Source organism: Desmodus rotundus, chromosome 1, assembly GCF_022682495.2.
Source record: "Desmodus rotundus isolate HL8 chromosome 1, HLdesRot8A.1, whole genome shotgun sequence".
NCBI lineage: Eukaryota > Metazoa > Chordata > Mammalia > Chiroptera > Phyllostomidae > Desmodus > Desmodus rotundus.
This window is the reverse complement of record NC_071387.1, coordinates 13,361,202-13,505,380: the sequence shown is the minus strand read 5'-3', so window position 1 is coordinate 13,505,380 and position 144,179 is coordinate 13,361,202.

Below are 144,179 nucleotides of genomic sequence, written 5' to 3'. Positions count from 1 at the left end.
ATTGTAGCCATCTCAGTCTCCCTTAATTCTGATCTCTGTCCCCACTGGATTCACTACACTTAGCTTGCGTATTGGCCCAAAAATTTCCTCCAGAAGGAAAGTCTGGATGATCATAGACCACACCTTATTAGTTTTCCTTCTCAGGTGTCATAATCTGTATTGTTTGTATGTCCAGTGTCTGAAAAAAAAATTGTTTCATATATTTTGTCTGGTTTTCTGGTAGTTTGGGGAGGGAGGAAGGAATCCTGTAGCAGTTACTCCCTCCTAGGTCAAAGTAGGAATCCCGCAATCTACTTCAGATCTTACCACAGGGGAAGTCGTTTGAACCTGCTAGGATTTAGCATGGTCACTGGTACAGTATGATTTATGGCTTTAATGTTCCCATCCTGTCCTAACATGCTGTCTTTATAACTCCTTCCCATGGCTCAATGCACAAACAGAACAGAAATGTGATGAGCAATGTAGTAGAGTTACTATCACCTTGGTTTTCAAATAGAGATATTCCATACTGTGTGGAGGGTGGAGCGGGGAGGCTGCTAGAGGAAGCAGGAGACCAAAAGGCAGTTAGTTAGTCCCTGCATGTGAACAAGTATGGCAGTGCTAAAGTTTTCGAGAATTTGGAGAGGAATCCATTGTAATTCATAGGTATGTACTTAATGACATTCAAATGCTGGTTATGTTTACCAAACCCATTACTCTAAGACTTCCCCCAAATATTAAGGAAGTCTTAGAGACTATGCTTTTGTGACGTTCTATTCTCAATTGGATGTCGAACTTCACCTCACATTATACATCAATGCATCCTTAGCATATACAATAGTGATCAGAATATGGACAGAGTATGAGGAAGAGTGAAACCTACTCTTAGTTTTGCTCAAAACTACCTGTTACCATAGCCAAGCCAGTTCACCTTTTAACAGTTTCTCCATCTGTGTAAAATACATAAAATTACTTTCCTTAACTAACTTTAAGTTGTTTAACTACATAAATGACAAGAAAAAGTTATTCCTATAAGCTATAAAGAGATGTGTAAAATGCAATATTAGAAATATGGTAATATGTTGGGAACTGCCCTGCCTGGTTTCAGAAGCTATAAACCCCCATGGTTAAGGCTGAGTCAGAGACCGTGGGACCACAGCCACTAAGGAGACAAAGCTTATCTCCCTGGCAGGGGCACTGGACTCTGCCCACTTTACTTTACCCTGCTTGGCCCTGAGCCTGACCAGTTAGCCAATGACGGGTAAGATTCCTCAAGGGAGGAATGACCTAAGGCAGGCATGGTCATGAAGAGGCCCTCAAGGAAGGACTTGGGGGGCTATAGAAAAAAGGGGGTGATGGACCCTTGCCCCTCAGCTTTGACATAGCCTGAGTCCTCATTCTGTCTGCAAGAAGTCTCCTAATCTCTTGGCTGCCTTAATTCCCCACTTGATTTAAGCCTGAAACAATGCCAGAGGTGGGTGTGGCCCTGTGCTGGAAAGGACAGGTTCCCTGGGGCGATCAGGCCTAAGAAAGAATGTATAAAATCCTGTGAAACCTGCTTTGCTAATACCCTCAATTTAAATGATAAGGGTCCAAGCCTGAAATGAGTTTGTTTCCCAAAGTCTTATAGCCCTTTAGATAACTGACCCTGACTCAGAATAAGACCTCAGAGTTCTTTGTTTGTTTTCTATTGTTTGATCCTTACTGCCTATGATTGATGAGTTTTACCTGTATTCCTGTGCAAATTGAACCCAATAAAAGCCCATTGAAGAAAAGTCTCTTGGCCCTTCTCCTTTGAGAGAGCGGCCACCTTTCCTCCCCAAGCAGATCATGTCTTGGTAGACTTATTCTCATCCATCGTGGGGGGGGGTGGGTGATGGGTGGGGCCCTGTTGGCGAAGCCCCCCCACAGTAATATAAGTATATGGTGCTTTAAAATCTGTATGTCTAATCTGTTAATAACTATTCCATCTTTGAATGTTTCTCTTGGTGTCCAAATGTGTATCTACAAACTCAGGGTACAGAACTATGCTTCCTGAAAATGTCATATTGAGATGTTGACTCTAAAACTTGGCAGTGTAACTGGAACACAAAAGTGTACATGCATGTGCCTGGGTGTATATGTGTATTGCCTGTGGGTTAGTGTGTGTCTATGTGTGTATTTCCTGAGTCAGACTAGCTGAGTTGCCAAGAAAAGAAACTTCAGGAAAATCAGCAAATTCTCTAAAAATAGTAAAATTATTGGGTAAAAAATAAGGTAAAATATATTTACAGCTAATCTAAAAGTATACTTACTTGCTTAGAAAGAGACCTGTTCCAACAGAAATATCCTGGGGAAATGAGTTGATTTTTAACTATCTTGATTTCCCATGAGTTTTGTAGGGGGAAACAGCGAAACTTTGACTATCAGTATTCACTTAAGATTTGGAGCACAAATGTGGCCATTTTCCCATACAGGAAAATATTATAGTGAGAACAAGGGACAGTCCCTTCCCCCAGAACTCTTGTGTATGGCCCCTGGATTGTGAAGAGCATGGTCAGCAGAACGTGGCAGGGAAAAGGTAATGCAGTTGTCAGTAGAACTGAGTCAGATGCTAGTTCTGCCACAGAATCAATCTTGTAATTGTGCTCAGGATAGCCCCTGCTTCTGGATTAATTTCATTGTCTGCAAATTGCATTAACAGAGTTGGTCTTAACTGACTCTAATGAAATTCTTGAGTAGATACTCTTACTGGGGAAAATGTGGTTTGGGTAGGAGGTGCCCTTGACAGAATAACTGTCAGGGAACAGAGGCTGTTTATAGGGCAATTGTCAAGATAGAACAAGGGGAAGCTGCTTCTGGTGCCCAATCAGTTAGGGCTTTGCAATGTTTATGGTAGCACGAAATCTGCGGTTATGATGCTTTACTAAATAGCAAGGAAGAAGCAATGTGACCTGGGTCCTGAGCACTTATGTTTAGATATCAGTTACATATAGTATCTCATTAAAATTATTTTGTAGATTTCTTACCATTAGACTGTGATTCTGACTCACATGTCTAAATCAGGATAGGTTATTAAAAATATTTCTGTAGAATTTAAAAAAAATAAGTTTGCTTTTAGTCTAAAGGCTGTAATTCATAGGTATACCTACCTCACCTAAGAAAAGGGGGATTTCCTGTTGATTTTTACATCTTGAATATTTAGTAGTTTGTGACATCTAATGTAGCTGAGTAATTGAAGGAAGTCAAGTTCTCTGGTTAATAACAGGCAAAAAGAAAATCTTCAAAATATATTCAAAATCTGACCCTCTCACATCACCTGCACAGCTGCGACCCTGGTCTATGCCATCGCTGTGGCTAGTCTGGATTATGGCAATATTTTGCAGTGCCCCCCGCCCCCTGAAACATTCTCTCTGATCTTTTTTTACAGCAGCCAGAGTAATCCAATTATTACAAAAATCAGATTAAAAACACCCCTTCCCAAAGCTCTCTAATCGCTTCCCTCTCCACGCTAAGAAAGAGCTAACAGCCTAAAAGCTGTGCATAACCCAGCTGTGGTTCCTCCGACCTCCCCGCAGCTTCCCTCTGCTGCCCACCCTGTTCAAACACCAGTGTGCCCTGCTTGCTGGGCCCTAAGCATACCAGACATACCTCATCACTTAGACCTGGCCCCTCCTCTGAATGGAATGCTCTTCCCCAAATCGCCTCAAGTTTCATTGATCTCTGTGGGGCCTTCATTTGCCCCACCAAGGTGTTCTCTGACCACCCATTCCAAATTGACGGGTTCTCAACACTCCAGATTCCCCTTCCTGCTTAATGTTTTCCTGTAGCACTAATTGTCTTCTAAAACATATATTTTACTCAGTTTTCTATTTCTAAATTGTTGGTCCTCTCCGCCCCAATCGACTGTAAACTGCATAAGGACATGAATTTTTGTCTTTTTTATTCGGTAGAGGCTCTGATACTAGTAGAGTGACTAGTCTATGAATGATACATGATGCCTATATATTGAATAAATAGATCAATGGAAGGGAAAAAAGGAAGGAGCAGCAGGAGGGAGAAATGAAGAACAGCAATTGCCTGGAAGTAGCACTTTGAATTACTCTAAGAGGAGTAAGCTTTGCCTGGGAACATAAATTGAAACTCTTATTGGGCCAGTGCCCTGCGAAAGCATAGCCAGTTCCTCAAGTCAGAGGTTAAGTACTTGCTGGAGATCGCGCGGTGATTTAGTGGGAGCTGGGCCTAGAGCCAGCACGCATGCTCTTTAACAGCCATGCCTCCCAGTGCATCTCCCCTCACTGGTCCACTGGCTTAATAATGAATAATCTCTAAACAGCTTCTGGATTTTTTTCCCTTGATACTGAGTTTGCATTTTGGAGGTAAAAAGTTATAGAAATTTAGGATACAGCCCTGGCTGGTGTGACTCAGTGAATTGACTGCCAGCCTGCAAACCAAAGTGTTGCTGGTTCGATTCCCAGTCAAGGGCACAGGCCTGGGTTGCAGGCCAGGTCCTGTGTTGGGGGCGTGTGAGAGGCAACCACACATTGATGTTAATCTCCCTCTCTTTCTCTCTCCATTCCCCTTTCTCAAAATAATTAATTAAGTAAGTAAGTAAATAAAATTTTTTAAAAAGAAAAATTTAGGTTACAGAGGTGAATGAGTATAAAGTCACAGTTAAGGCAAAACCTTCTATGCACACATTTAACTCTTTGTTTCTTATGACTAAAGGGGTGTTTTGATGCCCCCTCTCTATTAGTAACCTCATTCCATAGCGAGTTGATGGACAATTCAGCCATGACAGATCGTATACGCACGACTCTAAGGCACTAAGGAGGATACAAAGTGAGTTTGTGACATGTTTCATGATCTTATTACCTCATTGATGAGGTAAAAATAAAAAATGGAAAACTTGAAAAAATATGCTTTCATTTTTTTACACCCCTCCTGCAGAATATTCGAACATAGAATATGTATTTTCTCAAAAATATTTTTAGGATGAATACTATTCTGAGGGATGGGATAGCAGAGCATACTCCATTTTCATGTTCTCTAGACACGGAGTTGGGGAAGAAAGTGAAAATAAAATCTTTTTAGAACCATCAATTACTAATTATGAGAGAGCCCTTGGAGTCCCCCTCTCCTCCTACTGACACTCCATTTCAGAAATGCAAGAACACAAACATATAACAAGTCATTTATTGTCCCACATTCTGTGACCCAAGTGGGGTAGGAACACAAATCATGGGACTCTCAACCTGGAACCTTTCTCTGTTTTGTGCAATTTCATACACTAAGCTGCATTTATCAAAAAATCAACTTTCAGTGTTACATTCAAATGAAATCCGGAAGTGCCACAGAGAACAACTAAAAAAAGCCAAGCTTTAAAAGAGGGTACATTCGTCAAGAGAACACATCCCGGTTGTTTGAGTCCAGAAACTCTCTCCTTTTCTCCTTAACCACATTGCTTCCAAACCTATAATCTACGACAGTCACAAACATTGATATTTCACTGCAGGTAATTTGATTTAAACATCTCCATAGAGGCTAGGTTGAGTGGGTCTGAAGTCCAGTGGCAACATTGGTCCGTCTAAGAAGTAATACTGCATGGCTGGCCTTTTGCCAACAAGGAAATTGAGTCTCACAATATCACAGGACTACAAAGGGGTGGACCTGGAGGTGAATCCAGATGTGTCTGACCCCAAAGCTCACCCTCTTTAGAGAGTGAGGAATGCAGAGACATATAAAAGCCAAAAAGGCTAGAATCACCAAAGGTATCCTTCACCCATTTACCTGACGTCCTACTTTATAGAGGCTTCCACAAGCAGGCAGCTAACTGGAGTATCCAGCCTATATTGAATACTAAGTTCTCAATGAATGTTTGTTAAATTGAATGATAATTATGGTATAATTAACTTCCATCATAATTGTTTATAACATAATAAATTATAATATTAAATAACTTTTACATGATCTTAGAATATTATCTCTAGAACCTAAAATGTTCTAGTAATGTTACTTATTTGCATATTTGTCTCTCTCACTAAACTTGAAGACTCTTGAGGGGAAACAGAAGGTCTTATTTCTTTCTAAACCTGGTACTAGTATATTCACTCATGTAGCAGACATTTAAGGGACAAATGAGCTGATATCTCCAAGGGAGATGCAGGGCAAATATTAATTTTAGAAAACTGAGGCTCAGAATGATTAGTTTTCTGCCAAGCTAGTAAGTGATGAAGCTGGTATTTGAATTGGAGTTTTCATTAATTAATATAATCTTCTATTATTTACATTCCATATTCCGGAGTGCCTTATGTTACCTCTCTAACAGAAATGAGAGCATTTCTCTCTGTTTTTCTTGCCTGGCCATTCCAACTTCCAGTCACCTGGATGATATTTAAAATATGCCTGGACATTGTGCAGCATTTAATTCCTTCTCTGTCCTCTTTCCAAGTCTCCCAGGTCAAAGATTTTGCAAATCCTCTGTAATTGTCAGATAAGTAAAATCACATTGCTCATAATTACCAGGGACAATTCTGTGTAATTAGATGTTAACTGTAGTGTCCCCTTTCCTTTATGACTCCAAATAAATACCTGTTCCTGTCTCATTCCGGGAAAAAGCTTGGTGGGAAAAGTAACTGCTTTGTTGCTCTCTATGTAATTAACTACCATTAAAAGCCACTAATTAGATCGTAAGTTTTAAATAAGTTGCCCTAATTACCTTTGGTACATGGAGCATTGAGTCGGGAGGGCAAGTCCTTCAGAGCCAAGAAAACTTGGCTCTGTCACTAAGAAAATTAACAGGGCTATTGGTTTTCTTTTTCTTTTTTCCCCCCATTCATAAATGGAAAAAATAAGAACATAGGGACTGTGGTGGATAGAGGCATGGGGAAGGCTTGTGGGTGAAATATATGTACCTGGGCAAAACCAACCAGGGAATAGCTCATGCTGTCTCTCCGAAATCTGTTCACTTGTGTGCAAGATGGAATGAGAACATGCTTTGTCTTAGGGCAGATCCTACCATATACTAGGTGCATGTGAGGTATTGAATAAATGATGGGTTGGATAAATGGGTGAATGGAAAAATATATTAGAGACAACATGGCATGATAGTTAAGAACCTCAGTTTTGAAATAAAAGCAATGTATAGTTTGGAATTCTAGCTCAGATTATTACCAGCTTAGTTAGGGAAACTTTCTGATACTATGCTTTTCCATTTTTAGCTGGGGCTGGAGGGATCACAATTCCTACAGCCCAGGTTGTTATGAATGAATGATAATTTCCATATACTAAGCTCTCAATAAATCTTAGCACTGAAGATGATGATGGTCATGATGATAAAAAGGATGCAATAAAACGTGCAGTTTAGGAATTTTCCAATGAGCCCCATTACTGAAGCTTTTATGTGCTTGTTTTTTACTTTTTGTCCCAACACACCATTAGGCCATTCCTAGCACAATCACAATGTCAGCGCTCATTCCCAAGCAGAAAAGATCATTTCAGAACATTTTTTAGGCCCTTGGTTAGTCCTGGAGTAATTAAAGGAGAAAATACAGTCCTTACTCTAAGGCGCACACAATCTGAGGAAGCTATAGGTGTCTAAAAATAACACCATTTGCTCTATAACAAAAGCCTTTACAAAGTATGAGGTGGAAGGAAGCCCAGGAGGAGAACTTCACAGAATAGGTGACATCAATGAGTCATTTACTGAATCATTGAATCTTTGTTGAAAAAAACCGTAAGACTGTTGTTGGGGAACTATGCATTCCCATCCGAAGATTAATTATATTTCTGTCCAGCAAAAGTGTTTAATAACTGGCCACAGTCACAAGGAGCTATAATAACAATAATGAGGATAGTAAGAACAATAGCTACCATTAATTGAGCAAGTGTTATTTTCCAGAATCTAAGTGCTTATGTATGTTAGTTGTTTAATAATTATAACAACCCTGCAAGTAGAGACAAGAAAATGGAGGTTCATAGTGATTTTATCATGTCCCTTGTTTGCATACAAAAGTTTGCAAATGGCAAAGCCAATCTTCAAAGATTCTCTTACAAAACTGGAGTTCTTAAACCCTGCACCATTACTGCCGTGGTTAGTAAGGGAATGGACTGGGGTTTCTTTTATTTTTGATCTGAACGTCAGGAGAGTCACACATCCCTATGCCTATTTCCCCCGCAGTTTCTCCCTTTGGGCAGCAGCCTCTTAGACCCATGAAAGTCAGTGATCAGTGAAGGACTAGGCGGCCTCTCAGGAGCCTTCCAACTGCACACTTTTCCACTTGATTTTTCCTACTGCTCTGAGTATCGTGTGACTACAGCAAGCCTCCCTTTTCGTATCAGGTTTCTTTGAAGACAAAACAAACCTTACACCGTCAAACACGCCTGGCATAGAGACGAATGGAAAAGCTGTCCCTCTATCTCTGTCTGTTTGTCTCTAGCCAGACATGCACATATGTGTACAGGAACGTGTGCACACATGTATACTCATACACATGCGTATATACACGTGCATACATGTAAGTGCATATGCACACATACATATAAGGCAGTTTTAATATGTAATTTAGGAACATTTTATACAGACACACACATTTGTAAATATTGTGTTGGCCCAAAAGTTCATTTGTTTTTTTTCATAAGATGGCTCTAGAGCACTTTAACTTCATTTGAAACAATTTTGTTAGATTGTATTGTGGCAGCTATCATATCAGTGTGCATTTTAAAAAAAACTTATCAAAATTGGTGAATTTTTTTGTATCCATTTTAATATTGAAGGTAGAAGAAAATACAACATTTTTGGCATATTGCGCTTTATTATTTCAAGGAAGGTAAAAAATACTACTGAAATGCAAAAATATTTTGTGCCATGTATGGAGAAGGTGCTGTGACTGATCAAATGTATCAAAAGTGGTTTGCAAAGTTTCGTGCTGGAGATTTCTCTCTGGACAGTGCTCCATAGTCAAGTAGACCAGTGGAAGCTGATAGAGATCAAATCGAGACATTAACTGAAAACGATCAACGTTATAACGTGGGAGATAGCTGATATACTCATAAAACCCAAATCAATAAAGTTATTGGTGAAAATGAAAAATGTGACTCTCATTTTATGGAAAAAAAGTATGAACTTTTTGACCAACCCAGTATATATTAGAAAACTGTGTCTCCATCAATATCAAAATCAATCGCAGCAAACAACATATATAAGATTTTCCTTACTAAACTCTCAAACTGAATGTTATCTTCCTCTGAGCATTCAGGATTTCCTCTGCTAACTATGTAGATTTTTTTGTCATAAATGCCATGTGATTGTTTTAAGTTTACTCAGCATTGACAAGGGAAGATCTATAGAGCCCCAGTTGTTTTTGAATATGAGTGTGCATCGTCCTTGACGTTGTTCTCCGTCCTTTGGGGTTTGTATATCCCATAGAGCAGACCTGTGGTTGAAAGTTAGGCTTATGTGCACAACCCCTACATCATTGCCCAGGATCAAACAGGTTTGCATCTATTTTGTCTGGACAGAGATGAGAAGGTGTATTCTGTTCTCTCCTTTGACTGGTGTGCTAATATTCTGAACAGATGGAGAGAATGGGAGGGACACTTGTGATCATCAGAATTGGCTCTTAGCAGGACTCCTGCTCAATGGACTTTCCACTTACATCTAGTGTGACAATTGCTGCCTCAGCTTAGACTCCATATCATTGTTCAGTTCACATATTCAATAGAGACTAGGTAGAATCTATGTGACTATATTTGCATTTCCCATGGGACATGGTGTAATGGCCTCAGATGGGTTCAGATATCCATTCCCAGCCCTGTGGAATTTATGTACTTAAGTTTAATTCCTTCCCTTTCAGTGTAAGCTAGACCTAGTTCCTGCTTCTGATAAATAGCCCAATGGCCAGGTCTTATAGTACACCTGAGCATTGTTAATTTCACAAGTACGGGCTCTTTGCAAAGGAATTCTAGGAAAGACAAGGGATTTCCCCAGCAGATTAGTTTCAAAACCTAGTTATATATTTAATTTTTATTTACTCACTTATTCAACAAATATGTAACAAGCTTATACTATGAGTAAGGCAATAAGCTAAGTGCCAATGATTTGAAGATGAAAGGCACAGCTTCTACTTTTAATACATAATTAGAGGGCACTGCACTGAGTTGTGATTGGTGTGCGTCCAGGTTTCCAATATAAGAGGTTCAGGAAAGTGAGTCTGATCAAGTATGGGTCATGAGCAAGAAAAGTTTTGTGAAAGAAATAAATAGTAAGCTAATCCTTAAATGACAAAAAGAATAAAAAGCCTATTCAGACAGTGAAAGCTGCAGGGAAGAAATTTCAGACAGTGGGAGAAGCACTTGCAAAAGATATTAGCTGATGGTTGGTTTTAAAAATATTGGCATCACCAGTAAGAACATAGGAAACTATTTGAAATAGAGTCCAGCATCAGTCTTTCAGATACAGGTATTTATTCAACTCTCAGTGTTCTTCTTAAAGCTATGAGTGAGCGGGAAATTAACTTAGCTCTGTCCTTGGTGTGTAGTCACCTAATGATAGAGGAGGAATTATGAAAATGAGATGGAGGTTTTGGATTGCTTTATTTCCTTTTGGTTTGGGGTAAACATAAAATTGCTTAAAACTTTAAATACAAGGGGATATAGATGACTTACAATAATGCAAATAACTAAAATAACTAAAAGCTTCTTTGTTAAAAAAAATCATAAGACTGTTGTTGGGGAACTATGCATTCCCATCCAAAGATTAATTTTATTTCTGTCCAGCAAAAGCCAGTGGGTTGTTTTGATTTCCCAATTTTTCCTGTCCCTTGGGACTTGGAGCAAAACCATGGGGATATTTGCAGTGGTCTATGTCTCTCTATTCTTTTCAAAGTTTGAATGACAAGCCAAGCGGAGAAATTGAATTTCTCACTTCTCTAAACACTTTTGGCCCCTAGGAATACTGGAAAAGGTCAAGATTTTTGAAGCACGTTCTTCCCCAGGATACAAGATCAAAACTTCTTTTTTTAAAAGGTTGTTTGAGGCCCAATGAGACAGTGAGTCGTGATGGAGAATATAAACAGCAGTTTGTGTCCTGTGTGGTGGCCTATGTTCCCCTTAGCAGATTTCTCTGAAAACACTTTCTCCAGAGAGATTTGTTTCTCATTAGGACAACTGTGGGAGTGAAAAGAAGATTTAACATAAACTGGCAAGTGTATGGGCAAAGATTCTTGTTTTTCATAGTTCCCTCCCCATTTTTATTTATTTATTTTATTTTTAAAGAATTTACTTATTTATTTTTAGACAGAGGTGAAGAGAGGGAGACAAGGAGAGAAACATCAATGTGTGGTTGTCTCTCACGCACCTGCCACTGGGGACCTGGCCTGCAACCCAGGCATGTGCCCTGCCTGAGGATCGAACCAGCAACCCTTTGGTTTGCAGGCCAGTGCTCAATCCACATCCACTAAGCCACACCAGCCAGGGCTAGTTCCCTCCCCATTTTTAATTTTTACTTCATTATCTTTCATTCATTTTTATTTTCTTTTAGTTGTTTCTTTCCACCAGTTCCTTTTTTTCTTCTCTTTTAATCTTTGTCCCTCTGCCTATGAAGAGGCCCAGGCGTCAGGGAACTGATATTTCTAGCCTGCCTGCTGGAGACCTGACATCTGCTGACAGCCATGTGAGTGAGTTTGGGAGAAGATCATTCTCCACTTGCGTCCTGATATAACTGATGCCTTCTCTTCGCATTGTGATTGCAGCCCCATGAGAAACCTTTGTGCCAGAGGACCTAGCTGAGCCCACTTGGATTCCTGACCCACAGAATCTATGAGATACTGTTTATTATTTTAAGCCACTAAGTTTTGGGGTAATTTATTATGGAGCAATAGATAACTAATGCAACCTATGTCCTCCATGTCCCTCCTCTTTATTGACTCCTTGTATCGAACCTCTTTCTATTTTTGCTTCATTTTTTCTCTTAGTTCTTAAGTACACAGATTTCAAATCTGTACGTGATATTGAAAACTATGGGAATCAGAATGCTTTGCTCTCAGTAGCCATCAGACCAAATCGTGCATCTGCAAACATAATCTGCATAATAGAAAGCTCAGCATCCTTGGCCTTTCTTTAATTGTAATCTTTGGTAAATTTTTATCCACTTATTTCAGAAAAGTATTTAAGGGGTAGATACTATCTTTTAATACATTGTATCAGCTGTCCGTTGGAACAGACAAATGAATGTGCCTCCTGCCATAAAAATATTGTCATGTGGAATAAAATTAAAATGTAGATAATTAAGCCTCCTACAAAATGGATACTCTTAGGGGTCTTTGTGTATTAAGAGGGGAGAGGTCACTTTTTATTTGGAGAGGCAGGAAAGGGAGCACTTTGTGCTGAATGTCCAAAGATAAACTGGATTTGCATATGCCCATTCAATCTTCTGTGAACGTCCCCCCCAGTGAGAGCCCATCTGTCTTACACTGCTCATAGGATCTTCGCCTATTAACACACAGGAACCGATCTGAATCTTTTCTGCGGGCCATGCTCCACAATCTGCCTAGGTAGTCCATTGTTTACCTTTCCACTGTCTCCCCAGGCCTCCCTAACTTTGTCTGCTCCGGCGTTTCTCAAGTCACCGCTCCTTTAGTTCTTCTATTCATTAAGGGAAGAAGCGTAGTTTGACAGGAAAGGAACAATTTGCTGCTTTTCAGACTAAGACGGTGTAGATCAGAATGGGGTAGGACTTAATGCAATGTTAACCTATCAAAAATTATTTGTTACCAAAAAAAAAAAGAGGTGGTTGTCAAGAAAAAGTAATTTCTGACCATAAACCACTTCCATCATTTACTTTCAACATGGGTCCGCAGGATGGCTTTCATTTCCTGTTATTTTCCTTTCCTGGGGACTTGGAGCAAAATCACGGGGACATTTGAAGTATGTGAGGCAGTGTTGTGCTTAGTCCTGATTCTTCACTGAACGTTGTAATGGTTTTGTTTGTTTGGAAAATTATGGAGGTGGGAATGAGGGCTCGGAGTTATCTTCTCGTTTTGTCTGGTAACTGACCATGTCTAGAAATTAGAAAAAGTACTTTATTCATGCTTTTTGGCTTTATTCTTCTGAATTGTATTTTTAATGAGGAACACAGGAGTTAAATAAATAAACTTGAGTTATGCCATTACCAGACATTACTTTTATTATTATTTTTTACACAGGACACCTAGTGATTTTTATTTTTATTTTAAAGCTTTGTTCCAGTTTTGTTGAGATATTGTCGACATATAACATTGTGTAAGTTTAAGGTGTACAGCATGTTGATTTGATACATTTACATATTATAAAATACTTGTAAGTACCCTTGGTCAAGTCATTTAAAAGATATCTCAGCTTTCAATGTTAACTGAAAAATCATTGAAAAGCTGAAGCCTTAAATACACTCATATTGTTCACAGAGTAGTTCACATCCTTGAAGATTTATTATAACTAATTATTTACAATAGGGGGCTATGTTGGAAACAGTCTTAAGTGATCTACACTAAGATGATGGCGTTGTATATTGTGGTACAACAAACCAATAGATTCTTATTTTCTTGTTTTTGTTTTATATCTTTTTTAAAAATTTTGGTTTAAGTACAGTTGTCTCCATTTTCCCCTTACTACTCCCCCCCACCCCACCCCACCCATCCCTACCCCCACCCTCAATCCTACCCTCCTTTGGCTTTGTCCATGTGTCCTCTGTATATGTTCCTTGACAACACTTCCCTTTTTTCCCCCCATTATCCCCCTCCCCGCTGCCTCTGGTTACTGTCACTTTGTTCTTTATTTCAATGTCTCTGGTTCTGTTTTGCTTGCTTGTTTGTTTTGTTGATTAGGTTCCACATAAAGGTGAGATCATATGGTGTTTGTCTTTCACTGCCTGGTTTATTTCATTTAGCATAGTGCTCTCCAGTTCCATCCATGCTGTCTCGGAGGGTAGAAACTTTGTCTTTCTTTCTGCTGTGTAATATTCCATTGTGTAAATGTATCATAGTTTTTGATCTATGCATTTACTGATGGGCACTTAGGTTGCTTTCAACACTTGGCTATTGTAAATTGTGCTGCTATGACCATTGGGGTGCATAGGTTCTTTTGAATTGGTGTTTCATGATTCTTATGGTATAATCCCAGCAGTGGAGTTGCTGGGTCAAACAGCAGTTCCATTTATAGTTTTCTGAGGAAATGCTGTACTGTTTTCCACGGTGGCTGCCCCAGTCTGCATTCCTACCAACAGTGTACTAGGGTTCCCTTTTCTCCACAACCTCACTAGCACTTGTTTGTTGATTTGTTTACGATGGCCATTCTGACTGGTGTGAAGTAGTATCTCATTGTCGTTTTCATTTGCATCTCTCTGATGGCTAGTGATGCTGAGCATCCTTTCATATGTCTCTGGGCCCTCTGTATGTCTTCCTTGGAGAAGTGTCTGTTCAGATCCTTTGCCCATTTTTAATTGGGTTGTTTGTCTTCCTGAGATTCTTTGGTAGCCAATAAAATGGTAATTAGGAAGACAAACGCAAATGTTAAAATGTTTATAGTGTATTGTTAATAAAAAAAGAGAATACTAAATTACATATAAACCATGATTATAATATACAATTCATATTTGTTTATGACAAAAACAAAAAGAGAATCTAGAAAATAAAATCAACCATTGTACTAGCAAAAATGCATATGTAATTTGTAATTATAATGCACAGCTTTTTGACTTGGGAGGGCGCGTCTTGTGCATTATAGAATGTTAGCAGCATCCCTGACCTCTGTCCACCAGGTGCAAGTACAATTTCCCCAGTTCCGACAACCAAATATGTCTCCAGTCATTGCCGAGTGTCCCTTGGGGGGGAAGAAAGGAAACAAAATTACCCCTGGTTGAGAACCCCTGTTTTAATAAAATATTTAATTATTTTAAAAGTAGTTTTAAAAGAAATAATATCTGTAAGTAAAAAGTGAGAATAATCTTTACCCTTGACCTAGCATTCTCTTCAGCAACTTACCCAGAGAATAGTTGAAATCAGCAATGTTCTGGTTATAACAGACAAAGGAGTCAAGCATTAATGCATGCTGACCTGCCTGGGAATGTCAGCGAACCACACCGTTCCTCTGAGCTCCTGCTAAATGGGGGAAGGAAATCAGTGTGTGTTATATAAGATTATCTTCTACTGACAGTGCAGAGTATTTTTATCCTGGTGAAAGTTGCCTCTGGGCTCTGAAACCTTCTGTCAGGGAGTAAAGAAAACTAATTGCAGTGAAATATCTTTTCAGGCAACCTGCCCATCACCGAATTCTATATGTAGGGGGAAGGCACACTTCCTTTAGAAGCTGTTTCAACCGAACTCAAACCCCATAGGAATTTTTTTAGGGCCAGGGAAACTTCTCCACACTTTAAGAACTTTAGTTTAGTTCAGAAAAATGTTACAGTTTCAAGGCACTAGTAAGGAGTCCTCCATCACCTGGCTTGACCCCTTATTTTGTATTCAGGGTAACGGGAAACCAGAGAAGTTAAGTAACTTGCCAGTTCAACACCTAATTAATTGCACAGTATAATATTAAGCTTAAGTCAGCTTGAAGTTTCTTACCCTTTAGGCTAATTATGTCTTTAAAAGAACATTTCCCATCTCTGCAAGTGTAAATCATTGAAAAAAGAATTTATTTCTAGATGATGATGTCTTCCATGGTGGTTGACACATGTGCTGGTCTTCAAATCGAATTTAAAACTCAAACATTCAGTGAATCATCATTTATCAGGTTCTATGTGCCCAGCTTTATGGCATGCAGGGGGTTTGTAAGATTCGAACAAACATGCCTCATACTTTTCCTGCTATTGTACCATCCCCACACAGTCTGCTGTACACACGAAAGACACTCAGTCAGTGCTGGCCAGGGACCTCGAGCAGAGTTAGCTTGGGTCGCGATTCCTGAGGCTCTCCATCTGTACTGCTGGGAACATTTCCTCCATTCCTCCTCTTCAGCCGTCCTTTCCAGCTTCCCATACCATCATGGGTAAATGTGTGTGTGTTAATGTATGTGCAATAGCCCTGTTACCAAAAAAATAGCGGAAGCATTTGAACTTAAGACAAAGGAAACTCCAGCAGCTTACCTAAGAAGCCTAACAAAGGGCACTAATCCCAACCCTGTGCAGCAGAGAAAAGGGTGAACCTAACAAGGTCTAAATACCAAAAATTCTCCAGTATTGTTAGTGTTTTCATTGGATATAGATTTGATTGCAGGACTTTCATGTTTTTTAGTCCTACTTCCAGAGGCCGTTTGCATTGTGAAAGCTGCTCATAGGAAGCTGGATTTTGAGGATGTCCTGCAATAGGGTCTTTTCATAATGCATCTGGGGGGGGCGGAATATGAAGTACCTGATTTGCTGGTATAGCAGAGTAGGGGTCCAAATTCCTTCTCATTGGAAAGACATGGTACCAAAATAGAGCACAAGCAAACAGGTAGCATATGGGGCTGTATGGGGCTGAGCATCAGGAAATTCTGACGTTAATTCTGGTTCCATGACTCTGTTGCAAGTCGCAATCTGTAAATACCCCCAGTTCCCTCATCTGTTTATTCGGAATGGGAGCTCTGTGCCCAGTGATTGTAAGATGATGTGCCTCTTCTTGGAATGAGTAGCCATGGCAAATCATTAGTATCAGATAATTTTAAAGGAAAATATATATCCATATGTGTGTACATATATATTTTTTTCCTTTAAGATAGATGCAACCAGATCAAATAACTGTTGCGTCTGCATGATGAAGGTGCTAGTAAGTATGCATCCTAGGTGAATAGGCCTTTATTTTAATCAGGACACACAAACTAATTTTTAGGGCTGGGGGAAATAACTGGATTTGAGAAAGGAAGCTGTCAAAACAAAAAAGGGGGATCAATAATCTCTTAGTCTGAATTTCTTAGAAGCAGAGCCTTAGTTGAGGATGGTTGTACCAGTGACTCACTGAAGGAGCCTGCATAGGAAAAGCCTAGAAGGGAGTAAGAGAAGCAGGCAAGGGCATGGGATACAGCTAAGCAAAGTGGTGGTTTCAGAGTCTAACTTCAGCCTGATCCCAGGAGATCTCTGGGGTGCGAACTGCACCACAGAGGCAGTTTCACCTTGGGGTAAGAGTGCTGGCTTTTGTTCCAATATCTTTCAATCAGTCCTTGTCTTCAGACCACCCTTCAGAAGGCCTCTTCCGGCAAACTGATTTCTATTGGCTGAAGGGAGTAAATTGGTGAGTCATTGGCAGTCAGTACATAGTTATAGCACCTTGGGAGCAGGTTCGCCAGCCAAGCAATAGGGATCTGGGTTTGACACCATAGCATTTACTACATATAATAAAGCAGGCTTCATAGGGATACTAACTGAGTTAAAACTAACTGTGGCTCTGCAAAATGATATGAGTTTCTGAAGGCCAAGGGATTTCTCTGTTTTGTTCTCTGTTCTATCCCTAATACCTAGAAATTTACCTGCCTCATGGAATATGCTCAGCAAATGTGTGTTGAATGAATGAAGGAATTCCTGACAAATATTTTCCTCCTATTCTAGCCTCTATATTTTGGTGCATTCTTCCCCTGCTTTTTCTACTGAGTGCATTGCTCTCCTTTCTCCTCTCAGTCTTGTTTTTCAAAGTTTATCAGGTCATCAAAGTGGTTCTATGAAGCATTTTTCACTACTGCAGCCCACAGGAAGTGGTGTGTGTTTGTGTGGCTATAGGAGAGAGAGAGAGAGAGAGAAAGAGAGAGAGAGAGACATGTATAACAATACATGTTTGTGGGTACATGCCTCCATGTGTCTTGGTGAGTTATGAGTTCTAACTAAACATGCCTTGTCCTGGTTCTACCACTACCCCCTAATCCCCATTTTCTGAAGTATCTCCAGAATAATGCACATATTACTCAGGTTATCACTCAATACCCAGTTCACTGTCACCCACATTCAATAATAATAATAAGGCAAAGAGTAACAATCAATAGTATTTATTGCGCACTTACTATGTGCCAAGCACTATACTAACCACATGATACACCTGTTTCATTAGGTGTGATAATAATCTCATAACATAGGAACTTTTATTATTTATATTTTCTGGATGAAGGGGCACGAGCTTAGTGAGTTTAAGTAGCTTGCCCAAAGCCACACAGTTAGCAAGAGAAGAACTAGGATTTAAACCTAATCAACAGATGCTACAACCTAGTCCTAGCCTCAAAGTTACAGTATCGTACCACTTTGAATATTTCAGCAGCTTGCTAACAAATCTCGCTTTTTCAACCTCTCCCACATGTGGCAACCAGGGTGATCTTTACACAGTATCACTCTGGTGATGTCACTCCTCTGCTGGAAAGTCATTAGTGAATCTCCATTAATTTCACAATAAAGCCCAAAGCCTCTCATATAGTTTTATAAAACCTACCCTGTCTCACCCCTTTAATACAGCTCTACCTGCTTCCCTTGCCCTGTCTTACTTTGTTCAGATAATTAAACTTCCTTCAGATTCTTAAAGACACCCTCTCCCTCCCTTTTGGACCACAATATGGACTTGATATAAGAAGGTTTTCTTCTACTCCTGTTATCCTCAGTTGAATAGATATCCTTCAAGAACAGCTCTTGACCTCCCAAACCTGCTGTAGCTGCCCTCCCTCTTGGAGACCTCAGTCCCTGAGTTATTCATTGTTTTATCCCTACAGAGTAGACAAGAGCTTGGAATCTAGTTGCCAGTGAATGACATTTGCCTTCAGATGGAAAGAAAGAGTGAAGTCTAATGATGTAAAAATACTCTCTCCCACCTACCCTCACTGGAAACTCTGAGGACAGGGACTATAAGTATTATCCCTATCTTCCCTATTACCTAAGACACTGTCTGCTATGTACAGGTTCTTAGTAACTATTTGCTTATTAATTATTATTATTTTTACCTTGACTTCAGCCACAATCTTTATACTTTTCAGCCAGGAAGCTAATGTTTGATTAATGGCACTTTCTTTAACCCAGATATAAAATGATGGAGTTGCTGGGTTGAAGGTCATCAGCTTAGGGCTTCTCCTAAAGGGACAATTTCCACTACAGTTTATCGTGAGTGTAGCTGTACAGTGTTTATTTGAGCTCCTCTAGCTTTGGAGGACTCTCCTAGTAGGAGAGACTTCTCTCTCATGAGTTTTAGCATATTTTTTCTCGTATTTAATCAATATTTTCCCCCTATCATATGGAGCTTGTTGGACAGGAAACCCAGAATGCCGTTAGTAATTCAGTGGGTAGCAAGCCGGCCTTTTCCTTCTTTCACCAGTCTGGGCTCTTCCCTGGAATTCTAACTGAGGGGCCATTTGAAAAACCCTGAACTGGGGAGTGGGATGGGGGTGGGGAGAGAGTCTTAATGCCTGGTGTGAAATTGTCCCTCAGGGCAATCATTGCCCAGTGTTCTTGGCTTTGGCCCAACCTGCCAACGTGACTCTCCGTTCTCCCTGACTCAGCCTTCTGTGTCGGGACAAACGATTCACTCCCAGTGCATTTTTCTGCTCCTACTAAATAGGCCCTCTAACCATCACTGTATCTTTCAATTCCAGCTAACAGCTTGGACAGCAGTTTTTTAAAAATGTTACTAAGCAGGCATGCTCAGCCAGTGAAATCATGCGGAATCGTCTGTGAATTCTTCCCATATCACTGGGCTCACAGGAACCGCCACCTTTTCTAAACTCAGGGCAAAGTCCATTCCGCATATTGTAATAATTTTCCATTGACAAATGGTTTACTAACCTCTGCCATTTCTTGAATCTTAGCTAAAACTTATCATGTAGTAACTATAAGCCAAACACTGTGCTAAATGCTTCGCACAAATGATCTCATTTCCTTTTCACTCAAAGCCCTTTGAGAGTGGTACTATTAGTATCCTCACCTTACAGAGGGGAAAATTGAGGTACAAAGAATTTAAATGGCTTACCCAAAAGCACACAGCAACTAAGTGGGAGAGAAGGATTTGACCCCAGAAATATGATTTCAGGGTCAAACAGCTGTCTTAACCCTACATTCCTATGCTGGAGTGTAATGGATGGTATAAGCTGTTACTGGCATTTAATTTATTTTGTGATCTTGATATATCACCTCAGCTCTCTGGGTCTTATTTTCATCATGGTAAAAAGAACATGGCTAAGTTCAGTGTTTCTATAATTAATTACATATAACAACTGTAGTCTTTATTAAAATCATGTTAGGCAGGAAGAGAAAGAGATAGGCTGTGAACAAGTAAGTCCCTCCCATGGAGGGTATGAAGGAATCAGAAGGCCCATTGATGGCACAAGCTGTACTCTTTTTATACTTTTATAATTAGAAAGCCAAGGCATAATAACTCAGAACACTGGTTCTCACCTCTCTGTAGGTATCACCTATTTCAGGGGTGACAGTTTTTTTTCAGTTTCGATTCTTTCACACTCTAGATTTAGAAATACAGTGAGCACATTTCAAATTCTTAAATGTATTTGGAAAGTGAGAGAAAGTGAAGAGACAGCAAATCATGCGATGTGTATGTATGTTACAGCTTAAAAGACAACGCCCAAACCTGGCTAGGATGAAGACTTGTGGTTGGCTACCCCAGCAGTCATAATCACTCTTTGTTGTCATTGTCTCCTCAAGCAGGAATATGACGTTAGAACTCTGGTAGTCCTCCTGGTCCCTGAGAGTGGGGGCTAACTCTGCCACAAACCAGGCAGGGAAGAGTGTGGGCTGGAGGAGGCAGAGTCCCTGATGACCTGTGGACCTCCCAGGACATTTCTGCCCTCTGACACTTTATACATGAGAGGATGAACTTTTAATCTGTTTAAACCACTAAGCTGTGTTAGTTAAAATTTGCTTTTCATTTATGATGCTAAATTGGCTAAGAAAAGGGATACAGAGGAAATCTAAAACTCAGCTTTGAGTTTCCTAGTAGACAAAGGAAAGAGTGAACCATAGAACTGTCAGAGGAGCAACCCTGGACTGGAGAAACCTGATTCAAATTATACATTTTCTTTCTTACATGAAACATCTTAATGAGGGATTATAGAAGAGCCACAAAAGGAGATCTCAAATAATCAGTGATGCCCAATAATAGCATCCTCTGTCTCTGTCACCAGAGACTGTCATACTTAACTGCAGTGATGGCCTGCTGAATCACATGGAGCAATTAATTGTTAGAAAAAGGGGCCTGCTTATCCCTAAAATCTTTTATAATTATGCCTTGGTGTATGATTTATCTCAGGGGCTACCATATGACTCTCCAAGGACTGGCACCAGCACAGACTGTCTGTCCTCTCTGCCACTCTCAATTAGTTATTCTTTCAGTTAGAAATCTTGTCCCTAGGAGGAGAGTAGATGGACATTTAGAAATCGGGAAGACGGGCTCTCCAAAGGGGTTGGTAAGTCAGAGATTGTGGCTGCAGCCACACATGGCCGAAGTCTGGACTGTCCTTCAGGAACCTACGGAAACAGTCTTATAACTGAAGAAGAAAATGAGTATGTAGCTGGTAATAGCAAAATGTTTATTTTATTTATCCAAGACACCCTTGTCTCTTCTCAGCAGAAAGAAGGTGTTTTTCTACTTCAAGAAGCAGGTGATCACAGAATTCTAAAAGTTCAGAGCTGCGAAGACACTTAGAGATGATCTGAGTCATACCCTACATTTAAAAGTGCAGAAATGGAGAACTGGAAAAGGGAAGAGTGGGGTTCTGGGAAATATACAAATTAATTATAGAGTCAAAATCAGGAACCAGGTCTCCCGAATCCTAACTTTGAAGGGGCTGATGTAAAAGGGTCTTCCTATAACATAAGTTTTTTTTTCTTCCTGCCGCTTTGCCTAATGATCCTCACTGAATTTCGTCCAGGTTTTTCCTCCATTTGATCTTCTCTTCTTTAACGTTTAGGAAAATGTCAAAGAAGTGAATACAGGATGGACCAAAATTAGGTTTGCAGTTGTGAGTAAGTGATGTATTAATTATTGTATTGTTCTCCATATAAACAACTGTAAACCCTCTTTTGCACCAGCCTGTATATCTCTTTGGTAAGAACAGTAGAAGACGTAGAGGGGTTTAACTCTATAGGTAGTCCCAGACATTGCCTCCCATGAGAAAAAACGATGTTCTCTTTTTTTTTAAAAAAAAAAAAAGGATATTGAAAATTAAGAGAGAATCATGCTTAGAACCAGGGCTCTGGAGTTAACAAGACTGAAAGTTGAATCCTAGTTTTCCTATTTATCATTTACTAACTAAAGAATCTTGGTGACAGTACTAAATTCTTTTGAGTGTCAGTTCTCCAATATTTGAAAGAAGGGATAAAACATTCCCTACCTATGAGATTTCTTAGAAGACCTGTTGGATGTTCCAACAAAAGCTTATGTTTTTTGGTTGTTTTTTTTTTAAACAGAGCACAGTTTTAACATGTGCAGGTAACTGATACATAGTTAGATTAAGCTTGGCATGTAGTAATTTTTTTTGACCTAAGCCAAAGACACTTTCTACAGACCTTTTGCCTTCCATCACTATACTCATTGTAAAATGCTTATCCACTTGACTATTTCTCCACCCACCCCCTCTGCATTAGCCTTATGGATTACTCTTTGCTGTGCATTGTATCAAAGCTACTAGAAGTCCAAGTGAATTATATCAATGGTGACTGTTACCTTTTTTTGAAAAAGTAATCAGGTTTGCTAAGCATGAGTTCCCTTTGGACATCTATTGTTTCAGGTCTCTGAGAACGAAGAGAGTGAGAAGAAGCAGACAGCTATTGTGAAAAGACCTCTGGCCTGAGAGTACAAATTCTTGTATTCTAGTTTCACTTCAGTCTCAGCCAGAGCTATGACCTTGAGCTGCCTGCTCAGAATCTCAGTGACGCTAAACAATAGATTGTAGTGGTAAAAGTGCATGTTTTAAAATCACAAAGAACAACCTATTAGATGCAAGACTTCAGCAGGCTATTTATTTTGCCCAAACCCCAGGGTGATTATTAGTAAAATGGGGATGATGATAGCAACTCTCTATATTACTCTTAGGGTACCTACTAAATTTCTGTGTGAAGAAACTTATAAAATGCCATGACTTCCTCTCTGCATTATTTTTTAGTAGTTACTTGTTATGTATTGAATTGTGTCCTTTAAAAAGATACTGAAGTCTAACCCCAAGTACCTATGAATGTGACCATCTTTAATCATAGGGTCTTTGCAGATAATCAAGTTAAGACAAAGTCATTAGGGTAGACCCTAAACCACATGACTGGTATCATTATAAAAAGGAAACTTTGGGTACAGGGGGAGACATTTACAGGGGGCAGACGATGGTGTAAAGACACAGGGGAAAGCCATCTACAAGTCAAGGAAGGAATATCATAGACCACCTAAAGCTCTAGAAAGCAAGAAAAGATCCTTCCCTTCCCTTAATTTCTGATCTGTAGTCTCCATAACAAAACACAAGAAAAAACATTTCTGTTGCTTTAAGCCGCCCAGTGGTTTCTAAACTAACTAATGCATTGTGCTAAAGATTGCCGTGTACATTCTGAAATTTTCACTTTTAAAGTTGTTAACTTGTAACGTTATAATACTAATGTTACAAATGAAATATAAGAAACTTGAAACAGTATAAATCTCTTTCTGATATACTTCTTATGTATATTATATAGGGTGGGGCAAAAATAGGTTTACAGGTATTCATATGAAAAATAATAAAATAATAAGTAATAATACAAGGATAAACTGTTTTCCCTACTCACAACTGTAAATCTACTTTTTCCTCACCCTGTATTTAACACACATAAATCACTCATTACAATGCTAGTTGTGCATTAAATAGAAATATATATATTTTTAAAATTCAGAGGAAAATAGGATTTTGTAATTACCCCTATTATTTCCATTTGCACACCACTTGAACTGCTTTTCCTTACTCCTAAAGGTTCATGTTTCCATCTGCTGTTACTTTCTCTTAGTCTGGAGAACTTCCTTTAGGATTCCTCAGCCTTCCTCTATATTAATAATTCTTCATTTCACTTTTATTTTTGACAGTTTTTTTTGGATATACAGTTCTAGATTTTGGGGATTTTTTTCTCTCTCAGTACTTTATATATATTATTTCATTGTTTCTAGTGAGATGTAGCTGTTTTTGTATATGCTAAGTGTCCCCTTTTCTCCCCTTCTTTTTTGGCCTTTGGTTATTTTTCATTTTAATTACAATCACTTTGTTATTTTTAGGCATGATTTTTAAAATTTATTCTTTTGGGCATTCACTAGATTTCTTAACTTTTAGATGTGTGTCTTTAATTAATTTGAAAAATAAACTATGATTTCTTCAGACTTCAGATACTTTTGTTACTTCAATTCCTCTCCTCTTATGGACTTCAATTATGTGTATGTTGGACCATTAGAGATTCCCCAAAATGACCCAAAGATTCTATTTTCTTAATCTTTTTTTCTATATTGGATGATTTCTCTTAATCTTCTATTTCATTGTCTCCTGCTATCTGAAATCTGTTCTTTTGCCTAACCTTTTATTTTAAATTTTATTTCAGATTTTGCCATTTTTAGTTATACAATTTCCACCTGGAACTTTTTATAGTTTCTATTTCTCTCTTGAAATGTCCATTTTTTAATTCATTATTAAAATATTTTACCCTATGCCCTTGAGCATAGTTATGATAGCTGCCCAGGGTTGGTCTCTATTTTAATTCCCATTTTCTTTAACACGAGTCACATTTTCCTGTTTCTTCATATGGCTGGTAAATTTAGATTGAATCCTAAACATTTTCAATAATATGTTGTAAAGACTGAATTATCTTCCATTTATTTACAAAGGTCCTGCTTTTAGTAACTGGGGTTTTTACATTTTAGCAGGCAATTGATTTGTCTGAAACTCAACTCCAGATTCTAAAATCCCAGTTTACATTTTTTATCTTTAATTGGGATGCTAGAACTCTGCTCAACAAATTCATAGCTCAGGTATCAGCCAACTGTTTTGGCAGATTTCCTACCCTGAATCTGTAGCTCCCCTTCCCAGTTCTTCCATGCCTAGGGCTTCTCTCCACACTTTCCAACTCTGTTGCTGCTCTGAACTCTGTTCTATGGGTCTTCAAACCAGTAAACCTGTGCATTTCTATACAAGTCTTAGACTTTTCATGGGATGACGTCTGGAAACAGTATGTAAACTAAAAGCCATAATGATAAGAAACTTACCTACTCACTCATCATTACTTTCTCCCAAGGTCCAATTCCCCTCTAATATAATCTGCTTTGCTTCACTCAGCAGTGTCTTTATGCACTTGATTTGTATAATTTTTCTAGAGTTTAGAGTTGTCACCTGTGGGAGGATTGTTATACTAGGAATGACAGTCTACCAGACTCTAACCTCTGTTGTTTCCCAGTCGTGAAAATCAGATAAAGTTTATTTCTTTTTGACTTAATAGTCCAGAGATTTCCATGTGGTTCTTCCTTATGAGGTTATTTAGAATGTGGATGGGTTTATTGGGTTTGCTTTTCTCAAAATGAATTTAATCTCTGAATCCAAGGATCAAATCATTGTCATTTTTTTTTTGACAGAAAGGTGGGGGGAGTCAGGGCAAACAGCTTCATTTTTAAGGAATGGAATTGGAAATTGTAACAGTCACTTCCAGTGGCATTCTATTGGTTCCAACTTACTCACATGGCGACACCTCGCTATCAATGAGTTTAGGAAACAAAATTGCTTGAAGGACAGTGAACTGAACCATGGCAAGGAGAGGAAATCTAGTATTAATAGCAATGAATGTATTCTGAGGGGAACTATGTATTCTAGGCCACGGTGCACTCCTCTAGCCACTCAGGTATCCATGTGTACTGCACGTACTCACTTTCTGCTGATGCGATAACTTATTTCAGTTGCGTACGGTCCAAGGTCAGGATCTTCGTATATCTGTTTTGCTGGCTTCTGTAGGTTTAGGACCCTGTTATTAAGTACAGAGTATCTACCATACCCTGATCCTAATCCCTCACATGGCCAATATACATTGAGGGAACAGGGTTCTAGAACTGGAACTAAAGACAACTCCTAAAAATAAAAAAATGTAAAACACGAAACAGTCATTAGTCTGTAGCAATAATGAAGTAATACTAGTCAAGAATTGCAGATGTGCTCTTTCCTAGCTGTAAAGTAACCTTTCTTTTTTTTTTTTTTTTTTGGTCTTGGTTGTGCTCTCTAAAAAGTACTAATTTGTCCCGTGTCCTCTATGGCCCATGGCTTTACCTTCTGGACAATATGTCCTTATTGATATTCCTTGTTTCGATACATGAAAACTGGGGAGTATGGCCTTGGATGCCAGTGGTTGTTGCCACTTTCTTCATCCTGGTATGAGTGTGGGGCCTCAGAGATTGATTTGGAAGTGAATAGTTAGTTTTCCCATGCCATCTGTGGTTCCTTTGGTAATAAAATACAAGGAGGGGGAACGACTATAAAGTAGACATCTAATCCAATCTATGCAGTGAGTTATATGCTTATATTCCCACAACCAAAGAGTCCTTCTGTTCATATTTCTTCGTCCTGTGCATGGTCTTCTATTATTTACTAGACTCTGTTATTATGTAAGGCCCAGCTCCCTGCATTTAATGGACTCCTATCTTGAAGTCATTGAAATAGGTGAGTGTACAGAAATGGGCAGGCATCACCTTGAATCTGATTTTTTGCTAATGGAAATGTTCTTAGTGACAATCTCATCTTAGGTTATTTAGGATACAGATGCAGTTCACTGTTCTGACACCAAGGTCTCCAAGTTTCTAGACTGTCAATTTATATTGCAGATTGTAGATAATGTAAGTGGACCTTATTCAATCACTTGAAAGGCCTTAAGAGCAGAGTTAAGGCTTTGCTAAAGATGACAAACATCCTCCTGTGGACAGCAGCTCCAGCTCATTCCCAGTGGGTTCCGCCTGCCTTCCTGATAGCCTTGACCTTTCAGCAGCTGCCCTACAGAATCTTTTCCTTTACTAACAAGCCCCACAATCATGTAAGCTGCTTCCTTGCACTGAATCTCTTAATACATATTTTCATAATTTTCAGGGCCTAGTGAAAAGCAAAAACATGGGCTCCTTGTTCAAATAGTCTTCAAAGTTTCAAGAAGGGGATAAGCAGAGCATTAAACCAAGCCCCATGCTCTTCTAAGCACAGTGTGACCTCACAGTTTGTATACCCATGATGCTGGCCACAAGGAATAAGCACGGATGGTAAAGTGTCTGAAAATACGCTTTAAAAGAACCAGTGGAAAGAAGAAGGTGGGTGGGTGGGGGCATTGGATTTGGAGTGGGAGACAGGAGGATGCTTATCCACATCCAATAATCCCTGTTAGAGAAAATACCTGTGGGAGAAAGAAGGGACTGTACTTGAGGGGAAGAAATTGTACCAATGATCAATAAGAAAAGAAGGCGAAAAGAACATTCAAAAGGAATTCGAGGACAAAAGAGAAGCTGCTGATGAGACACCATGAAGTCCAGAGAGATTGTTGAAAAGACGTAGAGGGTGGAGAGGAATGGAAAATGGATCAGATCAGTGATGCTCAGAACATAGAATGTCCATGTGATGATGGACTTGTGCTTGTACTGATGCTGAGCAAACATGACTTTTAAAAAGTGCAGAGATTAGGCCTTGAGGCCTTATGGAAAGGTCGGTGTTATGGGTGAATGTGTGTGTCTCCCCAAAACGTATTTGTTAAAGCCCTAATCCCCAGTGTTAAGTGATAAGGATGGGGTCCTAACCTGAGAGGACTAATGTCATAAAAAGAGACACCAGAGCTCTCTCCCTTTCTCTCCCTGCTCTACTCTCCCACACCACCCCCCACACACTTATCAGGGACATTGCAAGAAGGTGGTCATCTGTGAGCCAGGATGAAGGCAGCTACCAGAAACCAGATGGGCTGGCACCTTGGTGCTGTACTTCTGCCCTTCAGAACTGTGAGAAAATAGATTTCTGTTGTTTCAGCCACCCATCCTGTGGCATTCTGTTATGGAAGCCTGAGCAGGCTAAGACAGTAGGTAATCATTTTAAATCCATATTATTTATAAGTAATCAGTCTTAAAAGTGAAAATAGTGTGAAGAACTGGAGGACGGGCTAGGAGAGCCTCTTCAAAGATGACTTTTTTTATTGTTATGCAATTACAGCTGTCCCCATTTTAAAATAGCTTAGTGAGCTGTGATGATTTGGGGACAGACACCTGGGTGTTTGGTGCCTCCCACAGCTGGAGGTGTCGGAGGTCTTAGAGAGTGGGGGAAGAGATTTCTAGGCCCTTCCATGCTCACTTTTGGTAGAGGGGCTGCTTTCTTCACTTCAGGGCAGCTGTCTGTGCCTCTGGTTAGACATGCTCTTGCAGCCATGGGGCTACTGAAGATCTGAGATGTCTGGTTCTTTGGCATGGAGTTGTTATGCCAGCTGGGGGCAATGTCAAGGCAAAGATACAGGGTAGTCACTGGAAGAATAGCCAGGTGAAGGAATCCCTTCCTTTGCTCAACAGAAAGATGCTCTGATTTCTTCCCTGTGGTCCTAATTGTACTTTTTGGGTGCAGCAGAAATACCCCCATCTCTCAGCCAGAGACAGCATCACAGAAATTGAAAGAGATCCTTTGAGACCCCTTGAGATTTTCACTTTTCCAAGTTAGCTTCCTAATCCTCTCAGGGAGGCATCTTTGAAATCTTATCGTGTACCCTTTTGGTCTCCCCAGAGACCTTGGGTCACCTAATCCACTCCTGCTCTGCACACATGTGTCACCACAAGGGTGGTTTTCAGACCGAATCCGGTCATGTCCCTCTCTCTACAGCCCTTCTATGGCCTCTTCTGCCCTCTGATTGAAGTGGAGACTTGCTTTGGCCTGCTCTGAGTCCCACTTACCTCTTCAGCCTCGTTTTTGGACTTGAACCAGCCTGACCTGTATGAAGCATGCTAGGCTCAGCCTTACTGCACATTTTGAAAATAATCTTGGAATTTTTCTATTTCCTCTTGCATTTCCAAGCTTTTGTATGTATTTTTTTTCTGTCAAGTACATAGATCCTTATACTCCCACATCCCATCCGCACCCAGATACACACAGAGTATTTATTCGGCTACTATGTAACCTTTAGGTCTCAATTTACTTTAAGTAATATTTAAATGCTTTTCTGAGAACAACACGTAATATCATGTGTACTGTAATTTCTTGTTTAAAGGACCACCTCCACTAGAAGAACATAAGCTCAGTGAAGGCAGAATTTGTGTCTTTATTGTGGATCAGCTGAGCATTCAAATGCTGTAATACAGTGTTTGGTACAGGTGGTTAGGGGATAACCCAGGATGGAAGAGAGGGATGAAGGAAAGGCAGAAGAAAGAAAAAATATGTTCAGAACTTTACACTCTGAGTCATACTAGTGGGAAAAGCTATTCCATGACCTGGAAATTAAACCCTATGGGGAGTGCTTGTGCACTCGAGAATAGTCTTGTGTCGAAGGATGAAGTGCTTTGGCCTCCTATGTGTGCTGTTGTCCGCATCATTGAAAAGGCCTGAGATGGGCCCAGCAACCCCCTTTTTACCTTGTTTGTCCGTTTTCACTTTTTTCTTGTGTCCTGGCTTAGGCACCTGAACCACTGGGCCAGTCCAATTGCATTAAGCTTGAATTTGCTGGCAGGAGAAAAATGTAGCTACTGTTGTTTAGGTGGTTAAAATGAAGAATTTGCATATTTTCATTATGCTAATGGAGTCGTATGGAGACAGACATGTTTAATAATATTTTTCATGCATTTAACTCCTAATCATTTAAAGTGATACAACCAGAAGCCTAGAGAGGGAGGCCGTGAGGTCTGGTGGTGAGCTAGGCTTCACATCTGAGTGTCACCCCGAAGAGGGGCCATGGTCAAGGGACTTGACCTTGCTGACTCTCATGTTCCTCATTTCTGAATGCTGAAGAGTATGCTGGACACTAAGTATATAAAGTAATTAAAAAGAGTAAAGGCACAATACTTATATCAAAACCGACAACCAATACAGAAAGATAGGATGATGATGTTTGTGTTAAGTTCTTCTTCCTCGTTACTCCGTCCACAGCCAGAAAACCTGGTAATATGTAATCAAATTATCTAATCTAGTCAATATTTTATAAAACTATGGCAGAAATCTTTGTGAAGCAGGCTTCTTTTTTATGTTTTTATATTTCCCCCCCTTTCGTAGTCTTATCCCTCTATTAGGATCCAGTTCAAATCAGAGGTTCCGTACCACAGATTCTTTTCAAATCACTGTATCCAAGAGATTTTTATTTTCTCCCCCATCTTTTTATGCAGCTTTGAGTTTGTACCTCCCATTTTAACATGCTTTTCCTGAGGATGATGTTTGCCTTTCCCAGCCTGCAAGTTCTGAACCACACGCTTGTTATTGGCATCTTAGTGTTGAAAATATTATTAAAATGTCCGTTACCCTGCTCTTTGGAGAAAAGTCATTTTTATTATTATTTTCCTCATTTCATAAATGAGGAAAACTGATTTCTGATAAAGTTCAGTCTACTTTCAAGGTGGGGATGAAAGGAAACATTCCCTGTGGACCTATTATGTGTGGGGTGCCATAAATGTACATAACAATGAGAACCCATTTACACCCATTTACATAGAACTTCTTATGTAGTAGACATTGTTTTATAGGATTTGCATTTAGGAGACCATGTAAGACTCAGGCCTATTAGATGAGGCACTAATATGCAAATTTTCCACATGAGGAACCTGAGGCATGGAGACAGTAAATAACTTGCCTAGTGTCCTGGAGGCGAGAGGTGACTTCTGAACCTGGCCTGTTATGCTCAAAAGCCTAGATTTTTAACCACAATTCTTTACTGCTTCATGGAAGTTTTCCTATGATACAACAGAGTGAAGTTCCTATAGATGAAGATACTGAAAACAAGAAAAATCAGTAACTTTGTTTGAGGTCATATAACTACAAATTGCCAGAGTCCAGATATTGGCAGAGCTCTGGATCGCATTCAGTGTTTGTTCTGAGACACCATGTTTTATCCGCATACGAGCTTACTTAATGTGTTTTTACTTCATGTGATGCTGTTGGTTTCATCCAACCATGTTGCCCACAAGGAAAGAACACAGCAACAGATTTACACAACTGAATGCTCGGGGATCTGTTTGTTGATTCCATTAGTTAACAAATATGGAGCCCTGACTATGCACCACTCTAGGCACCTGGGAAATGCCAACCCAAACAGACAACCTTCTGCCTCTTTAGTACTTTCCAATTTGTGTACTTAAACAACCGATTGAACACTGCTGAGACTCCGTTTTCTCAGCTATACCATAGGGTAGCAATAGCAGTCTGGTGCCTATTTAAATCAATGTAAGGATATGACATTTGACACCTGCCTGTCATAGGATCAGTGTGTAATAAGTGGGAGCTACTGAAACGATATGAGTGCTACATATAATTAACATTATAGGTGTTCTGAGAAAGGGCGAGCCATATCTGCCTTGGAAAATCAGGGAAGGCTTCCCTCAGTGTGATGTATTAGGTGAAAGGAGGTTTCAGACAGGCAAAAAAGAATAAAAGGGAGTGTCCAAAAACTAAACCAGATATGAAACCAGAATTCTGACTACGTGCTTGTGAGACAATTTGCCCCAATCCATTGGAATTAAACACAATATACAATGGCTTTGAAAGTAACTGAGACTGTTACAGCATTTGTGGGGGTGGGTAGAGGTGTCTTGACTGTCAGATGATAAGAATTCACAATTTATCTTACAATCATGACAAATTTTAGTTAACTGGAAGAGGACTATATTGGAGCAAATTGATGTTGGATCTAAACACATTAAGATTCCCCTCCCCCCCCAAATGCACAGGCCTGTCCCATCCAAATGTGTGTACATTTTCCAGGTTCTAATGTCACTTTTCCTAAGTCAGTTGTGGCCACCCTGGTTTGGTTGTCAGATGACTTAGTTCCAGTTGATCTCCTCCGCTTAAGCTGTTAAACAAATGAAAAGCAGAATTGTCACATTTAAAATACAGTCTGCACATAATCACATTTTGAAATGGTCCTCTTCTGGCTGAGGAGAAGTTGTGTGCATTATAATATTGAATTTTAAATAATATATTACACAAAATAGCTTCCAATTTGATTTGGGAGGATATATTTTCATGAATTATTGAATATCTGATGATTGTAGAAAGCTTTAGCCATTATGCACTGAAACTGTCATTCTCTCAGCTCTGTGATATATGAGGCCGGTTATCAGTACTTAAAGTTACAGTGAGCTCAGTGTGGAGCAGCTGAAAGCTGAGGCAGGGGTTCATCAGCAGTGACACAGTCAGAACTCCTTTCACGCACCCAACAAGGTGGAGAGGAAGAGACGTTCATGCGTGTATTCTGCATTCTGTGTCAGATAGGAGGAGTCTGTTTCGCCTGAATCCGAAGCTGATTTCACTCTTCTTGCCTACACCCCTGCGTTCTAAAACACAGTGTTTTCCATGGATACCTACCATACTGGTTTACTCGACAAAAAAAATCAATGTATTCCAAGGCATATTCAAAGAGCCTTTCATTTGTCATAAAATTTCATTTTCTAACATGCCACTTTAAAAAGTATATTAAAATATATTCTTTTTAAAAACTGTATATTCTTGATGTGTGCCCCTAAACCCTGGTCTGTTTTCCTTATCTGACTTATTTCCCTTCATGTCTTGAGTCCAGGGAAGCCCAGTTATGTTGAAATAACTTTCTGGGCCCAAGTTGGAATCATTCCTGTCCAGGTGCCATGTCAGCAAACCAAACCTTAGATAACCTTTTGTGTTCCTATACATGTTCTGTTTGACCCCAAACAATCTTATCCAGTTACCCGGTCCCTAAACACCAAGCCATCTGTGGGCCTTCTCTGTCCAAATGGGGTTGACTCTGGCCCCAGCCAATCAGTTATTCTCCATTTGCCTCTTTCTTACTCTTTCTTCTTTGTCCTATAAAAACTTCTGGCCTTCTGCCTTATTTTTCCATTCTGCACAGGAGACTGTCCACCTTATAAAATGTTAAATAACGTTTGCTTGTTCACCTAAATTTCTTCTTTAATCACGTTTTTAACAGATATAAATGCAGTTGCTGAGGACACTATTTCCTGGCATCCTATATAATCTTTGCGTCTGCTTTTCACTTTTTACGGCTTTTAGATGCATGCATTGTTTCAGAAAGAGTCCCCAAACTCACCTCTTCCCAAGTCAGCTTTCTCTCAGTTGCAACTCCTTTATATTTTTTAAATAATATGTGTTATTTCTTGTTCATTTAGGTTCCTGTAGTCTTTAGATATCTTTGAAGCATCTTCTAATGAAAAATTTATTTTTAAAATTTAATTGACATTTAATTGACATTTATGTCAATACCTAATTGATATTTAATTGATAGTTTATCTGGATTTAGCATAGTAGTTGGAAATTATTTTCTTCAGATATTTGAAGGCACTTTTTTCACTGTTTTCCAGTAATAAGCCCAATGCCATTTTGGTTCCTGATTCTTTCGCTGTAACTTCCTTGATTTTTTTTTCCTATGGAAGAAGTTTTTAAGATTTTATTATTATACTTGGAATTTTGAAATTTTCTACTGATGTTCAAGGGTGTGGAGCTTTTAAATTGGTGGTGCTGGGTAATTGCTTGGCACTTTCAATCTGGGTAGATATATTCTTTATTTCTGGAAAATGTTCTTAAATTTATCTTTGGTAATTTCATATTCTCCATTTCCTCTTTTCTCTCCTTCTGACCCCTAATAGTCAGGTTTGGGTCCTGTGACACCAAGTCTCTAATTTTCATCTGCTTTACCTCTTATTATCTTTTTCATTCAGTTTTATTATTCTTCTTTTACATTTTTTCAAATGTACCTTCCATTTCTACTAATATCTGTTTTTTCTTTTTAAAATGTTTGCTTCCCTGGTTGGTGTGGCTAAGTGGATTGAGTGCCAGCCTATGAACCAAAAGGTTGCTGGTTCGATTCCCAGTCAGGGCACATGCCCGGGTTGCAGGTTAGGTCTCCAGTAGGGGACATGCAAGTGGCAAGCACACACTGATGTTTCTCTTCCTCTTTCTCCCTCCTTTCCCCTCTCTCTAAAAATAAATAAATAAAATATTTTAAAAAATAAAATGAAATGTTTTGCTGTGTATTTAATTTTCAAGAGCTCTTTATTGTTTTGTAATTTTTGTAGCTTTAATATTTTTCTAATATATCTGTTTTTTAATATTTTTCTTATCTATCTAATGATATTGATTACAGTAATTATAACATTGTGGTTTGGTAATTCTTTCTGTTTTCCACCAATTCCTTTTGTTGGTTGTTTTTGTCTGTTTTGTGGATAGAGATTCTTCTTAATTTCTGGAATTACTTATACTTTAATGAAGCATTTAAATTAATCTATACACTCCTGATGAGACTGGTCCACTAGTGTGCTTACTTTAGGGTAATTGATCAGAGCTTGGAGGTTGGCACTACATATTCTAATTTGTAAGTTGGATCAGTTTATTTTTAGGAATCCTCCAGTCTGCAGTTTGGGGCGTGCCTCTGGCTGCTAACTCTCCTGAGTTGAGTTGGAGGAAAGGGGCTGTAGGGTGTCATGGTTAATTATGTAGATTTCCACTTAATCTAATTTTTTTCACATCTCTTCTCTACTGTCTCACATGTCACAGAGTCCCATGCTTCTCTGGTTCAATCTCACTAATAAACCATTTTTCCATGTAAAGAGATGGGGGTTGGTGGCTGTTTTCTGTCCACATGTGATACAAGGGAGAATTTGGAAATTGTTTGTTTATTCATACTTTCACATAGTCCTTCTCCTTTTAGCCAGAACTTTATTTCTGCCTTCTGAGAAACTGCCGGTCTCTAATTTTGAGCCTTTTTCTGGTGCTGCAGAATTGATGCACTTCACCTGTTTCCTATTGCCACTAACCATTGCAGGCGCTTAGATTCCAATTTCCTCAGCTTTTTTAGTTTAGTTTTGTTTTTAAGTCGGTTACCACTTCTCCAGCATTAGGGCTATGAAAAACTTGCTGTCCTTGAGGGTGTATCGCTTTTTACAACCCCTGTACAATCAGGTTTAAAGAAAAGAATAGAGGTAAGTGCATTTGTCTGATCTAGCAGATGGCCCTCAGGCCATTTGTCCCCAGTGCTTGTGAAATCTGAAAAAAACAATCCATGCATGTGATTCACTAAAAACACTCAATTCCTCTATTCCTGTACCCTCTTTTGTAGAAGATAAAAAGGGAGGTTCAAAAAAGTCAGTGCCACAACCCTAGCAAAGTGTCAAATTTTGGCCAGAAAATGTAGTGTCAGACTAGGATTAGAACTGTGTGTTTTTTCCAATGTTCTTTTCTTGTAAGATTTAATTGGTTTCCTGTGATGCATTACTATGCTTCTGAATTACTTGCGTCATTATATGTCCTATATTTTCTTAAATATCAAAATCAGACCGGAGTTTAAAATAATAGATCTAGACCACTAAATGATACTTGCAAGTTTGCCTGAAAAAAATTCTTTGAAGTGCTCTTACTCATTTAGATATAATGTTTTGCACCCTTGACCCTTGCCAGAGATATTTATGAAAAGACTTTATATATATTTCTATCACATTTAATTTAAAAACTCATTTAAAATCATGTAGTATCTAATCTATTTTATATATTTCAGGTGAAAAATAAAATTTGGGGATTTTTTGCACAAATGATTAACTTTTAATAAACAGTTATATAACACATTTTGGACAACTTTTCACATTATATTTTAAAAAATTAACTCATTGTGTCCCTCATTTCATCTTTTACCTATTTTTGGAGGTTCAGTTTTCAAAATTGTTTTCCATTATCGGTCTTTTATGTTTAACTTTTACATTATTAATTTTTAGTTCTTAAGAATTATCCTTAGGATCTGAAGTATGTAAATTTCTGCAATTTAGCTGATACATTTTCAATATTCTTTATATAAGCTCTATTTATAGAAAAAGAACCTATGTTTCCTATTAAGAGATTTATATGCATGTATGTGTGTTTATGTACACATGTATGTATGTGTGTTTGTATACACACACATACAAGGTCTGTCCAGAAGTTATCTATCCATGTAGTATGAAAATAGAGACATTTATTCCAGATACAAGATACAAGAAACATTGTACACAGGACAATAATGCCTCAGTCCCCTTCAAAGTAGGCACCTTGGGTCTTCACACAGTTCTCCCAGTCACCATCAGCTGCCCCATCGTATTTTCCTATATCTCTTCGACAATCTGAAATCTCTTCCCTTTCAAAGATGATTTTAGTTTTGGGAAAAGCCAGAAGTCACAGGGTGCCAGATCTGGGCTGTAGGGAGGCCAAGTCACCTGGGTGATTTGATGTTTTGCAAAAAAACTCTGTAGAGGCGTGATGCATGGGCAGGTGCATTATCCTGATGAAGCTGCCAATCACCAGTTGCCCCTAACCGTGGCCTTCTGAATCATCCAAATAGTCTCTGTGGAGAAATATTCAAGCTTAATGCAAAATTTGATACAGATTCATTGTTCTACTTGCTCATCCATTTTGAATGTGACGGCCACACAATACACATGCTCAGTCAATTTCATCTCCCCAGTTCAGTGAATTATCGTTGTTCACGCATGCGCATTCCAGTCCACTCTCCTTGACTGCCAGGTTATTTTGATGTTGTATAAACCATGCTCGTTATATTAACAATGGCTGGACTTTTTCCACACAGACTATGTATTGTAGATGGATAGATGATTGATAGATAGATAGATAGATATAAATATATATCTACATGCACACACATATACATATACTCATTTAGAAAATAAGCAAGCCACGACCATGGTTTTCAGCTGTTCTCTCATGCTATGAACCTAAAGAAATTGGCATACTTGCCTTAATAACTGAGGCTATAACAGTAGCCACATCAAATTTTTAGACATGGCATTCAGTAGAAAGAAGAGAAATGAGCTATAAAAATGTCAGGACTGAGACAAAAGTCTGTCTAATTTTTAAAAACACTCTTTTTTTGAGGATTGTGATATTCCTAACCACCCCTTAAAAATAGCTTCTCTATGCATTTTTTCCTAATATAACTGTCACCCAGTAATAATAATGAGCTGAATCTGATAACTTTATGTTTCTGGCATACCCTATATATTTTGAGCAGTTTTTGCTTTATGTATTATTATGATGTTTTATTTCATCTTTATAAGATTGTCAGTTCTGGATATTATCACCCAATGTACCTGTTATCATAGTACAATGGCTGTCTGTAGATTTTATTAATTTTGAGTGTACTTTTTCACCACCCTTGCTTTCATATTGCAGGAATTTATTTGTCTATATGTTTACCATTTCTGTGACTTTGGATAAGATGAATTTCTTGTTAAAAACTATTATTGAACTATTATTTTCTATTCAAATTCTTCATATCCATTAATTACCTCTTTGATGGGTGAACTTAGATCAGCTTTGTAGAATATTGTCACAATATGTCATCCATTATCCTTGTCATTGAGTTAAAAATGCATTTTATTTTTGTTTATTTTTTGCCTTTGGTTGTGTAGATGTCTTGTTTGTTTCACATTATAAGGTGATTTATAGCAACTAAGCAGTTTATTTCAGAATTATTCATCATTATCTAAAAATGGTCAGTAAACATTCTTAACACCTTATAAACGTAATGATGACATATACCTATTAGTGACTTTGAAAAATATTTTATATTCTTGCCTTTTTTCTTTTCCACATTTGCATCACTTATTCATACAACTTGAGAGCTTATAATTCTATACTTTCAAACAATTTTTTGGTTGGATTTAAAAACTCCCATTTATTTTGTTTTCATTAATACTTCCTTTTAACCCCATTCTGGATATGGCTTTCTTATCTTTCAAAATGTATAGTATTTTTGGATAAGAATACACTAATGGTTCAATTTAAGAGAACATACTAGTAAGCTAAAGTGTAGGGAGAACAGTAAAATGCATAGGCATGTACCCATATATGCCCAAGGACAATTAATGAACTCAAACAGAACTTTTTCTTTAAATCACAGCTTTAAAAATAGGTAGAAGGATTGAGCAAAGGGAACAAAAGGAGAGGGAAAACTCGTGGACATGGCCAACGGTGTGGTGAATGCTGGGCAGAGGAGGACAGAGGGGTGGAGGAAGGTGTGGGGGAGTAAATGGTGATGGACGGAGACTCGGGGTGCTGAACACACACTATGCAGATAGTGTATTATAGAATTACATACCCGAAACTTATATAATTTTTATTAACCCATACATTCAGTAAAAAGAATAAACTGTTCAAAAAAATAAATAAAAATGGGAGTGTAAGTAAATTAATAAATATAGAAATATAAATATTAGAACATCTTCAGGAGCAATTTGTCAGTATTTTGTCAAATAAAAATGTACAAATCTATTTTCCCATCCATTAAAACTCTAGATTTTTCTCCTATTTGAGTCATTTACACATGCAAACAAATGATAGATACAAGAGTGTGTACTGCATCATTATTTGTAATAATGACAAATAGAAATTTCTAGGTATCCCCGTATAGGGAGGGATATGGCTAAATAAATTGTCATATGTTGCCATGGACTACTATGCAGCTACCATGAAGTAGAATGTATAAATTTAAAAAGTGTAGATTGGTCTGTACAAAAATTGGAAGGTTAGAAAAAGTAAATTGTCAGGCAAAGCAAGTCCTTTAAATCATGTGTGTTTGTTGTATATGCGTATACATACCACTGAATTTGTAATTGAAAAATTTTAGGAAGAGGCAAAAAGATGATGTCAACATTGAAGCAAAAGTTTCACCTTTTATTTTTTACTTTTTGTTATTGTTCGAAGTTTTCACACCAAAACACATTCATGTACCTGTTGAGAAGTAAGGAGGGGAAAAGGCAGAAATGAAAGAAGGAAGGGGCAGGGGAAAAATAATTCACTCTTAGAATCACAGACACAGTCAGTCTAAACCAAGTGTCATGAACACGGGCTCCAAAAATGGGGTCATCCACAGGTGTCCCCACTTCATTTAAAACAAAACACCACGTTCGCTAATGTTATAATTATTAGTTTAATTTCATGCAGTCTCACAAATGCACATTAACATAGAGCAGTTTAAGAGGGAAATGTGTGTGTGTTTATATATAAGGGTGGGGCAAAAGCAGGCTTACAGTTGTTCATATGCAAAATAATATCATAGGTAATAATAATACAAGCGCTAGATCTGTGTTTTGCATGTGAATAACTGTAAACCTCCTTTTGCCCCACCCTCTATATATTTAGAGATAGAGAGGTTTAGAAAGACCAACCCCAGGTGAGCTTCCCAAAAGCAATTAAAGTAATGAGATGGATAACATCGACGATAATAAGAATAACACCAATAAGTGAGGATAGCTAAGATTTAGAAAGGGCTTTCTAGGGGGCAGGTACTGTCGTAAGTGTTTCCCATGTATTAACTCATTTAATATTCACAACATCCCGATGAAGAATCTCATTTTCAGACGGGGGTTCTAAGATACCCAGGGGTAAGTAAATTGCCCAGGGACAAAGAAGTAGTTAGTGGTGGATCCGTGATGAGATCCCGATGGTCTGCTTCCAAGACACTGTACTCTGAAAGCTACTCTAAACTACCAAGAAGAATATTAGTATAATAACAATTACCATTTGGAAAACATGCTTCAACATCCCTTCATAATGGCAATAAAATGTGAAATATTGAGGCATAAATTGAATGGGCAATATGTAGTCATAAATAAATCTATAAAATCATATTAGAGAAAATTTAAAAGAATATTTGATTTAATGGTTGGATAAACTAGGTTCTTAAATGGGAAGAGAAAATATTGAAAAATTGCCTATAACCCTTGCTTTTTAGATTTAATTTAACTCAAGTCAAAAATCTAACCTGTCTTATCTTTGAAACTTAAATGGATTTGTGTTTATTTGAAAATGTAAGTAGATGAAAGGTCCAATATTCAATGAAATGTCAATAACGGTAGTCAAATCCTATCAGATAATAAAAAATGATAATGTTGCAAATGTAGAAACATTAAATAACAAAATTGAATGGAAAGTATATTATTACAAAGGTAATGAGTATATTATTTAGCTTGCTTTCTGGTAGGTTGTCATTTCTGATTATCTTAAATGGTAAAGAGTAGTTGATTACAAAATTGAAAAGCCAGAAATATATGAGCTCAGGTCAGACAGTTTGGTCAAGTGTTTAGTCTTCACTTCTTCCTGGGTGTCCTGGCTTTGCCTTCTTTGTAGTGACAGACTGTTTTTCTTCATGATTGCAAAATAGGGACCACCAGCAGTTAGGGCTTCCTGCTTTCTCTTCATATCAAGGGAATAGACCAGGCAGGCTTCCACAACTATCAAGCAAGTGACCCTATTGTAGCTTTACCCGGGCCTTTTCTGAACTGACATCATGGCCAGGGAGTGCCACGCATTGAGCTGGTTTGTCCTGGATTAGGGCTAAAGTGAATCCCACGTCTTGTCTGGCTGTTATGCCATACAAGAGCATAGCTTCCCCCAGAGGCAATCTGTGTGATCAAATGGTGAGACAGAAAGGGTGTTGAATAGGCAAGAAAAAAACAAGGGGTTTGTGTGCATGTGGTATAAAACAGATAGATACATAGATAGATACTTGTTTCTGTATTTAAACATTGTATAAGTGAAAGGTAAAATAATTATAAAATCACCACTTCTGTGTTAGAGTAGTATTTTATGAATACTTAATAAGTAAAATAATAATCAGTTTAATTTTATTTTAATCGTAAGTATTACTTGCTGAGGATAGCAAGTATAGGAGCATAGATCAAATGCACAGAGAGGAAGGTGCTGAAATAGAAAAAGCCGTATATTAATAGATGAGCTAATAACAGTGAGTTATTTATCAAGCTTTTCATGGCAAGCAAAAAAACAAACCATTTCAAATTGGCTTAAACAATGAAGTGATTTATTATTTCGTGTAACTCAGAATCCAAAAGCATTATTATTCTCACTTGATGGGTATGGTAATGGAATATTAGAGATTTTAAACAACTTACTTGCCACCCCATAAGCTGTACATTTGAGATTTAAACCCAAATATATATGCCTGCCTAGCTGTTGCTTTTAAGTCGTCTACATGATTCCATTATGACTCTGTTTTCCACTTGTTTGTTTTCCGATTTAATTTTTTAAAGAGGAGATAACAATAAGATGAAAACAGTAAGCACCATCTTACCATCTGACAAGATTCCTCTTGAGAAGGAAATTATCTTTGGAGAAATAAACCCAAATACTACTCAGAGTGGGTCAGATTCATTTCTAGAATGTCAAGGCAGTAAAAAAGGGAAAATTCTTCTGTTGAACAACAGGAGCCCTGGAATAATTTTAGTCTGTATTAGAAGAACACTGGAAGCTATTTAAAATTTAAAGTCCATCAAAGGGGGGAGAAGAGGGGTCCAGTGGTACACAGGACATGAGGATAGATGTATTTTAAAAAGTCTTTCAGGTCGATCATTGGTCTTCTGTGCCTTAGACCAGAAGCAACTCCTAAACTGTTCCCATTAAGGGCAGGCAGAAAACTGGACCATTTTTAAATTGAAATCTAAACAGAAAGAAGTCAAAATGAACCTTCAGACTTAGTCTGTATTTTCCCATGCTCCTGAAGACTCTAAGAAAGGGGAAGTATGAGCAAGCTTCACCAGAGGAGAAAAAGTGGAGAATTTCAGGAAGGGGGCCAAGTGAAAGGCTGCCTGAAATCCCACCAACTGTCACAAGTAACAAACCTTGAAACACTCGGCCGTTGCTGCAGCAGCACAAACATGTACACAGCTGTTATCCTCAGCCACCGCCATCCTCTGCGCTCCTGCGTTCCCAGCCCTCTGGTGCCGCCTTAGCACATTTGCTTTAAGGCACGTTTTCATTTTCTCTCACTGGCGATTGTAGCTGAGTTGGGGAAAGTTGCGTGCATGTAATTGGGAAGCTTAATGATTCAGAAAAGTCTAGTGTGGGCTGAATTCTGTCTTTGCTGGTTAGACTGCTGTAAGAGAATACCATAGACTGGCGGGGAGGGGGCCTTGAACAGCAAACATTTATTTCTCACAGTTCTGGAGGCTGAGAAGCCCAAGGTCAAGTTGAAGGCTCTCATCTTGTTTGTGAATGGTGTGTTCTCCCTCCCTGTGTCAGAGAGAGAGAGAGAGAGAGAGAGACAGAGAGAGAGAGAGAGAGAGAGAGAGATGAGGGCTTCACCGTGTAATTAGCTCCCAACACCTGACTCTACATACCATCATATTGAAGATTTATACTACATCATATGAATTTTGGAAGGGGCAGGGCATGTCACACAAACATTTGGTCCATAGTAAATGAGATTTTGGGAAAGCAATATAGTTTGCCTGCTTAATTGATTTAATTTCTTTCCACCAGCCTTTTTCTTTAGTTCATTTTATTTTTCTTTTCCCTAGGCTCCTCTTTAGAGGAAGGATCCTATATTCCTTAAACAGAGTTAAATTCTTTATAATACAAGTGAGTGGAGAGACCTGAGAGAATACCCGAGGACGACATAAACTATCCTTCCCATTCAGAGAAGCCAGGAACTTCTGTAGGGGGCACAGATTTCTTATACTGTCAGAGAATAGGCTCACACTGTATTCATTCTCCCCGATGTGGGAGATACAGCACACTTGGACTTCCTGATTTCAGGGTCTTTGACACCATATCCATTTCCATCACTTAATACAAATTAAATACTGGGTTTCCCTTCCTTCCTTCCTTCCTTCCTTCCTTCCTTCCTTCCTCCCTCCCTCCCTTCCTCCCTTCCTTCCTCCCTCCCCCTCTCCCTCCCTTCCTTTCCTCCTTCTCTTTCCTTCCCTTTCTCTCTCTTTCCTTCCAATTGTCTCCAAATTCAGTTTCCTGCTCCAATACCTAGGTAACATCAATAAAAGCCATAGCACAGAATGACTTCAGAAAGTCTCTATTTCTCCCAAAATATTTTAAATAACTCAGGGGCAGTGGAGGAGAGAGCAGAATTCCAGAACTTTTGCAAGAAGTAGAATTCAAATTAATAGTAGACTGTGGAGAGAAATACAGAAAGGTGGACGCTCAGAGGATGCAAGAGATCTTGATTCACTCCACTTTAACCCACACTTTCGTACACCATCTGAACAATGGGCCATTGACAGTACCAGGGGAGAGAGAGCGAAGCTTGTTAAAAAGGCAACTCCTCTCAGTTGCATCCCAGACACACTCAACTGGAAATTTTATGAAAGTTTTGCCAGGACTTTCTTTTTTTCACAAAGCTGTTGAGGCAATGCTCATGTACATGTATGTTTGGAGGCCAGTGACCCATAGTACTTCTCAAAACCAGCTGATTGTAGTCATCTTCCCTGTACTGCTGACTAAATGTACACAGATTCTTTGATTCAAGATTCAGATTCAAATGTCAGGTATTGTGGCTTGGAGTCTGGTTATGAGTCAAGTCCCCAGGAGCTTCTGGATGATTTTTAAAGTACAGGAAGCTTGGGAAACAATATTGTATGTTAGGAGGTGCTGTGAGGGGAGAAATGTGGTGATGAGGCTGGGTGGCCTGTCCCTCATCCTGGAGGCAACTAGGAGCTGACTGTGGTTTATCAGCAGGTATGTGATCAGGGTTGTTTTTAAGACTCCATCTTGGTAAACTCTTCTGAAAGTGGTTTAACCTATTGAATTCACATCCTGTTGAATAACAGGCGTGGATCACCTTTTCCTGCAAGAGGTTTTTGCTTTTTGTAATCTCTTACACACGTGTAGCACAGGCTAAGGCACCTTCACATACACTGCCCCACTGGTCCTCAGGCGCCGCTCCAAGGTTAGCAAGGCAGATTTGAAAGCGGAAGCTCAGAGAGATGGATTTCCTAAAGAAACCAGCTGGTGTCACAGAAAGGTCTTCCAATTTGACTCTTTGGTCCTTGGGTCTATCCTAATATTCCTCTTTTTTTAACCTCAGTTAAAAGGAAAATGTATCATCTCCTATGGCAGAAAGCACAAGGGCCCTTCATGGTAGATACAAGGCTTACATTGTATCATCAAGACTTTGTCTCTATGTTGTCCTTTCGGGCAGATGGCTACATTTCATCTTGCTGTTTTCAGATCAAGTACTCTTCTCACCCACCCACCTGAATTTTTACCACTCCTGAGGAAGTTCCTTTGTGAAACTTACATCTGGGTGTATTTGCATGTTGGTTTGTTCTCTGCTCCCCCACCCCCAAAAGATGTTTACGTTCCATGTTATGAGTGGCCGTGTAGTGAATTTCCTTCACAGATCGAAAATTCTATATACACGTATGTTTCCTCGTTTGTCTTTTATGGTCATTTTTCCCACCAAAATTACAACTTTCACGTTGTGTTCTCCAGCATATATACTCAGGAATTAGCAAGTGGAACTCAATTAAAAACTTGTCAAATGAGTGAATGAAAAGTCACTGACCTCTGTAAGCTTCACTTTACTTAAATTAAAAATGAAATTATTATCCCCTACCCTAAAGGGCTGAAGTGTTACATGAGAGAATGCATGTGTGTAAAACATCTAGGATATGTCCTAGGACGTATGGACACTCTGCATGTGATTAATCCCTGACCCCATGGGTATTAGAATGAGAGTTTCAGGCTTCACGTGTATGCACAAGCTCGCCTCCCGGGAACTTTGTGTTGGCTGCTTTGCAAGAACCAGTAGAAGTGAAGAAGGTGGTAGAAGAATTAAGTCCTTAGTAGCAGCAAGTATTAATTTAGCTGATAGCTGATGCTGGCTGTTTTGGATGGCAGTCTTCCAGCTGCTGAATGGAAAAATACATGATTCTTGATGTTTAAAAATACCCAGAGACAGATTAATTGTCAGTTGCTGACAGACGGAGGGGCGTATATGCCACTTTACACCCTGACCCTGCACTCATAACAAAATAACACGCCAATTGATTTCCTCCCCCCTCCCGACTAACGGCTCTGCAGATGTTGTGATTGTATTAATGAGCATTTTTATAACACTTTAGACTTTAGAAAGCACTTTCACATAGATTCTCTCATTTAAGCCTCACAATCCTTCAGTGGTTGGAGTGAGACTCAGGTGAGCAAATAAATGGTTATGCATTGATTTAAAACCCTCTGTAATAAAGTAGGATGACCATAATTTCCCCATTAGTATTATCATTTTATACAGAGGTAAAGAGTGTTGGAAAACGCAGGTCACTTTCCCAGGGGTGCACATGGCTCGTAAGGGTGAAAGCCAGTCCCTACTCAAAGGTGTGGGACTTCAGGGATGCACTCACCAAGCTTCCTGCCAGTGGCAGGGGGTGGGCATGGGCCATTTGCCACCTAAGTCTCCGCTGAGAAATTGTACTAGTTTGCTCAGGCTGCACAACACAGTACCACCGACTAGGTGGCTTAAGCCACAGAAGTTTGTTTTATCAGTTTTGGAGACTGGATGTCCAAGATCAAATTTGGACCTTTTGATTTCCTCTGAGGCTTGGGGATGGCCACCCTCTTGCTCCCTCTTCCCAGGGTTATCAGTCTGTGCACGTGGGCCCCTGGTGTCCCCTAGTGTGTCCAATTTCCTCTTCTCTTAAGGACACCAGTCAGATTGGATTAAGACCACCCCTGAGGGCCTCATTTTAACTTAATTGCCTCTTTAAAGGCTCTGTCTCCAAATACATTCTAGGGAGCTACAGGTTGGAGTTTCAACATAAAAATTATAAGGGGATACGATTCAATCCAAATCAGGGTCCAATAATAAAGCGAGTGTGCAACTCTTCCCCCCCAAAACCATATCATCATTTTGGTCCAGTGTACCATTGCTGGTGGGAATGTAAAATGGTTTAACTACTGTGGAAAACAATTTGTTGTTTCCTCAAAAAGTTAAACCTAGAACCATCACATGACCCAGAAATTCTACTCCTAGATAAATAACCAAAAGAATTGAAAACAAGTGTTTTTTAAAAAGATACAAGGATGTTCATAGCAAGACTAATTGTAGTTGTCACATAGTAGAAACAGCCTAAATGTCTATGAACTAATGAATGGATAAACCAAATGCAATATATTCGCACAACGGAGTATTATTCAGCCATACAAGAGAGCGAGGTTCTGATACACGTACAACCCAAAGGAACCTTGCAAACATGATGCTGAGTGAAATAAGCCAAGTACACAAGGCCGTCAATGCGTCCACGTCCACGAAGTATCCAGAACTGGCCCATTCGTGGACACAGGAAGCACTGCCAGGGCTGAGAGGAGTGAGGGAAGGGGCGTGACTGCTGATTGCTCGTGTGGTTCCCTTTTGAGGCGATAAAAGTTCGGGAATTAGAGGCGATGGTTGCACAGCACTGTAAATGTCCTAAGTGCCACTTAATCATACCCCTTAAAATGGTTAAAATGCCGAGCTCTGTGTGGATTGTACCACATTTTATTTTATTAAAAAAATCTTGAATTAATCAGACCAAATTCTAAATTGGCTTTTATATGCAATGTAAGATGGCTCTCGGAATATTTCCTAAGAACTAGCAGGAACCGTGTGAACTTGCTGAAATGTTTCTGGGGCAGTGGCTGACTGTTTTCACTGGAGAACACTGCTGGAGAAGCTGGTTTGTTTCTAACGCCAGAGATAGATGCACGGATATACAGACACACCGCCAGACGGGTAAAGTCAGATGCAATTTCAAAACAAGGTGAGACATTACTATAGACAGAAAGCTATGTAAGGGTGACCTTCAATAAATATTTGACTGAGTGAATGAATAAATGAGGCGCTGTGTTGCTCTAAACACAGAGCTGGCTCTGAGTGTGCTGGGAACCCTTATCTGACACAATCTACATGCGTGGACCTGGATATGTATTTTTGGGAATTGTGACGCAGAGACATAAAGTAGCTTATGTACGGATGCACGTATGTTATCCAATTCTCCTACTCATTAGCTGTGTGACCTTGGATAAGTAATTAGACATCCAGAAGCCTCGGTTTCCCTTTCTTAGAAAACAATATGGGGGAATGGCACCCATGAAATGCGTTGCATGGAGGATTGATACTTGCTACTGTGGGTGTGGTCCCTGAACCAGCGGCAGCACTATCGCTTGGAGACTTATTAGAAATGCAGAAGCTCAGTCCCCACCCCACACCTGAGCAGAATCTGTATTTCAACAAGACCTCAGGGGACGCACATGCCCAATAATGTCTGAGACACACCGGCCCAATGGCATATGTACTATATTGTCCAGCACGGTGCCTGGAGTATTTCAAGAAGCTCAGCGAAGGGGTGTTCGTTTACCCAACACATATTTATTGATCACCCAGCAGGGGCCGAGAACTGTTCTAAGCATTGGGAATACTTCGGTAAATAAAACTGTGAAGGACCCAAAACTCACGGAGTATACATTCTAGGGAAAGGAGACATAATAATCAGACAGGCAAATAAACATACAATTTAATAGCAAATATTATGTTGTTATTATTAACAGAGTCACTTAGAGTCACAGTCAGTCGGGTTCAATCCAATTAAATAAATATGTGTTGAGTATTATGTACATGGTACCTCTCAGGTATCTGTAGGGGATTGAAGGAGGCCAGTTCTCCTTCCTATTACAACAGAGCTGTTTCCAAAGCACCATGCTGATTCTTACTTCCATTGAAAAGTAAATATTTCATTAGGGTCAGAAGCAATCAAAAATCACCATGCCATTTTATAAGCAACATTACTCTAAGGACCCATCTGGGGTCCCTGCTAAAGAACCACAGGCTTATATCTGCAGTCATTGGCCGCACTGAGTATTAATTACACATGTTGAGTCCCCCAAGCAAGAGGGAGATCAGCAAAATTGGCAAGGTCTGTTTCCTGAGGGTTAATGGATGGCAGGGCGTATTGATGGCCCAGGAGTCCTGCTCGCACCACTAACCTCCGCTGACCACTAGAAATTGGTCCAAGGTCATTGGAGAGGAAGATCATGATAAGAACCTATATGCCTGTGTGTACCCATTGGTATACACATGCACACACTGTGAATGTGCAAAAGTAAATACATGCTTTAGATTAGATGGCTTAGGGTGGATATACAATGTAATAAGTTGTCGGGAACAAAGGTGACTGTGGAAGAGTGCTGGCTTCAGCAAGTGTTCGAGGTATACGTGTTGATCTGGGAGGCGGAGCTCTCTGCATACTCTACCCATTTTCTGATACACAACATAGGAATCTCTGCTGCCTGTACTTCCTTTCTGATACTGCAGCGTAAGACTTACTATCTTTTTTACCCATTTTTCTGATCCTGTAACATGTGCCATTTTTTTCTGCTCCAGCCTTTTTCAACCAGGGTTCTGAAAGAAAAGTAATCCCCAATGCCCCCAAGAAAACCCTGTTATGCAAAAGTAACTTCTCTCCCGTGCATCTAGAACGCCCCACTCAAATCATCTTTAATCTGTAGTCCGGGTGAAGAAGCCAGGTTCAGAAAGACCTCATGACAGGAAGTCCTAACGAGGTTAGTCACAGTCCTGAGTTGTCACTTCCTACTTGTGACAACAAAGAACAATGTGTCTCCTACCTTCTAAACTCTTCTAGCTGGACCAACAATCAAATTAATGAGACAGATCAACAGGAGAACGTGTCCAAAGTTTATTACAGACATGTGCCTGCCAGGATGCGATAAGGTGGAGACACATTGGGCAGTTAAGGTTTATGTGTCACTTTAGACCAGGATGAGGGGGTCAGGGGTCTGGGATGTCAAAGGGAAAGTAGGTAATTCGCAGTAGATGACATGTGGTAAACAAAAATTCTTGCTGGATAACTCAGAAACAATGAGACCCCGAAGGAATTCAACACACAGGCTTTGCTGGTTTTCTTCCTGTCTGCTCCATTTAATTCTTATGTTCTAAGGTGTACATGCTAAGATTCCCTTACTGAAGCAGGTTTCCTACCTCAGTCTCTTTAGGGCAGGCAGGTTGCGGGTGGGTGGTGCGGTTAAAGGCTGATTCTGAGTCTTTTGTTTCTTAAGAACAAGTTTAAAGTCAGCATCCCAAGAGGTATATTTTGGGGTGACAAAACTTTGCCCCCCCCCCACGTTCCTGAGTATACATCTCACCCACTGCAAAACGGATCTCACTGGATAGTGAATCTAGACTGAAGGAAGCCCATCTCTACCTTGTCGACATGAAGTGTCACTGATCCATGAGCCTTCTCCCCCCCACCAAGGCTGGAGCACCATGGCGGAGCTAGTCCTCCTGGAGCTTGGTTTCTCTAGTTCTAGTTCTCGGAGCTACATGGACCAGAATTTTCAGGTCTGTATTTTTAAGAAGGTTCTAAGTCTCCTTCACAAAATCATTCAAGTCAGACCATGACTGCATTTTCTAAGCCTGCAAATGATTTCTCAATCTACCAATGTGAGCCCCAGGTGTTTTGGTTTAGTTCTCTTTCCTCCTGCCTCCCACTCAAGGTGAAACTTTTCTCAGAGGACTGTGTTCCCTGTGGCCACAACGAAGGCGAGCACTTGAGGCATGTGTAGTTGGAATGGGCACGTTAATTCCCGTGGTTTTCCCATTCCAGCCAGGACAAGGCGGTGCAGCCATTCCCTCTCAGCCCCGCGGACCCACACTCTGTAGCCGGCTAGGCAAATGGCTGCGGCCATCCCCCCACGTCCTCACCCTCTAGAAACAACTGATGTGTGCTTTTGTTCTTTTTCTCTGGAGGTCATAAACATGGGATCATGCAACACGGGATGGGGCAAAAGTAGGTTTAGAGGTGTTCCTATGGAAAATAATACAGCACTTAATAATACAAGAATGTGTTCTGTGCTTCACCTACTCACAACTGTAAACTTACGCTTTGCCGACCCTGTCTGTAGCCTCCTGCATCTAGCACTTTCCACTCTACATAATGCTCTTGAAATCCACCCACGTAGTTGCACGGATCAGTAGTTACATCGATTTTGTTCTTAAAGGCTTTCATGCTATGGATCTATTAAATGTGTTTACCATTCATCAGTTGATGGAAATTTGGATTGCTTTCAGGTTTTTGTCTATTACTAAAAAACCTCTGCTAGAACCAGGTCCTTATATAAGTATGTCTTTTCATTTTTTTATTGGTTAAATATCAAGAAATGGCTCATTGAGTGTACCTTTAACTTAAATTTTTTTTCTAAGTGACTATACTCTTTTACATTCTCATCACTACTTCCAGTCCCTCATCATCGCAAGCACTCTGTGTCACCTGTTGCAGTCTCCCGTCCTAGGAGGGGTCGGGGGCTCTCTTATTTAGGCTTTAATTTGTATTTCCCTGATGACAAACAACATTGAACATTTTTCTGTGTTCTTATTAAGGACCGAAAATTCTGTCTGTTTTGTTCGTGCATGTCCCTGGAACAGTGTCTATACATAGTCAGTGAGCTGTAACATATTTGTCAAAGAAATGAATGAACAAATGACCTGGAATTCACCTGGAATTCAAGGAATTGACAGCTTCATCAAGGAGGCAGGACGTGAAGTGTTAATAGATTCAATTAAGACTTTGGAAACAGATCTGGGTCCAAATACAGGCTATTTTCAAATTACTGTTTATGGGACTTTGACAAAGTACTTAAGTCTCTCAACCTCATTTTTTTTCTATATCTGTACACTGGAAAAGAAATATCAATAACTATTTTGATGGGTTGTCATGGAAGTTTGAAAAAATACATATAAATAATTTTATACTATACATATATAGCACATGATTAATGAAGCAGTAGTTGCTATGATTATATGATTATTCTGTTAACAATAATACTAATTGCAAATGACTAAATAGTAAATTGTTACAGAAAAATAAAAGTGCAACAGGACTTAGAGAAGAGATAGCTTTGTGTGTGCTGAAACACTAAGAGAGATTTTCAGAGGACGCAGAATCCATGCTGAGACTCCTAGTGAAGAGAGAAGTAATGTGTTTCAGAGCCTGCCATGTGCCCAGCACTGAACTGCTCACCTCGTTAGCTTCCCTTCATTTCTGGTAGGCTCCTGTCACTGTCATTTGGAGGATGCAGAAACTGAGGCTCAGAAAATCTGAGTAGCTTGTCTAATGCTTCTTGGATTTTGTTTGACTAAGCCAGTCCAAAGAGACTTTCAAACTCTAGTGTCTGATCTCATGGGTTTCATGGGTGTATCAACTTAGGGGCCCAGAAGTGGGGAAAGGGGACTGGATCTGAGCCTCAGTCTTTTGATTGAACATAGTGCATCTGTTTTAGTGTGTTTGATATTTGAATTTCCAGGCAAGTTTTCAGAAATAAATAGCTTCTGATGTTCTATAAAAGGTGAAAAACCTATCACCCAAAGTCAAATCATCATCTTCCATCTATATAATATTATTAACCAATGTCACCCCAATAAATTTAATTAAAAAGATATTAAAAGGGAGAAAACACTATTTAAAAAATGTGAAAAACCTTGAACTACATTATCCTGTTTTGCTCCAGGGAGACAGAAGAACAATGCCTAATATATCTGAAATATCTCTCCCATCCCTTTACAAACAATAGGGCTTCTAATCAACAGGTTTATCTCTTTTCTTGGTGCTGTTTCTATTTGCTGTGCGTAATGAGTTGTGTGTGTTTACTGCCCTTCTTTGAATGCAGTTGATTTTTTCCCACAAGTATCCTATTCAAACCTCAAGGAGGCCCCGGGTCTCCTGTGGCAGGATGGGCCAAGCACTCCTTCACCCCCACCCCTCCCCCTCTTCATCCCTTTTGTGGTTTTATAGAAGCTAACATGGGTCATGACAAGCATCTGGTTCTCCTTCCCTGTGCTTTGCACTTTCCTACCAGTGGAAGACAGCCTTGCAGGAGAAAGGCCTTCTTCCCTCATCAAACTGCCTCCCCTTCGGCGTTCAGACATAATAGCCACCCCTCCCCATCTTCAGTAGCACTTTTCTCAGAATGTTTAGGGCTGTTATAAGAGACTAGCCCCAGAGAGTCTGAACGGGGAGCTCATTAGCTTTGTGATCCTGCATATGTCCAAAGAGAGTTTCTGTGTAACACCAACAGTCTTCTTTTGTTTGTTCTTTTCGTGGCGTTCTCTTTGAGTGGGGTTGATTACGCTGGAATCATTAACTCACACAGAACTGGAAATAACCCTCTAGGGTGTCATCCCAGCCCAGACCCCAGGGAGGAGCAACATAATAGCTCCTCTCCATCTCCAGTGGCTCCGTTTCTAATTGATGATAGTGTCGATGCTGTTTTTAGAGATTCTTCTTCACTTACGACATCAGCTTCTCAAGGAAACAGCTACTTAAAACGTTCTTCACGAGTTTAAGTTTCTACAATTTCTCTGCAACTTTCTATTGAATTTTGAAGTAGTTCATACTCTGTGAATTACCATCAGAAAGTCTAAAAGTGCCACACCTTTTTTATTTACCTTGACTCTGTGCAATAGGTCCATGTTCAGAATGATACATTAAAGCATTTCTTATTCATTCTCGGATTTTTTTTTCATGAGTTGAGAATTTAAATTATAATTTTAAATTTTCTAGGGCAAAATCCATAGCAATAGCCTAGTACAAAGTAGGTACTCAATAATTGGAAACATCTTTTTTCTTTCTATTGGAGCTCTAAAATGTTCTTATTCTGTTATTTGAATTGAATTAGTGAAGGGGATCACTGTAGGCATTAAAATGACCTAAATACAGTGCAAAAAACATGTCAGGGTGACTCAGACATAAACCCATAAGACTTAGATCCAGGAATAAAAAAAAATGATTTGAATGGTGACTTGCAATCACAGTCTGATGCTAATGTTATTATTTCTATCAGAATTACTTCTCCTGTCTCTACCACCACTTCTGTGATGATTATCACTGACAATAGCCAAATGCTTACTATTTACCATGCGCACTGCCAGCTGTTAATGTGCATCATTTCATTTGCTTCTTCAACAACCCACCCCCTAACTTCACTTTAAAAATGAGGACAATTAACCTTAGTAAGGTTAAGTTAATTGACCAAGATCACAAGAAAGAAGATAATAAAGCCAGGATTTGAACCAGGGTAGTCTAACTTCAGGACCCTTGAGTGAAGTTGGTGTGCCTCATCCCACCAGACCACCCAATGCTCTCCCTCACCCCCCTAAATCCCTTCCTACCTTTGCTTTAAATTCCACTGAGAGGTCATTGTGCCAGGGTTTACATTTGAATGGATTGTGGGAGTCCATTGTGCCAGGGTTTACATTTGAATGGATTGTGAAAGAGAAGATGATGGTAATAGAAAAGTATTGGAGGTTCTCAGTGAACAGAAATAGAAGGTTTAAGTGGCCATGTAAGGTGTTTGAGGCAAGAGTCTGCGAACTTGGATGGTAGTTCTTCTGGTCATTTAGAATCTTCTGGTCATGATGAGGAGTTATGAGTGTGGAACAATGAGTAAAGCTTTATCACTATCCTCCAGAATCTTATAGTTTAGCTGGGGAAAGAGTCAGTAAAATGCTGGTAATTAAAAAACATACTTGCTATGACTGGGTGCATGGCAAACAGGGAGCCGAGAGGGCCCAACCAAATTGTAGAGATCATGGGACACAGTCTGCAGGAAACTAAATCTGGGCTGATTACCTGAAGAACGAGGGAGAGGCAGGCAGGCTAAGAGGATGGTGGCTATGAAGACATCAACCCAGGGAGCACTATAGGCCATGTTCAGAGTCACTGTGGTCATCTGTACAATGAGGTCCAGAATGGGAAAGTCTAAGATCCCTAAAGCAGAGCACAGAGTCCACTCTAGCAAACTGTAGAAGCTCTGTGAATGTCACCATCTCATTCTTGTGATAATGACTAATAATCCAGCCCTTGAGGGATGTGGATTTTTGTTACAACTAACAGAGGATTGGTGGAAGCATATTCTGATTAGCTACTGCTGCATAATAAACCATCCTAAACATTGTCGTGTAAAAAATCAATCATTTTATAATACTTACGGATTCTGTTGGTCAAGAATTCAGCTAGATCCTCATACAGATGGATAAATTGACTATTGGCTAAAATAACTTCGAGTGTCAGCATGGACACAGGCAACCATATCTGGGTTTCAGCCTCAGAGCCAGTTTTTACCAGCAATGCCACAACCATTATAAGCCTCTGTTTCATCACCTGTAAAATGGGAGTAAGGGTAACTATCTTTACATGGCCATTTAAAGGATGAAATGAGTAGTGAGCTAATTATGTAAATCCCTTAGTACAGTGCCTGGCAGGTAGTGAGAGTCCAACAAGTATTCCTTATTACTATTTTTTTAAAAGGTCAGCCAGAATATAGTGGAAATAGCCCATCTTTGCTCTGTGAGATTGGGGCTCTTCTCTGGGAAGACTTGAATGGTTGGGCACTAGAAGCATCTAGAAGCTTTTTTTCCATATGTTTAGGACCTGGGCAGAGATGTCTTCCAGTCTTGGTTTAACTGGAATTATGGACCAGGTGACGTGTATGGGGGCCTCACCACATGGCTTGGGCTCTTCAGATTATGAGAGTGAAATTCCAAGAGAGAGGGTTCCAAAATGAGCACACACGGAGCGTGTGAGATGGAAAACATCTGGTAGGACTTTGGCAAATTAAAATCTGTTACCAAACCATCCCAGGAAAAAAGTTTCTCTTTTAAAATAAAGGCACAAAGTCTGCATAGTTTTACATCCCTTAGTCTGTGTGTGTGTGTGTGTGTGTGTGTGTACAGAATCTGACTACTGTGCTAACTAGGATTTTCTTGAGAGCAGGATTTGTGTTTCAGATGCCATTATGCTTCTAGTGTGTATTACAGGGGCTGGTACATAGCAGGTGCCCTATAGACATTTGTTGAATAAACAAATAAATTCACTCAAGCTCTATTAAACAGTGTCTATTAAAATAATCTATAGTGTATGTATGTAGGTGTATATAATATATAACAACTTTGTGTTATAATTATGTGGGCTGCTTTTGAATAAACCAATTACCAATTCAAACCCTAAATTAATATGAAAAAATAAATGTCACATAGTAAAAACATGTGTGAAATACTTACTATATTATCTTGCCCAGGAATTCTAAAACAAGTGTGGTTTGATATGAGTATAGTTTTTCTCTTCAAAAGGAGTCACTAATGGTGGCATTTTAAATATTATGGCATCAGGATAGAAAAGAATATTTATGAACAATAGAATTTTTCAATATTCCTTTCCCTCGAGATATATCATTTTTCCTAGGAGGACTTACTCTGGTACAGAAAAGCAATATAATTTTCATCTAAACAATTAGATACTTCCATTGGTTTGCACAGTTGCTTTGTCGTGGGAGACTAACTATTTATACTTAAGAATGTAGAGCCCTTAACGAAAACCATTTTGGTCAATGATTCATTATGTGACCTTGAGCCCACGAGATGACTTTGACAACAGCTTCCTCATAACTTAGTGCAGCTGAGAGCTAGAAGACACAGCCACAAATGAGCAAAATCTTCTTTCAAAGTGACAACACAGGGAGTTCTACAAAAATAATGTATGATGATCCTAAATACCTTCTCCCTGTGTCTAAGCACGCCCGTGACCATCAGTCATGTCTCCCTGGAAGAAGCATTTTCTCTCTCAGACAATCGGAATGTACATACAGTAATGTGCGCCTTCAATGCATAGCAGCTGGGAGAATTTGGTGCCAATAACTTTTTTTTATTTGCTAATATCATTTGGCTTTCTCCTCAAATGAAATTTAAAATGAAATGTTTTGGCAGTCCACATTAGCACCATCTAGCAATAGTCCCATGTTGGTTCCACTACAGTTTGATAATTTACAGACTCACTGGGCTGAAAGGGACTTGGCAAGCATATCTGATTCAATGGTTCCTAAACCTGGCTGAGCACCAACATTTAATGGGAAACTTAAAAAAATACAGATTCCTGGGCATAAAGCCCCACTGATCATTAGGTTAGAACTTATACAAGTGGGACCTAGAAATTTTAATCTTCACAACACTTCCCAAATGTTTCTGATGATGAGCTGGGATTAGAAATCATTGCTTTATTCTATGTCTCACCTTCAGCTAAAACTCCAAGAATAGTTTCGTTTGCATTGCTGTACTTGTGTTCATTCCTTCTTTCCTCTGAGTAAAGAATCCGCCGCCATAAAGCCCTCCAATCCTCCACTGGTAATTTTCAGACCTCTCACCAGTTAGTGGCCAGGATGTGCTGGGATCAATTTTAGAGACAAGAGGCTAGAAGAGGTTCTTCAAAGCACAGGTGCTTCCAAGAGTACCTGGTAACCTCAGCAACACTTCCTCCTCAGTAAATCCCTGTCCGTGAGGTCACTCTGCCTCTCTTCTCAACTCTAATACAGTTTTACATTTGCTGATTCTATTGGACTTTGGTGCTCCCCCTAAACCGAGATTTTGTTTTGTTTTATTTTAATATTTATTAATTATTGTTGTTGAGTTATAGTTTGCCCACCTCTTTCCCCATTGCTCACCCCCACACTCGCATAGTCCATCCCCTCCATTGTCCATGCCCATGAGTCCTCTATTCATGCTCCTTTGCTTGCCCCTGCCCCTTCTTTTCCCTGTTATCCGCTCCCCCCTCCTCTCCGGTCACTGTCCATTTATTCTTTATTTTTGCTAATGTCCATCTCTCTTAACATTGTCACTTTTTTAAAATCTCAGACATCATAGATTAAAAGAAAATGTTTGAGATTATAATAGCTCCCTAGTTAAAACTCTTCAAATCATCTGCAATGATTTCTCACTTAATTAGGAAAGACCAGATTTTGCACAATGTTCCTGTGCCCCTGCGTGATGCTGTTCCCGCTGGCCTTTGACTGCATCGCATCGCATCTTCCTTCCTGTTCTCCAGCTGCAACACCTCCATTCTGTTGTGTGAATATAAAGCTCCCTGTCTCTAAACTTTGATTTGTATTACTTTACTCTGCCTTGGATATTTTTACACACCCACACCCACATATATATGTTATATATATGTATATATATATATATATATATATATATATATATATATTTTCTAATATATCTTGTAGCTCAATCTCAAGACCAGATCTAGCTTAACTATCACCTCCTCAGGGAGGACATCACTGCCAGTCTATTTTATTGCTTTTTTTGGTTTATCACCCAATGTATTTCCTTTGCATCAACAATCAGTCAGTATGATGCCTTGTTAATTAATGTCTCAATTGTCTATGGTCTATCATCCTATTAGAATATATGCTTCCTGAAGGCAGAGATTTTACCCCTCTTCTCAACAGCAGAATCCCTTGTTCAAAGCATCCCATATATATTCATTAAATGAATAACCTAGTGTTGTGGGTCTCCCCAACAGTCAGGCTCTGTGGAAATCAGAAGTAGCTTCTTGTCCTATTTGCAATGTCATAAGGAACTCTGCTTTCTTGGTGTATCTGGTCAATGTAAGCATTACAATCATAACTAATCATTGTGGCTCCCAATGATGTAATCATCTTACTAACTAACCTGAATCCTTCTTTCTCTATCATGGAGCCACATTCTTTTTTATACCGACATCAGAAAAAAATTCAATGGCACACATACAGTGTATTATGAATAACATGATATTAGTAAATACCACCCTTGGCTTTGAGCATCAAAGTCACCCCAGCAATTGGATGAGCCACCTAATGAAGATGTATTATCATTTCATTATTTGTACACAGCAAACATATATTTTTAATGAACTACCAAGACTGGCCGCATTTAGAAAGTTTTTAACCTTTTCATATTGGAGTTTATATGATTATAAACTTGAAGTATGGCATTGTGGAAAAAGCACCGGGTGAAGTCGTGGCTTGGAGTAATTATTTCTCTCTGCGTGATCTTGGAAATGTCATGTCACGTAGATGAGTCTGGATTTCCTCCAGTAAAGTGGAGATAAAACCTAACTCACAGAGTTCTTGTGACATTCAACATCCAAGTAAAATTCCGTATGTCATTATATTTCATAAGTGCCAAAACTTTATTCAAACTTAAGAAACCATTACCTGAGTGGTCGTTACTACTCATTCAGGTAAAAGGACTTATCAAACACCTAGTATGTGAAATCTTTATGCTAAGTACAAGGGACACAGTGAACAAAGCAGGCGTGGCCCATGTCCTCATGGAGCATGTGGTCTAAGAGAGATACAAACATTAAATATTCCTGTAAATGTATCATCATTAGTTTTGAGAAGCACTATGAAAGAATACTATAAGGTTGTCAAGACATAATGATTTATTTATCAATAAATAACAGTTATTAACATTGCCTAAGAGAATCCTCTAATATGCCAACATTACCAATTAAATTTCTCACTCTCTAAGGAGATGAAGAGAAGTAATTGACATTTAAAAAAAGGGGGTATGGCATTGAATATAGTTTAACACGTTAGAATTGTTTCCAAGTCGTGATTAAGTAATTCATGGAGGACTAGAAAACAAAATAATTTCTTTAGAGAAAGTGCATGTATCAACTACCAGTTCCACCTGCATACTAACCTTGAAATTTCAGCCTTATTAGTTTCTATTCACCGTAAAAGAATCCATTTTTCTGAAGAAGCCTATATGCAGTTTTTTCTCCATTTATTTACCATGACCATAATCTTGAACAAGAAATTGTAACATTTTTCTAATTCATGCCTGTGCTTTTTAAAATTTCCTTTTCCAGTCTAAGTGGTATCTCCTTTTAGGTAGCATGTGGCCAATGCACATGAGTCAGAAAAGCAATGGGAATTTTGACTCTGTGGTAAGAATGACAAAAGGACAAGAATGTCAACACAAAATCAGAAGACAAATAACAGTGAAGAAATTGTTTACAGCATATCATGGAAAGAAATAGCTGACTTTATTAATATGCAAAGAGCTCTTAAAAATCAATAAGAGAAAGATAAATGACCTAATAGAAAAACGGGCAAAGAAGATGAACAGGCAGTTCACAGAAAGAAGTATATGGATAGGCAATAAACATGAAAAAAAGCACAACCTCACACATAATTAAGGAAAAGCCAATTAAAATTTTAATGAAATGCCATTTGTCACCTATCAGAATGGTATAGACCAGAGTTTGACATTACTACATATCGACAATATGGTTGAGAATACCAATCTCACATTAACGATTGATGAGATGCAAAAATTTGTTTAAAAGTGATATGTAAAAAAAAAGAGTTCATTTTGGTTTTATTAAAACATAGAAAATGAACACCCTTTCACAGAGTAATTCTATGTTAGATTATACCTTACAGGTAAGCTCACATTTGCTTATTCATGAAAGTATGTTGCAGCATCGTGTATAATTTTTAAAATAAATCTGTAAATAACATAAATGTCCATTGACAGAAATCTGGCTAACTAAATTTGCTAAAATGATATGCTTTGAGTTCTTTGCGAGCATGTCCAGCAAGTAGCACACCTTTCTCCTGCCTGAGTCCAGAATCAATTGAGAAGTGAGACAAAAGATAGTATATGTAGATACCAAATATCTCCTTTAAAAAACCTCCAATAAAGGCTGTTTAGACAATGTGGCTTATGTTGACAGGCAGAGTGGCTTCCTAGATGACCCACTGTAGCCCTGAGCCATGACTGCTTCTGTAAGGACACTCACCAGTTCGTGCTCCCTGGGGCAGAGCTCTCTGAAGAGAAGAAAGGAAGCTGACGCAAGCACGTGCAATTGCCTCTCCTCAAGTTGACCAATCAGATAAGTGATTCTGTTTTGAAAACAAACAAACAAACAAACAAACAAGAAACAAAAACAAAAGCCAACCACCTAAGCCCACAAAGCACACTTGAGTAACTCAAATTCTTCTGGAAAGATGACCAACTGCTGTTAATTGATTACACCTGTAGAATGCAACTAGACTTGGGACAACTATTTTTGTTCATTTTATATTTGCTGTATTCTTCAGATTTGTTTTTATTGTGTGCATATATTATTTATAATAGTAAAATTAACACAAACCATTTGTCAGTGCCTGATTGTTGCTGATTTTTTTAAAAAAGCAAATTCATTTTTACTCACTTGCTCCAAACCTCCTTACCAAACTTGTTGCCAGATAACACCTAGACATGAAGCCTGAATAGTACCAGCTACTTAGATTACCCCTGCTACCGTTGTTTGACCAGTTGACAAAACGCTCCCCATCAACTCTGCCTGTCAAAAAGAAAAAACTACCTAAGAAGTCACAACCCTATGATGCTGTCGGGCAAGAAGGCTGTTAGACCACTTCTCAAAAATGACAGCCATATCTGTCAGTAACTTCAAGAATGCCTCTTAACGTGGCAGTTCCAATTTTAAGAATGTATTCTAAAATAATCATCACAGATGTGGGTAGTGACTTAGTTTCGAGGATGTACATTGGAACAGTTTTTATCCACAATGACATTGTTAATACTCAATGTCCAGTATTAAGAACCTGGTTAGCTAAGGTCTGAGACATCCCTGCAGAGGAAGCCTTGCAGTCATAACAATGATGGAGAAGAATGTACCATGACCTAAAAAATGTTTGCAACATTCTTAAGTGGAAAACACATAGGTACAGATATCACGTCAAATATATATTTTGTATATAAAATCTAAATAAGAAAAGGTATAGAATATACCCTAAAATATAAATTGCAGTTATATCTGTGTGATAATGACTTAGTTTTCATTTAAAAATGTTTCTATATAGCTATATTTTTTCAAGCTTTTCTAATAAACATATATTACTCTTTTACTCAGGGGAATTAGGCATATTTTTGGTAAAAAAATGTGTGTGTATGTGTGTGCGTGTGTATATATATATATATAAAACCAAAAAATATAGCAGAAGGGAACTATACCAATTTCAAGATCCAGGTAAGGAGTCATCTGTTCCACCTATAACAGGAAGTCTTTCCATGTCTCCCTGTTGTACTTATTTCTCACTGCCCTAGATTTCCCCTCCACATGTGTTTAGACCTTCTCGCTGTGTGTATGACTCCTGCCTTAGGCTGCAAACTCACTGCTGGCAGGGACGTGCCTTATATAATAGGGAAACCCCCATAGCTCCCAAGAGTAGTGCAAGGAACGTGTGTGTACAATGACTGCTCGCTGACCTGAATGCAGTGACCCCTGCTGGGTTTATGTTAAAAAGGAGGTTATAAAATTATTGATGGCAAAACAATAGCTATAGGCCGTGTTAGCTGCTGAAATAACTCCCTGGGGAAGGGGGGAGAAAAACCTTACTTTGAAGAGCTGTTCAGTTTCTGCTGAATGTGATTGCATTTGAATGGACACTTGAATGGACACTTGAGGACTGGACAAACACAAGTGGAAGAAGGCCCCCAGAAAGGTTCTCCATGCCTTTAGGAAGTGACACAGCACAGAAAAGTCAGGTATCAATAAGGAAAGTCTCACTGTGAAGAAAGTTCTGAGTGATCCATCAGTCCAACTGTTGTACAAGTCCGGAGTATTAATAAAGAGCCCAGTAATCCAGTGCCTGCTCTCATTTTGCTTGTGGGGGGAATAAATGCCTCAAGATGAGGCTTGGCAGCTTTGTGCCTCTCTAGGACTTGTTAAATTTCTCTCTTCCTCTTCTCCTACCTTCTGAAATCTTCAGCACTGATGCTTTATGCTCTGGCTTGTAAATGAAGCCTGTTATTATCATTGAGATAGTGTTTTTATGGCATAAATAATGAGCTCAAACAGGAGAAGCAGCGTTGAGTGGAATTACTGCCTAAGCTGAGATGGAAATAATCAATATGTCCTCACTTACAAATCTCATCTGCATGTCAGCTCCATCCTGCTGGCTGTCTCCCTACAGATTCATTTCACAGGAGGCCCAATAAAACATGCGGGTGGCATTGATCTGTTTTATTCATAGCCAGAGATAGAAATGCATCATTTGAAATTAATAGGAGGGCTTGTGTTTATAACCCAATTGGGAATGAGTATCCTGCAATTCAGACCATTAAGAAAGGGCTCATCCACCCAGAGGGAGAGATGACCCCAGGGACCAGGGATCAGGAACCCTTGTGTGAAACCCTTTTGTGATATCATGCCTACTATCACTTTTCATGCTTCAGGATTTTGCAGCCTGAATTCTACATTTACTCATTAGAACAGTTTCTTAAATCAACCAAAGAGGCAATGATCCGTTTCCAGATATTTTCCCCAATTCTGCCTGCCCTTTTTTCTTTAATTCTGTGCCAAATGAACACTAAGATATGATCTCAAAGAAATGGAAAGGAAACTTAGAAATTGCCTACTTCAATCTTGTTCCTAATCATTATATATGTCCAACATTACAATGGTCAACCACTCTGATTGAATATTTCCAGATGAGAGAAATTCACTACTTTAAAACACAGCCCCATATGAAAAAAAAAAAAAACAGCTTGGAAAGGTTTGGTTTTCAGGAAGTTGTCATATAAATCATCCCCTTGGTATTTCTAGCCTCATTATTTGCTCAGGTGGCACATACTCATTCTTTAGACCTCAGATCAAATGTCCTCTCTTCAGGAGAGATTTTAATGGTTCCCCCAGGCTAGATCAAACCCTTCTATCACATACCTTGATCCTATCAACTATATTCTTTTATAGCTCATACTGCATTTTTAACTCTTTTTTGAGTTAATTATACATTCATATGCAGTTACAATAAATAATACACTGAGATCCTTTGCACCCTGTACCAAATTTCCCACCAAGTAATAAGGATATTGCTATTGATACACTCCACTAATCTTATTTCCTGACTTTTACATATACATGTGTGTGTGTTTAATTCTGTGCCATTTTGCCACCTGTGTAGATTCATGTGTCCACCACCACAGTCAAGCACAGAAGAGCCCAACACTACACGAGAACCAGGTTCTGTCCTTTTGTAGGCACGTCCACCTCCCTCTTCTCACACACAGCCTGGAGCCGTCCCTCACCCCTAGCAGCCACTCATTTGTTCTCCATCTCTATCTATCATTTTGCCATTTCAAAATGCTATGTAAGTGAAATAATTATATGTGACCTTTTGTGATTGGCCTTTTCAACTCCGAACAATTCCCTTGACATTTTACCAAGCTTTTCATATATAAATTGTTCATTCCTTTTCATTGATAAGTACTATTTCATGGTATGGACATACCCCAGTTTGCTTAATCATTCACCCCCACTGAGTAGCAACCTAAGGGATTTTTTTAAGCCTTCTATGAGCATTCACGTGTGAACCAGTGTTTTCATTTTTCTGAACAACAACAAAAATCCAAGAAAGTATTGCTGGATTGCATTCCTATTTCATTTTACCATTTTATATTGGAGCTGTTTAATCCACTTATAACTTTGTTAGTCCCTTGACTATGGGTCATAAGAGAAAAAGACTAATTTTTTAAAAAAAGTCTCTGGCATCTAGCACAATGGCTGGCACTTAATAATTGTTAAATCAATGCATATAAATACAGTGTATGTGGGCCTATATTTTAGCACTCTCCTGACTGATGTAGGAGATTGATCTTGAACCCATGCTTTTCAGCCCTACAAGCCCCAATGTGTTTATTGGGTTGTACCCTTTCTTTTAAACTGGGGCCTCTGAGTGTCCTAAGATTTTGCCACTCAGAATTCAGAAGGAGGAAGACTTATCTGTATGACTCCAACGATGGTCTTCTTCCAAATTGTTTATCTTCTCTTCATGGTCTCCCAGTGAAAGAATGTCTGTTGTGTCCTCCCAACTCTAGGAAGTTTACTCTGTAGGACTGAAAAGGAAGGAGAAATAATAAATAAAAAGAAACACCAGAGACCCATTTTGATAATAGTAACAGTTTATCTGCAAGCTGGCAGAAAATGACCTGAAACATGACAATAAACTGAAAACATGAAAAATATTTTTAAAAACTAAAAGTGTGCCTCATTGTTTTTCTCTGTGTTCCTGTCAAAAGTAGCATGTCTAAAGCAGGCTTTCCAGAGAAGTTCACTACCTGGGGAAACCTGAGTTTCGCTCATAACTTTGTATTGCCTTGGTTGGTTAAATCTATATCCTAGAGCCTCGGTTTCACAATAAAATAAATGGTAGTAGTAATCCCTAAGAAGGGCATATGAAAAAAAGGCATGGGAAGGTAATGTTGCAGTCATAGAGCACTGTAGAATGTGTATGTACATTTTTGCACATTAGAGACTGAAATCAGGGTCCTACAGCCCCTCCATTGTAATTTAGTTCAACAGACTCAAAACAGGCATCTACTATGTTCTAGGAACCTAAGGAAAATTGTTTGTGTGTCATTGGTATGAAGGTAGATGTCCTGTGCTATTCTGAATTCTGTCACGGTGGAAATAAATCATTGTACTAGTATAATGACAGACAGAAACAGACAGTGCACCAGAAAACCAGAGGGGTATCTAATTCAACTCAAGAAGAATGAGGGAAGATTCTGGGCATCAGGAAAGGCTCTTTGAAGAAGGCAATATATGAGTGGGTCTTAAAAGAGGTGGAATATGGACCTTTAGATGTGAAGGAAGGGGATTCAAGAAAAGGGGCATTAGAAGATCAAAAGCATAAATAATAACAGGGAATTAATAATTGAATTTAATAGAAGAGTATGATGAATGGACAGAAGCAATAGGCAAAGTACAGATTTGGGCCATGTTTTGAAAGGCCAATACATTTAGATGTAAAATGTTGGCTTTAACCTGTTGTGAAAAAGAGACATTGAACAGTTGGAGCGAGGACACTGCATGAGGAGCTGTGCTGAGAAAGGTGCTTCTAACAACAGAAAGGGTTGGGGATAAAGAGGCTGAATGAATACCTGCTGAGCAGAGAGTGGAAAGGAGTATGGGTAAGCGAGATCAGGAGTCAGCACTGTAAGTAGGGTAGAATTTTCAGGAGGAAAGTAGAGTGGGTAAGGCAGGGCAGTTAGGCAGGAGCACTCCATAAAGTGTCCAATAGGTAAAATTAGGTCATGAACATGAACTCCACAGACAGATCTAACTCAGCTTAAATTCTCTTTCTTCTACCTACTTGCTCTGTAACCTTAGGCAAGTAAGATATCCTATCTATGCCACAGTGTTGTCACATGTAAAGTGTGATCAGTGATACAGACTCCAAAACAGATTGCTACTTATCACTAAATAGAATAAATATAAATATAGTCACTAGCACATATAGTTCATTAAATGTTAGCTTTATTATTATTATTATTTATTTTTTTTTATTATTATCTGGGGACTTAAATATTATCTTGTATGCCAGGAAGGACATGAAGAGTATTTCTTATACTTTAGAAAGATTAGTTCACCAAAAATGTGGAGAGTAGTCTTGAAGGAAGTAAGACTGACAACAAAGAGACCAGTTCAGAAGCTGTTTTAATAACCCAGGAAAGATATACTGAAAACCTGGACTAGAGGCAGAGTCTTATAGTAAACCTCATGGATTGCTCATAGCAGCAAACTTATTGCATAGAAATGTATCCAGTACAATAGTGGATTCTCAAAATGGAAGGAAGGAAGGAAGGGAGGGAGGGAGGGAGGGAGGGAGGGAGGGAGGGAGGAAGGAAGGAAGGAAGGAAGGAAGGAAGGAAGGAGCAAATCTGAAAATCTTCCAGAGAATAAACGTTTAAAATTGAAGTACAATAGGCACCCAGAATTGATCACATATCATAAATAGAGTTTCATGAATTTTCACAAACTGAACAAACCCACACAACCATCTGCTAGATCAAGAAATGGAAAATTATCTCCACCCCTCAATCTCTCCTTTACACTCTCTGTCACTTCCTCCCCACAAGAGACCATTGTCCTGGCTTCTAACAGTGTACATTAGATGTGTCTTTTTTTTTGTTTTAACTTGGTATAAATGGAGGCATATAAGTGTATATTCATTTGTGTCTACTCTATTTCTTTTGCTCAATGTTATATTCATGAGATTGATTGAAACTTCTGTGTGGAACACTTCGTCTTTTTTCCCCTTGCTGTACAACATTCCTTTGTGTTAATATACTAGAATTATTTAGTCTGATGATGGTCACTTGAATAGTTTCAAATTTGGAGCTATGATTGATAATATTTTTTTAACTTTTACTTTATTTTAGAGAGAGGGGGAAGGGAGGGAGAAAAAGAGGGAGAAGATCATCAATGTGACAGGCTGCCTTCTGCAAGGGCCCCAACTGGGGATGGAGCATGGAGCCTGCAGCCCAAGCATGTGCCCTGACTGGGAATCCAACCAGCGACCTCTCGGTTTTCAGGATGAGGCTCAATCAACTGAGCCATGCCAGCCAGGGCTGATTGATATTATTTAGATGAGCATTCTAGGACTCATCTTACGGCGAACATGTGAACGTATTTCTTGTTGAGTGTGTATAAGTGTTCAGTTATTAGGTTACAGGCGAGGCACACAATCAGCTTTAGTAGGTAACTGACAATGTCCTAAGGTCTCTGGTCTAATCTGTACTTCCAGTAGCAGTGCCTGAGTATTGTAATAGTTCTACATTGTTGGGAGTACCTGGTATATTTTTTGGATTGTTTGTTTTTAATCATTATGATATTTACGATGCACTATGGCATTAATTAATATTTCTCTGATGACTAATGAAAATGATCAACTTTTGTTGTTTAGTGGGTGTATAGATTTCTTCTTTTGTAAAATACCATTTCAAGTCTTATGCACGTCATATATTGCCTGATCTCTTTCTCTTTCTTTTTTCTCTTGTTTATTTGCAGATGTTCTTACATTTTTGTAGGACACTGTAGGAAATTCTTTATTATATATGGATATATGCATACTGAATGTCTTCTCCCATGTTAGTATTGAGTTTATATTTTTTTATTGCTCACTTCTGGTGAACAGAAGTACTTGATTTTACTAAAGACCAATCTATATATTTTTTTTAAGATTTTTATTTATTTTTAGAGAGAGGGAAAGGGAGGGAGAAAGAGAGGGACAGAAACATCAATGTGTGGTTGCCTCTCATGTGCCCCCCACCGAGGACCTGACCTGCAAATGAGGCATATGCCCCAACCGGGAATTGAAACAGCATCCCATTGGTTCACAGGCCGGTGCTCAATCCACTAAAGCCACACCAGCCAGGGCTATTTTTTGTTTTTCTTTGATAGTTGTTTCATCTTTCTTTTTAAAAAATCTTTGCCTTGCCCTGACCAATATGGCTCAACTGGTCGAGCGTTGTCCTGCAAAGTGAAAGATTATTGGGTTTGATTCCTAGTCAAGGCACATGCCTGGGTTGCAGGCCAATCTCTGGTTGGAGCACGTGAGAGAGGTGACTGATTAATGTTTCTCTCACACATTGGTGTTCATCTCCCTCTCTTTCTCCCTCCCTATCACTCTCTCTAAAAACATAAATTAATAATATCTTTAAAATTTTTTTTAAATAAAAAATCGTTGCCTCTTCCACAGTTTAAAATATGTTCTCCTATGATTTCCTCAAAAATGTTTATTCTTTCCTCTTCACTTTTAGGTCAATAATCTATGTGGAATTTAATTTTGTATAAGGTATGAGGTAGAAGTTGAAGAATTTTTTCCCATGATATCCAATTGATTGTTCATCCTTTATTGAGAAGATCACATTACCCAGTGAACTGTGATGTCACCAATATAGTGAATTGGATCATTGTATTTGTGAAAATGTTCTCTTCTTTTGGTCAGTTACTTAAAGATCACCATTATTTTGTGCGTTTGAGGAAACTGAGTCTGTGGGAAGGGGCCTCGGTGATACTTGCCGGTTTGTCCAGGCGAGTCAGTCCTCACTTTGCAGCAAGCCCTGAAGATTGGCTTTGACCACAATCACAGTCCGTTGCCACTTCTGTTATTTTATCATTCTTGGAATGAGATCTATTCGAAAGCTCCATGCAAATGCTTGCAGTTTCATTTGTAAAATGTGTGAAAAATATGTATCTTTGAATTTTTCTGAGAACATACAGATTAGGCTCATTGCTTTCATGCATCATTAGGCATAATGTGTTTGTTCTGATGCTTCTTGGAAATCAAAGCTCAGCCTGGTCACAGAGAATAATGGTCAAGGCCACGGATCTGTCAGAGAGTAGGCTTCTAACCTCAGTGCTGCCCTGGTTCAGTGCAAGGTAAGTGCCAGAGGCATCTAGGACCTGGGTGCCCAAGTTTCTCAGAACAAAATCAAAGTAATAAAAAACTATTTGTATAGACATCTCCAAGCTAATTAAAAAGTGGATCAATAATTTCCTCAAATAATTATAAGAATAAAAAGATATGTGTGACAGAACATCCAAATGTTAAGAAGCAGGGAGATACTACGCTGGCGTGCTGCTCTCCATCTAGGTCACATTTTGTCCGGGGTTGATAAAGTCTTTAACTAAAGGTGACATGCTTTTTAAATTGGATTTATGGGGGTGACATTGGCCAACAAAACCATACAGTTTTCAAGTGTACAACTCAACAAAACACCATCTGCATATTGCCTCATATGCTCATCGCCCAAAGTCAAGTTTATTTCCATCCCTATGTATCCCATTTTTGCCCATTTCCACCTCCCCCCACCTTGCTTTCCCTCTGGCTACCACCATACTGTGTTCCTGTCTATGTGTCATATATATATATGCTTAACAGATGAATAGCCTCCCCTGTTTTCACCGAGCCCTCAACACCCCCTCCCCTCTGACCGCGGTCAGTCTGTTCTATGTATCTATGTGTCTCTTTCTGTTTTGTTTGTTAAATTATTCTGTTCATTAGATTCTACATATAAGTGAGATCACATGGTGTTTGTCTCTCTCCAACTGGCTTACCTCACTTAGCAAAATGTTAAACAGGTCCATCCATGTTGTTGCAAAGGGTAAAGTTTTCTTCTTTTTTATGGCCAAGTACTTATTCCATTGTGTAAGTGTACCAAAGCTGTTTCATCCACTCATCCACTGATGGGCAGGGCTGTTTCCAGATCTTGGGTATTGTAAATAACGCTGCAGTGAACACAGGGGTGTGTATATTATTTCAAATTAGTGTTTCAGTTGTCTCTGGGTATATTCCCGGAAGTGGGACTCCTGGGTTAAAAGGTAGTTTCGTGTTTAGATTTTTGAGGAACTCTGTGTTGTTTTCTGCAGTGGCTGCACCAGTCTGCATTCCCACCAACAGTGCACAAGGGTTCTCTTTTCTTCACATCCTCACCAGCACTTGTTATTTGTTGATTTTTTGATGATAGCCAGTTTCACTGGTGTGAGGTAATATCTCTTTGTGGTTTTAATTTGCATCTCTTTGATGATTATTGATGTTGAAAATCTTTTCGTATATCTATTTGCCATCTGTATGTCCTCTTTGGAGAAGTGTCTATTCGGATCCTTTGCCCATATTTTAAATGAGCTGTTTGTCTTGTTGGTGCTGAGTTGTATACATTTTTTACATATTTTGGAAATTAACTCCTTATCAGATGTATCATTGGTGCGTATATTTTCCCATTCAGTAGTTGCCTTTTCATTTTGTTGATGTTTTGGGTTTTTTTGTTTTTTTGGTTTTTTTTTTTTTTGCTGTGCAAAAGCTTTTTATTTTGATGTCCCATTTGTTTATTTTTTCCTTTTTTCCCCCCCTTTATGTCTATCAGGTTCTGCTTTATATATTTAGGTGCTCCTATGTTTGGTGCATACATGTTTACAAGGGTTATATGCTTTTTTGGATTACTCCCTTTATCATTATGTAGTGTCCTTCTTTGTGCTTTACTGTAGCCTTTGTTTTAAAGTCTGTTTTGTGTGGTATGAGTATGCTACCCCAACTTTTGTTTTTCATCTCCATTTTCATGGAAGATTTTTGTGCATCCCTTCACTTTCAGTCTGTGTGCATTCTGTGTCCTGAGGTGGGTCTCAGACAGCATGTATATAGATCACACTTCCTTAACTATTCATCTACCCTATGGCTTTTGATTGGAGCATTTAATCCACTTACATTTAAGGTTATTATTAATAGGTGCTCTTTTATTGCCATTTTATTCTTTATGCTTGTGTTCCTCTCTCTCTCCATATATATATATATATATGTATCTTTTATATATATACCATGTATATGTGTGTGTGTGTGTGTATATATATATATATATGTATGTATATATTTCTGTTTTTCTTTCTTCTTCTTAAAGCAGGCCATTTAACATTTCTTCCAATACTATTGGTGTAATAAATTCCTTTTGTGTGTGTGTGTGTATGTGTGTGTCTAGGAAGCTCTTTATTTTGCTTTTCATTTTTAATGATAACATTGCTGGATAGAGTAGTCTTAGTTTTAGGTCCTTGCTTTTTATCACTTTGGGTATTTTATGTTACTCCCTTCTGGCCTGACATGTTTCTACTGAGAAATCAGTTGAAAGCCTTATGGGAGCTCCCTTGTAGGTAACTCTCTTACTCTTACTGCTTTTAAGATTTTTTTCTTTGTCTAAATTTTGACATTTAATTATGATGTGTCTTGGGGTAGGCCTCTTTTGGCTCATCTTGATTGGGACTCTCTGATCTCCCTGAATTTGTATGACATTTTCCATCAAGGTGATATACTATTAAATGTAATGACAATTTTGATGCAGAGAAATTGACAATTGCCTCTACCTCATTCATAAATTTCAAAGAAATTCATTCTAAACTTTCTGAACACAACCTCCCTGAATACACAGATGCCTCCTGACTTCAGGCTGCTCTCCTGTGAGTTGTACCACACCTGAAGACTGATTAAAATAATTATTTTTATATTTGAATCTTTTCTTCTGTTTGTGACATGTTTACTTCTCTCTCCCCAGAGTCAAATTTTTGATTTAGGAAAATGGAATTTTGCTAATGTATTAACAGAGGAGAAAAGGTATGAGATTCCATATGGACACTTAGCCTCTGGTCTTTCCCCATTGCAATTCATCTTAATGCATGAAGTTTCCATGTCCTGAAGCATTAGCGTTCAAATGAGAGGGGAGGAGGTTATTTCTCTTTCTCTGTCACCCTCTCAACTTTTTATTTTGAAATAGAGATTCAAATGGAGTTAACAAAAATGATACAGAGAATCGCAAGAATACTTTACCTTGTTGCCCCTAGTGGTGGCATCTTATATAACTCCACTACTCCATCAGACCAGGAAATCACCATGGGTATAATCTTGTTAACGAGACTACAAACCTTGATCAATTTCCACCAGTGTTCAGGCACTTGTGTGTGTGTGTGTGTGTGTGCAGTTCCATGTGACTTAATCCTGTGACTAGTGTATGTAATCATCAGTACAATCAGGATACAGTGCTGTTTCCTTATCACAACGAAACTCTTGTGCTGACCCTTTATTGTGGTTGCCGTGTGGGCACGATAGCTATCTTTTTCTTGCAGAGATAAAGTTCAAATTTCTTAGCCTATTGCTTCAAGCCTTTCAAAAGGAAGAAGTTACTTCAAATTGACAGTGCCTAAGGTATTCACTGGGACCCAGTTTTCCTATAGGCAAAGCCACTGTGAGTTCAAATACTAAAGCTCAGGTTAATCTCCTCCTAAGCTAGCTCCACCCATGTAGGTAAACCTCTGGATGTCCTTACCCTCGCCACCCCTCTCCATCTCTAAGCAGGTGGTGTGGCAAAAATATTTTCTAAGAATCTGAAAAATTGGGACAAGTCTGCCACCTTCATTTTTTTTTTTCAGTTTTTACCTGCAACTAGGTAAGTAAGCTGGGCTGGTATTTTCCCCAGAGAGGTCATCTTCAATTCATAGCAGGGAAGTGGAATTCCTATTCTTCCACTCAACCTGTTTCAAAGCTTTGCTTTGAACATTGTTTGATGCTTCCCTATGTATTTACCAAAAAGCACTCTATAAAAATTCAACTATTTTTCCTTATATGTATTGCTTGTTCAGATGGAATCATGAAGAGGCTTTATCTTGTCTCCTCCAAAGGAAAGACAAATGGTGGGATCACTGAACCCCACCTAAATTCTCGCATCCAACTGTGCTCCAGACATGTTGCTGGGCTCTGGAGACTTAATAGTGGACAAAAGAGCCGCAGTGCCTACTTTCAGAGGACTGACAGTCTACGGGGCTGTTCTTAAGGGCAGCATTGACATCTGATTGTCTCGATATAGCAGTGTCTATTTCAATGTCTATTCCACATAGTATGTATTGATTATACAGGGTGGGGCAAAAGTAGGTTTACAGTTGTTTATGTGGAAGATAATACAATACTTCATAAATAACGTTGCAGGAATAAACTCTTTCTTGTATTCACAACTGTAAACCTACTTTTGCCCCACATATTGAATACATGGATTCATAGCCTATGAATGATTGCAGGAAGAAATGCCACATTGTGTAGAATAACAAAAGGTTCCATTCTCTGTGTCCCCCCTAAATTCCATTATATAAGATTGGGAAATAAGCTGAGGTTCTATTAGAAACTGCCTTTTTGGGGAGTTTTAAGGTAGAATCCTGAAGCCAGGAGCTGAAATTTCTCAGCAGTTTTTTAAAGCGGCTTGACAGCGCGCCTGGTGTTTCAGGCGGCATCCAGCTGCAGACTGCACGGCTCTCTTCCCCACTCTAATTTACAGTGCAACCAATTCAAATACCATGCAAAAGAAAGCATTACTAAAAAATAAGTGCTGTCAATTAGCATACAAAAGTGGCACCGCAGACACTGTTTCTGGATAAGAGGTCCTGAGAGAGCTGATCAGCCCTGAGGCGGGAACAGTGCTAAACATCCAAGTTTACAGCCCCTTCAGGGTGCTGGAGCAAAGGCAATCAACTCCCTATTCGGGGTCCTAAAGCAAACCAATGTTCTTTCCCTGCAAATTCATCCGGAAAGCAGCATGATTTCTGGGGGAATTCTCTACGGGCGTTTAGAGAAAACGGTCACCCGTTGAACACTCTTTAGGTTGATCCATAGTGTTGACCCTGACTGAATGTTAATGGGGACAGGTCGTTTGTTCAAAGTGCAGACTGAATGCTCTATTTGAGCTCGTGGGAGTTAGTTACCTTAGGAGAAATGCTTATATATCCTAGCCTCCTATGTGTGTACTTGCATCCAAAGGGCACTTGAGCACCTGAGGGTGAATATGCTTTTATAGCTGGTCCTTTTTTGTATATTTATTTTCCATTATACTAGCTTGAGAATGCTACCTCCTCCCTCTGTGGGATATTCACAGATCCTCATTGTCATCATGCATTCTCTTCTTCTGAGCTTCCTGCGTGTATTGTATACATTTGATAGCCTCTTCTCAGGGTCTGTAAGGCCCCCCGAAATCAGAACCCTGTGACCAACAGCGACATCATCTCTCACTATATTCCTTTTACCCTTTGTATTTTAACCAACTCACATGAGTTACAATGTGCCATTCCAAATTAAGCCGCTTGTCTTTGCTTATGCAGCTTCCCTCTGCCTGGAATATCTCACCTCACCATGTTGAACCAACAAACTTTCCACTTCCAAACTCATTTAATTTTTTCACTGCTCCTATAGAACTGACCCCTACCACTCTTGTGGCCTCCACTTTCTTATGGATGTATTTTGGTGGTTGTATCTAGGTCGTCTCTGTTACATTTTTAAAAAATATCTATGTATTCTCATTGCCTAAAATAATACATGCCTCATAGCAGGTAGCACTGAAAATACATGGAATAAAGGAATGAAACTTTTGTTAGCTTTAAAACCTTGGGTAAGGAACATAAATGCACCAAGCCTCAGTTTCCTCACATGGGAAACACTGAGAAATAAATGAGAAGAGTGAGATATACAGGAACTGGCACGTACAGGTACTCAATACTCATTAGTTCCCTTCTTTTTCCCTGCACTTCAAGTTGTGGTGACTAAAGCAGAAACCGCATTGAGTAAAGCCAAGTGGTATTATTAACCAGAAAGAAATAGAACGCAGTGTCTAAGGGGTACTGAGCCGAACACTTTGCATGTACAAGTGTGTGTGTGTGTGTGTGTGTGTGTGTGTGTGTGTGGCCTAGAGACAATAGTCCACCTATAGAATGGGAGAGAAAAGCCAACATCTTTTAGAAGAAGCATTTTTGGTATGGGTATGCCTTGACTTCACTGTTGGAGAATTAAGATATCCAGATACTTAAATGAAAAGTTGTCTTCTGGGGCTACACAAGTCGTTTGGCTCTGCCTTTTGAAAATGATAGCTATATTTGGAGGTACCTGTGAAGGTCATTCTGTTGTTGAGAACATCCCCCAATTCACAGGCTCTGTCTGAGCAGTTGTGTTTAAACAACGTGACCCCCTGCTGTGGACTTACTGGATTGGACCTATTGCAAGCCAAGCTCAATCACAAAACCTGACACATTTATTAGACCCGGTTTGAGATAGTCAAGTCACTCTGTACTGGGAGCTTGAAAGAAGGAGACATAAACTCCAGAGTGCTAGAGTGGTCCTCTTTTCAGGTATCATTAGGGGAGCAGAGAAATTCAATCTGAATTTCACAGATCGTTACTTTCATGGGATGCAAATGAGTATTAAAAGAAAGAGAAAAGCGGGTTCGGTGGTGATGTGTGCTAAGTTCTAGTTTAAACAACATTAAGTTTATCCAGTTACCTTACTAGAGGATTTTCCAAAGCCTATAAATTAGTAACGTGTTTTGTGATTTTTCACAAAACTACATACTATCTACTATAAACTATATCACTATATACTATATACTATATACTATAGTCACTTCCATCTTTTAGACTATGGCAAGACTGTGGGCCTAGTGGCAAGCATGGAGCATGCTTGAGTATTATGTGTGATGTACATTATGAAAAAAAATGGGTTTTAACCCTGGTTGCACTAATGACTCTCTTTGTGACCTTGGGTCACAGAGCTTCCCAAACTTCTATGCTTCATATGTGAATTCAAATCTACTTACGTATGACATCAATAGCATTACTATCTTACTTGAATGAATTTTACTTACCCTTGTGTTTATTGGTGAGGGTACTGATAGTGGTGCATTCAAGTGGTACATCAAATGATATTTAAGGAGAGCTGAATAGAGGTACCATTACAATCAGTTTAGGAGGGTTAAGAGATACAAAAGAGGCTTGAGAAGTTACCCCAGCACTAACAAGAGCAGGGCGTTATCAACACCCTTGCATCTGAAAAGACAAGGTAATTAGGCAGCAATTGGAACGTGCAGAGATTAGTTATTAGCAATAGGAGGGGCTATCTAACAGCAGTGGCATCTGCAAAGGAATGCAGCTAGGCCACAGTGATCTGGAAAAGAGACCTGAGGAATAAATACCCCAGCCTTACTTTCTCCTGCCCTCCAGATCTCTTATCAATACCACCTATTGGCTAAACCCACCAGACACCATATGGCAAAGGAGCTCATTAATAATCAATAACAGTCAGCCTCCTGGGGCACAGAGCAGGGGAGAAAAGGGTGGGAAGTAGGTCTGTAGGTAAAACAGTTGGCAAGTTGTCATTCAAAGAGTTTCATAGCGAAGTCAAATGAAAGGGAACCAAGAGGATGACAACTCTTTGGAGAAATTGGGACATCACGTCACTAAAGATGACATCAAAGTAAAGTCCCCCCATGTCTCTCAAAGTGTGTCCCACATTGCTAAATGTTTTAGAGGGTTTTTTCTAACTTGGGGAAATCAAACGTATAAAAGCACACCCACTTTGAAATCTCCCAGCAAGCAGCAAATCTGGAACTTGATAGATCTAGTTATTAAGAGTCAGTCCATCTGAGCAATCTGTTGGCCCGCCTTTCTTGCTGTGTTGGTAATTTTCCAAAGACTGCTGAATTTGCTTTTCTCCTCGCAGCAGATTATAGAGAGAGTAAAGGATGTCTGCTGGTTGTCTATCATCCTTCAGGAAGAACCCTGCCTCTTGTTTCAACTACTCCCAACCTTCTCACTGTGAACATTTAGAAAAGGGAATACAGGGACAATTATTATTAAGTAAGTAACTGTGCTGTTTGGATTTCATGTTGATGCATGCAGAAAATAATGCCTTTCTTCCCAATTTTGTTATTGCTCACTGAGGCATGCTCTAGCCTTTGGTTTGCTATTCTGGGTTCAGAATTTCAGCCAGTGGCCTATAGGATGCAGAAAGAGAAGAGAATCCCAAAGACTGACTGAAAAAGGGGAAAAAAGAAGAGGGAGAGAGACAGAAAAAAAAAAAAAAAGCCAAGGGAGGAAGAGGGAGAAACACAGACAAAGAGAGGAGAAAATTAAAAAATACAGCACAGTTCCCAAAAGTAAAACTTAGTTTCTGGCTATTTGTCGCCAATACACTGCCAGGAACTAAGAATCCTTTTGCATTTCTCTTTCCATCTGAATTATTATTGAACTACTGGGCACAATTAATTGTGAATTACACCCAACAAGCCCCTACCATCGCCAGCACTGAAGAGAATATTTGCCATATGCTAGATCATAAATGTCTCTTTCCCACAGGGGCGACTTACCTCCTCAGCAAGAATCTATTCATCCTATTCTTAATGATGCTTGTTCCCATTCTTTTAAAGGCATTATTTGAAGCACAGAATGTGGAAAACTACTGCTGTAGTCTTGGGAAGACACATGAGAATTTTAAGCAACCTTGACCAATTCAAAAGACAAATTTGTTCTGTTATAAAAACATTGAATAATAAGGAAAATTGCAGAGCGTTTTGTACTGGCTGACTGACAAAAACCCCCAAACTCCATGCTGGAACCTGGCTATATGCAAAACTCCAGCAGAGAAAAATATCAGCTTCTAAGTAAATATCACAACATTTAACAATTAGATAGAAAGAACTGGTACTATGAATGTAAACACGATACAGGGCATCAAAAAGGAAAGGGAAGCCAGTGCCCTTCGAGTCCAACACTGATTTATATGTCATGTTAAAGACTGTGTGTAATTCAGAGCTGAACAACTGACACATGTAATTAAATTTTTGAACAATTTAAAAGTTCTTTAGAAAGATGTGAACCCCGATACAACATTTTTTCAGAAAATTTTATTTTTTATAGAATTCACTGGAGGGACATTGGCTTGCAAAACAATACAGGTTTCACGTGTACAACTCAACAAAACATCATCTGCACACTGCATGGTGCTCCCGCTGCCCCAAGGAAAGTCTCTCTCCATCCCCGTTTCTCACCCCTTTGCCCACCTCCACCTGCCCCTCACCCTCTTTTCCTTCTGACTATCAACACACTGTTTTCTGTGTCTATGTGTTATATTTGTATGTTTTTTGGTTAATCCCTTCGCTTTCTTTCATTCAGTCCCCTAATTCCCTCCCCTCTGACAGCTGTCAGTCAGTTCCATGTATCCGTGCCTCTGTGTATTTTGTTCACCAGATTCCACATATAAGTGAAGTATGAGTAGAGTGCTGAGTGAATTGTTTTAGTCCAAGAATCAAAGATACCTAATCTGTCTCACTACTCTTATCTCACTATCTCCCTTTGTCTACACTGACCTCTTGGACACAATGCCATTACCTGCTTATACTTGTGGCCTCTGCCAGGCACATTGTGCTCTATTGCCCTTGTCAAAATCCTGTTGCCATCTAAAAACTCAATTTGTAATCAATCCCAATATATATAATTCTAGAGAATTAGAGGACAATAACTCCTGATAAAAATCTTTCTTTCACTCTGGCTGGTGTGACTCAATGGATTGAGCACCAGCCTGTGGACCAAAGGGTCACCAATTTGATTCCTTCAGGGCACATGCTTGGGTTGCAGGCCAGGTCCCCAGTAGAGGGCATACAAGAGGCACCCACACATTGATATTTCTCTCCCTCTCTTTCTCTCTCCTTTCCCCTCTCTCTAAAAATATATATAAATAAAATCTTTAAAAAAAACTTTCTTTCAAATGCCAAAGAATGTGTTGTGCCAAACTCATTTGTTTGAATTGAAGGGAAGGATTTTAAAAAAGGAAAACACTTGTCATAAGAAAACAGAACAGAATGAGGTTAATTAATTCATTGACCAACACTTTTACAAGTATCCCTAGGATGCGTGCATGAGCTCTTTGGCCAACAATGTGTATGTTTTTAATGATTGTGCTCTTTAGTCCTAGCCCTGATTCTGCTGGGAGTATTCCATAATCAAAAGTCCTCAATTGTCTTTACATTTAGCACAGTACCTGATGCTTTGCATGTGCTTAATAAATGCTTGATTAATGAAGTCATATCTTCTACTAAAGGCAAATATTTCAATGGAGAATAATTAGGCCAGTTTTAACCCTTTCTTAGCGTATTATTGTAACAATTATCTCATAGCATTATTGCAAGAGTTAACTAAGGCTATTCTTGCAAAATTGCTTATAACAATGACTATATATTTCAAAGTATTTTATTTCAAGGATTTATTTTCTACTTAATCCTTTCTAAATCTCCTCCTTCTAAGATCATCACTTCCTTTATAAGATTTGACATTTTCCTTTGTTTTGGGTCACAGATGGTACATTTTCTACAATATGGGGATATTTGCAATAACTGACACATTTCCTTTGACAGAGAGACTATGGCAACCAAAGACTGATAAAAGCCAAGGTTTCCATGTTGTAGACTGAATGTACCCCCTCCATTCATATGTTAAAGTACTAGGCTCAGCCCTTCAGAATGTGACTGGAGACAGCTCATTAGGGTGTGCCCGAATTCAGTTTGTCTGGTGTCCTTATAAAAAGAGATGGGGACACAGACAAATATGGAGGGATGACTATGTTGAAGACACAGGGAGAAGATGGCCATCATCTACAAGTCAAGGGGAGAGGCCTCCAGAAGAAACCACTGTGGCTGACCCTTGATCATGGATTTTTAACCTCCAGAATCATGAGAAACTAAAATTCTGTTGTGTAAGCCATCTCGCCTGTGGCATTTTATTATGGCAACCTAGCAAACCAATATACCCCCAAGCTCCTGGGATATCTAAGCAGAAAGAATGGGGAAACTTAGCTTCAAAACGTGGCATTGCTACTAGGTTACTGAGTAAGTTGGAGAATAACATTTAAGGACTAGGAAGCTAGAAGTCCACACAGACTTTAAACTTGATTCCAGTTTTGCCCTTATCCTCAGCAAATTGGCTAATCTCTGGGATTTAGAATCTTCTTCTCTAAAAGGGAAATAAGCAACCTTCTATGTTCATTATAGAGTTTATGTGAGAGTTCATTGTAAAAATGCATTTTAAGGAAATTGTGCCATACTGAACACACAGTAAGTACTATTAAAGAGTAGGTGCTATTACCACTACTACCACCACCACCACCACTACTACTACTAGTATTATTTTCACTACGTTATCTTTCAGTTCCTCAGTTTTAATATTTATACAATAGGATACCCCTACCTGGCTAGCAGGGTTAGTGTGAAGAGCAAATGATTTATGTTGATGGCAGAATATTTCCCTGGTGTGCCAAGGGTGGTGGGGGCAGTAATTTTTTTAATACAAGAAATAGCTGGTGTGCCCTTTATACAGAATCTAAAGGCAATGATACAACCTAATAAAATGTGGTTTCCTTTAATAATGCCAGTGAAGAAATGCAATTGAGTGTATCTTTCCGATCAACCTCCAGTGTGATGCTGGAAACCAAAATTAACCAAATCAAAGTGAGATTTTAAAATATTGTCATAATAATATGCTGTTTACATCTTTGGAACACTCAAATAAGTAGTAAGCTAAGCACTTTAAAAATTACCTTGTTCAGTCTGTAGGTTCACTCTAAAAAGTAGGTTCAAAATGTGAAAGTAAGATGTCCAAGGTCACAAAGCACAAAACAAGGCATGCATTTGAAACCAAGAAGTTCAATTCCAACTGTGGAGCTAAACTGGTTTTATAATAGTCTTCCAGGACAATGTGCAAACAAGGAGGAAGCTTGGCACATACTTAGCTAGACTCCATATGTAGCCTGCAAATCTCCAACCTGATTTTGGTGGCTGTCATTCTTGATGTGTCTTATTTTCACTGACCCACTGTCTGGATCTCACTCATTAGGTGACTTATGGACCACGTCAGTGTAATTTGGTGTCTTAATGCTCCTAGTCAAGGACCATCAAATGTCTTCTAAAGTCTCTATGTCCTTCAACAAGATAGAAGTAGAACTCAAGTGTTAGCAACTTTTGTAATCTTTAGATGAAAGCAAAAATGTATTGTGCAGATAATCAACAGACCTGGGCCCTGGCTCTGCAACTTCTTAGCTGTGTGACTCTGCATATGCCAGTTGCCTCACATCCAAACCACAACAGCTGCCGCTCTGGCTTTTGACTTGTTTTCAGATTTGTCTTTTTCTGTGGGTTGCGAGCCTCTACAAAAAAGAAATCATATATAATAATTGTTTGTTTATTTGAGACCTTTAGAACCTAGATTGCTGTGGGCCATTGATTGATAGTCTACAAATATTTGATGAATGGATGCACTAATGCATGGAGTTAGACCAAGTTCTTTAAAGGCAAGTACATGAATGGGCTTACTGGGGCTTGAAGGAGCACGTCAATCTGAGTGTGTATATGGATTGTCTAGAGAATCAAGCTCAAAATTCCATCTTATTTTGAGAACTACTGACTAAAAGTATGACTGTGAGTATATTTTGGAATAAGGAGAATGATATCATAAAGTAAAGACATATCCTGTGGGACTGAAATGAGCTTAACACAAAAGTGTTTCAAAAGTAAAGAAAGAATAAGATCAAAATTTCTCCTAAGAAGGGATACACTAGAAGATAAGTAGGTACACTTTCTTATTTTGCATTCCTGTGCCTTTCAAGATACATATCAGAACCATGAATCTCAAAGGAACCAGAGAGTTTATCTACTTTGGTTTCTCAATGTTCATATGACAAAATAGTAGATCAGAGAGGAGATGGGACTTAAAGATCATGCAGCCAGATAAGCTCAAGTTTTCTGATGCTTCCTCTCACCCATACTGATTCTTTCTAGGATTATCCCCCATACAGTGGAACCGTTTCTTTAATGAAATATATTACACATAGAACTCAATATGAAAACTGATATGATGAAATTTTTCTCATCAAAGCACCTCTTGGGGCTCTGGAACTGGAACATGCTCCCTAAAGCCTGGGATCTGAAAATCCTAGTTGGAAAAGCCAGCTAATCCATGGTAGCTTTTATAATACTTTCAATTCAAAATAAAAGTGAAAATCGGTTCAGAAAACTCTTGCACAGTTATTAAACAAGTGAATCCTGCAAAAAGAGAAATCGAAGGATGTTCCCAGTCCAAAGCTCACCTTTAAGGACACAGAGGACACAGAGGTACTCCCCTGCCCTCCAAAGATTTCCAGAAATATGTCCTTGGTCCTTGCATAAACTGTCAGAGCAGACAATTGTCTGGATGGATGATAGATGATATATCTTAGATTTTTACTTACCCTCAGCGGTTTTTGCCATGATATATAAAATGTCTGTTTTATGGGTCCTGCCTCAGTCTTTTCTTGCTTCCTTATGTGAGGAATGGCATATCTCATGAGGGTTATTACTGTCAGAGACTCTCCTCACTTGTTCTTCTGACTCTACTTACCTGGCCTTCCCAGTTTTGTCACTGGAATGGAGATGGGAAAGCTGTGCTGGATCCAGATTCACTGTTCTTTGAACAGCATCCAAGGAGGGGAGAGAGTGGGCCACCCTTCAGTATAGACCAGCTACCTATTTGAAAGTATTTCAATATTGCTAGTTGCAGGATAAGCAAAAAAAGGAAGCCTTTTTTTTCTAATTTACCACAAAAATTATTTTTCAAATGGTTTTGCTCACCACCTAATCTGACCCGGCTAAAAACCCTTGAAATACAGTTTAAATTTCTTAGCATGGATTTCAAGCCCTTTCAGATCTGTTTCCTGCTGACTGACACCTTTAGCGTCCTTCTCGGCCAGTTTTCTAGTTGAACTTTTTCCCAAACCAATGTGGTTTCCTTCTCTACCTTTAAGACACTGGCTGCCTTTCACCTCCTGGCCTGAATATGTTCTGTTTTCTCTACTTGAACATGCATTTCTGCTTCCCCTACCTCCTTCTATCCTCTAGACTTAGATTAAACTTCACCTCCCTCAGGAGTCTTTTTCTGACTTCAGAACATGTCAGACAGAGGTGCCTCCTTCATATACTTCCCAACACATCACTTACAAACTAATGGGAACGGGTTACTTCATTTTCGATCTTTCCTATGAGACTGTAAGTTTCATTGGTGCAGACAATATGGTAATCACCCGAGTGCCCTTCTCAAACTCTGAAGAGTCAACACATATTTACATTTTGAAGAATGAATGAATGAGTTCTTGAGTATGAAGCCTAAACAAAATGGAGGCGGGGACATTCAGGATCCAGACCATACATACATATATATATATATATAAAATATATAAATTTATGTATATATATGAAGTTATATATAAGTATATATATAAATTATATATATATATATAATAGCTGCAGACCAGGATCTGAAAAGCCAGCTGTTGGTAGCAGCCAGCTGAAGCTATCAGATCAAAAGTCACAACCAATTTAGACCAAGGAAGTAACAAAGATTCTCTTTGAAAATGGACCCCCAGACTAAGGAGCCAGGGTAGACAATGAAGCTACTGTGACAAGAACTATGAGTAGCAGTCTCACCCAATATCTGGCTAATTCTACCATATTGTATATCTTTGTTACCTGGAATTTCTGTTATTGATCCATGTAAGGTAATTGTTTTCCAACGTGGCTTAAAGACTCTCCTTGATACCTAATAACTACTTTTAGGTCTGTGGTCCAGGACTGTGTGATGAAGATAAATCAAGAGCTAAATGGTACAATCCATCTGGGTGCAACTTGACTCTCCCCCTGTGTGGTCTACCTTTCTAAATGTAATTGTCTGGAATGATGGAAACAACGTGCTGGTGTAGAATTATAATAAAATGACAGCTCCTCTTCTTCTGCCAGAAGGCTAATGGCCACCAAATTCATATCAAAGATTGCATTAAGTTTGAAATAAATTTTTGAGAGTATCATCAATTTAACCTCAATTATTAATCACAGTATTAAACTTGCATCTGCACTATGGAGACACAAAAAGGAAAAGATTATATGTATAATTGTGTATAATATAGGTTGCTATTTTATAGTCATCATGTTATATTGTATATTCTTTATATCCCACTGAGATGTGAAAATTTTACAGAAATGATCCGATTAAATTTTACCTTATGTATCTGGATACAGTGAGGACTTTACTTTAGTAATCATGATATTTCACATAATACTTTTCCTCCAGACTTTATACTCAATACTTCCATGACTCTGAACTGTATACTTTCCCTGCTAATAAAACGTTTATCAAATGACTTATTTCCTTAGTATTGTGTCTGCAAAACCCTTAGTAGCTATTAATCCAAGTCTTTTCCCTTTTCATTTTAAAAACTCATGTTTCTCCAAGGAAAATTCAATCCACTTAATCCTCATTGATTGGCATTTAGTGCAGCAAGATGATGTTTTGTGAGAACTCTGCGTGTCTACACAGCAGGTTGATCAGTTTGTTATGCTTCTTGTCATGCTAATCATATTTTGCACCTAAAACACATGTTTCCCCTGAAGTCTTCTAGCTTCATTTAAAGCCAGTGTTGTTTCTAATTTCACAATGGGGAAACTGAGGCAAGAGCTATTGACTCTCCGTGTTCAGTAAGTGTTATTCAAAGTTCTGTGCTACTAGAGTTCCTACACAGCTGAATTTCACTCTTCCCATTTACAAGAAGATGTTTTGTTTTATAAATCCCATACTTTTTTTGTGACCTTGCAATACTTATTTAAATTTCAAGATCCCCAAGCCTTGCTTTCCTTTCCTATAAAATGGGAGAAGTAATATTTACTACAAAGGAGTTTTTATAAAAATTTATTAAATAGATTTATGAGAAAGGTCTTGTGTGATGCCAGGAATACAGTAAATGTTCAGGAAATGAAGTCTGAAGATGAGACTAAAGAAGAAGAAAAAGTAGTGAAGATACACTCTGAGAACTTCCTAAGACAGGGTTCTCCCAGTCTAGTACAGGTTCCAATTGAATCAGTGTTTTGTGCAGTGAATATATCTATAGATAGATGATAGATAGATACATACATAGATACATAGATAGGCTGTCCAGAAAAAATCCAGCTATTATTAATAGAAATAGAACAGTCTGTGTGACCACAATGTAACCTGGCAGCCGAGGAAAGTGACTGGAATGCACATGCATGAACAATGACAACTTCACTGTACTAGTCAGTGGGGGCGGTAGACACTGTTGAGTGAGTATGTGTACTGTGTGGTTGTCGATTCAAAATGAGTGCGTGAGTAGAACAACGAATCTGCATCAAATTTTGCATTAAGCTTGAACATTTCTCTGTGGAAATTATTCGGATGAATCAGAAGGCCACAGTTATGGGCAACTGGTGATTGGCAGCTTCATTGTGACAATGCACCTGCTCACACATCACGTCTTGTGCAGAGTTTTTGGTGAAACAGCAAATCAGCCAGGTGACTCAGCGCCCCTACAGCCCAGATTTGTCACCCTGTGACTTCTGGTTTTTCCCAAAACTAAAATCATCTTTGAAAGGGAAGAAATTTCAGACCATTGATGACATTCAGGAAAATACAACAGAGCAACTGATGGTGATTCAGAGAACTGTGTGAGGTCCCACAGTGTCTACTTTGAAGGGGACTGAGACATCACTGTCCTATGTACAATGTTTCTTGTATCTTGTATCTTCTTCAATAAATGTCTCTATTTTTCATATGGCATGGGGATACTTTATTGACAGACCATAATAGATCCCACTTATGACAAAGTGAATCAAATTCCTGGAGGTGTGACCCAGTAATCTGCATTGTAACATTCCCTCTCACACCTGATGCCTACACATACTCAGATGATAGTTTTTAGAAGTCTATAGTGATGCTATTATCTTTTCAGTGAGGATTTTAAAAGTCTCAGGAAGTCCTGAGCAGAAGAATTTAATTGAGTGGGCAGGATATTTTAAGGGAACTTACTAGGTAATGAGGTGTTCAGCTAAAGGAACATAGGGTATAATTTGAGATTCTACCTAGAGGGTCCTTGAGAGGCAGTCCCAGGGGATGGGTAACATGTAGTGTGGCAGGCACTTGTGAATCAGTAGGTTTCAGGACTTGCTTGGACTTGCTCCCAAATCCATGGTTTCCTTCTAAATGAGAGAGAAAAGTGTTCATTCTTGCATAATGTTGGATCCATCTTTTCCTTAGGAAAGGGAATGATTTAATGAGGTTGAGGTCCTCTTTTGGCTCTTTGGTTTGATTCAGCATAATCTGCCTTTCCACTATTCTGGCCTAATGTTATGTCTCAGCCATTGTGTTTGGGTTTTTTCCATGTGTCTTTGGCCATGTTCCCAATTCATCACCTCTTTTTAATAAGGACTTAAGGAAGAAATCTGTGTATACTTTTTATACTGAGAACATTCATAGTTCTAGATAATTGCTTTTGTCACATATAAATTCAATTGGTTGACTAAACAAGTTACTCTTTTTTATTTGACTACCAGGAAACTGAAAAATATTCATGGAACACCATTAACAGATGCCTGGTTTATTAGGATATAATATTTATCCATATTTCTTACTTACCCTATTATGCATGCTATAGTATAATGTTTTATATGCCTTTGAATGAAATTTTAGGGGTATTTTTTCCCAATTATGGTGAATAGCGAAAGACTCAGATGAATAAGTAAATTCCAATTTTGTACACTCGTTTATACACTTGGACCCCTGTCTAGTTCCCAGTGTTGGTAAAGTACATAATTCCTAAATCCCAATTTAGATCATCTTGTTTTGCATTTATTTTAAGTGAAAGAAGTAAAATTTCAGAGCATAAGCAAAAATCAGAGAGTTTGTTGTAAGGATACTGGAATGGCTTCTATACTATATGGTCAGTTCTATAGATAGACTCTCGGGAAGAACTAGAAGTGTGGTCCCAAGCTCAACTGAACACTGAAATCACTCAGAGAGATTCAACAATACTAAAGCCCATGTCCCACATCCATAGATTGTGATTTTAATGAAATTAATTAAAATGATCATAGCAAGCATTTACTCAGTGCTTATTAAAAACCAGGAGATGCACTAAATATTTTAGGTAGCTATTACTTTGAATCCTCACAAGATTCCTACAGAATAGCACTATAATCTCCATTTTATGGGTGAGGAAATGAAGTCACAGAGAAGTTAATACCTGATCAAAGACATTCAAAATAAAAATTGTGCTTCCCAGTTTTGTCAGAGGCTACTGACACCAGAGCTGTGGTTGTTAACTATTACTTAACTGCTTACAGTACTGTGGAAGAAATTTCTCCCTCCTGGCGGTGGGGGGGGGGGGCTCCAGGAAACCCAACCACATACCAGTGGTAAGGGAGTCCCCCTAAACCTCACAGTCTGCAATGCCCAGAGTTCCACAGCAGGGTGTTGGACCAGATCTTTGGTCCAGTCTCTAATAGCCAGTTGATTTTTTCATTTTGAAACATCAAAAGTTGAAGAGAATATAGACTCTAAATATTAAGGGCTTGATGTATTTGAAAGCACCTGGGTCAGTTCCCACCCCCTCTACCTACATTACCTCCTCTATAATCATTTTGCAGAATGAGGGTCCAGAGACTCACCAAAGCTCAGTGTCATATCCAGAGTCAATGAGTAAGTGACTGGAAGATTCTTAACTTTAGCAAGAAGGCTTCATGAGATAAAGTTAGTTCTAGTTGATAAATTATTCTGAGTATAGCTTTGGCACTGAGCTATAAAAATAGATTTTGCTTGCACATTAACATAATTTCCCCCTTTGTTATTTAGGGGAACCACAGCCCCAAACAGCACTATGTGGTTAATTCCCATCCCTGGAAGAGTTCACATTCAATTCTGCCTCCACTTCCTTGTTTTACTGCAGCTCAGTGTTTAGGTGCCTCTTGCAATGTTTGGCAATTAAATGCTAATTTGTTGGTGTACTCCTTCATTTACTTTATAATTTTCTTATAAATATTTTTATTACTTTTGTTAATTATTAAAATTTGTGAAGCAGGTTCCAAAAAACATGACTTCCTGGGGAATAAACAAGAAATAACAAGTAATTTTTACTGCCGTATGATCTAGAGATGCTCTCATTTTCAGTCTACCTTATTGTGTTTCTAAGATTTATTGAAGGAGCCCCTCATAGCTCCATGGTATCAGCCCCATATCTCTGCCTCGTTTTTTTTTTTTTTTTAAGTCTTGTTATGCATATATGAGGTTACCATGAGGATGTCCCATCAATCCTTCCATCTCTAACCGGAGGAGGAAATTGTGTACCTTCCAGTAGGGAAGTATTAGTATCTCTCAGTACCTGGGATTAGGAAGCTCTTCTTGGCATCTGACTAAATTGCTTTTAATTTTCTCCCCCCCCAGTAATGAATGCCATGTGAGTGATAGCTGTACTGGTCACTTAATACGGAATGGAGCAACACTGGGCATTTCTTATCTCCTCAAGACTACTAAAGGTACAGTGTGAAAACTCTGTGGTATCATCTGCATTGATCGTAGACAAGAAGCCAAAGCTGCACTTTCTCATTGAGCATTTAACTAAGATCTGTTCTGGGAGACCCACCATTAGCATATCCAAATAGCCTGATTTCCTCTCCAGAGCATGTAACCTCATCATGCATACTGAACAGTGCTAAAATGTGTGCTGTGCTCTTCTGCCTGCACAAAACCTGTCTGCCTGGTCTACAGCAAGTCTTCGTGCCTTAACGGTTATTGGGGCTTACAATACCATCTCATTTTGTCTTTAGTTCTTTGGCAGAAACTGCTTGTTTTCTACCCTAAACCATCTTCTCTCTCTTTTTAATCATTTAGTTCAAGTTGAGCCTGTGACTGCCCAGCTAGAGGGTCCATTTTATAGTGACTCACAGCTGGTGTGGCCCTAGAAACTAAGTTTTTGACAATGGAATGTAGGCAAAAGTGATGTGTGTGACTTCTGTCTCACTTGGCTTAAATGGAATTAGTTGATCTTGACTTCACAACTACCTTTTCTTGTCAGCTGGAATATGGATGAGCCTGTGACCCAGCTCTAAATGTACAGACAAGGACAGCGATAATGAAGGAGCAAAAACAGGGAAGTAACCTGGGCTCCTGTATAACCTTACGGAATGGAGTCACTCTCAACCTGCAATGCTTGTCTGATGTCACATAAGAGTGTCCATATCCTTCTGTAAAATTTTTATTTTTTTCATTTATCCTTTACGTTCAATATTATTTTGTATTAGTTTCAGGTGTAGAGTATAGTGGTTAGACAATCATACACTTTACAAAATGTCCCCCGATATATCCAATATGCACCTGGCACCATACATAGTTATTACAATATTCTCGACTATAATTTGAGACTATTTTGTAACTACCAATCCATCCTTCTCAATCCCCTTCAACTTTTCCACCAAGTCCCCCAACCCTCATCCCCTTAATTTGCTCTTTGTATCTTTGAGTTTCTGTTTTGTTTGTTTATAGTGTTCTTTATAACATTACACATATAAGTGAAATCATATGATATTATTCTTTCTCTTACTGACTTATTTCACTTCCCATTTTATTTGGGGGTCTCTTTGTTGTAGCAACCAAACATTTATCTTAAATAATGCACTCCTTCAAACCTGATAAAAACACAATATTGTTACCTGTTCAACTAACCTGATTCTCACACTAATGATCAGAGGATGACATTGGTGGTTTATTATCTATGTTATGGGGATTAGGAAAACATGGTTTATAAATTCGAATTGATTTATAGGCTGCTAGGTTATGCCTTAGATCTAGACCTTGTAGTACCTCTGACACAAAGGCCAAAGTTCTTGCTCGTACACAGTATAACCTCTGCTCTGTGCACGTTGCAGTTAAAGGTAGAGTGAGGTTTGGAAAGCAGAGTAAGAGTTTCCACGTCAGAGAAGAGATTGACATTTGTATAATTAGCTGCGGTACTCCATAGAAAGGGAGGCAACTGTAGGAATGGAGGATATAAAATTACATGAGGTTTCAACAGTAGGAGAGGCTAGGAATTAGGGACACTTGAGTAAAGCTCTATGGAGAAGATGGACTTTGAACCAAGTCTCAAAGGGTGGGAAATGGTTGTGGAGCTACAGTGCGGTATGGGACATGTATTTCAGGCAGAGGGAAAGCTATGAGCAAAGGCACAAAAGCAGCCCAATATATGAAGTAAACCCCTTGGATTTACTTGGGCTCTGTAGACAGATGAGGTTTTAGATCCTACTTGTGTGGGAAACTGGCTATGTGACTTCGGGTAAGTTGTGTAGCTTCTTTCAGAGTCTCTGTTCCTTCTTCTATAAAAATGGGGGCATTGAACTCTACTTGGAAAAAAAGCCTACCTGGATAAAAGAAATCTACCTAGAAAAAAAATCTGTGTAAATACGTTTTTAGCTAATTTGTAAAAAAAACCCTTTATTATTATGCCTTTTGCCAATTATTACTGCATTAGCATGGATAAGCTTTGAGAAGGCCTTTCTTTCTCCAAACTCTGGTAGGAGTGCCTGGCTGCCCATGCGCTTACTTAGGATTGTTTATAAAGGGAACACATGCACAGAATCTACTTGGTACAAGGTGAGGATTCTAGAATTTTTTCATAAATAAGGAAGTGAATTAATATAAATAAAGAAATATATTTGGCATTATTTCAAACTCAGCTTTATGTATTATCATTCTCATTTTTGCATTGATATTTATACATCCCCAGATAATTGATTGTTTCATTCATTTACATCTTAGCAGGGTCTCCACATGCATACCTTTATTACAATTATTATTATTATTACAATTAATATTATTAATAATATTATATAATAATAATAATAATTATTATTATATTATTACAATTAGTATTATTACTATTACATCTCTTCTCTGTCTGAGTGAACCCTAGAAATCATTTCCCCATCCCCCCACGGTCCATAACACTCTGAAGTGAAAAGAGATCATATCCTTCTCTTTACAAGTTGAGTTTGAAGAGGATTCAGCAATCCTCTTGCTTTGCACCATCACTATTATTTATACCCATTATTTTTTCTTTTTTTCCATTTTTTTCTATCTGCTATTTTGTTTCGTATTACAGTTGGAATCCTCTTTAAAAGAGAGAACCAGGTAAAACCTTTGTCTCCTGTAATACGGTACAGCCAGCAGTGATGTCACAGGGTGGCGAGTTTATAGCAGATCTGAAGCCAGATGGCTCAGGTGCTTCAGCAGCCGGAGGGAGGAGACGCGGGATAGTGGAACCATTTGCAATTAACTGCAGGATCAGCAACTATCTGTGTGTGTGCGCGCGCGCGCGTGTGTGTGTGTGTGTGTCTATGTTGTTTTTAGTATTGCTGCAGTATTTCTAGAAAATATATCTTTCCCAGTCAGCAGACTGAAGGAAATAGAAAAGGGTTATTTATTTTATTTTTGTTTGTTTCCTTCAGATTTCTCCTCCCATTATGGCTTTTAAATGAGTCGATGAAAACAGTGATGTCTAAATGCAATTTACTTGCCTCTCTTGAGCACTTCTTGGAAAAACTCATAACCGTGGTTCTTAAAATATTTGATTCATGGATTTCATTGAAAAGTGTGTTTCTAAAATACAGTGCACATAATTTCAGGGTGTTCATTGATTCCCTTTCCTAAAAGAACCTAACCTGTTTGTTGACCTCATCTGCCACCAGTGAGCTGTGTGACCTTGGTTTACTTCTGCATTTTCCATTTTTAAACTAAATTATATTTACTGGTAAAGTGGAGAATTTGAACTAGATGATTTCTAAGGCTTATTTTGGACTGGTATTCTATGAAGCAAGATAAGATAAACTGTAAGTGTATGGGGACTGGGCAGGTGGCAGATAAGTGCACTGTGAATCTCAGAAGCTTAGGGAAATTAAATGACATGCCAAGTTAGAATAGAACCTGAGTATTTAAGCCTTTTTTTTTTCCTTTTTCAGTGATGGTAATCTAGGTAGCGTCTTGTGTTTGAGAGAACAATGCTTGAATCTTTCTGTAGTTTTAGCCTGGTGTTCGAAAATTCCATAAGGTGAATCTTTCACGTTTTATGTTTTACATTATCTTTCACCCGGATTGCCTCAGTGGCTCACATTCACGACTCCTCAGAAGGGCGTGGTCGTGCCTCAGTTCTGCTTTGCACTCTCTGTCCCCAAACCATTGTCCATGCCATTCAGTCTGCCTGGAACATCTTGCCTGTCAAGTGCCAAGAGTGAACATTGATTTATTTGCTACATCCTCTGATTCTGCAGATTTCCCACTCCCATTGTTTTTGTTTTTTGAATAGTTTGATCAGCAAAGAAAGCAAGACTTGAGCTGGAGAGCTGGACAGAATTTGCCATCCCAAAATATGCCTTCTGGAGATATTGATTATTTTAAGCTAGTTATTTTTAAAAAACCCTCAGAAAGTAGCTCTTTTGACTGTCCCCCTACCTGCCTAAAAAATAGACACAGAGGCCCTCTCCAGGAAGGGAGTTGTCATCACCGACATCTACAGTGTAATATGAACTAGGTGTGATGGACAGGGAGGAAGCTTGCAAGCCTTCTTCAAACTCCTCTCTGTGTCCCATTGTTACAGTTGGTCCCCCTGGCAAACATTTGTTTACCAAACGTTTGCTTCTGCATCTCCATGTGAATTGCCTCCCTCCTCTTTGAAGTCCAAACCATTCATCCCTTACCCCACCCAGGCCCAACCTTTCATCTTAACTCCAGGTGCCTTAGAAGCCTCAGCTGCCATAGTGGTCCTTGGGCCCTGTGTTCCTATGGAACCCCTATATAAAAATGTAAATAAATTTGGTTATATTTCTCTTGTTACTCTGTCTTGTGTCAGTTGAATTCTTAGGCCAGCAGGAAAACCTAAAAGAGGGAAGAGGGGAAATTCTCTCCTCTCCCACAGAGGCATATTAAAATTCTTAAGTGTTTATTTGAGCAAAACTCGAGTGGAATCAGGTGAGACCAAACAGAAAGTGGTTAGGAGCACTACCCTGACAGGAGCTCCCAGAGAGGCTTTCACGTAGAAAAGGCAGAAACAAAGTAGGAAAGAATTGACTGACTGACTGTAGCCTAAAGCCTAGTTGATTGTTTGTAATTGGTTTCAATTTTGTAGCCTTTAGGCATTTATAGGTTTAAATTTGGGTTTGCTTAGCTAGGCAGACAGGGCTTTAGAGCCACGTCCATCTAATGTCCTCCTTGCCTACCTAACACTACCCACGTTTTACACATAATCAAATCCCCAACTTCTAATGATGCTACTTCGGGGGCTGTTAATTAATGATGTTTGAGCTTGGTAAAGATGAGCAGATTGAGACACACAATTTTCTAGGGAAGTTGGAAGATCCATGGTTGAGATTTTGCTTCCTGCTCTTTTCCCAGCAGATCAGGAAGGGGACAGCAGCTGTAACATAGCGCCCAAGAAAGTAAGACCCCATGACATGCCCACCCAGCCCAGCCCTAGCCTTGCTTCCCTGGAGCGAGTCTAGATTTGCTTCCTCCAGGCTCCAAACTGAAAGCAACTTTCCAGGTTGAAAGCTCAGAACTCAACTGACCACTTCAGCACTGAGTCTCTTTCTGCTGATCATTTCTGACCTTCTGTTTTTAAGTTCAAAAGCATCCAAATCCTCCATGGGAATCAAAAAGTCTCTTACCAAATGCCACTTGGGCAATTTAAATGCAAATGAATTGGCAATATTTGGGCTGCTTCCTTTTAACTTGCTTGTGCTTTCCTGAACAAAAGAGAGAGCTTGCTGGAGCAACTCTTTGTTCTGGACTGTGTGGTATCAAAATAAAATTGCACAGGACATTTGTGAAATATAGCATTAAAAATTTTATTCAGCCTACTGTAGTCGGTGGAAGAGACTCCAGTGCAGGATTGAGCTCAACTCTGATGAAACAAATGGCAGGAGTTTTTTACTTTGTTTTTTTAGGCCTGGTCTAAGTGGAAAATTACTGGAGGATATTGTGGGGCAGTTGGTCAAAGTACTTAAGCCATTTGTAAATGTTTTGCTTGTCTCTTACTGAAGTAGGTCTCCACCCTGTCACTGAGACTGGGGAATCCCTGGTGCTATCTTCCTTGATAATTACATCTCAAAGCAATGACTCCAAAGACAATGTCTTTGAATGTCTTCAAAGACATTCCTGGGTTGTCAAACGGCAAGAGGCGGGGGAGATTTACAACTTGAAGGGCACAGAAAGAATTAACACTTGCAAGTTTCTAAAGAAAATACCCTGAGGAAAGGGAGGTCAGAGGTCCACATTCAGAAAGAAACTCGTCAAAATTTAGTAAACTGAAGAGAATGTTAAGGTTGTCTTGGTCAGCAGTCTTTAAATACCTTAAAAATTAATTCAAGATAGTGGACATTCATGCTCTGAATGGAGCCTGCTTTCATTTCGAAACAAGAAGACGTGTCTTCTTCATCCTAGAGTAGGGTATAACAAGGGTACAAAGCCAGAAAGAGAGGAGTCTGAAGGGAGAGGATAGAAATCAGATTTCTAGTTGGCTGTTAATTTTGTGAGTGGCCTTGACATATTACATTCATGTTTCTGGGCGTCAGCTTCCTAGTCTTCAAAATGAACCCACTGACCTCTGTGACTCTCTAAGGGACATTTCCAAACTCATATTTTAATTTCTGTGGTTATCTGACTCTGTAGAACTCTGGTGAGGAGAACACTTAATGAAAATTCTTACATTCTTCTAGGGGTAAAACTCATTCTTTTTGAAAAATCTTACCTATACCTTATGAAAGGGAAGAACTGCTGTCCCCTGACTGGGAGAGGTTAAGACTGAAGGAGCCATGTCCCTCTAAGCACAAAAATTCCTGTAACAGGGAGTTTTAGTTTTTCCATATTAGGGCCCAGGAGTTTGGTAAGAGTGATCATGTTAATAGCTAATAGTCTCCTGGAGTTTTTTGGAAATGTTCCAGACACTACGTGTTTTACCTGTACACACATTTAATCCTTAGCATAACGCGTTGCAGTAGGTACTATTACCTCCATTTTAAGATGGAGAAACCGCAGTTTCTCCCAGCTGGAAAGTGATGGCCTGACATACCTGACATAAGAGCCCAGATAGCCTGGCTCCAGGCAGTATGCCATGACACACGTGGCACAGACTATAAGGACAATTCCCAGGCCAGGAATCCCTGAGCCAGGAGTCAGTGAGAGCTGCCTGTGGGGGATGGAGAATGAGCTGTTCATTAATTTTAGCTGCAATGATTACTGATGCCCAGTTTTATTTTTTTTAAGATTTTATTTATTCATTTTCAGAGAGAGGGGAGGAGAAGGAGAAAGGGAGGGAGAGAATAGTCAATGTGTGGTTGCTTCTCACACACCCCGTACTGGGGACCTGGCCTGTGACCCAGTCATGTGCCCTGACTGGGAATTGAACCAACGACCCTTTGGTTCACAGCCTGCACTCAATCCACTGAGCTACAGGAGCCAGGACTGATGTCCAGTTTTAAGTTCCTCTTTAAGGGATCTTGGTGTTATCTTTCCCACCCATTAACCCTAACTTTTCAGGAAACAACCCCTAGGCTTCCCCAAGGGCACTGGGTTAGAGGCTCCCCCAAAGCACTGGAGGCTCAGCTGATGTGTAGGGTGGAGCTGAATCAGGAGAAAAGAGGAGTGAAGTGAAGGGAGGAGAGAGAGAGAGCCCATTGGACTACCACCGCCACAATTACTATGGGAATTCTTAGAATTTATAAGTTCTATTCCCTTAAATTATGTTATGTGGACTCCACTCCTCCCCACCCAAGAAAGAATGTGTGACTTCAGGCTGCTCTGGATTTTGGAATATTTAGGCTATAGGCAATACCCCCTCCTCCCAACCCTGCACCACCACCACCAGGCACCACTGTCCCTGGAACTGTATTTTCAAATCACGTTTCTGAATCCTCTCTAGTCTTCAAAGATCAGGTCAAATCTATCACTCATCATAAAAATGTTCTTATCTTTCTAGTTGACATTGATCTCTGCCTTCTTTAAATTGCAAGAATCATTTAGAGGCTAACCTGCCTAGTCTAGGACTTACTCTAATTTTGCATTGTAAATTAACCAATTTATATAAGGTCTTGATTTCTCCCAGACTGAAACAGAGAACTAGGCTTGATCTCATTTCCCTTTTACAAATTGTCTAGCACCAGACTGGGCACATGGTGGGTGCATCAGTCTACTTCCTTATGCAGTTATCTCTCTAACATTTTAACAGAACTTGCAAAGCACTTTTAAAAAGTCTTTCATAAACTGTTGTTGAATTAGATAGTTCCTACAATCTTGTCCTTAATCCCCGTAAAAGATCTGAAGTACATTTTTGCCCACGTCTGCCAAATCCTCTCTCTCTTTTCTTCTCTCTCTGTGTCTCTGTCTGCCCCTCTCGCCCTCTTTCTCTCTCCCTGCAAAATAGTTTATGACATCAAGGATAATTTTAACATAAAGAGCATGGATATGAAATACATGTCCTGATGGCAGATCTGCCAACATTTTGAAGTTGAGCGCAAGGGAAACATTGAAACAGAATCTTTTCTCTATGCAAAGTGTACTTTGGTTTTGCATAATGCATCGTGCTTCAGGTGCCAAGCTCCAGACACAAGGAGAATTAATGGAATAACACCGGTAAAGGGCTTCAGATGCCGCAGAGGAAGATCCCCAGCCTCATTAAAGGTGGTATTATTCCAGTTATAGAGTTTAGTTAAAAATAACAAAATAATATTTTCCTGTCTTTACTGCTAATTTCTCCGGGCTGGGCAAAGCAAACCATGCTCTGCATACACAAACTCTATCGCTCTTGTGGATCACAGACTTGTACTTTAGAATGGCCTGCACCAAGGTCCCATGAGTGTGAATTGTGGGGACATATAGGAGCATGCATATCCTGAATACTTCTCTGTATAGCTCTTGTCCCTGCACTTCATTACCTGTGAATATGTTTGTATTTCCTACTGAATTGTCAATGTCTTGGGGGTGAGGGAACTCACAGTCTCATTCACTGATTAGTTCCCAGGGTCTAGCCCAATGCCTGGCACATAATAGGTGCATCATAAATAATGAACGCATGAATCCAAGTTTACCCAATAAAAATTAACATGGGTTAGGCAGAGAGACTTAAGGAATCCAGAGAGTCCATCCAAGCTCTAGAATAACATTGTGATGGAAGAATTCTGTGTGCTTACGGGACAGGTTCTCAGGATGTTGATATCTTCCACCTTCCCCTCGAGGCAATTGAAATCCACCACAATACACACATTCACCACAATATACACATTTCAGTGGTGGGCACAAAAGGCCACGTGTTAACCTGTAAAGTTCTTGATGATCTGGCTTCTTATTATTTCTTTGGTCTCATCTCCTGCCACTCTCCCCTCATTGGCTTATTTTCTCCAGCTATGATGATCTCCTTGTACTTCTCAATCATACCGAGCATCCTCCTGCCTCAGGACCTTTGTACTTGGATACCTTCTGTATGGAGTGTTCTTCCAAAGATATTCTTCCTCTTCATCATTTGAACAGACTCCACAGAGAGACCTTCAGGGGCCACCCTACCTAAAACACCATCCCTCTTCACTCTCTCCCTCAGAGAAATAATTTATTAGTCTTCCCAGTACTCATCCCCATGCAACATTTATTGCATATTTAGTTCCTCGCTGTGAAGGTGCTAATTCTGCCATTCACTGCTACAGTGTTTGCTCGTGAGGACAAAGGCAGTCTTTGGTTTGTTGGTGCTTCTCCATAACAGTGCCTGCATGCGGTAGGTACTTAATGCATAGTTGCTGAGTGGATGAATGGGTAATTACATACATGAATTAACTTTACCATGTCCTATACATAGAACACTGGGCCGGGAGTCAAAATAACCTCTGGTTTTAGGTCCCTTTTCTGTTATTGCTAATCTAAGTCTCAGTCTGTTTATTTCAATTCTCTGAGTCCTAAGTCCATCATTCAGAAAATGAATTAATACTACCTACCATATCTAGGTCACAGGATTGTTTTGATACTAAGATACTTATTTATAATATTAACAACAATAAAACTAAAATTTATTGAGCACTTAATATGCGCCCAGCATTCTAGCAGTTTAGTGTTTGCTTGAATGTTCTCATTCAACCTTTTCAAAAATTTTATTATCTTCATTAAGGTTTACTTTGAAAAATAAGGAAAAATTAATCTTTATTTTATAAATAGAAGATAAATATAAAAGTACCTTACAAATGGTTGGTAAAGCCCTTTATGAATGCTAGGTATTTTCATTAACAAGATTTTCTCCCCGATGTCAGCGAAGGCCCTTTGAATTAGGCTTTATTCATGCTGTGTGTAAATGCAAGACACAGGGTGGGGCAAACGCAGGTTTACAACTATTCATTTGGAAGAGAATACAATAATTAATAAGTAATGATGTAAGAATAAACTCTGTGTTTCACATACTCATAACTGTAAGCCTACTTTTTCTCAACCCTGTATACACTTGACACGAATGTTGTGTGCTGATAAATATTTAACGACGGGCTCTCTGAGGGAAGAACCCTTTTGAAGCATTTGGCAAATTCCATGGCATAAATGCTCCCACCATGCCGATTACGTGCTACCAATTTGAAGTCACTGAGAGCTCATAATTGGATATAGATGATGACAATCATGTCTCTTCAGCCCAAAGGATGGCCCAGGGCTACACTATCTTCCAATGGATGTATTTCCCTACAGTCTTGGCTTCTCTCCTTTCTCTACAACGCAGCCCACGTGGTTGGTCTTTCTAATACAAAATACACTATTGGCTTGAATCCCTTTATAGTTTACCACTGCTCTCCTCCCCAAATTAAAGACCCAATGCCTTAACATGTCTTGTCTTACAAGACTCTATGAGTTCACCTTTGCATCTTCTCTATCTTTAACTCTTACTTCCAAACGTAGTACTCTGTTTCCACCACTCTTCTTGAAGGACCAAAAGTACAGGGACTATGTCTGTTGTGCTCATCACTGTTTTCTTATTCTGAGTACAGCGCCTCGTGCTTGTTGGATGAGTCTATGAATTTAGGATGCTACATTCTAAGTACAAAGTCTTTGGCCTGTTTCTGCCATATTACTGTGCATTTGCCCAGTGTATGCACACATTTCCAACTTAAGGGGATTTAACTTGACAGAGTGCATTATGGAAGTTGCTTTACGTATGGTGCATTATTATTCAATTGCATTTCCCCTGGTGGGAAGCTGGCAGGCTGCTCCTCTGTGACAGATGTGCTCGCTTTGGTTGAGTTACCACCACAAGGCATATTATCAGTTTTACTAATGTTTGCTCTTTTACACTCTAACTGGTAGTGTGATTCATCCAGTCGGTGTAAGTCAGGAGACAGATGTGCACATGTATCTGTATTGTGAGACGGTGTGCACACACAATTGCATTCATGGTGCAAAAGCCTGGAAAACACGACTACTGCATGCATGGGTGATACATGCACATATAAACAGTGGTAAAATGAGTTCCTATATCCATGGGCACACACACTTTTGTTCTTGATCATTTGACTTCAAAAAAGTCAAAGAGACAAAGAACCGGGATAGATTTTTTAATTTGTTGCTAAATACCAGTTTGCCAATCTCTACTAGACTCACTGGAGTCATTGGGAGATAGTTTTCACAGACAGATTCTTGGGTTCAGAACTTCAATATATTTTTTAGGAGAGCTAGGGTGGAAGCTGAGAATCTGCAGTTTTTAAAAGCACCAAAGGCTCCACAGGTGTTTCCAATGAGCAGCTGGGCTTTAGAACCCTTGTTTTGTACCATATACACCTCATATGGGCAGTGCAGTTGTTTGGAAAAAAATCTGAAGAAGCGTTGTGAAAAATTCCATGATCGATTAGTGATGCCTTTAGTGAGCCTGCATGAGAGGATAGTGGTACATATGCCTGGTAGTTGGTGACTCCAATATTGCCCAATCATACAAGTTAAATCCCCTTTACAGAGATTGAAACTGGGGCTTCTTAGTGTCCCCTGGGATATCAGTGCTATAAAGGAAGAATACCGCATCTTCCCATGGCGCTTCTTCACTCAAACTAAAGGCCTCTTACTGAGGACCCTGTTCAGATCAAAATTTTACTTCTTAGGACCAAGCAAAACATGTCCATACCTTCTGCCCATGACAGCTCTTTAGCTACAATATAGCTGTGATCATAACCCCTCATTTCACATCTGCTCAACTTCAGCACAAACAGTAACATCTTTTTATGAAAAGTCATTGACCCCTTCCCTATAGTGGTCATTTTCCTCTAGATGTGCTTCAGTTTGATATCGTCCAACAACATTGGTGCTTCACAGAAATAGACATCATTCTCCACCTCTGGTCTAAGTATCATTTTTTAAAAAGTTGGATCACCATCACCATTAATTAATAGTAATCAGTTAATTAATGATTTAATTATTGCAGCCTTTTGGGCAGACATATTGTATTGCTGACTCAAATTTTGCTCACTTTTGACAAAATTAGTTTTATTTTTTCAGTATTATTTTCTGTCATTCCTCTTTCTTCTGCATCAGAGTATTGTGGTGTGAAAACATAAAGCCTCCATTTTCTCATCTCTTTAAATTTTATCTCTTTGTAGTAGGTCATCTATATAACTCAAGAATATTAGGTATTTTGCTAAAGCTCTCAAAATATAAGGTTAAGCAGATAAGAGTTTGAATCTTAACTTTGCTTGTAAGTAGTTCTATGTCCTGGTAAAAGTCCTTTAAATCTTTTTGTTTTAATGTTTCAATTTTTTTAAATCTGTAAGCTGTGAACAAAAACTACCCTCTAAGGTTATTGGGATACAATATTCCCAAAGTGCTATAGTCTGGAATAATGTAAAGATCAAAAAGTGGTGAGTATTATTTTCCTGTCATCCAATTCATTTGCTGATTTTTAAAGCTTCTTATGAAATGTAAAGTCAAGAAAACATTTCATTTATACATTTAATACTGCGACAGCATAACCAAAATGTATTAATTGTCAGACACTGTGCTGGACACAGGGGGTGCACTGATGAATGGGATGGGCAAAATTCTTACAGTCGCAGAACTCACAGTCCAGTGGGGAAGGACAGGATGCAATAAATATAATGAAGTGCGCTAAAGGCTAGGATAAAAGACACATAGGGTCTCATGAGAGACTTGCACATCTCCACCTAAGATTTGTTAAAATAAAACATGTATGGGAGTAGGGTAGGCAATTTCTCCTATCTCTCTGCCCTCCACATTTTCCTAAGCCTCATGTCTAGGTGGCTGATGTTTATGTCCAGGTTGGAAAGATCAGCACAAAAATCCATGAAGAGAAATGTCTCCTTTCCTCCTCTTTGTATCTCTAGTGCTAAGCACAGTGCCTGGCATGTAACATGTCCTCAATAAATATTTGTTGAATGAATAAAAACATCCAGCTAATGTGTTTCATGTCCATGAAGGCATGAAAATGGACACTCACTGACCTAAAGGTTATTCTCAAAGGACGACATTGACTGAGATAAAAAGGGATTAATCGTCAGCCTTGTTCTCCTTGCCTGACCCAATAAGTTCTACTTCACTATTCTCCAATCTCCTGTGAATAATAATTAAGGAGGGAGCAGCTGAGATGTAACAGTTTAAATTTTATAGTTTGGAGCAGTTTTCAGTCTAGATGTTTAAAGTGAAATGAGAAAGTGTGTGTGTGTGTGTGTGTGTGTGTGTTCTTAATCAGACTCTGAGCTGCTCCATTTGAACAATGGTGACAGATACCTCTGCAGGTCTCTTAGTCCATAGCCCCTTCTCCGTAAATGAGGCCAGCACAGACAGGAAGCTCAGCATAAACGCCCTGCTACCAACTGAGCTGCAGGGAGGTACCATGTAGTTTTGTTCATTACGGTCTGGTTCTCCATCTTGTCTGGGTGGTCCTTTACATCTTTCCATCACTGCACTTACTTTCCTGGCCCTGATGAAGAGGTGAGTGTTTTTCTGGCTGGGCACAGATAAATACACAGCCTACCTTGTTTTTCCCCAGAGCTCATCTGCTAGACCTTGCCAGAGACTGAAAGAAACAAAGGGACTCAGAGCAGGACTGAAGCCCTATAAACACACTAAAAGCTCATCTATGAATAAGTAATTGTTCAAAAGTTGAGAGATGATTATAAAATGAGCATTAGCCCATATAGAGCATTAAGCACAGGTGTTTAGGATATAGCCACTGCCCTTACAATTTTGGGACACCTTGGGTGTGACTTACATCCAGTTATACCTACAGTATGGACAGCAGCAGGCGAAGGATCTGAACTTGGGACTGCAGTCAGCTAATGTGAAGACGGTACATTAGGAAATAAACCCAGCTCCAGGGAACAGTAGGAAGCCACTATATCTGGTGAACACAAAGCTAAGGAGGCAAGTATACCAAACATCTTACGCTGTGACTCCAATAGGTGTATGTGTGTTTGTGTGTGTGTGTTCAACATGATGAAGCAGTTCTCTGACACCACTTGGGAATCCTGTAATTCAGTTCAATTCTGACTTTTTCTACCTGGAGATAGCATCAGATCCCACAGACTGAGGGCTCAGCTCTGCAAGACTCCTCCCCCTGCAACTTCCAACCACAGTTGTCAGTCCAGGTTGTGACCAGTGCTTCTGACTGATGGGCTATTGTTCAGAGATTCTCACGACCCGCACCTTGGTTTTGATTAATTTGCTAACACGGATCCCAAAACTCAGAAATGGATTTTACAGACTAGATTAATGCTTTTTCATAAAAGGATACAACTTATGAAAAGCCAAATAAAAGAGATGTGTAGGCAAGGATGGAGAAAGAGGTGTGGGGCTTCCTGACCTCTCCAGGCACAACCCTCTCGTGACACCTCACATATTCATAAACCCAGAAGCCAGAAGCACTCCCAGTCCCTTTCTTTTGGGTTTTTGTAAAGGCTTCATAACATAGGCCTGATGGATTAAATCACTGGCCATTGACACTGAAGTCAACCGCCAGCCCTGCTCTCCTCATTGAAAGTCAGCATGGGGGTGAGACTGAAATTTCAACTCTCCAGTCATGTAGTTGTTTCTCTTGGCAGCCATGCTCCCATCCTTAGGTACTGTCTAAAGCGCACCTCATTATCATAACTCAGGTATAGTTGAAAGGAGTTTGTTATAAATATCAAGATACTTTGATTTTACCACTCAGGAAATTTTAAAGGCTTTAGTAGCCTTGCACCAGGTATAAATATATAATCATAAATATATATTTATGATTATAAATGATAATATCACAGGCATCAAACACATTTGTGACTCTAGGTGGACCAGAGAAGATACCATGTGCTGACAGAGGACAAAGAAAAGGCATCACTGAGAAGGAAAACCTATGCAATGTAGGAGACAGCTAAACGGTTTGGTGAAAAATTAGCAGACTACAAAACCCATAAAGACCTGTAGTCTCGGGGACAGAAGGCGGGGAAATTGATATGCTCGGGGTGCTAATTCAACAAGATTATTTAAAAGGTGAATGATATTTAGAAATAATTTTCTGCATAAATATCAAAGATGATTCAGTGTTGTCATGAGCTTATTTTTGACTTAAAAATTAAGTAGTACTTCCATAAACCTGAAAAGTGCTTAGTTATTAATAATTACTAAAACTCCTGGTGTAAACCATTATTTTTAATATACTTTATACAAAGTTGATATTTAAAGCAAATTTAGGCATAATAATGTTACATGGTAAAGCATTATTTTTTATTGTTTCATCATTTGTGTTGTTCTTGCTCTGGCAAAAAACTACTTTTTCATTTAGAGCACCAACTTTCTCACTGGAAAAATGAAAGTTGTCTTACTTATTTTCCAGCTAGAAAGGTCCATGGAAGATTCATGGAAAGTCCCCAAAAGTTATCCCAAGGACTAAAAGTGAAACTCAACGAGATCAAACTTTTGGTCCTTTATGCCCACTTGTAGTAGGATGGTTCCCCTTTCATATGTTTAATATGTTAGATTCCATATAAAATCTCAGAAAAAAATTTAATACTTTTGGAAGTTTGTAAAACCCTGAACTTCAATGACCCCCTTCCTACTCAGTTTAAGACTGACAGTTTTAAAAAGATAGAAATATTCACATCCAGGTTGCAAAGCATGATTTGAGAGGTCACCTAGTAAAAATCGCCACATAAACTTAATGAGATAGAGTGGGAAGGAAGGGAGTTAGGAAGTAGACTAAACCACAAATGATAGCTCTAGAATGTCTACATAACAATTGCTAACATTCATGTAGAGTTTATTATGTGTCCAACACTATTCAAAGCATCTAAAATAGACTCATGTGATCATCACAACATATGTAGGGTATATGTAATTATCATATAGCTATTATTATGTTCTATTTTACAAATAAGAGGAGAAAAACACAGAAGTCACATGCTTCAGATGCAGAGCCAGTGATCACACTTCAGCAGGCTGCCTTCAGAAGCTGAGCCTTTAGAGCAGCCAATGGCTCGCTCACAGGGAGGTGCACAAGGCTGACCCTCCTCATCCTGCAAGCATGTCAGGTCAGTGAGCACCTGCTCATGTGCCAAACCCGAATCCCACCCTCAGGCCGCAGCTCTGCGGACAGACAGTTGCAGATTCAGCGTGTCTGGGACCAGGAGAGCCCGGGATGGTCCTACTTCAACATCTTGAACCAGAACCCTCGGCTGCTCCACCTTCAAGGAAGAACACAAGGGGAGCGGACACAGACACAGGGACGAAGGCCATGTGGAGACAAGGACAAAGACAAGGCCATGTGGAGACAAGGACAAGCACATGTTGCTGTACACCAGGGGATGCCAGGGAGTCTCCAGAGGCTGGAAGAGACTGTGAGGAATCAATCATCCCCTGGAGCCTGGCCCTGGCCTTTAGAACAGGGAGAGCTCTTGTTTTAAACCACCAAGAGTTTAGTAATTTGTTACAGCAGCCCTCCGCAACTGATACAAAGAGGGAGCAACACTGAGAAACGCGTGAGATGCTGCATCTGACTGCATATGGTTGGACTCTGTCAGCCATGAGAAGCCCTCATTGTTAACAGAGAGGGGCCCACAGCAGATAACCACAGCATGGTGGGGTGAACCTAGCGAGCCCAGAGAAAAATTTCATTCTATGCAGCCACATTTAAAAAAATCACACTCCCCGTGTAGGGGGAGTGCTATACGGGAAAACATTAATGCTTATATTGTGTATCAGTTTTCTAGCTGGGATCTGACAGGTAAATTTTGGTGGAGATTTAACAAGTCCGTGATAGGTCTGACGGCTTGCGTGTTGAGTGCATGAGAAATCTGGTGTTGAGGGTCTTGCTATACTTATCTGGGACATTTAGTAGCAGCTAGAGGCTCCCAAGAATGGGCACCTGTGATAGTAAGGTGAAGGAACCCAATACGAGTGTTGAGAAACATATGTAACATGTGTAACAAAATGCCTGAAATGTGACAAATACGACAGGTGTCTAATAAAGGTAAATTCCTGTCCTGCTCCCCTTCCCATGAAACAGCCCTAAGAATTCTATGTTTTATGTATAAAGTACTTTCAGAACTATGCCCTGTCTGACTCAAGCCAAGCCCAAACGGAAGTTCTAATCTGTACGTGTCTTTCTCAGTTTGAAAGGTCCAAATACATGTTTCATGGCAACTATGTTAAATTCTCTTATCTGCTTCTCTGTTCCTCTACCCCAAAGAACTTTGTTATCCACACTGCTCAGTCCCCATCATTGTAGTTCTACAGCCACCTCTTTGTCTATGCCAATCACAGCCATGTCACATGTTCCTGATACTTCAACCCCCAGGTGCAGTCAGGCCTCTGGAAGTACAGCACTTTCTTCTGCTCTCTTTTCTTGAGAAACTGAACATGGGGGGAATGCCACCCTTCCTCTCCTGGAGGAAGAGGGAAGGAAGAAGGAAATAATCAGGCAAAAGAGCTCAGGGAAAGATTGCAAACCTCTTCACAATAAATTATTGTATTCAATTATGTGCAATCTAATAAAATGATCTATATTTGAAAAAAAAAGGAAGCTGTGCCTTTAGTCATTATGTTATCCTGCCTGGCATCTCTACTTCAGGAGCGTGAAATTTGTCTGGTACCAGCAGCTGTATATACCCTCATTCAGTTTTCCCTGTTGTGCATACTGTTTGCTTATTCATCCATTCACTTGGCAATTATTTATTGAAGACTTACTATGTGCTACACCACACCACTTAGATGTATTTCCCTACTCTTAAGTATTTATATAAATACATTTTATAAAAACCATTTAATTTCAATGGAACATAGTCTCTCGCAGTTTTAATTTCCTAAGCCAGATACAAAGCGCTATGTAGTCAATGTCTCTATGAACCCACATCTTCCGTGACTTTACTGACTGACAAACAAAGGGGAATCAGCTTTGGTGAAACCTGAATCTATATTGTAACCCCGGACTACTCTGCCAGAGTCTTCTCGTGTCCACCACATCCTCATCTACTGATGTGAGTGGCCTTGGAGATCATGTAGACTGAAAGAAAAAGACATGTCAGCCTTTCAGTTTCTTGAGGAAAAGTGAGTGATTTTTATTTGTAATAATAAAAGTGTATTTGGAGAATGGACAACTCAAAATGTGATTACTCCGACAACTCTCTTTCTCAAAGTTAAATTCACGAAAGGGTAGTTTCTATCCTGAAAGAAATCAATTAACCTACTTTCTTCAATATGGGTGTCCTTCTGGCTTTCATATGGGGGGCAATCTCATTTCATTATTATGCTAAACCAATAAAAGCATTCCAGGCATTCTCTTGGCAGGGAGAAGTAAAAGGAGGCAGCATTCTGTGTAGGTAAAACCTGTCGTTGTGCACAACCGACACGCCATGTATCTTTGCGATGGTGAAATGTATTTGTGCAATTTACACATACGATGTACATCAGTTTAAAAGCCATGATCACAACATAGCAGATGCTAATAAATTTTCAATCTGTTAGGCTTTGTATTCTGGAGAATGAGTTTGATTTGTGAAACAAATAGTACCTGGGTGATTGTGTTTAGCTATGGAAATTATGGAAAGGGTGGTATGCTAACCTCTGGGGTATTTATTTTACTGTTTGATGCTTGCACAAAATCCACTTCCTAAGGTATCATGCTTCACTGCGATGGCTGAATTACCTGTCTTACACTCTTTTAGGAATCTCTTTCCAGCTCTGTGATATGTGTTAGGACCTATTTATCAGGAAACTGAATCCTCTGGAGAACACCTAACAATCAGAGTCTTAGGCCTCAGCTATCTGCTTTCCTCTCCATTTTTTCATTCCTAACAGTAGACTCGGGCTAATCCCTGCACTGCTCCCTCTTTGAGCAACTTCTGCTCTGGTAGTCTAATCAGGTAACTCCTGCTGCTCACTTTTCACCTGACCTTAGAATCTTGACCTTAGTGTGAAAGCCAGTAACGGCCGGTAATTCAGCAAATCCCAATACAATTCCTTGTGCATGCTGAATACAGCTTGGCTTTGAAAAGGGATCAGCAGCAAGAGTCCTTCAGAGCCGATGGCTAAAACTGGAAGTAGGTGAGTGGGGGTACGTCTGGATGTTTGATTCCAGGGAGAGAGAGCTCAAGCAAGACACTAAAAGAAAGCTGTGCACAAATTCAGAATCCAGGATCCAGATGCTCACCACAGCATAGAGCAGGCCCCAGATGCTGCAAGTGAAGCAAATATGGGCCAAACTGAAACAGAATGCAGTGCAGCAAAACACAGAAGACTGGAAAACCACAACTGTCCGGTGTCAAGACACCCAAATTGTCTCTGAAAAACCTTTGCTGGAAGACTTACTGTAACACCCATAATCCTGTATCTCCTCTCCACATGTCATAGTTTTCGCTCTAGGAAGATCTTAAATGCAGTAACTCATTTCCAACAATGAGCTCCATCTAATGGTAAGAAAACATCTTTGAAAATGGAAAGTAGAAACTGTGTTTTTTATGTAAGGTAAGCTTAATTGAGGAGTATTAGCATATTTCCTGTCTGTAGAGATTCTTAGAAAGTTTGAGAAAACATTCTTGAATTTTATGTATCCATATCCAAAATCTATGTATAAGCTTACATATTTTTAACATCTTGCAATTTTTATAGTTATGCTATTATACTGTAAACATATTCCAGATTACAAGGCAGATTTTTATAACACAATTCTTCAAGTCTGTATCACATTTCATTAATATTTTATAAATTAACAATTTTCCATTTAGGTGTAACTTATATCATATATAAACTTCCTTTATTGTAAACAATGACAAAATGAACATCTTTTCACAAATGCAGATTTTAATAATTGACTCTTTTCTTTGTATTCAGTACCATAACTGTATTACAAACAATCCATAGCAATGGTTTTATTGTTATTTATTTTTTAAATAAAGTAAATATTTATTTTTCTCTGAGGCAAACGAGATCCAGGAGCAGGCATCTTTGGCTAGTACGGTAGCATTCCAAATGCATTGGAAGTTCAGATCTCTGATCCCAAATCTCTTATGTGTGGTTCTGATCTTCATGGAGCAGAATAGCCCCTGGAGATCCACCCATCACTTCTATGTTCCAAGTAGTAAGAGGAAGGAAGGAACAAAGAAGGACTCATCTCCTCTTTAAGAAAACTTCACAGAGGTCTCACATTACACTTCCACTTACATATCATTGGCTGAACTTAGTCACACCCATTCTTTACACCTAAATTTTGTGAAGGCCCATATCCCATCAAGGCTGACCTATCACAATAGTTAACTCTGGTGCCAGTCTCTTTCTGTTCTAATTTTTATCTTGTCCTGCTGCATATCAATCATTCTATAGTTTTGGATTCGTTGTGTAAAACTGTTTCCCAGCGATATACAACAATTTGCACGAGTGCCAGAATTGTGCAGGTATCAACTTCACTGTGACCTTGCTGGCAGTAGCTATTTATATATGTATGTAATTTAATGTAGTAGGTGAAATACAGAGCATCCCACATTTAAGTTTTACAACATAAGAGCTTTACAGCATTACGTGGAGTTGGAAAGATTCTTAGAGATAATTCAGCCCAATTCTCTTATTTTAAAGTTCAAGAAACAATCCTAGAGAAAACCAGTGATTTATTCAAGGTTATGGAGGGCATTATTATTGGAGCAGAGAATTGAATCCAGGTTACCTAATTCCTTGTTCAGCAGTCCATTACATCACCACCAGTCTCTAGGGTTTCACATCGGTTAAATAACTGTGCATACCAATCCAAGAGCAGTACTTACTAGCACTTTTTTTTATTATTGTTGTAAAATACACATCTGCATGTTTGTGTCTACATGTCAATCAAAAACATAGTGTCCTTTTTAAAATGAAGTTTAGATACTGCCGTGGATATTAATATCTTTAATTGGTTGTTTGTTTTGTCTGTTCAGGAAATCTTCCCTCCTAATGGGACCCCAATATTCTCTGTCAGCATTTTCTCTTCACCCTTGTGCCTGTTTGGGGCAGGAGGGTGTGGTAGGCAGAGTTCTAGATGACCCCCGGGTACTATTATCACAAGTATGTTACCTTACCTGGCACTAGGACTTCTGCTGATACAATTAAGATATGAATCTATTGCCTTTAAAATGAGAGATTATCTAGGCGGGATTAATCCATTTGCAAGGTTACATTAAAAGCTATCTTCTGCTACCGTCTTCAGAGTCAAAAAGAATGAAAGTGTGAGAGGATTGAGTGCATTGTCACAGGCCTGAAAATGGAGAACTCAGGTAAGCACCAGAGAATGATCTCTCAGAGCTGAAGGTGACCCCGAATTGAAAGTCAGCAAGCAAATGGTGACCTCAGTCATGTAACTTCAAGGGACAGAAATCTGCCAACAACCTGCATGAGCTCAGGAGCGGTATCTTCATTCAGAGACTCCAGATAAGAGCCCAGCCTGGCAACAGCTTGACTTTGGCCTTGAGAGACTCTACATAGAAAACCCAATGAGTCTTGCTGAGACTTCTGACCTGCAGAACTGGGTGTTGTCTTAAACCACCAAGTGCTAGTCATTTTTTACACAGCAATAGACGGTTAATACAGAGTATAATTCAGAATGACTACATTCCTCTGTAGAATCTCAAGAGGCTAGATACCCTTTCCCATGACCCAGTATACCAAGAAGTCGACATACAATTGAAACTCAACCAAGTACGCATTTCCTCTTAGGATGCTGTATTTGAGCACATGACGTCAGGATGGTAGGAAGAGTCAGAAGCCAGAAATTATAGATGCACAATTCTCGTGAGACCATTGCTGCTGCTAGACAACTGCCGTGTTCCTGCTGGCTAGCCATCTGTAGCAGACTTTGTTCCTGAATTTTAAACCCGGACCTCCAGATAGCCACAAGGATGGTAACTTTCTTGGTATACTTCCCAGTATTTCTATTTTGCTTAGTTTACCAAGACTTCTTTCCTGTTGCCTGTAGGAAACAAGTCAATTAATAGAAATGCTAAATAAAATATAAACCAATTATTTTCTAAATCTTTCAATCACAGTCAGCAACCAGACCAACTCCTTTCCAACTTCATTTGCTTAATGGCATATTCCATGGTTTCACAGTGCCAGCACAAATCTCTGTCAGCCCCATCTGCTTGGTTTCTACCCACAAATTTATTGGGCCAATAGCTCATGGTGCAAGGCCTGGAGAAATGTGTTGGGGAAAAATGGGTATGTTGGGAATTTAGGGATGGTGATTTAGTCAATATTTGCCATTTTGTTCATTAGGTGGAGCCTAAGAAGAGCATCCTTCCGATTTTAAAGAACTACCTCCTATTTCAAGTATATAGTTCTACTTAATGCTGCCACTCCCAGTACCTCTCCATATCAGTCTCACTGGAAGAAGAAGGTACTGGATTTTGGGCCATGTGACCAAGGTTGTACCAATTTTATATCTCCATTATGTAGCCATAGAAATTGATTCAGAGATGGACATATAACCCAAAATGAGCCAATTACAATCATCCCCAAAGATTTTTCCCAGTAGAAAAAATTTTAAACCTAACTATCTCATTTACTTTGTAATGACTGCAAGTGGCATTATGTTTTAAATTTTGGTTTTCATATGTTCATTGATCATTTATAACAATGTGATTTATTTTGGTATATTGCTCTGTGGCTGTATTGTACTCACGTAGTAGTTCTAGGAGTTTTTTGTAGATTCCTTGGGCTTTTCAACATAGACAACCATCTTCAAATAAAGGTAGTTTTATTTCTTCCTTTTAAATACGTAGGCCTTTTATTCCATTTTCTTGCCTGATTGCAGTAGCCAGAATTTCCAGTACCATGTTGAATAGGAGTGGCGAGTGGTCCTTGGTTCCGGTCTTAGATGGAAAGCACTCAGTCTTTCAGCATCGTATATGATAGTAGCTGTAGAATGTTTATACATGCTCTTTATCAAACTGAGGTAGTTCCCTCTTATTTCTAACTTGCTACAAGACTTTTTTTCCTTTTAATCATGAATGGGTACTGGCATAAACTGATTTTTTAAACCAGATTCTAGATTTTTTTTTTTTGCTTTTTTTTTTTTTGCTGGGGCTAGAACCTTTCCTTGAGTTTCAGGAACAGTAATCTCTGCTGGCCCATTTTCCTGGACTAGAGGCTGGACTGTGCTTCTAGTATCCATCAAGCCTTCACAAATCAATTACTTGTCTGTCTTCCAGGACCTGGGGATACAAAAATGGATAAGACACGGGGACTTTTTTCAAGGGACTGATATTTCAAGGACACAAGGATGGTATGAGAGGGTACGATGTAGGTTAATGTCACGAGAAGCTGTGCAATCGTGCACACAGAGCATTCCTGTGGCTCTGAAAGATCAGGATAGGCTTAGGCTGTTGGAGGCATCGGCATGTATATTGAGTTTCAAACGTAGGTGTGACCTAGCCAGAAAACAACAGCAGCAACAAAAGAGTGGCAGGAAGATGGCAAAAACCAAGGGAAGGTATTTTACAAGCACATAACCAACTTTAAGTCTGCAGAACTAAGATCCAGATTTCAGAAGGGGCATGTAAATGTCTAGGTTGGAGCAAAAATAGGGTAAAGTAAAAATGAGGAAGTGCTTAATGGTAAAGAATATTCAATAATGAAATCTTGCTATTACTGGAGTTAGAATTAAATAGTTCCTGGAGACCTTTAAAAAGGAAGAGATACCTTTAAGTACTTTACCTCTATGCCTATACTAAAAGTAAAGACAGAAATATAATAATAGTTAGTATTTTAAACAGCCTGAAGCACTTTCATGGACACAATTAGACTGAAGTTATCTAAAATTACTGAGCTCTCTCCAGTCTTTACACTTCCCCTCTCCAAATTCCTACCCTACCATAATCATGAACTCATTCTCAAGAGAAACAAACATGTCTTTAGGCAGCAGGTAAGCAACCTGAAAGATTACACCTAGCTAAGATAATTGAGAGATGATAATTTCAACAAAACTGTGTAACGCAGCCCACTGGGAGCTATTTGGCCGTTATTCCTTAGATTATTGGAATTTATATCCTCAACGTAAATATGGGCATGTAAAAAAAAAGAATGGGGGGTGTTTGTTTCCTTTAAAGCTCAGTAATTACTGGCAATAAAGACAGAAAAGAATGAAGCCCACATTGCCAAACCTAATTTGGGTAATTCTACTAGAGAGAATCTTCAAAACAGCAAGTAAATATGAGACCATAAAAAGGCATTATTATTTGGCTAATACAGTAATTGATTGACTACTGAATGGCAGTCTCTGTGCGGAGAACTGTAGGGAGTATAGGTAAAGCTGACCCTATGCACTTCCCACAAGAAAGCCGAGGTGAGAAGCTGTTATGTTTGAAATAGCCAGGTACAATGCTAGTGGAGAGAGAAGGGTGGAGAGAGGTGAGAAGTACTATATCAAGAAGTGAGGACGTGATGGCTATTTTATTGCTGAGCAAAGAATCTCGGTTAAATGTATGGGTTTGGGAGCAAATAATATGCTTAGAGAATTCAGTTTGGCTAGAATGTGATGTTTCAGAGATGAATAGGGAGAAAAATATTTTAAGTGTTATTATTAGAATACACATACTCTGCTCTGACACTCTAGAGAACTTATTAGTATCCTGTCGATAAAACTGCTAAAGGCAGGTTGTTCTCCTGTCCTGTTCCTGAGGGATCATGTCTTCAACATCTTGCCTTGGTTATTCCTTATGCAGATGTATGTATGCCCAACTGATGGTTGGTGAAGTTCTTTTTTTTTTAAATCTCATACTACAAATACTTTGCAAATTCGTAGTTTGTAAGACTTTACTTTGCAGTGCTAACAACCTGTATCATCTCAGAGGTCTTTGATCTAATGAGACAAATTTGCAAGAATGGATTAACCTGCCAGGCCATCTTCTGTTGTGTCGAGGTGACGTTTAATAGGCGTCTTAGTAGGATGCCATTTATCAGTCCACTACCTTCCTTCAGCGTGTTTCATACACATACCGACCAATGTACAGTCATTGTCTGAGTGATTCACTCATTTCCTACTTTCTCCTTGTTTACAATTAATTCATCAGCCTAGGTTACAGTAATAACTCAATGTCATTTTTATATTTAAATTATGTCTTTCTTAGATGTGTTCAGGGGCAGTAGGGAGACTAAGATAAGTGAACCAATTCGATTTCCTCCCAGATACTTTACAATATGTGACCCAAGGAGAGTTTTGGGAAAAGGCTGAACAAAGATGTCATGAAGCATTAAAAGCCTTAAAAAAGTAAAAGCCAGGAGTGAGTCAAAGCCATATGGGAGTCACTAGGCCTGATGAAGCAGCTGCCTATCTTCCAAGGCCTAACCTATGTTTCCGTGTTCCTAAGAAGTTTCACTGAATGATTATGTCCTCATTTGCATAAGTATTCTTCCCACAAAACATGGTTTCTTGAAGAAAAAGTAACAATACCAAAGTCCTAGCTAACACAATTAGACTCTATGCCACAAGATAGGGATGAGAACTTGCATCCTGCAGATGAGAGAATTTTGTCCTCCAGGTGAGGCACTGGAGCAGGCTGAGATGGAGAGCATTGTATCCAGGGAGAGAAAATAGCTTATGCAAAAATGAAAGTACCATGAATGGGAGAGTAATTCAGGGGTATGGGGACAGTGGGAAGGAATCACTGTTGGTGGTTGGTTCTCAATCTGGAAGGTTAAAAACCTACAAGGTCAGAGTGGATTTAACTCGTAGTAGCCAAAGGAGTCTGAAAAAAATAATGGATGAACAGAAGAAGCCAGGGGAAAGGGGGCATCAAATGAGAAATGAATAAATAAATACATCTGAGAAGAGCAAGAATGACTTTGAGAAAAACAAGAGACAGGATCTTGAATTCTAACAGTTTGTCCTCACTGTATGTTATATCCTATCTCTGGATAACTACTGTGCTTAAAACTCCCCCACTTCCATTCCTCCACCCCCACTGACTTTCACACACATGTGTTACTCGTGCTACTTTGAATGAATGGCTGTTTCTTCTCACAACAGCAATAGCCCCGCCTGAGTAAAGCTGGACTAAATCCACATTAGCTTGTCGAGAGTCACACATCATGCTGAGAGTCTTGGACTTTAACCTGCAAACAGGCTTCTGGGTCAATGCTTACTTGTATTTTCAACATATGATGAAAAATTTTAAGCGTATGGTAAATGTCAAAGAATTTTAAGTAAACCCAATTTAGATTATACCATTGACATTTTATCATACTTCCCTTTCTATCCATCCCTTTACCCATCCATAATCAATGTCTTATTTTTGGTTCATTTATTGCAGCAAATTGCAGATATCCATGTACTTCCTTCTAAATTCCTCAGCATGCATTTCATTACCCAGAGTTTAATATTCATTTACAGTTTTTATGTAAAATGTACATACAAATAAATGCATAAATTTGTGTGTCTATAACCTAAAAACTTATCAGGATTAAAGTGCTGTGTTATCACCCCAGAAAGTTCCCTTATGCCTTTTATTTTATTTTTTTCAGAATTTCACACAGTATATGCTCTTTCATGTGAAGATTTTGTCACTCAGAAAGATGTCTTTGAGATTCATCCATATTGTTACATCATAATTCATTCCATTTATTCCTGAGTGAATATCCTATAATTTAGTCCATTCTCCTACTGATGGACATTGCGTGGTTTCCAGTTTGGCTGTGCTAGAAATAAAGCTCTCAGAAATATTTTTGTAGAAGTCTTTTGTGGACACGTGTTTTCAATGCTCATAGGTAAATACCTAGAAATGGAATTGCTGAGCCAGAGGGTAGATAGAGGAATATGTTCATTTTTATAAGAAAACCTAGACTTTTATTTCAAAGTGGTCGTGCCATTTCCATTTACACAAAAAATGTCCGAGAGTGTCATCTTTGTCATCTTGCTCTGCAACCTCACCAGACTTCAGTGTTGGCATCCTTCTAAGTTTAGCTGTTTTAGTGGGTGTGTAGTGTCTCATTGTTTTTAATTTTCAGTCCCTGATTACTGATGATACTGAGAACGTTTTCCTGTGCACATTGGCCATTGTATGTTTTCTTTTGTAAAATATCTCTTTATGACTTTTGCTGATGTTTCCTGGGTTGCCTATTCATTTTTATAATGGAGTCTTGTGATCTACACAAGTTTTAAATTTTGATACAATTAATCATTATTTTTATGGTTATTTCCCTCTCTTATTTGCCTTTATAAAACCTTTGTTCACCTGCAAGTTGTGAAGATACTTTCTTCTGTTTCCCTGTAAGAGCTTTATTGTATTTTTGCTCCCAGGTTTAGGTCTGTGATTCATGAGTTAAGTTCTGTGTATGAGGTAAAGGAGGAATTGAGGTTTGGCACTTTTTTTTAATGAATAACTTATATCAGCACTGTTTCTCGAAATACTCATATATATGTATATTCGTGTACATTGTATTTTTCTGCTGACTTTGTTGAAAAGGCTTGGGTTCTTTGTTTTTTTCTACTGAATCATTTACTGATCCTAATTCTACCATTGCACTATATGATTACTACAGCATTATAAAAAGTTTTGAAATCGGGTAGTATACATTTTCCCTTTTATTCTTTTTGAAGGTTGCTTTGTATCTTCCTGGTCATTAGCACATGCATATAAATTTTAGAATCAACTTGTCAATTTCTACAAAACAATCTGCTATATTTGGGGAGAATTAGCATTTAAAAAATATTGAGTTTTGCAATGTATGAACATGTTATAGCTTCCCATTCATTCAGGTGTTCTTTAATTTATTTCAGCAACATTGTGTAGGTTTCAATTTATAGGTCTTACATAACCTTATTAAAATACATCTAGACCTGGCAGGGTGGCTCAGTTGGCTGGAACATCATCTTGTACACCAAAGGGCTGTGGGTTCGATTCCCAGTCAAGGCATATATTTGAGGCAGCTGTTTGACTATTCATCTCTCTCTCTCTCTCTCTTTTCCTGTCTCTCTAAAATCAATGAATATATTCTCAGGTGAAGACAAAAAAATACTCTTAATATTTCTTTAAATGATGGTATTATGAATATAATTGTTTTATTTTAATTTTCAATATTGCTGCAAGTATGTAAAAATACAATTGATTTTCGTATTACTCTTTTATCCTGAAACCTTGCTAAATTTACTTATTAATTTTCATAGCGATTTTTTAGTTACTTAGGACTTTCCATGTAAATAATCACATCAACTCTCTGTGCTCATTTGATGTAATGAAGCACCATCTTCCTGTGCCCTCAGTAAAAATACATCACTGGAAAGAGAAGAAAGTAGAGAGGAATGTAAGAATATGGGAAGAAATGAGATTGAGAATGATTGGATCGGTATTTAATTTCAGTCTTTTTCTCTTTAACTGCATTGTGGATTGGATAATAGTAGAGAAAATCCAGAATTAGATGGACAGAAATTCAATCATCTATTTCCTCTTCATGTAAAGAATCAAATAGATTTCTCATTCACATCCCACGATGTAAGAAAGGGAGAAGTAGCATATTTCAAAGCTTCCTTTTCCCTTTCATTTCTGAACTCCTGAACGCCAGTCGTGTTCCCACACTTCCCTTTCCGGAACAGAACTTCTGACTACCTAATCTTGGGTAAATAGCTTTATTTCACATTGAAAGTGATTTCTCCCTGATACGACAGTAAGACAAAGTGAAATATAGACATGGAGCATGGAACTACCACCCATTAGGTGCTATGGAGCTTGAAAGTGAAGATCTCAGAGGCCCTCAGTTGGCAAAGGCCAGTTCCCTGATCATACATATCCCCATAGGGTGCCATCAGCTTTGTAGATCCTTATGAATTCAGGGACTATCCCTTGGCTTGCCTATCTTAGACACTCATTGTTAAAAGTGTTTCAGAGTTTATCAGACTCAGGAATGCTGGTTCACACTGACAAAGCTCCTAAGAGGCTGATGAATAAAACCAGAATAGCAATGTACTAATTTACACCTAGAAATATAAATCTAACATAGATTGAGTTTTATGTCAGCCTGGGCAGTACATTCTCTCCCTACAGACTAGATAAGTGGAAAGATAAATTAGCAGAAAGTATGCCTGATCAGCACAGTATTGAAACAAAGAGTTTATATGACACAAATACTTAATTGCTTCAATTTAATAGACCCTGATATAGCCATCTCCACAATAGGCACACTCCAGCACCTGGAACCAGACAGATGATATTTTTAGCCCAGAGAATGTTCTTTCCTGGTCAAAGCAAGTCTGATGACTGCCCTGTACTTCCACAGAAAAAAGCTTCCAACCTACTTTTACACATCCTTTCCGTAGTTAGGTTTTTACCTTCCATTAAATTACTAAACTGATTTGGAACAATTCTGTATTTTTAAAGTTACTTGGCATTTTCTTGCTCATACCCTTCATGGGTTGATTATAGCCTATATATTACTAAGCAATTTGATCTATCTTATTTCAAAGGTCTTATTTTCTTTGGAGTACCGTGCTTTGTGTCCAGCTGAAAGTAAGGCTCAGTTCTTAGGAGTCTTATAAATTCCTACTGTAACTTCAGATGATGGTGAGGGGCAGACATTGTTTCCCTATTTCCTTTTCATGGACACGAAAACTGAGGCTCAGAGTATTTAGGTGATATGTGCAATGTCAGTTGACAAATTCTATCTTGAGTTTTCACCATGTGCCAGGAATGACAGGAGATGATAGAGTAATAAATGACCTTTCCTTATTGTCTGTCTTAAAATAACATAATGAGACAAACAGTGACATTGTGAAATTATAACCGGTGAGACATGTTGCAAACTCCATTATGCTATGTTAATGCTCGGGAGCTTTGTTCCACTCGAGGCTCACATTATTTAATTATTTAGTGAGGGAGAGGATGAGTGAACGAATGAATGAATATGCACTTTTTTAGTATCGCTTCTTTGTAGAAAGAAAGGAAAAGCAAAGTTAAGTATGTTCAAATATTTAAAGATTTCAGACGACGAGGGTCCCAATTGTTGCAACTTTTAACGAATCCCAGCAGCGTTTCTGGCATTGTGTAGAATACAGAGGAGACATGACCCAGACCAAGAGACACACCATCAAAGTAGGACAAAGGCCATCAAGAAAACAGAAGGAGAAGGTGAATAACTTGTTCCAAGTGGAAACAGCTGGAGCTGGCTTCTGAATGCTAAACAGTTTCGAGTTTCTCTTTGATTCAAGAAAGCCAAATCCTCCCAACTTAAACTTTGAGATGCATTCTGAACATCCACAGACATCCAAACTGAGTTGGAAATTTCCTGCGGAGAGGTTTCCTTGGGTTCTTTTCTTCACTTCTCTCTTCTGCATGGGTTCAGCGATATAAGAGAAATGACTTTTGTCTGATATTTTCTTCTCTGTTCCCAGTACAATGCTGGAGGGGCAAAGGTCCTGCAACAAATAAAGGAAAAATATAAGATAAACTCACCGGTAAGATGATTCAGTTTAAAACAACATCAATAGGTTCCATTGAGTTGGTTCTTACAATCCACTAGAAACTGTAATAAGCACTTAATAGAATGTTCTATTTAAACAATAAGTCAACCTCCGGTGGGTGGGGCTATCAAAATCTACAGCTTACAGGTCTGGAGAAATAAAGTGACTTCCCCAAATCTAGCAGCCTCTGAGCAAGAATTTACACACAGTCATGGGTGGTTCTCAAACCCCAAGGGCTTGACCACTCCCCACACTACCCCTTTCAGTTAAGGGTGTGCAGGCTGCATTTCTGCCACCAAAGCTTCCTTCTTGGCTCTGGCCTAATTTAATTGTCCCCTTTTTAAATATATGTCTTGGAATAGCCCTTTTAACTCTATTAGATCACTAAACTTTGGTGTTGTTTTAGGAGTCAAAAAAACGTAACTCTGCACTAGATTCCCCTCTCTCTCTCAGGCAAGAATAATGTTTAAATTTGTTCCTCTCACCAATAGTGCATAAAACCTTTATTCAAAACCATTCTGAGTGAGCAGTAGTTGAATTGAAGGTTGTTTGAGTGCCTGAAGGGGATTGAGTTGTACATAAGCTAACATGAAAATGTCATAGGTTACCTGTTTCATGAATTTTGCTAAGATCATGGACCAATCAGAGGCATATCCTAATTTGTAAACGAGAAAACCTTGCCCATCTCTGTTATGAACACAGAGCAGAAGCAATTTATCGAGCATCTCCTATACTTTAATTGTTTTTTTATACACTATGGGGAGATAGCATTTTTTTTCTAAAAGAATTTATAGTCTTAAGAGAAAAGCGCAGAAAACCACACCTCTTGAAGTATAGAAATGTTTCTCTTTATAACTTCAGGGCCTATGAAATGGTCTGTCACTGACAAATGCTCATTTCAAGTTTGTTAAAGGAAATTTTAAAACAAAGTAGAGGGATGTTAGCAAGGTGGCCAAATAAGATGCCCCTCACTCTTATCCCTGTCTTTGGCAACAATGATTTGGCATCCACCGACAGACAACAGTGCTTTTGCAGGAGCTTTGGGATTGAGGAAAGAGACTCTGAAAACTGCATGTGGTCTAAGACCAAGGAAAGCAAGGCTTGAGAAGACAGCCTCACACCCAGGTGCTGACTTGCTGACTGTGGTCCCAGCAACAGATCTGGAAACAGCTCTGTACCCCTGAGGTCTCAGCTACAGCTCCGTTTGGCTTTGGTTCTGTCACCAGCACCATACACCAAGGGACCCAGGGGGAGGGATGCCCACCGGTACATCAGGTAACAGGCCTTCGGGCCTCTATCTCGCTGTGCACCCTCAAATGGCCTGTAACCTGCTTGGGCTTCTCTCAGCCACAGTCCAGGTGACCCTGGAGGTAAGCCCACCAGAGTTGGTCAGACCGTAGATTCTGAAAGTGTACTGTAACTGTGCTCCATCCCATTTCAGCTACAGTGTTCCAGCAGTCCCAGGGGTCTAGAGTCCCAGCAGGAGGCCCTCCAGCCTGTACTCCCAGAGATCCTGAAAGGGCCCTGTACCCAGCTCCAGCCTTATTACAGCTGCAGTTTGCCAGTAGTACTGAGAACCCCGGGTCTCAGAGGGGCACACTCCTGTCTGCAACCCCAGAGATCCTAAAAGGGTCCTGTACTTGGCTCTGGCTCTGTCAAAGCCACCAGCAGACCTGCCTGCCCAGGCACCAAGCAGGAGACACTCCTATCTGCAACCCAGGAGGTCTGGAAAGTACCCTGTGCTCAGCCACAGTCCGTGAATGGTACTGCTGGACCAAAGAACTAGTAGAAGATACTCTGTCTACACCTGCAGAGCTCTTGAAAGTGCCTTGTACTCAGTTCCAGCCTCTCTTAGCTGCAGTCCGTAAGCTGTGCTGCCAGCACAGGGACCAGGGCAGAGATACCCACATTGACACCCTGGGACATCCTGAAACATCTCTGTACTCAGCTCCAGCCCCTGCAGCTATGAACAGGGACACCAGCCGGCCCAGCCAGGCCTGTGTCACACCCATCCATGCATCCAGTGCCAGACCTGCAGACTTCAGTCTTGGCTGTGGAGCCTGAAACAGCCCTGGGTCTCTGTTGCAGCACCGCACAGCTGCAGTCCCGGGCAGTCACGTACACCCAAGGACTGCGGAAGTCACAGCCTTCCGAGCCCCTGGTAATGGGCTTGCTATCTGAGCACACACATGTGGATCTGGAAGCAGACACATGTCCCAGCGCCATACTACTGAACAAAGCACTGGAAGCAGCCCCATCCCCCTGGGGACCACACAAGGACTACACCCACCTGTGGTCCTCCTAACAAGCCCACCAACAGCAGACCCCACTTCAGACCCAGCCACAGCCTTGTAGCCAGTTCCAACCCAGCACACTTGCAATTCCAGGTGTAATCCAATCAGCCCGAGGAACAGATGGGAGAAGGTCTTCACCTTTTGAATCCAGTCTGTAAAGATTGAAAGAGGTATTTGAATATAGATGCAAAAAAAAAAGTTCTGGAGCTGAAGAATACAATAGCAGGCCTGAGAAAGTAAAAACCCACAACATATCTGTATATGTGCATGTGTACGTGTCAAGTCATCATGTTGTACAGCTAAAATTTAAATGGATACAGTGTTACATGTCAATTATATCTCACTAAAGCCAGGGAAAAGAGAGCAGGAGTCATGAATGTACACCACAGAGCTCAGTTCCAGATCTTTAAAAGAGCCTTTAAAAACCAGACTTCCTTAGGTGGAAATGGACAGAAAACCTAGCGCGAAGTGTCCGTTTCTCCCTCCCAGTCCCAGCTGAATTAATCTGTTTTACATCTATCCACATCCAGAGGGTTCATTTCTTCTGACTTGGAAGGTCCTAGTTTCCTAGAATCAGTTTTTGTTTCAGACCAGTGTCTTCTATGGAATTAACATGCAAACTTTCTCTTCGGGAGAAAGTCAACTGACATAAAAATGTCACTTCACAAAATGAGCTGATTAAATAGTAAAAGGTCATTAATTCAGATTTGGTTAGAATTCACTCCAAGCTACAGTGAAATTTACTTTCCCTTACCTATGAAGGCATGATTTGGTAAGAAAAATAATGCACCGATATATATGCACTTACTGTCAAGTTTTTAAAGTTTGACAGCAAGGTGTTTCCAATTATATTTTACATGCAATAATTGTAATGTAACTAGAAATTTGTTTATATATTTTAATTGAACCAGATTCCCTGAAAACCTTCAACAGAGAGCACCTTATTTATCTAGCTATTTGTTTATACACAGGTTTCAAAAGGAATTTTAAGTGACTAACATAATTTTTTAGTCCAACTAAATGGAATACTGTACATTTGTAGAGTTCATTACAGAGTACATTCATTTGTGTATCTCAATTAATTCACACAGCTAAGTTATCTGAAATAGGTCAGAAAGAGTGTATAGAGCCCATATTATAACTGAAGAATCGAGTCTCATATACTCTTTTAAAAATTTATTTCATTTTTAATTTTTTTCAATTACAGTTTCCATTCAATATTATTTTGTATTGGCTTCAGGTGTATAGCATAGTAGTTAGACAACCATGTATTTTACAAAGTGTTCCCCCTGATATTTCCAGTACCCACTGGGAGCATGTATAATTATTACAATATTATTGTCTGTATTCCTTATGCTATACTTTAACATCCCCATGACTAGTGTATGACTACCAATCTGTACTTCTCAACCCCTTCATCTTTTTCACCCAGCCTCCTATCCTCGCTCCCCTGTGGCAACCAACAGTCTCTTCTCTGACTGGATTATTTCACTTAGCATAAATACCCTCTAGGTCCATACATGTTGTCGCAAATAGTAAGATTTTGTTTTTCTTTTAGTATATATATACATACATACTACCACTTCTTATCCACTCATCTCCTGTGGGCATTTGGGCTGCTTCCATATCTTGGCTGGTGTAAATAACACTGCAATGAACATAGGGATGCCTGTATTCTTTCACATTAGTGTTTTGGGTTTCTTTAGATATGTTCCCAGAAGTGGGATCACCAGGTCAAAAGACAGTTCCATTTTTAATTTTTTGAGGAGGCTCCATACTATTTTTCACAGTGCCAGCACCAGTCTACATTCCCATCAACAGGGCACAAGGGTTCCCTTTTCTCTACATCCCTGCCAACATCCGTTGTTGGTTGTTTCATTGATGAGAGCCATTCTAACAGGTGTGAGGTGATATCTCATTTTAGTTTTAATTTGCATTTCTCTGATGATTAGTGACATTGAGCATCTTTTCATATGTCTATTGGCCTTCTGTATGTCCTCCTTGGAGAAGTGTCTAATCAGATCCTTTGCCCATTTTTTAAATTGGGTTGTTTATGTTCATGGTGTTGAGTTTTATGAGTTCTTTATAAATTTTGGTTATTAACCCCTTATTAGATGTATCATTGGCAAATATGTTTTCTCATTCAGGTGATTGTCTTTTCATTTTGTTGATGGATTATTTTGCTGTGCAAAAACTTTTTAGTCTGATGCAGTCCCATTTGTTTATTTTTTTTTCTTTTGTTTCCCTTGCCCAAGGAGATATATCATAAAAAATATTACTAAGAGAAATGTTTGAGATTTTACTGCCTATGTTTTCTTCTAGGAGTTTTACAGTTTCAAGTTACATTTAAGCCTTTATTCCATTTTTAGCTGATTCTTGTATGTGTTGTAAGAAGATGGCCTGGTGACATTTTTTTCAGGTGTCTGTCCAGTTTTCCCAACACCATTTATTGAATAGACCATCTTTACCTCATTGCATGTACTTGAAGCTCATATGCTCTTGATGACTACAAAGCCATAAAGATGCTGTGGTCAAGGGCCTCATAAGGCTCATAGTCTGGAATCATCTCCATCACACTGGCCACCTCCCAACATACTACATATGCTTGAAAATACATAAAGGTCTGCCTTCCAAACACAAACAAAAACAAAAAATCTGCATCTCTACTTCAGATGATTCACTAATCAGAGTCATTTCTCTGAAAGTTAAGACCCCAGCTGTGGGTGTGAGTGGCCCTGAATCATAGCAATGGGGCAGGAATAACCATTTTAGGGTGCTGAGACATGGGCATCAATGCAAGGCTAAGCGTGAATGTGGAAATGTCATAAACATCTCTTCCATTCCCTCCTCCCCTCCTACCTGATACTGCTTTTTGTCCAAGCTCTTCTTATCTGAGATGGGGGTGATTACAACTTCTTACAGAGCCAGACCTTTCCTGGACCCAGTGTAGTTAACCCTTTATATTTCTAGTATTTTTTTCATAAATAGAGATTTAATCAAATCACTTATTCATGCTTAAATATCTCATTGCATTGTGCTTATAGAATATCATTTAAAAAACCCTTAGCTTGGGATGTGAAGTCCTGGAGAGCCTAGTCCCAATCGAACTGCATTTCCTATGTTGTGCTGCTGTCCAGATTCCATGTGCTTCCTCAATGTGGGTGTTTGGTTATTCTTAGGTCATTGTGCCTTCCATCCTCATCCCATACCTGTTCGTACCATATTCCTTCTGAACCGTGAATCATGTGCATTCCCCTTACACAGTTTTTCAAGTGCAAAATTTCTCTGTAGTCTTTAAGATGCAGTTTAAATGACATTCCCTTCTAGAAAACTTTTCTGACTCTCCAGGCAACATTATAAATTCCTCATGGTGTTCACAAAACAAAAATATAGTCCCATCAATGAAGCATCATTCATTATGTTTACTTCAATCTGATTATAGGTGTTTCTTATCAAGCAATTATGCATGAAGAAGACTGACCTAAGAAAACAATTAGACCTATATTATATATATATATATATATATATATATATATATATATATATGTAAGCTTTTCTGTTCTTTATATTAGTGAAAACATTAAATGATATATCCAAAAATTAGATAGTGGTTTAGTAAAATCTTTCTTTTTAACCAAAATTCCATTCTTAAGATTTTGATAGTCTCCTACCTTATAATTCACTTAAATTTTGGTGACTTTTTGCGTATACCTCCAGCTTAGATCTTTCTTTCCTCTTGATTCAACTCCTTGTTTGAGATCTCTCCTTGGATGTGTCACATACTTATCTCAAACTCGACATGGTCAAAAGTGAATTCCTGACATTCCCTCCCAAACCAGTTCCTCCAACCTTCTTTCCTAGGTCTGTTGATGGCAACTCTGTTCTTTTAGTAGTTCAGGCCACCACTTCTTCTCTTACTCATCATATCTAATCCTTCGGCAAATCCCATCACAGAGACCTTTAAAATGCACATAACTTGATTTTTTCCTCACCACTTCCAAGGCTCTCACACTCATCCAAGACATTTCTCACCTAGATAACTGCAATATCCTCTTCAAATGGTTTTCCAAATTCTGCTCCTGCACCCTTCTGTTTATTCTCATCACATTGAGACATCCTTTAAAAATGAAATCCAGTTCTTTCTCCTCTCTGCTCCAACCCTGAAGACACCCCATCTCATTTAGAGTAAAACCCAGCCCTTCTGATGGCCTACCAGGCCCACATGATCTGACCGGTAATCCCATCTCTAATATATCCTGCTATCCTCCTCTCTGGTTACTTGCCTCCAGACATGCTGGCTTCCTCTGTGTTACCGAAACACTTTAGGTCTGTTCTTGCACAGTCTTTGCACTTAATATTTCTCTGCCTGGACTCTTCTTTCCCAGATGTCTGCACAGCCCACTCCCTCACTCTTTATCTCAAGACTTGACTCAGATGTACCTTCCAAGTGATGGCCATCCTGCATCCCTGACCATCTTATGTACATTTGCTGTCTCTGCCTGATGTTTCCTATCCCCTTACGTGATTCAGTCTCCACCTTACTATCTAATGTGCATAAAGTGCCATTTTTAAATTGTTCATTGCCTTTCTCTCCACTAAAAATTCTTTTCTAAATTCAGGGATTCTTGTGTGATTTCTCTCTATGCTCCTAGCACTTAGAGCAGTTTTCATAGCAATACGTAATTGTCAAAAGAAGAAGAAAGAACAGAGGAGCAAAAAGGAAGGGAAATCCTTTCCTTTGTTATATTTATTACTATTAGGCCATTCATAAGAATGAGGCTGATCTATGTTAATGATATGAAAGTATTTCCAAAATGTAGGAGAGGGAGAAACCAGAGTTCAGAATGGTAGGCATAACAGTATTCCAGTTTTGTTAATACATAATTTTATATACAGTGTATATATATAAAACAAGGACTGAAAAGGGTATATGCCAGTTAATAGTGGTTGGTGCTGGATGTGTTACGAAGTGGCATTTAGCCTCTTTGATCTGCGTTTCTGTATAATTTGCATTTACAAATATGTATGTATTAAAATTTTAAAAGAGAAGATGTGATGGTGTGGATACATGTATTTTTGCACATTGAAAGCTATTTATAATATGCTCATCATGTCAAAGAGCAGTTTAGAGAAGAGTAATAATGTCCAAGTTGGAAATCCAAACAGTCTGCAAACTAAAGGTATTTTTTTCATATTGTTGTCAAAACACGTTTGGCTATGACACCTAACCTGAACTGACATGAGTTTGTTTGTATACCTCAGGACCACATAATGTCAATATTCATAATTTTTGCTAATTCTTCCCCAAACCTGCTGTGGGTGATATGTCATTTAGTAAATATGATCCAGATTAACTTTCTGAGATCTAAACCAATTCTGAAACCCATCCAACCCTCAGGTTTTTTACATAAGGCATTTTAGATATATTTTATGTATCTTCACACCAAAACTATTATCTTTGGTATGATTTTGACTAATTTTTTTCTTCCTTTTGCTTGGTTGAATTTGTACTGTTTTGCTTCTTTTAAGTATATTATATTGATTATGCTGTTGTAGTTTTCCCAATTTCCCCCCTTTATCCCCCCTCCACCCTGCACCCTCCAACCCTCCAGCATTCCCCACCCTTAGTTCGTGTCCATGGGTTGTGCATATAAGTTCTTTGAGTTCTTTGTTTCCTATACGATTTTTGACCTCTCCCCATCTATTTTATGCCTATGATTTATGCTTCTTATTACTTGTACCTTCCCCCCTATTCCTACCCTCCCCCTCCCCCTCCCCACTGAAAACCTTCCATGTGATGTCCATTTCTCTGATTCTGTTCCTGTTCTGGTTGTTTGGTTAGTTTTTGTTTTCATTATTGTTTTTGTTTTATTTGTAGGTTCAGTTGTTGATAGTTGTGAGTTTGTTGTCATTTTACTGTTCATAGTTTTTGATCTTCAGTTTCTTAGATAAATACCTTTAACATTTCATATAATAAGGGCTTGGTGATGATGAACTCCTTTAACTTGACCTTATCTGGGAAGCACTTTATCTGCCCTTCTATTCTGAATGATAGCTTTGCTGGATAGTCATCTTGGATGTAGGTCCTTGCCTTTCATGACTTGGAATACTTCTTTCCAGCCCCTTCTTGCTTACAAGGTTTCTTTTGAGAAATCAGCTGAGAGTCTTTTGGGAACTCCTTTGTGGTAGGTAACTCTCTCTTTTCCTTTTGCTGCTTTTAAGATTCTCTCTTTATCTTTTATCTTGGGTAACTTAATGATGATGTGCCTTGGTGTGTTCCTCTTTGGGTCCAACTTCTTTGGGACTCTCTGAGCTTCCTGTATTTCCTGGATGTCTATTTACTTCACCAGATTGGGGAAGTTTTCCTTCATTATCTGTTCAAATAAGTTTTCAATTTCTTGCTATTGTTCTCCTTCTGGCACCCTTATAATTTGGATATTGGAATGTTTCAAGTTGTCCCAGAGGTTCCTAAGCCTCTCTTCATTTTTTTGAATTCTTGTTTCTTCATTCTATTCCAGTTATATGTTTAGTTCTTCCCTTTGTCCCAAATTGTTGATTTGAGTCCTGGTTTCCTTCCAGTCACTGTTGGTTCCCTGAATATTTTGCTTTATTGCACTTTGGGTATCTTTCATTTTTCGACCAAGCTCAGTCAGTTTCGTGAGCATCTTGATTAACAGGGCTTTGAATTCCACAACAGATAGGTTGGCTATCTCTTCATTGCTTAGCTCTTTCTCTGGAGTTCTGCTTCATTCTTTCATTTGGGCCATATTTCTTTGTCTCGGTGCACATTTTCAGAGTTCTGGCCAGTATGGAGACATATATAGAAACCCTTTGCTTCCTTGCACAACCAAAAGGAGGATAACAAGCAATCTAAAAGCTATAAACAACCAGGAGTGCTAGAAAATCAAACTTCATGGAACTCTGACAACCAAGGAATTCAAGAAACAGCTAACCAGACCAACCAGACTGGTAGGAGGGAGGGGCAGACAGGAGACGGACAGACCAGCACACACAGAGAACCCAGGGCAAGGCAGTAGACCACATGGGCGGGCTGGCTGAACTGGAAACCGAGACTCAGAGCGGACTGTGGACTACGGCAGGGGTTGCTACCATGGGAGAAACTCCAAGTCTCACATAGAAGGAAAGTGGGGCTAGAGCCCAGCTAGTGAGCTGCATTGTTCTCTCTCAGACCCCTCCCCCATAGACAGTGTCACAACACAGCAAAGAGGGTTGCCCTGCCCTGGGGAATGCCTAAGGCCCCATCCCCTTACAACTTTTTTGCTTTATACAACAAGCTTTGGGTACAATGTCTACAATAGACTTCTTGGGTAATAAATAAAATAATGCATATGTTAATTATATCACAACTTTAGGTAGGATCTTCCGGAATGAAAAAAAAAATGTTTAAAACTGAGAGAGCTATTGCCTTAGCCAGGTGTAACTTTGTCATGTTGCCTCTTGAAACTGACCAACTCCAAGATTTTGTTGACTCAGGGTCTCCAAGCAGGAGATAGTAACCTATTAGATTAAAATACAGAAATGGGTAAATTGGGATGAGTTAGGGATATAGGGGAGGACAGATTCCAAGATTATTATGGGATAGGTTCTGCCCCAGAGACAATTTCAGTGTTGCGATGTAGTCAGATGCCCGGGAATGGCTGGGTTTGCAGCAATGTAGCACTGGACAGTAGCATTTCCCACAGCCCAGCATCTCAGGCTGGTCGTCACTAAAGATAAGAGGGAGTGCTGATCATATTAATAGAAGAAGCATGCTCTTCTCCTGTTCAGCTATTTAAAGAAATGTTCAACTGCAAGGTGTGTGATTTATGCAGCTTATCTTCTTCAACCCAGATAGAGCTCACAGCTGCTCCCTCCCATTACAGCCCCCACTTAATGGATCTGTAACTGACTTTCATTTTGTGATATAAAATTTACAAGAAAAAGGGTTTGTGGGGGTGGACACTGTTATTGTTTCCAGGTGCTGTTGATCACACTTGTATGAGGTAGGAACACCCTTAATTGGGTTCTTGGCTATAAAAGCATTGTAAACAAATTTAGAAGACAATCAGGCAATGTTAAAGGAGATGTGGGAAATTATTTTCACCAAATAAGTGACCTTAAAGTGCAATACAAATAATTCTTCATGGGGTTTAGAAACATAACCAAGCCTACATGAATGGCTTAGAGATGGGGCCAGCTAAAATGAAATGGAATTAGTCCCCAGAATAAATACAGCATGCAATTTGGATATTTGATTTCTGCAGAATGGCTTCACATCTGTTTCTTGACATCCTTTCCAGCCATCAAGGCCTGGTTCAATAATTGTTTTCTCCTTACAGCATTCCCAATTCCCACCAGTTGCAATTAATTCCTGCTTTCTCTCAATAACTGCTGTTTGTGTTTCCTGCATCTATTATACTATTTATTATAATTTTTCCACTGTTCGACTTTGAAATGATAGTGTTTATTTTATGGAGATTCCCAAACTTCAGTTATCTGTGCATTTGTTTCAGAGATTTTGCCAAATCTATGTACTACTTTATTTTATTAACATTCTCTTTATATTTACTAACTTTTAAAAAGCATTTCTTCTTTAACCTCATCCTAATAACAACTATGAAATTAAAATTGTAATTATATACATGCATATATGTATATGTGTGTATGTATATATTTGGAAGCTTATCAAAGGAAATGCATCACTGTTAAAAATTTTAAATACTTCTTATGCATCACCACACATTAGTGGAAGGTCATCAGTAGTTCGTACACTACACGTTAAATTCAAACCAGTCTTCGCAGAACGCTGCTCTGTTTCACACTGTGAGGCCCTTGGGTGCAGAAACCATTTTTCATGACGCAATGTTCTTCAGAACGTTGGCTTGGCACTTACTCTTTGAATGACAGTCTGCTAGGGCACTGACATGTCAAGGTAAATAGTATTTTAATATTGTAGTATTTTGATACAGTTTTAAAATATAAAATGTTAAATATCAAAATGAATGCCAAGATTCCACAGTGAACAAAGCATCCACACTTTCAAATAAAGGCAGCATCAGTTATTTGTAAGCAGAAATCATGATTCCTGGCGAGGGACTTGTTTAGGGGTTTGTAGAAGGTCATATGTTAAGTGTCTAGACTGTGTTCCTCTAAAGTCCATGCTTTCACATTTTACAGAGACATCATGGACATGTTATTTTTATATCTTCATGCTTTCCTGAGAGAACTTGGTTAGAGGAACAAACGCTTTAGGTCCCTTCCCACAGCCAAAGGAGGAGGAGTTGCACTTGAGAGATGGGATGGGGGAAGGTCTCCAGGTAGGAGCTCCTTGGAACATCATGCCTTTAGGTACCCCTGTGAGTTATTGTCTTGTCCTTTGCCCCTCTACCTGCACCTAGGTGGGTGAGGGTAAATTTGGGGAGAGGGTACTTTAGAGTGAAGGTTGATAGTGGCTCCAGGCCCCATGTGTGTTCTGTAACACCACATTAACAATAATGAACTTACATTTTTATTTCCTCCTGGCCAACTTTTGGAATTATTTCTCAGTTACTTCTGAACTTAAGGGAAAGAAAGGTGTGTTATCGATTGGCCTTGTTAAACCATAACACCATAATGCCTTCCTATCTCAAAGTGCTTTGCACACTCCAAACCATTGGAATAAGCATATTCACTATTGTGTTTTAGCAGTTGTTAGTAACATAAACTTACTGGTATCCTTACCAAACTTTTCCTCAAAATTAAATATGTACAAATACATAGCTTAGTTCCTGGGAAACAAAAGACACTCAAGACATGTTATTTGTTTTCATTTTTCATGCTCTCCCTCCACCTCTATCTCTTAATTACCAGTCACATAAAACATGGAGTTTTCTGTCCATGACGTACCCCCTTCCCCTCATCCCCTAGCCCTCAAGGGAAACATCAAGATAGTATGATAATGTGATTAAGGTCATATTCTGCCTTCAGTCACCAATGTGCAAATGCTGGATGACTAATAAGATAGTTTTAGTCTCCTAAAAGTGTATACTAACAGTCCCCTAAAGTGTATACTCCAAAGAAGCTAAATGGGCATAGTTTCCTCAGCTCCTTTTTGACAGGAGTGAAAATGTGTTTCCTCCTTCAGGCTTTTGACAAATTTAGAAAATAAAATAGAATCAGCCTTATAATCATAAAGACTTTCAAGAAATGGGTTCTAAGGAAAATGAATTCCATCCCTTCTGTCTCTCTCCATAACTACATCATCACTTCCTTTTTGGAAGATGGACTGGGGCATCAGGACGGCCATTCAGGTAGCCAAGCAGACTGTGGAGTCAGAGGACACAAAGGCTTTACCAAGAACAGATCCATTGCAGAGCATCTAGGTGGAGAGGAAGCAGCCAGAGTCAAATGACCAGGTTTTAGTTGAGCTGTGGTTTGGGGGTTTAATCTGCTCCATTTCCTGATGCCTGTCCCTAATTGTGCCTGCTATCCACAGGATATTTTTTAACCTATTTGTTGTTGTTTTTTCATAAACTGGAGATTATAGTAATGACTACTTGATCAGGTTCAAAAATTAAGTAAGACCAATTCTTTGGATGCTTTACACGCATAGCATATAATACAATGCCCAGAGTATGTAATAAATAAAAATTAGTTCTTTTCAATATTTTAAGATCATAGATTTGGTACTTTTGTGACTAATCCTGGACATGAATTTTCCTACTAATTTTTACTCTTAAGCCATATCATTGGTCTAATCATAACAATGATATAACTTCATTATTTCTCTTTTGTAATACTGGAGAACAAACATACCTAAAACAATTTTCTGCTGCTTCCTCTTTTTCACTTCCCTAATATTATCTCCATTGTACTGTGAGTGTGATCTTTTAAGAAATGTATACCTGACCATAGCTCTCTCCTACTTATAATCTTTGAATGCTCTCCCACTGTTACTAGAATAAAAAGCAAGGCCTTGATTGGCATAATACGTCCTACATGATCCCGCTCCTCACCTCATGCCACTTTCTTGTCCCTTCTTCTTTGGCTTCTAGCCATGCGTGTCTTCCTCTCTTAAGTCACTTTCCTTCCTCAAAGCCTTTGCAAATGCTGTTCACTAACCTTCTTTTCCTAATGTCTATGTTGTGTCACATCCATTTAAACATCAAATGCTCCAGGAAAACTTTCTCAACACCCCTCCCCCATGTCACCCCAGGTAACTTCCTTCCTTACTCCATGTGTTTTCCTTTCACTGCACTTACCTTAGTGTGCGCTGCCTCCATTTTAAGTATTCTGAAAATTGAAATTAAAATTTGTTAAATCTTATTGTCACAGTCATCCAACCATTAAATTCTGGAATGTTAAGTTGGTAACAGTATTTTAAAAAAGAAGGTTTAAAAGGAGGATAAATAAGAACTGGAGATGAGAATGTGATCAGGTGAGAGATGGTACAGTTGTCAGGAGTTCTCCACACCCTTCTTTTTTCCTACTGCAGACATTTTTACTCAAAAACAATACTCTTTCTCACTAAGCACAGATTGGATCTTCTCAACAGTTTTCCAACAACTAGTTGAAACCTATTTGCCAATCCTGGCAAATATTTGAACTAGGAGCATTTCTAATGGTGAATGATGATAAATATTATACTATCTTTGTGGCAGTGGTACCAGAAAGTGATGTTTTAGCTGTTTTCATGTATGTTTTGGATTTCACTGGTTTTCTTGAAAGGCTCTCATAAACTCATATTATCTAGTACCCCCTTGAACATATAATCAAAATTGGCTAAGTAATTGAATAAATTAATTTAAGAGTAAATGGATGAATGAACGGATGAATATAATGGGGTCATATGGGAATAATAGGCATTTCCCTTAAATTTGACATGAGGTCCAAAATGTCAGTGTCTCTGCTCCTGGTTTATTCCATGGCCGGTTGAGGGTCTGCCCACATTTGAAAGGCCACATGAATGAAATAAAGAAATAGAACATTCCAGCTTCCTGTTACCAAGTTGGGTCTGTCTTCCAGGATCCAGTCCCAGGTCAAGTTCCCTGAGTATTTTCAATGTCCTGGTGTTGACATTGAGCATAAAGGAAGTTAAATGTGATGTATGGTTACCCGACCTTCCTGGACTGCCCAGGCCACTCTGGCTCTAGGCAAAGTGAACTATCCAGGCACTGGACTTTATTCCTATTCTGTTAGGATTTGCCTCCTCCCATCAAATAGAAACACTGCTGATCCACAGCTGAGCTCTCGCAATCTTTTTGACAACTTATCCTCTACTCTGGTTTAATCTTCCCTAGGTAGATCAAAAAGAATTGATATGAATTTTTTGATTGGGTGCCTGCCTTTATTCTCTCCATCTCTTTACCTTTCAGCAGCTGAAGGGGATCCATCATGATAATTTCCCATTATTAGGTTTGAAGTGTTTTGAATGTGAAATGCCTTTTCACTTAGAAAGAATTGATGCCTATAACTTGTAATGTGTTAGCAGTTTGGTAGAGTACTTGACAGCCCAAACTGCATTACAGGTAGCTAATCCCCATGGCTGAGCTCCATTAAAGAACAGATCGTATCTGTTAATACAGCCGTAGAGTGTGGGTCATTGTGCTGGAAGGCAGTCTAGCTGCTGGGAGAAAGATTATTATGTGACTTTATTCTATTTTAAACTTGGGAAATGTATGGTAGATATACTAGTCATGATTGATTAAAGATACCAGAGGGATTTTATGACTCTCCTGGTATGTGCCAGGGATATAATTCCCACCAGGAAGAAAAATGTCCCCAGTGGTTTAAGTGAGACCAATAGCAAATATCAAGCTGTGGGTAGCAACCTACCTCCTGTGCATTTTTTACTGTGACTACCCCCACACTTCATACAGTTCTTCGGAAGACATGGGAGTATGATATCCTCTAATCCTTAATGCTCATTAAAAGTGTCTCTTGAGAAAAAAGAATTTCTGGTTTAATGTTGTTGCCCTGGACGAATTTGGGTTATTATTTTTTCTACAAGACTAAGAAAGATAAGTATATTTCAATTCATGTGTCAGGTCTAGTCCACAGGTGGTGAGAATCTTATGGTTCTCTACTGAAGTGTAAGAACTCTGGTAATGAGTTATGTGCCCTGAGTCATGGAGTGTAGACGCCAGTCTATCACATATTTGTCATCCCTGATATAGACAAACTCAAGCACAGTTTAGTAACCACTGTCTTGGGAGTAATTAAGAATATTATCAAGTTTATGGCCCTTGCTGATTTATATAATCTATAGGAAGATGCTATAGACAGATGTTTGTTCCCTTCAAATTCATATGTTGAGAGCACACTTCTAGCTGCTTGAATGGGATGCTGCTGAATTCATCACTTGCTTTTTTTTTTTATTGTTATTCAATTACAGTTGTATGCCTTTTCTCCCCATCCCTCACTTGCTTAATAAAGCCAATTAGATCTTCAAAAGAAAATCATACATTGAAACCTAATCCCCAGTGTCATGGTATATGGAGCCTTTGGGAGGTGATTAGGTCACGAGGAAGTTAACCCCATGAATGGGATTAGTGCCCTTATCAAAGAGACCCCCCAGAGCTCCCTCGCTCCTTCCACTATGTGAGGAGGAAAAAGAGAGAAGATGATTGTGAGACGGGCCGTGAGCCTTCACTAGCATCCAATCTGGCAGAGCCTTGACCTTGGACCTCTCAGCTCCAGAGCTATGAGAAATAAATGGTTGTAGTTTAAGACACCCAGTCTATGGTATTTTTGTTACAGCAGCACCAACTAAAACAGAAGGTCAATTAGAATATCTAAAGTCTGGATTATGTGATAGGACCTATTTTATTGTGTTAAATGTAGTTTTTAGTACACAAAGCATTATTAACAGAACCCCATAAAAACAGCCTATTGGGCAATCAACATTTTATTGAACAGGCATTTGGGAATTGGCTCTGAAATTGCGTCACAGAGAAGAGAAATACTGCCAAAATGCCCAGCCTTAAGCATATGTGAATCATGGCAAGACAATAAAAGCAGGTGTATGAGAGGTCAATAACCACTCAAATGGGATTCAAGTGCAGGATGTGAGTAATCCAAGGTTTCATACGTTGCTTTACTATGTGACCCACACAGAATGGCTTCGTAGTCAACTCAGAGTTCCTTCAGGTGGAAAGGATGTTTCTCAAGCTCTGTAAAGTATATTTATTTCTTGCGAACCAGTGGTTGTGCCTTAGAATTTATTTGGCCCACATCCTCCTGTATAGGGAAACTGTGTGGTCAGTGGAGATTATTATTTATTGAAAGGGCTCATCTTTGACAGCAGATCAGATATCTAGCCAGTATTCCCAGGCTAGAAGCAGTAGTAGAAAAGTATAAAGTTTTGATTAAATAGTTTTTAAACCAAATATATCTAATATTAGAGGTTTTTAGTTACTTAATAATCTCACGTATTTAGTAATTTCTCATTTTGGAAAGCATCGCATAGCTAATAAAAGCAAAAATTGGTATTATTATAAATTTGGAACTTCTATTTACTAGCCAAGTAACTTTGACCTAATTCCCAGTGCCTCTGTTTTCCCACCTGTAAAATAGCAAAAATAATACCCACTGAATAAAGTAATAGCGTATGTGAAACCAATGTAATGAACATGTGCTAAATGTCTTACCATCTCCAAGTGTGAACTTCTTGTCAACAACAGAAGAGATGTAAAATCTCATTGTTTCATCTATTTTCTCCTACATGGAGTTTCAATTGCTGAAATTATTAAAACTGCAATTAAGATACAGATTAGGAAGTGATTGTAACAAATCTTTATGTACATTAAGTCTAAAGAGCAGGCTGATATGAAAAGTTATTTGTTATACATTTATTACTAATTAACAAGTATTGAGTGACTATATTTTAAATAAAACTTAGGTATATTAGCTATAGATTTTCTCAGAAAACCTTGCCTGTTAGCAATAACTCAGAATAATTGTGGTCATGATCTTAAAGACAAACATGATTCAAATGCTCATTTCTAAACCAAATATCACACTTAAGATTATAACCACGTTTGTTTCTTTTTTAAGTTTATCTATTATGTTTGGTGCTGTAGTTTGGTGTGCTATTTGAACCCAGTCGATTCTCCTCTTCTGGCTAAAATCTCTCTAACAGGAGTTTTTGGACTAATGTCAGAGTTCTCCCCCTTCTCAGGGATATTCTCTCTTCCCCTACACAAATACAGACAAGCCAGTGATTAAGGCCGTCTCCGGGACCCCACTTCTTTTCCAAGGGAAAAACAACACAAGTGAATAGAACACACATAAAACTAACATACCTCATAGGCAAACCATGCAACAAAGGTCCAAACATAGACAGAATTCTAAGACTAGTCTTCCACATACTCAAATTATAGCCATTGCTTTGTAAGCACCACAGAGAGGCAAATAGGAGCCCTCCAAATCGAAAGGAAACAAACACGTGGATGTGGTAGGTCTAGGTTAAGACAGTGTCATTTTCACACTCACAGTTTTTCTGTTTTTGTTTTCTACTTTGATTTTTTTCTGTATTTCACAGATGCGTAAAAATGGAGCACTGACTTTTATTTCATCATTTAAGCACAAGACCAAATTATGTTCAATATTTCTGGAGTAATTCCAACAGTTAGACATTTTTATCCCATTTTAGGATTTGATGTGATAATGCCTTTCCCTTGTTTACCTTCCAGCACTAGACTCATAGTTGTTACTTTCAGAGAGAGGTCATGTCTTCCTTTTGCAACTGCTGAATCTGGGCTCTAGAAAATTGCTTGGAAGCTCCTCTGCAGACAGACTGCTCTGAGGTCAAATATCTGCCCCCTGATCTGAATTTCTGAGGAAGCCTCCGGACTCTCCAAGTTTGTGCTCTGTCTGCTCTCTTGCCTGGCTATCCTCCTGGGACTCCTTGATGTTAACATCTTTTCTAGATTATCCTCCTGTCTCCTGTCACTGTCCAAGCTGGAGGTTACTTCCATGGGCCGTCTTAGCCTTTCTTTCATCATCTGTGCCTGGATCAGCACTCCAGGGGCGTTCTGACACTGGAGGTCAGTCCCCCAGATGTTTCAGTGAGTCATTGTCATTATGTGTGAGAAATAAAAAACAATTCCTTTTCAACCTTTCCCCCCTTTTCACTCCTTTCTCATCAATCACAGTGAGACTTAATTTTCACTTTCTTTAAAAAAGGAAAGTAAATGCCCTCACCCATTAAAGTTAGTTGATGGTAACCTTAATAACTTAAATGTATTAAGTGCTTATGTTATGGACAGCACTGTACTAAGAGGCGTTTGACCTTATCTCCTTTGATACAATAACTTTAGGGGAAACGTACTTTGTTACCAAAACCTTTCAGAGTAAAATAAAATAAAATCTGAGGCTTGGAGATCTCAGATCAATTGCTCAAATAGATACTGTGAATTAGCAGCTGAACCAGAACTGGAGTCCAGTTCTGTTGACTGTAGAGCCTGGATGTCTACCCACCAAAGCATCCCCGGTCTTGACCACCTTAGGGGGACACACTGAAACACATGTTCACACTGAACCACTGGGCCACGGTGGTTTGCAGAGTAGGAAAATGAGCAAACAAAGAGGGCAGAAAAAAGCTCTCTTGTCTCCTGTAAGCAATAACTGGGCAACGTCACTGATGTGGTCATTTGAATGCATTAGAACTTTATTCCCCTTGTTAGAATTTGCCAGATTTCAGGGCTTATTTTTTTTAATAATAAACTTAGGAAACTACATGACATGTTTCCTTTTCTGCATGCGACTTAACTAACAGAGGTGTATTGCACCCACTGACGCAAGAAACAGATGTTCGGAGACTTTCAGGACGTTTACAGAGATGTTACTTTAATGGCCAACTCTTTTAACCTGCGCAGGGGCGGACTCTCCATGTGTCCCGGAGACACGGTGCTCTGAAGAGCTGCAGATGAGAGCCGCGCCAAACGCTCACAGGCTAGCTCTTTTATACAGTGAGAAGCAAGCAAGCAAGTTACAAAAGCAGGAGTTGCTGTTATCTCTGCATAGCTCTGAGCTCTGGAGGAGTTTTGCTCTGGGTTCAGGAGGAACTATCTGTCTGTCTCCTGTTGATAAGCTTATTTCGGATGACGATTTGTTTCTCTTCCTTATCCATTCTAGTGACCTTCAAGAGGTTTTCTGCTTAGCAATGCTTATAATTGTCTAGCTCTCAACAAGGTGCACATCTGGCATCTAATATTCTGTCTCACAGGGCCACTTCAGATCTGGACACCTAGCAGCAGTTTTGGTGGGGGAAGTTGCGAGGATGCTCCTATGGGCAAGTGCGAAGTTTTCTTGGACCATTCTGCTCCTGTTCTGTTTTCCTTGGCTCCTCTCATGTCTTTTGTCTTTGCTGGGTCCTTGTTTCCAGGAGCTCCCTGACTATAAAGTTGGCTTACTTACAATTTCATACCACATTTGTCATCACGGTAACAACAACATCTGCACAAAATCCTACAAAGTGAAAAATTTGTTGAATCAGCAACTGGATTTGTGTCTTGCTGGTGTTTAGTCAAACACATGGCTGCATCTTGGGTAATCCGTGTGATGAACTGGCATTTCTTCCTAAGAGCTCTAGCGCTGACCTTCAATTCCCAATACCTCAATTCCCCCTTCACTGCCCTATTTTCTTCTTGCCTTGGCTTGGTAGTTGCAGGGAACAAGAAGTCTTCCCCCCCCTTTATTTGGTCATTTTCTTATTCTGCAAAACACTTCAAGTCCTGTTTTTAGTAGGTCTTCCTCTGGTTCACAACATAAACCTAGGCTGAATTAACCCTTGTTTAAGAAATAGTGTTTATCAAAATATATAAAGAATTAATACAACTCAACACCAGGAAGACAAAAAATCCAATTAAAAAATGGGCAAAGGACATGAACGGACACTTCTCCAGAGAGGACATACAGAGGGCCCAGAGACATATGAAAAGATGCTCAACATCATTAGCCATTAGAGAGATGCAAATAAAAACCACAATGAGATACCAATACCACCTCACACCAGTCAGAACGGCCATCATAAACATATCAACAAACAAGTGCTGGCAAATATGTTGAGAAAAGGGAACCCTAGTGCACTGTTGGTGGGAATGCAACCACTGGGGAAAACAGTATGGAATTTCCTCAGAAAACTAAAAATGGAACTGCCTTTTGACCCAGCAATTCCACTGCTAGGATTATACCCTAAGAATCCTGAAACACCAATTTGAAAGAACCTATACACCCCAATGTTCATAGCAGCACAATTTATAACAGCCGAGTGATGGAAACAGCCTAAATGCCCATCAGTAAATGAGTCGATAACAAAACTCTGATACATTTACACAATGGAACACTACGCAGCAGAAAGAAAGAAGGAACACCTACCTTTTGCAACAGCATGGATGGAATTGGAGAAAATTATGCTAATTATGCCAGTCAGTGAAAGACAAATACCACATGCTCTCACCTATAAGTGGCACCTAATGAACAAAACAAACAAATAAGCAAAATATAACCAGAAGCATGGAGACAAGGAACAGACTGACAGCGACCAGAAGGGAAGGGGAAGGGGAATTAGGGGGGTAAGAATAGGAAGGGTCTAGTCAAGGAATAGGTATAAATGACCCATGGACATGGGCAACAGGGTGGGGATTGACTGTGGGAGCCAGAGGTGTGTGGGGAAGGGGAGGGCAACGAGGGAATATTGGGACAACTGTAATAGAACAACAATTAAAAAAAAGTGTTTATTATAATGTTCTGTGTTGGCCAGACATGGAGGTAGCTGCATCTACATCTGATCGCTGTAACTAAAGAGAGATTTACATATGAATTTCAATCAGGCAGGACCTGAGATTGGGTGTCAGGATCCAACTAGCTAAGAAAGAAGGTTAAAGTCTGGTGTAGAGCTAAAGCAAGGCACAGCAACCATGGTCAGAAGGAGAATTGATCAGCCAAACAGATTGTTCCAAATGTCAGGCTCAGGTAAGGAAGCCTGGTGCTCACATTGGTTCAGCCGTCCAGGGTGGCAAACTCCAGAAATAGAGAAAGCAGACTCTTATAGATAAATAAAGATATATATCCCAGCAAGCTTCATTATTTCAGGCGAACTTTGTGCCCGAGACTAGAGGAGCTATAGTTAAGGTTGTTTTCTGCAAGCATCCTTTTTACATCCACAAAACTAGATGATTCACTGCTCCTGAATTCTGCAATAGTTTTCCCTCTTCCTCTGCCTCTGAATTCCCCTTTCTCCATAGAACTGCAGAGGCAGATCCCACCATTCTTCAAAACAACAGCTAATGGGACATGTACTCTTTGAATTCATCCTTTACACCACTCCCCAAATTAAGCAGTATTTCTCCCCCTTCTGAACACCTGTAATAGTCAGTCAGTCTATATTTCTTTCAATGTTTTGCTTGCCTCACTGTGTTTGAATTGGTACTCTGATGTGTGTGGGTAAGCCAACTACATCATAAACTCTGTGAGAGTGCGGATTATGTTCAGTTCACTCTCATTTCAAGAACTAGCCCAGTTCTAGTTGATTTTATGTGTACGTGCACCAGGAGAACACACAGGCTTCTACGCGTGTTTACAATGTGTGCTATCTGGTGTAAACCATGGGTGAGCATGATTCGTGTCTAGTTTTCTTTCTCTGGTGCCTCATGTGATGCTTTGAACACAGTAGGTTCTTTACAGATCTTTACTAAATGCTCTCAAATTTTTGAACTAAAGAGATTTCCCAGCACATCTGAAAAGACCAGACAAGTTTCCTGTTTGTGTAGATCAAGGCAAAAAAAAAAAAAAATTACACAAATATAACTAAAAGGATTTAGGGAAGATAGAGCACTACCAATAGAAATGACTTACAAATGGCACTTTCTCCCCACTACTACTATTTCCCAGAATCCCTCACATGGCACATGCCCAGTTGAAGCCCCCTCACTCTTTCCAGCAACAAAGATGATGGATTAATAATATGCTACCTCTGGGCCCTCTAAGTCCCTCTTCCTAACTCCCCTTAGTGACTGTGTCTAGAGGGACCTGTGTAGCCCCTAAAGGAGAACTTCAGAGCCAAGCCCTGCTGACACTACTTCATTATGAAGATGCATGGGTTGGCTGCTAGCTAATGAACACTAGTGCTCGGAAGGATAAACTCGGCTTCTCCCTGATACAATTTAACATCATATTTCCCTAATTTGAGCCTGATTTAGTCGCTAGGGTGTTTGGATGCCTCTTCTATGGTGCCGATAGTTAATTAAACAGATGTTGCAGAGGGAATCATTAATTTTAGTGCTGCAGATGGGAGCAGAATGACTTTCTGAAGTTAACGTTTCAGCAAAACAATGGGCTTCTGTCATCAGTTGGTATAAACTGAGTAAATTAAGAGAACAAGTAGAATAGGGTAGGTCGCTCTGAAGAAATATCAATTATTCATTTTAGGAATTACACTTCTTTTTTGTCCTCGCATTCCCATAAGGGGAGAAAAGTGGATGTCTGCAGGGAGGGGTGGGTGATGGAAAAAGGAGAAAAACAGTCTTTAAGACTCTAAAGATTTAGCTATGCAAAGATTTTTAACTTTGCAGGGGTTTCATTTGTATTAGGGATGAATGGTTTAGGAACATGGACTGAGCCAGACGAACCAGAAAAATCTGTGACAAGATGTATAGTTAGGAGAACACACCACTGGAAGACGGAGAAACATTCCTGTCTGTTTCACTAAGAATTATTCATTAGTTCAGCAAATATTTATTGTTGAGAGGCGGTTTGGGACTGGGAACATGGCAATGAATGTGGAAGACAGAGTCTCTGTATTCGCTGAGCTCACAGTCATCCAGGAAAAATATATAGGTTCCAACTCTTTGTCCCAGAATAGCCCCTCCCACAAACATATGCAAGTTTATCCTGCACATATGTGGGGAAGAGAAATAACATTCACTGAACAGCCCCCATGTGCCAGGAATGCGGTGGTACTTAATAAGTGTTATGAGAAAATTTGATAAATATGTGGGAAAATTGAGACCCCAGAAAGTAGAATGTCTTTCCAAAGTCACACAGGTATTGAGAAAGTGGCATATTAAAAATAAAGCTGGTTCAGAAATGAATTTTGTCCTCAATAAGCTTTTTCAAAGGGAAAAACCATATCATGCAAGCATATCTATTCACCATACAAGGTTTAAAGTGACTCGTTATAAAGAAATAAAATTTAATGTAAATTTAGGGAAGAAGACCCAGGTGCCTACAAAGACGATCATGGAAAGAATCCTGGGGGAGGTGTTATTTAAGGTAACCCATGAAGAATGGATTTTACTTCAACAAGCCAATGTGTGAAGAAGGCTTGTGGAAGACAGAGATTTCATCAAACTTTCCCAAGACCAGGATAATTTTTTCTCATATGGCAGTCTGAGATTTGTGTTTATCAGACTAGTCGGCTGTGGTAGTCGGAATAATTGCCCTGCCACCCTGTTGTGACCTTCAGAATGTGTGAATATGTTATGTTGCATTTTGAGGAGAAATGACAATTACAGTTAAAATCAAAGTTGCCAGTCAGCTGACCCTGAAGCGGAGAGATTGTCTTGCTTTATTCAGATGCACACAATGTGATCACAAGTGTCCTTCAATGAGGGAGAGTCAGAAGGGTCACAACCACAGAAATGGCTGCATAAGATTCACTTGAAGGGCCACTGCAGGCTTTGAAGAAGAAAGAAGACCACAGCCAAAGGATGAGGGCAGCTTCGAGAAGCAGGAACAAACGAAAATTGATACTTTCCTAGAGCATCCAGGAAGGAATGCAGCCCAGCCAACGGTTTGCATTTAACCTACTGAAACTCCTTTCAGACTCCCAACCTTCAGAACCACAAAATACTAAATACTTGTTGTTTTATACCATGAAGTTTGTGGTAATTTGTTACAATAACAATAGGAAACTAATGCATTGCCAGAGGAGGCTTATTTCTTTTTTGGTTTGAGTAATTTGTATCAGATAAAACCTAGATGTTTGTCTTTTATGGTTCTACTTACTTTTCTCAATGAAATTACAAATTACAAATTGCACAGAACAGACATTTATAGTCCATTAAATATATTTTGTATCCTGGTTGTTCATTCACTTCCCAAATATTTCCTTAGATCCTAAGAAAGATAATGAGTAAAGCAGATGGAGTCCCTTTTCTCCTGCAGCTTACATAGTAAAGAAAAGGGTGGACTTTAGAGTTGAAACAAGGTTGAGGGGGCTGCCACTTGCTGTCTCAGGGACATAGGAGGGAAGCACCAGGTATAGAGCAGAGTATTGCTAGTTTAACTTTGTTTATGTTGCATGTGAAGCACCAGGAGACTATTGCAGATGCATGGTTATAAATCGAAAGTGAAAATGGGCTACAAAAACAAATCATCTTAGTTATTCAACATTTATCCCAACTGGATTTTTAGTACAGGTTGGGCCACCTGATGACACGCTCTGTAATTTCCTTAATGTACTTGGCACAGGCTCCATCCCGGTGTACCTCACAGATGACTCTTAGGTCTCTGAGCTTTACTGGCCACGATGGACATTGTGAGGGAAGGATGATGGGAAGAGCCAAGTGGTATAGAAAATGATTACTTTGCTCCATCTCAGCATGGTGCTGAGCACACCTGCTGTGCAGGGCGCATTCATGTGCCACGTTTCCAAGTGTGCTGATTAAAGCGGATGCTCATTGATCTCCAGGGGCTCTGTTCTCTGTGGCACTAACCCAGCTGGGACACCAGGTTTTATTGCTACTTAGAGTCTTATGATGTCCCCACCCTATTATTCTTAATCCACTCTCAGTAATAATTGGTTTCAGGAACACACCCCAACCCCAACCTTGATTATGTTTTCTTTCTGCCTCAGATGGGTGGGTACACAACCATCACTTAATAAGTACTTTGTCAACCTAAGAATGTCCAAGCCTGTAGAAAATTTTTATAAAAGTTCATTTGAGTTTATTTGAGCGAAACTGAGGACACTGCAAGGAAGCAAGATCTCCAATGCTCCCGAGAAGGACAGTTTTGCAATTTCTGATACACATTTGGAATTAGGGAGAGAACATAGGGAAGATTACATGAAGGTGGGGGAAAGGAAAGTAGGGGTTGCATCAGAGGAGAGTTAACGATATTATGTGCTCTCTTGAGGATGGTTACTCCCTCAGAGGTCTGAAAAAAAAAAGGCATCTCAAAGACGTGCTAATTTAGATGCACAAGAGCAATGGATAGGACTTGCTAACAGCAAAGATAAAATTTCCCTTGCGAGGGAGTGTGCCTGAAAGCATGACTGCCCGCAATGACCTGCCCAGTTAGGAATTTATGATCAGAGCCCCCTGTGAGGTTACTTTGAGTTAGATTTATTACAGTGCCCTTTTTCATCCACAACTTAATGGCAAATGTGACCAAAGCCACTCAGTATACCATAATGACCCAAGATCTTGCACTATTTGGTCAAACTGGGCCACCTTACAAAGTCAGTCACAGCCACATGCACAGATATACCACTATACATTTAAAGTCTAAAAATACAGGGAATCAAGCAATTTAAGAATTCGAATCTTGAAAACTGAAAATTGAGCCTGGTGCATTATTATAATAATTTCTAGCCATTTTTGTTTGTGTATATTTTCCTTTTGATATGGTAATTGTAGGATTAATTCACAGACAAGCTGCTACACAAGAACTCGAACTGAGAAGAGAGCTTAGAGGAATCAAACCACACACAGCAAAACATGCTAAAGACATTTAATTAATTAGAGTACCATCACAAACATAGTGTTGATAATGAGCTACAGGATATCTCCTACTCCCTGAGGCAACTTCTAAGTTATCCAAATTTATTTTCTTACCATAACTACTAAACTACTTTTTCACCATTACATCTTCCATTTTACTATTAGTCCAAAAAATCTCAGAAATGTGAGACACTAATTAAAACCTATAATTTTCTTCATGGGGTTACTGAGACCCTAAAAGGGCAAGTAATTTACCCAAGATTGCATGTTAAGTAGTAACATGGAAACTAGATTGTCTCAATCCTCATGCAGGCTCTTTCTTCCAACAAGATGGTAGACTAGGAAACCTCCTGATTCAGAGAGGAGAAAAGAAAAGCTAGATTGTTGATGAGACAAAATTTGGATGAAGATGAGTTTTTTTTAATGTAGGGAATATTTCCACAAGCACTTTGCCCCCCAAAACTTATGCATCCATAAGTGGTAGGAGCTGGGGGAAATGGGTAGATGGGATAAGAGGCAAGTGCCTGAA